The following is a 115,467-nucleotide window of genomic DNA, read 5'->3' as shown; positions in this document are numbered from 1 at the left end:
TCTAATAAAGCATACACTTATTGACAAAATACTCTAATTGAGCAGTCAATTTGTTGCTAGGATAATCGAGTAAATTGCGAAATACTAAAGAGCAGAGCAAGGAATGGAAGCATAATGAACATTGTGGAATGTACATAGAATAAATGCATGCACAGGTGAGTAAATAACTTAGGAAGGTTGTACTACATTCAGTAAAATAATATGGTTCACATGGACAATGATGTCAATGATCATGCACTTTCCGACATGCACAAAAAAGCAACTATGGTGGGGCTGCACTTTGTATTATAACAACAGGAAATAACACCAAATATTAAGAAGGGGAATCAAAGATGTTTTGTTGTCTGTTCACATAAACACACTTATATCTACTCAGGTTTTGAGTGTTCACATGAAAAATCAGTGAATATGTTTCATTAATAAAAATCTTATAGTGGCATATAGGGCTGGGCGGTTTCTCGGTATTATAGTAATACCGCGGTATTGCAATGAAACGATATCTGTATCGCGTAGATTTCGGTGAAACGATAATATCACGATATCGATATTATTACGATTTTTAGTGTTTGTGACAGCTTATTAAGCCCTTAAGGTTGTTATAATGCACCTCAAATAATCACGTGATACTACTGCAAACAAGGACCTAGTACTAGCTAGTCAATTTTTTTACAAAGATCGAGATACTCAGACCCAGGCGATCCAACCAATTTTCGCCCTATTGCCCTTACCTCTGTAATTGGCAAGGTCTTTCATAAGATCATTAGTTTTCGTCTTGAAGAATACCTTATAGAGAACAACGTAATTGATACAAGTGTCCAAAAAGGTTTCATCACAGGTTTACCTGGCGTTTTTGAACATGTTTACACTTTATCAGCTATTTTGCAGGATGCCACCTCTGCTAAGAAACCCTTGATGGTCACTTTTCTCGATTTGAAGAATGCATTTGGCTCTGTTCCTCATCAGTTGGTATTTGACATGTTACGAGCAGTTAAAGTGCCATCAAGAATTCAGGATTATGTCCAATCATTTTATTCCCAGTTATTTGTTTCCATTGCTAACCAAACCTGGGAGACTCCTCCAATTCCCTTTTGTCGAGGGGTATTTCAAGGGGACACCTTGTCCCCAATTATCTTTCTATTAGCATTTAATCCTTTATTGAAGTTGGCTGCTGACTTGAACCAGGGCCATGGTTACTCCATTGAATTACCTCTACAGGGCTCAGAAGAACTCCCCCCTTTGGATTCGAGTATTTACGTAAAGTGGACGGAGGAGGGTGAGGAGCCCCCAGGATGGTATCGGGCGAGAGTTGATGAGTATTTTGGTGACTGCTCTTGTAGGATTATATATGACGATTCCTTAGAAGTCACTGTTGCAGAAATAGTCGATTTTGTATCTGTTGAATGGTTGCCTTGTTCACAGAGAGCTAAGAAATTTGTTCCTTTGGCCTCCACCCCTTCTACTCTCAAGTCTAAATGGAAGCCTTCTCTGAAGCACTACCGCTCCTTGGAGTACTCAATCAAGGCTTATGCCGATGATGCTACACTTATCTCTGACTGTTTGGAGACTCACACAAGGGTGCTACAAACAATAGATCAGAGAGCCAAGGATTTAGATCTCTCTTTCAAACCAGTCAAGTGTGTGTCACATTTGTTTGATGGCCGTCATCACATGCAACAGGGAATTCAGTTATCTGGGGGCAGTACAAGATTAATAACTGGGGGCGGCACCATGTTTCTGGGGAAGTCCCTTGAAGTGTCCTTAAGTGCCACCAAGAAGGCTGCTAGTAAGAAAATGTGTGATGTGCTATCTCGTCTCTTGTCCACTACCAATTTATTACCTATTCGAGGAGAGTACAAGTTGTGGCTTTATCGTAACTACATTGTCTCCCTGCTACGTTTCCACCTCTCTGTAGACTCTGTCACTACTGGTGCCATTACTAAAATGGAAAACATTGCCACTCGGCACCTCAAGAAATGGCTAAACCTCCCAAGACGTGCCACCCGCGCTGTGTTATATTATCCAGGGGTGTGCTGTCCAAGCATCTCTCAGGTTTCTAAACAGGCAAAATTGAGCCTTTTGTCCTGCATTAGTGCATCTTCTGATGATCAAATTCAGGAATTGGGTCTGCAATTACATTTGGGAGATGAGTATTTGCAGACACAAAGCTCGGACTACTCCATCCTATCTAAGGCCACTCCAAGTCATACCTTAGTTTCTGGTCACTCCCAAGCCTACAAATGGATGCGGGCGGGCGGATGATCAGGACTTCAGGACTATAGACTCTACTGTGACAATATACTGTATGGTATTATTATTTGCTCAATTTAGCAAATTCATGTTGATTTTGTTTTTAGTCAAACTTAACCACAACATAAGTAGTTGTGTTTCGGCAAAACATGCACTAGGAAAGTTGTTGATGGATCATGGCTAGCTATACACTGATGTATAGCATTTAAGTATATTTATTTATTTATTTAGAATATACTATAGGAAATGTTTTGCTCATGTAGCTACTTATGCTTTCCAAGTGAAATGAAAGTATTACTATGACTTATAGCTAAGTTGTTCAAATGATCATGATCCAAAATGAAATTTAACTTCTATTTTCACATCAGAAATTCTTCATTCAAATGTGAAGTCTTAGCCCACTAGCTATGTGTTTCCAGCCTTCTATTCAGTAACCTTGAGAAAAGTAACTGTCAAAGTTTTGAGTCATTGAGTGCTCCAGACTAGTGTTTTTTAGTGATCATCTGGGAATGTTTAAACTATAAGGGTTTCTACTTGCCAATCTAATTTTATAGTTATGGAAAAGTTTAAGTTTAAGCTCACCGAATGTTGCCGGCTTTCCATACCCCTGTAGTGTTCAGTGATAAGGAATTTGAAGTTACTATAGACTAATCATTAGAGGACTACATTTGAATTATAAAGTTAAAGCTATGGCCCATCTGCATGGACTAGTAGTTAATGCTACTGAAATTACTTTGGTTACAGAAGCATTAGTAACAGTTATAATCTGAACAGCTATATAATCAAGGACAAAACTAGCTATAGTTAGAAACATTTTATTAGTGTGGCATATATACCTAATATTAGAGTTAAGAGTAGTGTGACTGCTCTATTGGAATCCCTGACTGCTTTATTAGAGTATCTCGATCTTTTGCAGTAAAAAATAAGTGTCTTGCTGGGTCACATGCACTTAAGCACCTGTAATATTAATAATAGTCCTCATAAACTAGGGTTCCAGGTTTACCATGCGGGCGGGTGACCAGAAACTAAGGTTTGACTTGGTGTGGCCTAAAGCCCGCTCTCAGCTGTCATCCATCCCAATGGCTCGTCACCTTTACTTGCAGTCTAAGAAGCTGGCTGCTGCTGATGAGCGCTCACGCTATGATAAACACCTAGACACACTATCTGTCCAATGTAAGCTGAAGGACTCAGTGTCTCTTGAATCTTGTTGTGGTACCTGGAACAGATTGTTACTGGGATGCAATCCAGGCCAGCTTTCCTTTATTCTTCGGGCTGCCTCCGACACTCTCCCCACACCGGTCAATCTGCAACGATGGAACATCCAATGCAGCGCAAAGTGCATACTGTGCGGCGGTACTCAACCAACCACTGCGCATATTTTGGGCGGCTGCCCCAGTCAGCGTTGAAACCGGGTCACTACTGCTGACCCGGATGACCCACTGACCCGGATAGCAATCCGGGTCAGACCCGGATTTGACCCGGATGTGACCCGGATTGACCCGGATTAAATTAAGCCGAGGCGCGCGATAAGAGCTATGTTTCGGGTACTCTCAAGCAAGCGAGACTACGTTTCGAGCGTTCGATTCGTGTTGAGTAAACGAGTAGTTATGTGATAACTAAGCCGGTAAGTTTATAATTTAAAATCAGTCAGTGGGTTTGTTTCCACGTATATAGCTTCTGTGAGTTTACAGACAGCAATTGGGTGTGGCTTCGTACATACTTAGTATTGCAATTTCCCAATATATTAAAATGGGTGTGGCTCACAAAAGTACTTATCCTGCTGCAAGACTAGACCTAGACTATATACAACTCATACATTAATCGATTAGTGGGCGTGGCTTCACGTAAGCTTGCAGACAGAAACGGACACAGTTTCATGCTACAGACTGCACTTAATAAATGGGCGTGGCTGAGCGTATGTTTGTAACGCGATAAGTGGGCGTGACTCACGAAAGAGCTACGCGACTAGCGTTTATAGGTTCCACGTCGTCAAACGATCAATTTCGTTTCTCACGTGATCCAATCCGGGTCAGACCCGGATAATTTGTAAACCGGGTCAGACCCGGATGACCCGGAGAAAATGTGACCCGGTTGACCCGGATGACCCGACCCGGTTTCAACGCTGGCCCCAGTGCATTGACACAGGGTCGCTATACATATAGGCATAACCAAGTTCTGGACTGTTTGTTCACTGAGCTTTCTAAAGTTTTGACTGATCAGTGCATCGTTTATGCTGACCTACCTGGAAGGCGAACAAGTGATTCCCCTCAGGCAACAATACCTCCCGCTCTTCTCATTACGCCGTATCGCCCTGATATTGTGATTCACAATAAAGAAAGTAATTCAGTAGCCTTATTGGAGCTTACTTGTCCCCTGGACTCTGTCCGTCACCTTGAACTTGCAAGACACCGTAAACTTAAAAAGGAAGAATATCAACTACTTTTGTCTGAGCTAGATCGCCTTGGCATTGTTAACTTTTATGACACAATTGAGATGAGTGTATTGGGTCACTATCTGCCAAGTTCATTATCTTCTTTTCGGAACTGTGTGAACTTCATTCAAAATAATTTCACTATGTTAAAATCTCAATGTAAGAGAATCTTTGATTTAGCAGCGGCAATTTCAATATCCTCTTCTAGGAGAATATTTATGGCGAAGAGCTGCCAAGAATGGTGCGTGGACTTTTGAACATTATGTTGGCAAGACATTTTTCATTATTAATTGTGTGTGTGTTTTGTTTTTTGTTAATTGTACTCCTTGCCATGCCCACCTGTGGGGCTTTTTATGCCCTATTTTTGTGGTAGCATGTGTCCGAGGACATTTGATTGTAATTGTTTGTGTCATCAATAATACTGATGGTTCTTCTCCTAATAGAACAGTCAGCTAGGATCGAGATACCCTAATAAAGCAGTCAGCTACTCTAATATAGCAGTCATCTTTAATAACCGCGATAAATAGTAATATCGTGATATATTTCTGCACGATATATCGTGAAGCGAAACTCCAATACCGCCCAGCCCTAGTGGCATAGCTACCTTGCTCTTTCACAAACAAGTTATACAGGTTGATATTACCAATGCTCCAGAGGGATTTTGTATTTTTAGGCATTATTTCTACAGTTATTATTTTCATTGAAAAATAATAAAAATGTATGTGAAGTTGACAGATATGCCAGAAGATCTATGTATTGCGATGATGTTGATGATAATTAGAGTGTCTACTGTTTCTCTGATAACTACCTGATGATGATGATGCTGCTGCTTGTAGTCTACTGTAGTGTGGACCAGTGTAATGATGTGATGAATAGTTCATTATAGTGGTGACACCTTGGTTGGGTTTGTTATGACTCTTACTAGCACCAACATGTCTACTGGTGTCTTGAACACTTGTAGTCAGTGGGTTACTCTGAGAAACACAACTACCACTAGTAAACTTTGCTATATTGTTCTGTTTTGGTTTACCAACAACTGATTGTTCCGCAGTTTCTCTCCCCTGAAGTTGTTGAGGGAATTTAGTTTGAGGATTTGGTTCCGGATTGACAGTAGCAGATTGTTGTGAAGCATTGTCTGGTAGTAGTTGTGTGTTGTGGAACTCCAGGCCAGATGGAGGAATGTTACAGTCACCATTGCTACACAAATCCAGCCATGAGCTCTTCGAAGATTTCGTACCTTGCATCTCCTACTCAAAGAGAAAAGAAATTTAAAATCTCACTATATTAGAAACTCGCACACATACACACGGTATGAAAATACGCTCACAACTCACATTCAAAACAAGCCAACTTCATGCAGCATGCTCAATGATGCTCTGGTTCTATCAAAGCTTGGTCATTCACCATGTAACTCAACACACACGCACACACACAACTAAATTTCGTACACTCCCATGCACACAAAACAAACCAGATTTTTTTAGTTTTGTATAGAAACTGTTCTCAGTCACAAAATACATCTGTACATAATATACAGTCAATTGCATATAAACATAAAATTCTGTGAGTCAACATTTCAGTTATCTTGTAGCTGTTTGTCTCTTGATGGTACAACTTTCCTTGATGATGGTCTGGTGATACTCAGTAGCATATGATGAAAATAAGTTGAAATCAGTACCTGTGAAATATAGAAATACTATTAGTGCACTTGGTATGACAGTGGCTTATTCTGCCTCCCCAATTAATCACTATAACATAAATAATTTATTAAGCAAACATTCAAATTACTTTTTCAAACACTGATTTAAATATACGTACGATCAAACTGTAGATTTTCACCTCTACACTTGTAGAGTTACAGACAAAAGTATACCAACCCAGACACATACCAAATGAACTGTTATCACTCCACAGGTTGTATTCTCCCTTGTTGTGTTCACCATCAACTTGATGAGTAGCACCAGCAGTAGTTCTACTGGTCACTGGAGCTGTATACCTCATACCAGTGTGATAATCTACAGTACAATTAGGTTAAATAATATACTTGTGACCAGCTCTGTGATAAACAGTCCTATAAGTCTCTTAAAGCTGTCTGTCTGTCTGTCCATTGATGTCACCCACTTTTGCATGCTGAAATGATTCTTACATCAAACAACATTCACGTGGACTTTCAATGCAGCTTATAACAGTAATCAATCATTGTCCACAATGCATTGGATACAAGAGTATAGCACAAAATCTGCTGAAATTCTTTGTGCCCACCGCATGGTGAACCTAAGTAAACAACCTGGCTATTCAAATTATTCATGTCTTCCTTTACAGACAACTTGTTAGAGGTGCTTTCTAATCAATTCCTTTCATCCTTTCTTTTGTTTGGTAACCATTTTGTCATAACTTTTTTACACTTTCAAGCATCGCTCGGTATGGTAAGTCCTGCACCACAGAGCAGGTATCAGTACTAGTGTACCTGTCAATACTTGATATAGATGATAAGATCACGTAACAATCAGGTTGCCTTGAGGGTGACTTCAAGGGTAACTTAATGTAGCAACTGTATCAATTTGTGCTTAAGCTGTACCACATGTGTAGTGAAAACTTTAGTTGTTGTTTGAAACCCACACCTCTTGCTCACATGTCAGACAGACAAACATAATGCTAAAGGAGATCAATATACCCCAGTTTAAATAAGATTTGTAAAAGCTATTACTCAGTGTAAAGGTAACTCCCCACTACTCCAAGTGCAAGCACTGTACCTTATCAAGTTGCACTCAAACAATGTACATCACACAATACATTTACTACAAAAGAGCATACAGTGTGTCCTGTATACACTAGTGTGTATTATAACATACATAGTGTACACATCACAAGCTCACACTATACCTAGAAATGGTTCAGGATTGGATGGGAACACAGTGGGCTGTGGTTGATGATGATGTGAAGCAGTCACTGGTTCCCTTATCATTGCTCTACCACCAACACAACCTACACTACCACTGTTAACAGAACCACCTCTACTGTCACTACTATTGATCAAGTCAGGCCATCCACTCTGTATGGTGGTAGTGACATAGCTGAGAGAGGGAATATCAAACGGAGATGCAATGACATGTCTGGAGCTGGTTACTGCAGGGCGGTGTGTCAGAGGGAGGGTAGGTCATGACTGAGTGTGTGGCATTATCGGCAGTGAAGGTGGAGGTTGAACTTGTTGAGTAGGATATGATGAGGTGTAGTGTGTGTTGTTGTGAAGAAGTGGGTACTGCATGTGCACCAGCTATAGAACAAGTCATTAATAAACCATCATACATGTAGTACATATATCTTACTACTACACAGTATTACTGTACTGTACGATACAGTCTATTATACCATAATTTGCTTTATTTTTTTTGCAAAAAAAATTGTGCAAAAATATTTTACATGAACGACTGCTCTATTAGAGTAATTTGATGTTATGTAAAATTTTTTGCGTAAGGAATTTTTGTACAAGTTGTGCATACAAAAAAAAGTGAAAAAAAAGTAAATTATGGTAATATACAAGTATAAGGGAAATTAGGAATTTTATATCATAGACTGAATTAGGGAATAAATGTTCACTAGTAGATCTGCAGGTGTAGGCGACCTTCCTTGTTTCCCTACATTTTTTTCTATGATCCCTAAATAAACTTAAAATTCCTAATTTTGCCTTATACTTCTTCTTTGTACTGTTTTTGTAACATTATTATGACTGGTGAATCCCCCCCATACCACATCACAAGGAAGGATGGCGCCAGAGATAAAGTTTACATCTGAACACACACCCTAGTTATTAATTACTGACTCGAAATTTAAGTGGCCACTACGCTTTGCTTTCAGCCCATTATACAACACTACAAATGAAGAACAGTAGGGGAAACACCTTGGCAATCAATCCAATCACCACAAAAAATACGGGCAATTCACATGTTCCAACTATCAAGTACTGGCTCAAAAGTGAAGTGGTCGCTTTCACCTATTTTCAGCCCATTACACAGCATTACAAACAAAGAACAGTATTAGAAGCTCCTCTGCAATCAATCCAGTCACCATGGAAAATACGGATGATTCACATTTACAGCATCACACTACTGTGAATCAACACCTAGGGCTGTCAGCAAAAAGAGATGGGTCACAAAGAAGGACAAAGTCCATGTTGTGTGCACTGTATGTACTGCAGTATGCCAAAGGCACATCTCGGGACAGAGCAATGTTGAACAGTGAAAAAATCAAGCCTGTAGCTTTAGTTGTTATCGAGTCACACTTGCCTAAAGGAATCAGGCAGGAAGATAGTTAATCAGTAGAAAATTCAATTGAATAAAAAATTTTAAAATTTTGTAATAATCTATTAGAAGCATTTAGGGTCATCCTGAAGGCACTTCTGGGCTTGGTTATACCTAACAAATACTGCCAAGGTGCCAGGATGATATTATGAAGCTGGTTTTTGGGTGATATTTTTGGCCATAAAAACCCTAACCTCCATGATCCCTAACATTACATAACATGTACTTACAGTCAATACTGATGTTAATCCCAGGTAGGAGAGCACGTAACTGGTTCTCCATTGTGTTATTGTTAGACTGAAATGGAAAATCAAAGAAAACAATGTACATTTAATAAGAATGCAAGCTCCCTGTAGAGCCTATACATACACAAACCTATCCTTATAAAGCAATGTGATGTGTTGTGCAACCCAAAATAGCATGTGGGTATGTAGCTGACAAGTGTAAGATTATGATTTTCATGCTCTTTAAATCTCATTGCAACATCAAGTACCTAGCTTGTAAGCATTTAATAAAAACAAACCAGCCTTAACCCTTGAAGATGTATAAACATTTAGAGGAAAGTGCGTCTATACAAAACAGGTCTTATATGGCCAAGTAGCTTGGCCTGCCTAAAGCAGATATCAAAAGAAACCTTATTCATTGGGATATTAGAAGGATAAATAACCTGGCCACTGTACCAACAGGGGATTACTTGGTTATAAAGCAATGAACAGTGACTGGTTTTATTATAGCAGCGTATTTCATGCTTTGTAATCATAGTCTGGATCACATGAGCTGACCTTACTCGCTACTGAATGTCAAAGCGGCCAATGGTTATTTGTAGTGAATCGGATTAACTGGCAATGAGTTACAAATCATTTTTGAAAAGTTTAAATATAAAAAATTTGTTTGCTGATAAACTGAAATTAATTTCCATGTCCTGTTTTGGTCCTCATACTTTTATTGTAGGGTAATTCCCTAGGTATCATATTAAGGTTTGTTACATCATCAGTAAAACGACATTGATTGTGTAGCCATACATAGGCAAAACTTATAGCACTTTGTTTACAACCATGTGTAGTGGCCGATATGCATTTCAAAGGGTTAATAAAAGGCTTGTGTGAAGAATGTGATATCAAATTCGGTGGTCAAAAAATTACTACATTGATATTGTCACTTTGTCATTGTGACCACCACCTTTGATATCACACTTTGGGTAATCCACCACAATGGCACACACAATAATACACTCCTAGCTAGCCATACAACACTTACAGTTGTTGGAGGATGACTGCGAGGGGAGTGTTGTTGCTGATGGATGGGTATGCCATGATATTGTAACTGATGAAGTTGATCATTGGTGATGGGACCATAGTTGACATATGCTGCAGCCGCTTGTCTCTGTGGATCTACAAATGTGCTGGACAATGGTTGACTGTGTCCTGGAAAACTATACATTTAATGAATGCTGTGTGTTTGCTTATGTACATGTGTGTATATGTGTGTATAGTGAGTAATGCGTGTGCACGTGCGCGCGTGTGTGTATGTGTGTGTGTGTGTGTGTGTGTGTGTGTGTGTGTGTGTGTGTGTGTGTGTGTGTGTGTGCATGTGTGTGTGTCCCAGCTGTTAAATGGGGACGTGGTGACCTGGTGTTAACTAGGGAAGCAGCCCACACAGCTGTAATACCAATGGGTTCCTGGTATAAACTGGGGAAGCAAATGCCAACAGTCCTTGTCCTGCTTAGAGGTTGTTGTGGAGCTTTCAAAGCTCCACAACAAAGCTCCACAACTTCTCTCCATGAGACCTGGATGGATGGTCGTCCTGCAGGTGACTAGTCCTACCCCAGGAGGATTCGCCTGCACTAGACTCAAGTGCCTGAGTGGTACACAGGCATCCCAGCGGTGGTTCACAGAGTAGCAATAGCTGTGTTTTGCAGGGCTACCAGAGGCCTTGCTTTGTACGTGCTGACTCCTATCACACGAGTACCGCACAGGTGTCCTAGTGTTGGTTCACTGGGTAGGCGTGATGGCTGGCTTTTGTGTGTGTGTGTGTGTGTGCGCGCGCGCGTGTGCATGTGTGAGGGAGGAGAGAGTGTAATGTTGTCTTCAGGTCAACTGGGTTTGACCCAAATTGTTATCCATAGCTAAACGTACAAGCACACAAAACATCTTGGAATTTTCAATTAGAGCAGGGACCATAACACATTGATAAAAAGTACTGAAACAAGCTGGAATAGTGCACGATATTAAATCACAGTAAAACAATAAGAAATGTTGTACCCCTACTGTGCTCAAGATACCATAAAGGAAATGCACAGTAGGGATATAACACTTCTTATTGTTTTACTGTGATTTAATATCATGCACTACTCAAGCTTGTTTCAGTACTTTTTATCGAAGTGCTATGGTCCCTGCTCTAGTTGAAAAATCCGATTTTTTGTGTGTACTTGTTTGTTAGCTTTTTTGCAATTAATTATTATGACTAATGAACCCACGCATACCGCATCTGAAATGGCACCGTGTGCCCCAGATATATCAATAATCATCTAAAAAGTGAAGTATCTGTTGTCAACTACGTATGTTCAACCTGTTACACAGCATTTCGAATCAAGAACTGTTCGAAAAGCACCTCTACAATCAAGGGAAGCTCATCACGTTCTACCGCCAAATCGACACTTTTCGCTGTCAGCAAAGATGAATGGGACACAAAGGAGGACTCTGGTAAGTCAATGAAGAATGTATTGTATGTACTGCAGTATGCCAAAAAGGCACCTCTCGGGCTGAAGCGATGTCGAACGGTAAAAAAATCAAGCCCGTAGCCTTAGCCGTTGTTGAGTTACGCTTGTCTGAAGGCATCAGTCAGTTTCTCAGTCAGTCAGTAGAAAATTCCGTTAAATAATTTTTCCTTTCAAAATTCCATAGTAACTTGTTGAAAACATTTCGGGTCAATATGAAGACTTGTTTGGGTTTAGTTTTACCTAACCAATACTGCCTCATTGTTTTCAGGGAAAATCAAGGTTGGTTTTTGGTAGGGCTGAGCGATACTGCCATTTTAGTATCATGATCGATACTAAACCCACTATTCACGATACTGAATAGTTCACGATACTTACAAATAAGTCAATCATAGCTGGTGCTACATAACATATTGCTCAGCATTCCTGCAGGAAGTCCTTATAGGTGATAACAAACTAGCCACTATCATCCTTGTTTACAGTAACAGTTATTGTAATACATGCTTTGAGGTTGTTATGGTGTTCACACCTCTCTGCAGGGGAAACCAGATGGGTGGACTTTATCATTTACAAGGATTCTTAGCCTAGTACTGCATAACAAATGGATTTTTAATGACAGTAATGAACAGGCATGGTATCACGATAGTTAATAACAAAATATCGCGATATCGATACTTTCAAAATATCGCGATATATCGCTAAAACGGTAGTATCGCTCAGCCCTAGTTTTTGGGTGATGTTATTTCGTGGGCCACACCTACTCCTTTGTGGTCCCTACTCTTCCAGCCTTGTATGCCAATAACTTATAGTCCTACAAATAGAAAGATCGATTTGTAAAGCAAATATCGGGAAAATAAATTACAGGCACTTAAGAACACAATGATATACAGAGTTGCAACTTGCATCATGTTCACCATGAATAGGGAAATTCATTGCTGGGTAAGTTTTTCCTTGCATCACCTTTCTTCACTACATACAGGGACGAAATCAATGAAGAAAGATTGATTGTATACAATTGCTTCAATGTGACACAAACAAATGCACATGACTCAGAGATTCGTTTGGCATACTGCATCAAAACAAAGATTTTCGAATGCCTCTTGAGCAGGCGAATAACATGACATCCAACTTTTTACCATTATACCTTTTCTCACAAAGAAAAAGCATTTATAAATTTGTTATACAAGTACCCAAATTGCCACTGTTCTAATAAAACCGTTTCAAATCTAGATTACTAATCGGTTAGTAATGTTGATTTGGTTTTAACCCTAGTGTCAATGTGTGGCTGAGAGTGCATCTCTGTGGATATGCTTTAGTGTGGTCATGTGTGCACAAGTCCATGCAAAAGTAGTACAGACACAGTGTCGTGCACGATAGATAGTGATGCACTCAAATATATTGACATATCTCACAGCCTATTACTCACTTTCAGTCTTCATGGTATCAACCACAGGAGGAGGAGGAGGAGGAGGCTGACTATAAACAGAAGTGACAGGTTGTGATGTTAACATGTCCTCAAATCCTTTTGATGATATACTCCATGGATCAAACCCTATTGTAATTACACTGTGAACTGTGAAATTAATGATACAAATACTGACCTAACTCGATCATCATCATCATTTCGTGTACTGAGGTCAGGCCAGTTCAGTCCATAACTGTGTACATAGAATATAGTAATACAATGTAGATATAATTCAGTGTGTAGTGTACGATAGTGTACAATAATATACAGCAGGGGCGTAGGAAGATATTTAATTTATGGGTGCCCTATACAGTACCACATCTAGTCCAGTGAACAGCCTGTGGGGGTTCATACGTGCATTCATCAAATTGCTGTTTTCAAGTGCATGGCATGGGTAGATACAGTTGCTAACTCTATCTGTATGCATACAGAATATAGCTAGCTTATCAGTCATTTTAGCCTACAATCGCTCCACGCTACTCTTTAGCTACGATGTATGTATTGATTGTGGGACTTCAGCATCACTTGCCATACAACCCTCACATGAGATGAAGAATCTATGCAACACTATAACAAACTGATAGATTTCTTGTACTGACTTGTACTTGTGTTGAAATGTGTCTTGATCACTCTGTGATCACAAAATCATCATGACACAGGTTCAACCACTCAGACTGTGACACAGTAGGGGCACCGTTTCCTGTAACCAGCCACTACGTAGCTCTACCACAACCTGCTGAGTGGTCCTAAAGACTTCTCTTGCATTGTTTACTTGATTCCTTCGTCGTAGTTGTATCCCAATAAATTCAAGCAATGATTATCCGGCATTACCTACTGAAATAAAGTTGCTAAACAGCTAGTCGTCTTCAGTACTGGCCACTTCACGAGGTCTGTATACAGGCCAACTCCAAACTATCATTATTTTGATGTGACAACAAAGTGGCACCATTTGTTTTGGACAGGCACATCTCCGTTTTTCAGATTTAAATATAGTAACTCGTAATCTATGGAGTTATTTTTAGAAGTCAGACTTAATTAAATGGGTAGAACTTATTTTCAGTGTTTATTCTAGGGCTGTTAGGGGGGAACTTCCCCCCCCCTAAAATCTCAGACTCACCCCCTAAAATTGTGAGTAACTATACTACACTAAACTTAGGTTAAGCTGGCTTTTAAATGATACACAAAACTTATCAAAAATGCTCTCAGATTCAATCTCAGCATAGTTAATACGTAAAATTTTTCCAGGTAAAAATTGTGAATGCAACATTGAAGTGCTCTCAGATTCAATTAATTTTTAAAGTCCTCCTAGTATACAGCTAACAAAAATTCATGCATATAGTGATGGCTATTGAATACCTGAGAGAGCTCAAGTTTACCCATACCATCCTTAACTCTCAAAATTATCCTTAAATACAATCTCAGAAAGTGTAATTTGTAAAAAATTCTACTTTCAAAATGGCATGCACAGCCACCACAAATACCCCCAGATTTAATCTTAGAAAACCTGATTTTTAAAAACTTTCTTGTTTTACTGTAACCATGAAAACGTCCTAATATTCAATTTCAAGTTTTGTATTATTTCTTGGAAGGCATCCACACATGCAGATCTTGTAATTTGCTAGTGCTTTGTGGTATCATACATACAATGATAGTCAATATTGACCATGATCTCACACAAATTGTAAAGATTCAACACTTGATATGCAGTGCATTATTAATAATAGAATATGTACAGTGTACATGAGGTGCACATCATTGTCCTAGCATTATGTGATCACTACTACACTCATGCATAAAGCTCTGCCAACCATAGGATCTGGCTTCACCCAATCACAAAAATCAACACTCATGACACAGCCGTGTTTGGAAACTATTTCAACTGTTTTATATAGCTATGTAGTTGTGAACTTGGATAACTATATAACAGACTTTCACCTGGTCACCCCCCAAATTCCTGATTCCCCCCAAAGGAGAAATCCTAGAATAAACACTGCTTATTTTCCATGCAAGAACTCGCTGCAAGCGTTTGCTACAGTCAAGCTGCAGAGCCGTAATGGACAGAATCACGTTTTCAGAAGATGGAATCACTGACAAGTTAGAAAAGGAAGTATCAGTGTGCATGGTTAGAAATATTAAGGGTGCCCAAGTACCCAGCTTCCTACACCACTGTACAGTATACACAAATTGCAATAACAATTTACAATGTGGAGATGCATGGGCGGATCTAGGATTTCAGAAGGGGGGGGGGTGCTAACATCATGGCTGGTTGGCTAAGAAGAGTGACAACTGGCTAGCTATATAATATAGTGTCTAGGGGGGTCTGGGGGCATGCCCCCACAGAAACATTTTGCAAATTTAGCCTATTCAGTATTAAAATTTGGCAATGTTTTTGACTGAGCCACTTTGTTTAAGTGATTCATAATGTTTGGAGAGCATTGTGAGTCACCTAAGTGTAATAATGATGAAATGACACCATTATTCCAGAATAGCTGTCATATAAGGGCACAGCCAGTAACTAAAATATATTCTTTACATAAAGAACAGGAAGGAGATGGATGCAGCTACACATGCATGATCAATACTTGCCATTAATTTTGTGTTTGAAATACCTTAATTTAGTGGTACGTTAAATTTAGCAATTTTAGAGTTTGGTTTTTTGCTAATTAACTGATTACATTAATTCACAAATTAATAAAATTTATATGGTAAATCCATCAATATACAAGATCACTAAATTTAGTGTATTGCTTGGCTTAAGGCATAACTAGTGTGCTTTACAGTCTCATGGCTCAAACTATAGCTATAACATCCAAACAGTAACAATGAAGAGAGGGCTTGAGGGGGCAAGTATACACTCACCATGTAGTGTGTAGAGTACGCATACATACTATTTTCCAGCTAGGGGAGTCTAGGGTGATGCTCCCTCTGGAAATTTTTGGAATATAGTCATCACAAGATTGAATCTGGAAGCTATTTTCAACCAAATACTCTATTGTACTGAAAGATTGTGGGGGTACAAGATGGATGAGTTCAGTTGTAAGCAATGTTAGAAAAACAGAACTCACTATTAAAAACTATTGGATTATAAGGCAATACATAATAGTGGATTGTCAAAAACATACAAAGGATTGGATCTTAAGGTCACTGTATAGAGATTTAAAATGCACACAATAATAACTTCAACTTTGTAGTACATATAATTATATAGTCACAGACTGTTCTGTTACTATTTCAATCCGACTTTTTACAACTATATTGCTCCATCACCATAATAACCAGAGCCCAAAGTCACTTACATATACAACTAGTTTTTGGCCACAACTAACCCCTTATAACGTGACAGCATTTGGTATCATTTGAGCTTATGAAGTTGAGCTTCAAGGGGTTTGGGAGTGCAAACCCTGTATGACATTAAGTTTTATTAGCTTCAATTGATGCTATAGATTCAGATAAATGCATGCAGCATGGAACTTTGGTACTGATAAAGCAAAATCAAACAGTTCTCAGATAGCTACTACAGCCTTGTTAACTGTATACATGTTAAGAAATTAACTGTTTTACTTAAGCATGTCAACCTAAGCATAAATGTAGCAACAACTGAAAATACCCACTATAATATTAAGCTATTTGACAGAAGTTGTTCTCAGAAAATGATTAGTATATGGCAGTAGGCACCAGCCTATTATGCTGGCATAATTTTGTGCATAATAGGTACAGCATAATAGGCAGAATAATTGTCATACTGTAAGCAAATATGCATGCTACAGAAAAAGGTTGACTTACAATAATAGAACAGTCGATGCCACTGATATGGTATTAAGTAGTTATCTGACACCACTGTTATGATAGTTTACAACATAGCCAAATTCTTAATGCTCAACAAGTACTTTATAGGCTACATTTAACCAGTTGTTAATAAGCCAAAGTTTATTATATAGTTATACAACGGCCACGAGTGCTCTGCCTGATATAAACGCATGAGCCTGAGGGCCGTCAGGCCCGAAGGAAAGTGCGTTTATACAGGCAGAGTACGAGTGCACGTTGTATAACTGTTATGTACCACTCACCTAATAGGTGGGGAGAGTCTCACAAGACAGCTGTAACACTTATAAAGGCCAGGTTTCTAACATCGATTGTGGGTAACCAAGCCAGACGTTGCGATGACGTCCCCCCTGTAGTACTGCAGCCACCTGAGATATTGAAAGCTAGTACGCTATGGGTTATATCACTGACCTGCATTCGCTGTTCGACTCTCATCATGTAGTGCTCAGCATACCAGTGTACCATATAGACTAAGCACCAGACTAATCACCATAGTGATTCTCTCGAGCGAAAAAAAGCAGCTAAATAGACGGTTTAAGTAAACTAAACCTAACTACTAAACGATACTAGTCTACGTACGTAATTCTTACTATTTACACTGGCTAAACTCGAATCTGGTGGCATGACAAAACTGGTTCCCACAATCAAACGTAAAGGTTAGTATTATTTAGAATATATTTGTTTAATTGAGTCATTGTCGAAGTGGACTACAGTTTAATCTGGGCTAAGATGGCACCAGACTAGTAAGGTGTATAAGTACGTTTATATATATGTAGACTAGAGTTGTGGCCACCCGCGTTGGCTTTTTCGATCTCCATTGGCTGCTTGTAAACATTATACGTATTGGTGACGTTATGGCCCACAATCGACCTTTACATGTCAGGCTATAAAAGAATTCAAGTGATCTGTGAAGTGTCTTTCCACCTATTAGGTGGGGTGTCGTAGTGGTTTTCGCCACCGGCACTTGTGCTATGCTGCACAAAGCCACAGCCAGTGCAATATCTGTATATTGCACTGCGGTCGGTGCATTATAACTTATAATGCACTCGTTGTGGTCTACAAAACCACAACCAGTGCGTTATAAGTTATAATGCACTCGCTGCAGTCTGCAGCAGTGCAATATACAAATTATGGCACTGGCGGTGCCTTTGAACTGCCCACGCAGAGTGGTACATCATTATCATAGAAAGTAACAAAACATTGGAACTGTGGCAAAAATATTGAGCATAATTATGACCATAATAGGCTAAAATTTTGAGCACTGCAGCATAGCATAATAGGCAAAATTAAAAGCATAATAGGCTGGTGCCTATCAATGGCAGGATGTTTGGAGCAATGGTAAGATAGTGCACAGGTCAAGAAAGTACACTGGCAACTTCTTGAAAAAAAACGCTATGATGAATGTTCTATTAGAGTAGTTCACTGTTCTATTAGAGTATTTCGATTTTTAGCAGCTTTTAGATTAAGTCTCACACCATTTGAACCCCTCTTAGTAATTCTAAGTAAAGATTAGCCATTCTCCCTTCTCTTTCCATCTTTTCATTGCCCATGCATATGTATAAGAGCGATTGCACCTATACTGCAACTTCTAGAAGCTTCCTAGCTTGCACATGGTAAAATTTTGGAGGGGGGTGCTTCAGCACCCAAAGCACCCCCCCTAAATCCACCCTTGAGATGGTGCACAAACACTTACCTAGTATTGTACTGATTTCTGGTTAATTGTGATAGAACTACAATTAAAGACAACAATATGAAATGGAACATACTTGCCTTCAACAATGATTTCTTAAACAAAATTAGCATAAAAATAAGTCACATGCATACAAGGAAGCTATCACATAGTCACATGCAACGCATGCACACTCAGAGTCACACATTCACATACACACACTCGCACACACAAACATACACACAATTGTAACTTACCATTTGCAGCATTAGTGTGTGATGGTTGTTTAGTCAGGTGCCTTCACACCTCCGGTAGGTGGTACCTTATGCTCCACAACATTCTCAGTCTTCACTATAGCAGCTACTTGTCCTTCATGAGGGACCACACTCTCAGTAGGTAAAACAACATTATCTTTCTTCATCTTATGAACATCACCACCAACTGTGCTCACTTTAGCAGTGTTCTCTTTAACTAGCTTAGGAACATTATCATGTTTAATAGGAGATGCTCCACCACTTGCATGTCCACTGCTTTGCTTTGATTTGTCTGCAACATTTGAAGTGTTTTTCTTGTCTTTGGACTTTTTAGTTGCCTTATTACTACCAGACTTTCAATTGGCTGCTGTCCCTTGTTGGTACACTCTCCTTACCCAAACTTTGAGATTGCTGGTGATTTCTGCTGCTATTAGAGTCACCACTACCTTGCCGTTCTAACATACCATCACCAGTACTAGCAATAATAACGTTACTATTAATAGATGATGGTTCTTCATTCACAATTTGGTACATAGCAGAGTAATTGTGTTGGCCAGTGTTAGTGAGGTCATAGCCTCCACTGTTAGTCAAAGAAGCAACAATACTATTGTCGTGTATACTCAGTGATGACATGTCTTCTATACTCCTTATTTCACTACTGTTCTTCACTGTCATGTTACTATCATTGGTATTAACATCAGTTGTATGTGGTGCTTGAGTGATGATGGGTTTTGGGTAAGGCTGAAATGAATAGTACGAATATTTGTTATTCGTTTGTTAAGAAATATTCGTATTCGTTAAGAAATATTTGGTATTCGTTAAATATTTGTTAATCGGATAATGTACACATTTAACCTTGAAAACATTTTGACAACTGAAAACTGTCATTTTAAAATATAATTTTTCATCTTAATAATACATGTAAAGGACTTTTCTTTTTTAACATTTGAAGTTTTAGTAGTAATCAAAGTGATTTTGTCCCTTTCAAGCACCTAATTATACAGATAATTCTTAAAGAATAATTCGTTAATTCGTTCGTTAATTTGAAGAATATTCGAATACCTAAAATTTAATATTCGTTTCACCCCTAGTTTTGGGACATCTGGTAACTTGCTACTTTGTGAGGCCCTGATAGGTTGTGTACACGTACATAAACAAGCAATATAATTAGGTATATATAGCATATAATAGACTTAATAGTATAGTATCCTCTACATGCTGTAGATAAAAATGGAGAGACTCTTTATGAAACAAAATATTTTCGCAGAAGAGTACTAATCCTGACCCTCAAACGGTTAAAATTCTACATTGTGCTACCTCCATTTCATGTTACCAGAACATCTGAACTTGGGGTGAACGTAGTGTACAGTCTCTGAGCAAAAAAAGCTGTTTTCATGGCAACTTTTGTACTAAAATCTAGTTGTTATTTTTAAAACTTATTACACTATGTGTAAAATTGAATATAGGAAGATGATTCGAAAGATACAGTGCCTTGCTTACAGTTAGATGTCAAAGCCTAGATATGTTTTTAAGGCTAAACCTTAAAATAATGAAGCAAACATTCACACCTGAAACAATAGCCATTATGATGCAACACAGTAATTACCAGGATTAACGGAATGATAGTGCAGGTAGTATAATTTCTACAACAAAAGCACACCACAAGCATTTTTGTTTCATTTTCAGCTTTGATCTGCCTGTCATACAATTTTACACATGGGAAGCAGCTATAGTTCACAAAGTATATATCCACCCATAACTTAGTAATGGATACACGTACACCAACATACCGACAAACATTACCAGTGGGCTGTAGCAGGTAAGGCTGATTCTGACTGGAAGTGAACTAGTTCAGGAATACTATCATACTAAACAATGACCAATCATTAATGTACACATCTGACCATATAAAACACGTCACATACACTAACTTCTTTAGACTTTCGAGTAACCAGAGGCCTACAAAACACACATGTGAATTAAAGAAAGTGCGTACAGTACATTACATAGACACTACAATATTTTACAACTACACTGTAACTAATGCAGTGATACACATCACTACAAGCTGACCTTTTAACGCACTGTGGCTGTTTATCCTGCTCTTTACTGAGTGCTGTAGCAATAGCAGCTTGAGCCAGTGTGGCAGACTCACGTACAGGTGTGGTGCTTCCTGTACACATGAGGGGATAAGTAAAGGTAATATATTATAGTATGTAGACCAGCAATAGCAGTCAAGTTGGCATCATTTTAGCAGTCAAACTACCAACCCTGTTTACTGTCAGACAAATTTACTGCAATTATCAACCAATTGTTTATGTTTAACATAACAGACAATACAAAGTATTTACAGTGGCAGTCATGTGGCTGTCAGGTGGTCACTCCTTATTGTAACAAAGTCCTTTGAAACGCTGTACCTTTATCTCTATACAGATCAAGTTCATGGACCTACTGTATGTTCCCACTGTGTAAAGATGACTATTACATCTTCAGCATTATGCTATACTGTTTCAGCAGTGTTGGGAGTAATGCATTACTTATGTAACGCGTTACGTAATATTATTACTTTTGTGGTAACAAAGTAATATAACGAAATACGCTATAAAAACAGGTAATATAATGCAAGTTACTTTAGTTACAAATGGAACATGTTACCTAAGTAATATAGTTACTGTAACGAGTCTAATATTACGTAATATTATTACTACAAGTAACGAAGTTACTAATCTCATTAGTCATCCTCTGAGTAACGCCTAGCCACAACGAAGTAACGAAGCCTACTGAATGAAGCTTATTCACCAGCTTCTTACTTATAAACAAGATTTACATACTGTCCAACAACGCAATCATGTCACGTGGTAAGGTGGTAGTTTCACATGTGACAGCTTAAGGCTGTGGACACAAAGTAATATAATATGTAATATTATTACAGTTACTCTATTTTATGGGTAATATGTAACTGTAACTAAATAGTTCAGTTGCAAGTAATATGTAATATGTAACTAGTTACTTTTACAAAGTAACTTGCCCAACACTATGCTATACTGTTTCAGAATATTACATTAAGTAAGTTTATAAACAAACACGAAGCAATAATCATCCTTTCTGGTAACCTGTGATTCTTATCACTGATGTTCTTATATAATATAATCAATACTGGACACACAAAACTCACACTAAGCTTGAAAAAGCAGCTCTACTGCTATAAACCTAACCACAACATGATGGTTATACAAGGGAACATTCCTTAACCTGTTCACGATTATCTTTCAAAAATTGGTCCTGTTACAATGAACCATTGTAGAAAAAACCTGCTCAACAGGAATATGCACAAGTTACATAATCAATGTGGATTTCACAATGGCATGTTCATAGTATTATGTAAGAGCTTCTGTTGTCAAGTGCTTGTACTGAGGGGTTGTTATAATGTATTCTCTGCATATGAAGTATCTCAACAAGGATTGACAGCACCATTGCAACTTGCCTGTACAAGGCACACCCACATAGCTAATCTAATCATGCACATTCGCGGGTTACAGGTAAGTTATAAGGTGACTGCCACCTTAACTGAAGCATATTTCAGGTCAGAAATGCAAGTCTACAAGACATTACTTTCTCCCAAACTAGTACATGTGACTGAATGTTATACAGATACCTATCCAAGTTGCATGTCCTCTTTAGTAAAGCTAGCTTCCTCTTCTCCTAGCTCATGAAGGAATAAACAATCCTGTAAGAACATCATGTACATACAGGGTTAGAATGATAATGGGAGAATGGTACGTACAGTAATATATTGGAGAGGACTTGCTTCTGACATGTCAAATACAAAAGGATACATATTTACCAAGTCTGTCATTGACACACACTATACAGTACTCACCGACTTGGGACATGTCAAACCAGCCAAGAAGTGTGAACAATACTTTGTTGTTCCAAATGATGCCCTACACAGGAGGAATAATAATATAACTAATTGTAGTTACAAAACTTAAACTGAACAGAACAATTATGAACATCACAAAATATCAGTTACACCATTTACCAGAACAAAGCCAATAAAATAACCTCTTCATTTTTAAAGTTTAGTACAGTGTCATTGTGGTGACAAACACATCTACCATGACTCCAAAAACTTCAAGGTGGCACTAGCTATTTCCTATCATACAAAAGAAAATTTTCCTTCAATCACTATATATACCATACATAGCTTGCAGACAGTGAGTCCTTTGAACATATAGTATCACTGCTTATGCTCAATACAACACATTACAACACTTTGGATGAGACCACAATGATAATCAAAAGTGAGGATTAACTTAACAACATTCACTCACTTAAGACATCTCCCATCAATGTAAGCATCATTGACAGCTTGTATTGCTTTACTGGCATCTTCACTGCGGTAGAATGGTATGTATGCCCCCAGGCTGTTTCCCTACACAAAACAACAACATTCTATAGGGACTGTCAAACACAATCACACACACACACACACTATCTATACATACACACCTATAACATCTTTACCACATACATGTATGTACATAGCCTACCTGAGAACAGGTATATATATACAGTACTGTTATTAATCACCACCCTGTAGATCCTGCCAAACTTGCCAAACTATTCTGGTTTCTTCAGTACCTGTAGAGGAGTACAATCAACAACATTAACCTTGCTCCATATACAACCATCAGTTAGTGGATATTTTAATTTAACTATTTACTACATGCACTGTAGCTATTTCACAATAATTTTTCATGGATAATTCTACATTTCTGTCATTGCACTTGCATTATAACACAAACTTCACCCTGACACTTTGCACATTACAAAATTTACTCCCACAAAATGAGTACATTGAAATTTTCCACTTGTATTAATTAACACTAACTCACACAATGATACACTAATATACCAGGTTTCAAATATACATGTAGGTCATCATGACCTCACCCCATAAACTCTGTTGAGACCACATTGAGGTCACCTAACCACAGGATACACAGATAGATTATATACTTGATAAAGTCTACACCCCTAAAAAACAGGTCTGGGAAACTGTATACAGAGTACATATTATATAAGTGCTACATAATTATGTGTGTATATCATATAACACTTTCACACCTCAGATCAAAGGAGCTGCCCGGGCTACATATAAAATGTAGACTCGGCTACATCTGGGCAGTGATTATATAGACATTAAGGTCAAAATTGATAGTGAGGATCAATTAATACGTGATTAGTATACATGACTTGGATTTCACCAGGAAAAACACCCAGACAGATAATGTTTCTATCCTACAGGTTGACAAAACATTGCCCTAAGGTGAGAACTAGTGCTATAGCTTACTCACCAATCATTTTTGAATACGGACCATGCCTCCATCACAAAGGTACCACTCTGCATGAAGTAACTACTCTACAAGCAAGCTTACGACCTATCTAGGCCTTTAGTAAACTCCGTAATTATTCTATGAATGATTCAATAGCATTGATTTAAACATCAAACTTGTGTAACCAAAATTCTCCATGATATCTCTAAGATTTTTCCGTCCATCATAATTGAACGTAACCAGAACACACTAGCTATTGTCCCATAATCACAATTTTTATACTTGCATATATAATATATCCAGTGGCTGCGCTTGTATTGGCTTGGGTGTTTGATTGTCCTGTGTAACCTATCAGCCTGATACAATGGGAAGTGTCACATAATTATTAGCTGTAACATGAAGCATTTGGGCTTTGCCTAATGTATGCCCTCTGTCCTTAGGCCTGGGCAGTTCAGATTATATTTCAGACACAGCCCTCATGCCCGTGTTACAACTATTACTTAAGCTGATCCGCTTATAGCAGCAACTTGATGGCACTACTAAGGATGAACCCAAAAGAAATGACAGGTTTTGTATACCAGGTTTTGTCATCACAATAAGTAACAATTAAACCCTTAGATATAATACTTTGAAATATACACAACTTGAAATGCAGCAATCTGATTGGAACTGCCAACATTAAAGGATCACTAAACCTTTTGTACAATGTTTCAGCATACTAACAAATTGCCTACATGATACTGCACACACTCAGGTGAGCAAACAAACACATTGTCTTACTTGTTAACACATTCAGTATAAACCACAAACTTTCCAAGTTCATGAATAATTGAATTGTGGGGGATTAGTGTGGTATACCAAATGTAAACAAGACACTATGCACAACTAACTGTAATAAGCAATGTATCTGTATTTCCATAATTGACAACATGTGCATGACCAAAAATATGTGATGGATACAATAGAAACAGTGGTTGTGTTAAGCAGTTCTGTTTTGTGTACGTGGCTTTCAACATAAGTGAGAGGAAACATGTGAATAATGTCTAAATGTATAGTGGCTTACCCAAAGAACAGCCTTGAAATAAGATTTGCTTCTCTCCTGGGATCTTTAGCTGGTGTTTCATACTCGCAATGATCAATTATATCATTCAAGTATTCCTCACGTCAACCGACTCAACGTTTCCAAACTCCGTCCACCGAGTCGACGTGATCATCCCGAATCATCTTACTATATTAAAAGGAATCAAGCTCGAAATCAAGACAGGAGCATGTTCACAGCACAGCCACATGTCCATAGTGGGATAATTTGAATATTTGAATTTGGTTTTCAATTCTGCATAGTCTAACCGTTCTTCCACATAGGAGGAAACTATATAACACTTACAGATAGATGATGCCCGGTCATCTCGCCAGTGATTGTTTCTTCGAAGGGAGTGCCATTAGGGCCGGAGGGTAAAAAATGTTTCTTATTCGATCGCACACGGCTGCAGAGAGAATGGGTCCCAACCAAGGTTCCAAGCCCAAGCACGAGCCCAAGCATGTACTCAGTTTTAAGCATAGTATCTATGGTTTTACGCACAGGCGCAAAATATGCCTTGTCGCTAAGCAACATGCCCGAACGTTTCGCGCGCGAAACATGGCGACGAACTGGGAAAAGGTTAAAGAAGAGCTGACTTGTGCAATTTGTCAAGATCTCCTGAATGACCCCAAGATACTCCCTTGTCTTCATTCGTTTTGTACTGGCTGCCTTAAAGAATGGTTGGGACGATTGCCCCACTTGGAGGCTTCAAAACGTGAGCTCGAGTGTCCACTGTGTAGAGGAAAGGTTGCGCTATCCACTCCACTTGCTGTAGAAGAGTTACCATCGCATTTTACAGCCGTTCGTCTGGTGGAGATCGTGCGTCTACAAGAACAAGCAAGCAGTAAGAAGGTCACGCCCATCTGCCAGAGTTGTGAAGATGGAGAAGTGGCAACGTCGTCGTGCAGCGAGTGTGCTATATTCTTGTGTGATTTTTGTGAAAAAGCACATCGAAAAATGAAAACCTTTAGCGGGCACAAAATCCGCTCACTGGATGAGCTGAGGAAAGGCAGTGCTACTGATATTCCATCCATCTTACCAGAAAAGGTTGAGATATGTCCCGTCCACCCTACCAAACCACTAGAGTTGTACTGCAGGTGCGAAGAAGTGTTGATCTGTCGAGACTGCATCATCAAGAAACACAAGGACCATGACTATGATGTGATCTCTGATGTTTTTGATGGTGAGAAGATGATACTAAAGGAAGCTCTTCCTGGTATCCAGCAACTAATAGATGAAGTAGAAGGAGCCATCAATGGAGTAAAAAGCAAAAGACAAGATGTGAAGAACAGGAAAGAAGAAAACTTTCACAGGTTGGATGATGCCTTTTGTACCCTTCATGCTGCCGTAGATGAACGAAAGAGACAGTTACAACAACAGATCATACAGGATACAAAGGGAAAGGATAAAAGCTTAGCAGTACAGGAAGATGAACTGTGTTTCTTATTAAGCCAGTTGAAGAGTTGCTGGAGTTTCATCGATGACAAACTACAACGAGGTATTAGCAAAGACGTGTTGGCTATGAAGAAGTCGATGTTGGAGCGAAGAAATAAACTGAAAGAAATGAAGAGCAACACAAATCTAAATCCAACAGTTTGTGAGCAAGAGAAGATACAATTTTATGGCAGTCATCAAGTGAAGAAATGGTTATCTTGTTTAGGAATGTTTACACCTATTGATATACAAAAGTGCACCGTAAGTGACATGAAATGCACGTTTCCTTTTAAGAAGAATTGTATAACCACCTTTTCTGCTAAAGCTATTGACTCACATGGTCAACGGGTACCAAATGTTACAGATTGCATGAAGGTTGAAGTTCACTACAGTGGTAAATCTCACCTTACTGAACTAGCTACAATCAAAGATACTGGACGTGGTCACTATGAAGTCTCATATACTCCCAGGGTTTGTGGAATCCACACCTTGTCTGTATTAGTGGCAGGAGAACCAATCCCAGGAAGTCCATTTAAGTAAGTTTGTGTACAAATCTGTGACCTCACGTATTGGCACATTTTAAAACTTTTAACCAGGTGCTTGCCTACAGCCAGTCGCAGGCAAGCTATGAGTGTTCCTGCTTTCCTAATAAAGTGTGTGTGTGTGTGTGTGTGTGTACTTATCTGTGTATGTACCTGTGTTTGTCCGTATACACAGGCTTTAGCAAACCATTACGTGGTGAAAGGCTAAATGAAGCCTGCTTTAGCCTCCACATAGGTATAGTGTGCTTTGCTCTGAGGTGGTTTCTTTCTGCTGGTGTGAAATTGGGATACAGCAACTCTACACAGTCTTTGTCAATAACCTTCTTATTGTGCTTGATAAGTGTTTACTTGCCTCTTAGGGCATCAGAAATAGTGTAGATATCTATTTTTGATACTATCTCCATAGGTGTAGCAACCCAGGGGGGTAAGGGGAGCTGGAGCCCCCCTTATGATTATAAATTCAAAAAAGATGGAGGTACTCTAATAAAGCAGTCACAATATTCAGAAAAACAATGTAGCAAACTGTGAAGTTATGATTCACTTGTGAATAAGGATTTGTGTGCTTTATCAGTGATACAATTGATATTATTTAGTGGAGGGCAGCCATTCTTAGCAGGTGTCTAAAAATATCTTGTTATGCCTATGATCTTAACCCTTGCAAAAATAGACTTTATATGTGTCACGAAACTGTTGAATTCATCTTTACACTTCTGGAATAATAATCAACTATTAGATAGGTAAATTCCTAAGTTCAAAGAGTTTTACAACAATATTTTCCCAAGGATGACTGGGAAAAGATGCATGAATCAGATGCTCTCTGTTTTAGTTGTTGTCTTCTAACAGACAAGACATGATTGCACAAATTCTCAATTTCCCTAAGAAGGTGATACATGCATCCTAGAGTGTTGGATACTCTGGTGACCATGATGGTTTTCTTTGGGTCAGGTGAAATTCCATGCTTGTCTATCACATTATCTAAAAAGGTTATGTAAGAATGGTAAAAGCAGTATTTGTTTAAAGTACTAGACTGATAAGTTGTGAGATATCACATGTGGTTTCACTTAAGCCAAATTTTGCATTTAAAATTGTGTAATGGATTTGTGGTTAATGTAAATAACAACTATATAATTGAATTCCTAATTGTACTATGTATAGCAAGTAATTTAATATATAGTTCTATGGGCTTATATTGTATGGTTTATAAGTTAGAGCAGTCGGTTAGAGCTTCTACAAATTAGCTAGTGAGTGAGTTACACTGTTAATGATTTTCTGTTTTTCACTATACATACCACATGTATTTTTACTACCACACCTATTTCCCATTACTAAAACATTATTAATGAAATACTGAGCATGTACACTTCACTTTTTCAAGATAGCCATACAGTAGCTACTGTACCTTGTGCATTGTAGCCAAGAAAATTGTGTAGTAAACTCTATGAAAATTAGCATTTGCAAATTTTTAACCTCAAGTGGGACTAGACTCAAGGATGACTAGTATATATGTAGCCACATCTAAAGTGGACCAGAATCTTGTGGTTGCAAGTGTGGTTGTTACTTGAGAAGAATACCAAGTTATATAATAGTTAGACACCAAGACCAATTAGGGAACAAGTGATTTAGTAACCTTGATGATCCAAGCTGTAGCATCCCGAGCGCAGCAAGGGCACTACTAAGGGTTACTAAATTGCTTAGTTCCCGTGGTGTACACTATGGTTTTAAAGTACGTACCTTTATAGCCAGAGCATGAGTGTGGTGTGAAAGAGCAATGCAGAACAGTGGAATGGTTATTCCTTAAGTCCTTACAGTGCCCACAAAAATAATTATTTGACCGGTAACCAAAGTAACGGCTAGAGCTACAGTACATATGCCATTTAGTCTACTATTTGTCCAGAATTATTTGCGGAACACGGAGAAGAGTAATACAGTATTATCAAGTACTGCAGTGTGCCTTTGATGTTATAATTATTTATCATGTGCAAAATTGCTTGAGAGCGGGTTACTAAGTGAACATGTGTAGGTGACTAAGTGAACATGTCAGGTAACTAAGTGATTTGGTAAACCTGTAAATGAGCCATACCATAGTCTAAACGTATGTAGAGTCATCCCTTAGGTAACTTCCAGTTGTGCAGAGAATAGAAGCATGAAAATAAGCCTACCAGCTCATTATATTGTGCCAGCACTATTATATGGATAATGGTAATGACCCACCCTCCCACACTTTACATTCGGAAGTTTACAGAAATCACCAAATAGTGGCCTAAACTAGTGCATTTAAAAAGTTTTTAAAATTGTAGCTGGTGCTCCCTATTGATTTTCTGATTTTAAGATTGAAATACTCTAATAGAACAGTCACTGCACAATAAAATATTCTTTATAGAGTAGTCACACATAGCTGACTTGAGAGTAGGGCTGCACCGATTCTAGTATCGGTATCGGGCCGATATTGCTGTTTTCATGAAGTATCGGAATCGGCCATTATATTGTTGCAGATACCAATTCCTATCACGTGCGAGAATAAAATAACGTTCGTTTGTACTTGCTTATTTTACTAGCACAGTGGACGCCTAAAAGCATTAAGTCTAACACTAATATCTACCAGTAAGACTACTGATCTATGCTGAAACCTACGTGTGAAAGCGCTTTACTGAGAAAAAGATCAATATACTCTAATAAAACAGTCAATAACTCTAATAGAGCAATCAGGTAGAAGTGACTGTTTCAGTATTAGAATATTCTGTGTTTTTGTAAGCACCATTATGATATTATCTACACTTCTCCAGAAGAATACTGAAATATCCACTGGTATGCATTTCAGTGACTTCCTTCTTTGTAAATCTTGATTGGCTACTTCATTATAAACATGAACCATACTGAAAACGTGTACAAGAATACCATGAAATGCACTATATAATAAATGTGTGCACTATGAAGTAGCTACTTTAAGGTACTTGGTATTGGTACTTGTACTTGCAGATACTTCCCAGCTGAGTACTTGGTATTTGAAGTATCGGTAAAAAGTGGAATCGGTGCAGCCCTACCTGAGAGGTGTGTAAATTGTATGGCAATTATCGGTATCTCTGTTGGTGAAAATTTACTGCTAGGTATCAGTATCAGCAAGGGTGTACAATAGAAACCAAGAGTGTCAAATGGTATATTAGCCCGTGATTTATGATTGCGTAAAGTAACATGGATACTTCAGTAATTGTTTGTTTACATGAAATAGTAATTTGAAATGTGTACATGACAACAGGTGTTTCCTTGCCAGTTTTCCATGTTATTCAACCGAGTATTCAACAGTTATTGTACAAGGAAAGTGTAGTAAGGACCCAAGATAATTAAAACAATGGATACACAAACAAGCGTGTTGTCATGCCTTCAGGGATCCACTTGGCAGTGCCAGAACTTAACCAATTCCCTGTAATGCTATCATGTTTTTGCTTTGTTTAGTGGCCAAATACAGCAACCCTTCAAGGCAAATTGGCAATATAACGAACAATTACTGAAATATCCATGTTACTTTATGCAATCATTAATCACGGGGTAATACACTCATTCGATACTCTTGGTTACTATTATATACTCTTAATATCAGGCAGGTAGGTATACCAAGTTGTACATATATAGAGCCATCCAAGTTAGCTAACTGCCAGTTATGCAGAGAATAGGAGTATGTATGAAAATGAGCTTACTAGCTAGCTATATTGTGCCAGCACTAAGGTTAATGGGTAATGGTAATGACACACCTGTCCACACTCTACATTTGGAATTTTCTGATGAAAAACAGAAAATCACTGTATGGTGACCTAAACTAGTGTAATTAAACAGTTGCTTAAATTGAAGTAGCTGGAGCTCCCTCTAGTCCTTTTCATTTAACTAACCAAAATATGTCATTAGTAGTAATTACTTCCTTCACTTTTCTGGAGTGCGATATTGTTAACCACAACTCGTGGTTCCCATTGACCCCTGTACAAAATACATTTTTTAAAAGGCTGAAACTTTCTCATACTACCATATATACATCAAAGCTGCTTTAGATGTTAGATGTGGTCTTCCTCTCTCAGGAAAACTTTGTCTCGTTGCATTACAACAACCTGTCTGGAGTTACAGAACTGAGTTGTATAAATAGCTGTTCATGTACTTAAGGCCACTCCAAATAAATTCTCTGTTTCCCATCCACTGCCTGCATCTATAACCTACTGTCAGTTCTAAATATTCCATTATTCCATATTCTTCCATTATTTTCCAGTTATTCTTCCATACTAACAGGCTCAGTAAAAGCCATCTTGAAACAGTGTCAGCTCACATGTCAGCAGTGTTATCAACTTAGCACAAACTTCATGTTTGTGTTATTTTTGCAACTTAAAAAGGAAGGAACAAGCTTATTATTCATACTGCATGCTTTTATGCAGCTTTTTATGGTTGTGCCAGGCAAATAATGGCTTGAAGAACTGCCAATCTTATAATGAAATAATGGAAATGGACCGCCTGCCCGCATGCAAATGTGCTTGAGTCCAGGATGAGAAACAGAATTTATTTGGAGTGGCCTAATTGCTTCATTTAGCACTCTACTTAACAAAACCACTGGTAATAATTCTAGTGCTAATGATAGTTCACCACCATTCTTACCACTAGCAGTAATTCAAGCCAAGCTAAGGATAGGGACAACAGAAAATAGTGGTCTTATAGTGATGACCTACCTGGAACAATGGCGGTTGATCGGTGTACTGTTCCCAAACTTTGATGGTAGTTTTAGTATAGAGAAACCAGCGTACTAGAGAGGCTAAAGAAAGTAAAAATAGCTGGCAGTGACACTAGGAATCTATGCACTGCTGAGAATTTATCTGATGCTATTGTAGCTCTTGGAAAGCTTGTGAGTGCCATGCTGCTGATCTAGGCTGCATCACTGGGCTACCTGTATACAGTACTCTCCTTTCATGCTGTTTCAGTGAACGATACAGGACTAGCATTCACGTAACATGGCATGGCAACAAAGCCAAGACAGCTTTAACTTGATAATCCTACTAATTACTCACAAATTAGAACAAAAAGTAATAATCCACGACTTGCCAACGCTTACCCATTAATACGAAATGGACCTTATCCGCAATGACATCATAATTGACAAAATGACCGTGTTTGGTGTGGGCACTTTGTATGTAATCACTAAAATGAGCTTTGTTTGCAGATTTCATGACATGGAACTACTGAATAATAAGGTAAGAAGCTATATAGTTAGCATGATGTGGCAATGCAAAATAGTCCCACCAGACGAAACCAGACTTAAGTTTTGGTATTGACACAAAACCATGCGCATTTGTCTTGTGAGTATGTATGCCTCACCTTGCCCCTTGCTGCAGTATGTAAATATTAACAGCAAACTGTCATCTCTCCCAATACCCTCTGTACAAAAGTGTCCACACTATCGGTCGCCATTTTGTGCTTTGACGTCATTGTGAAAAGGTCCATTATTAGCGATATATACAGCAGCTACACTGCTACAACATCAATAATAGTCATTGAAGGCAACATCACATTCTGAAAGCCACGTAATAAACCAATTATGTAGACCTATTTTTTTAAGATTGAAATACTCTAATAGAACAGTCAGCCATTCTACTACAGCAGTCAGTGAAAATAATTTCCCTCAGAATTAACTTTGGAAGGATAAAATTCCTATGGAGCATGCCACCAGTCCACCAGAGGGATTGTGCTCCTTGTGTCTTGAATTCTACTGTACTTAGCTTGGAGCAGAGCCTCACTGTCTAAAAGTGTCTTGCTATGCGTATGGCCACTTCATAGCTATGTTGTAATCATTCTTATATATTTATAATTTTTAATTGCACTAGTTGTGGAGTATCACAATCACAAACAACAGTTATAAATTAAGGTCACTAGGAGACTGGTTGTCTATGTCTACAGTATGAGATAATTCTCACACTCAATAATGACTGCTCATGTTAAACACAAACAAGAAAAAGCTATCCCTATAAACTGGTTGTGCATGGGGAATTCTTATTGTGAACAGTGTTACAGCAGTGGTGGAGGAAGTATTTGATGTGAGGGGGTTGACCAGAGTATGCAGTGGGGGTCTGGAGTGCAAAGCCATAGCCATTTTAGCTTTCACAATGTATCAAAAATTCACCAGAATTAATTTATAGGCACAATTTGAAGCGTTTCAACTAAACAAGTTTTTGTAGTCAATTTGCAGTTAATAAAAAATCTCTTTTGACAGATTTTAGCTGTCGGCTACAGAGTTGATGAACATACAGTACCTGTATGTAGTGTAATAGGCAGTAAAAATAGCCTGGAAACACTTAGCACAGTGGTAAGATGCCAAAGTAAGAGATCAATGGTTTGAGTCCCACTATAGGCATCTTTTAGGAACACATTTTTATGAAGCGCCTGCTCTATTAGAATATTTGAGCATTTTATTAGAGTATAATGATCTTTAACATGGTTTCAGTCCCACTCCAAGAAGGATCATTTCAGCGAGATATCATTCTGAGGAGGGTTAAACCCCCTCAGCAGACTGGGGGAGGCTTCAACCCCCTAACCTCCCTTTTCCACTGCCCATATGTTACAGTATAGTCCACTTACAATCTCATACACACACATGGCAGTTTATGTGCCACCACACAATTTTTCTGTATGGATAAAGTGATGAACATGTGTAGGTACTCATAAGGCTGTGTGTGAGTACACAAAATGCCATGTTCCAGAGAATTCCATGGCCACACGTGGGCTATTCCTCCATGAATGTGTCTTATGATTATGATTAGATACTGGAAAGACAGCACTCAGTGCTGGTTACATCCAGGAGGGGGGGGGGGACCCTCAAAACAAAAAGGGGGTTAATTACAACAAATCTAGTCCAAAAATACAATTATTAAACTGTTCTAGTGACTCTGTATCGATGATGTGATTAGGGAGGTTATTCCATTGCTTGATAGTTCTTGGAAAGTAACTCTGTTGGTAAGCAAGTGTTCTAGTTGGAGGAATTATATATCTGTATTGGTGATGCAATCTAGTTGGATATGAAGTAGGCTTGAAATACTCAGGGAGCTGGATAGATGGCAAAGCGTGATGTAATACTCTATATAGTAAGTTCAAACGATCAATACATCTTCTGCTCTGTAGGCTCTTCCAATGCAGTTGATCCAACAGGTAAGTGACACTACTCATTGGATTGTAATCCGATGCTACCCATCTTGCAGCACGACATTGTACCTTCTCTAAAGTATTGATTAAGTATAGCTGGTGAGGGTCCCAGACACAACTAGCATATTCCAGCAGAGGACGTATTGATGTTAAATAGGCTGTTATCTTAACTTCTTTGGAGCATTTACTTATATTACGTTTAAGAAAGTTGAGACTTTTAGTTGCTTTGCCGCAAAGATGATCGATGTGGTGGGACCAAGACATTGATTGGTGGAATATGACCCCTAGATATGGATGCTGACTCTTCAGTTCCAGAGCTTTATTGTCAATGCTGTAGGTGGTGAGCATGGGAGTTTTGCTTCTTGAACAACGTAGAAAAACACACTTTTCAACATTTAGTTTCATTTGCCAAGTTTTAGCCCAGTGGAAGACTTTATTTAGATCTTGTTGTAGGATGCTATTGTCTTCTTCTGAATCAATAATTCTGTAAATAATACAGTCATCGGCAAAGAGACGAATCGAGGAGTTGATATTTGTAGATATGTCATTGATGTAAAGTAGGAACATTAATGGCCCAAGTACAGTGCCTTGTGGGACACCTGACTTTACTGGAACAAACCTGGAAGTTACATTGGTATGAATGTTAAGCTTGTGATACATTACTCTAGTAAAGAACTATGTTAGTTACTCATGCACAGTTAAGTTATTATTGCTAAATTTTTTTCAGTGTGGGATATACAACAGGACAGGAAGCAGCTGATGCAATGTCTTGGCCAATGTAGCTCTCAATTGTTTATAATATTGTACTACATTAGTACTGTATCCTACCACTTAGCTACTGAGGTTGAGGTTTGCTCATGTTAAAGGTCATAGTTCACATACAATGGATAACTACTGTAGCTATGTACAGTAACTATTCAGGGGTGGATCCAGGGGGGAGGGGGGCGCTTTGGGGGCTGAAGCCTCCCCCCTTCATATTTAGGCTTTACTTGATCAATATGCTGAGTATTATAATGAAATTTTGTCTTAGCATAATTGTGACTGGATTTTGGAAAAACGATCCAAATCGCACATTAGAAGTTTCGAGATAAACGGTTTTAAAGAATTAAAGCCAGCATAACTCTCCAAGGATAGCAAGCACGCGTATGAAATTTAAACAAAAGATGCATCAATCTGTTACCTTTCAAGCCACTTCCAGTACTTGTAGCTGCTTGTACAGTTTCCCGCCAAATAAGATAGAAAATCTGAGCAGTTAGACGAGCGAAGTAGTATCACGAGTGCTCACAAAGGGGTGGAGGCTGGGGGGTGGAGGCTGGGGGGTGGAGGCTGGGGGGTGGAGGCTGGGGGGTGGAGGCTGGGGGGTGGCGGGGAGGGCAAAAGATAGGCCTCAAAATGGAGGCAGACCACGATTGGAGTCCAGACTCGAGATTACAGGGCTGTGCTGGCTCCTTAGTGGCTGATATGTAGCAAAATCTACAGAGAACACGTCTGACCAACATTATAAGGTTGTCCACCAGTAAACCACTGATTCTTGCCAAGCCAGCTCCTTCACAAGGCCTGAAACCGCCATTTGGGCACTCTACACCACCCAGAAAAGACGTCTATTAAAAGCAGCCTCGTGTAGTTTGAGTAGTGCTGAGGGTCAAAACTTGTAGTACGATAGTGTAGCTATCCACTGGTGGTGTTAGTTTGATTTTGCCTGATGTGCGATTTGGTTCGGTTCTGTAAAATCTGGTCACAATTATAGATCACTAATAATACAAATACTCATAAAACCACCTTATAAACATCTTTCCAAGGTATTATCAGTGGATTTATGCTAAAGTTTATGCGACAAGGACCCGGATCAACATTGGAGGTGTACGAGATCGAGATACTCTAATAGAGCAGTCAGCTAACTACTCTAATAGAACATTCACAGGAAACATGTAGTTGCATGGTTCTGTTATGGAATTTTTCCTAATCTGCCTGCACCTATACATACAATGAAGTGCATTGGTCTGTTTAAAGGGCTTCATTCACCTACTTGTGTAGTTAGTATGTATGGCAATACTTAATTCAGGTACACAGTTTCCATTGAAAATGCTCTCAGATTCAATCTTGTATTGTTCAAATTTCAAAATTTTCCACTTTCAACATTATTATTCTAATTCAGTGTTGTGCAATTGTGAGAGGGGTGCATCATGTACTTGGCTGTCTGCACCTACCCAAACTTTTCCATTAACAAAATGCTTCAGAGAGCCATACCTATAACCTAAAGGTAGTATATAAAATATCTACAGGCAGAAAATAATTATTATGAATTTTATGTGGAAATGTCTCCAAATTGCAGTATTTTAGCATCTATTTTTCAAAACTTTCCTGGGAGGGGGGTGCCCCCAGACCCCCCTAGTTCCAGCATGCTGGGAAGTGTGCTTTGCACACCTCTACCCAAGAGATTAGTACCTTGAGTTAGCCCCCCCCCCCCCTTTTATAAATCCTAGATCCGCCCCTGCTATTAGGCCATACCAACAACTGACTAGATACTTACCAACAACCTGCAGCTACGTCAATGCCTCAACATTACAACTGCATGCCCTACAGTGCTGCAAATGTATACAAAATTGCCATGTTGCAAGCACAGCATGGTTGTGTGGCACTTGCTGCGTACATGTTTGCATGTCACATGCACGGAAAATGTGAAGTTGTAGTGGACTGTACTGTAGATATAAAAAGTGTTAAAACAACACCTGTGAGATACTGTAATAATGCTAAGGAGAGAGACATCATTTATTATGCTACTTTGTAATACAATTGTGGGCTATCACTAAATATTTACAGACTGTAGGTTCCCAAGGTACTATAGTTTGTTCACACCAAATAGTTTCTGTGGCAGATAGTTTCAAAAGGAATATTGATTTGTAATTTCTAATTATATTTGCAAGACCTGCTATTCATCAAGATTAAATGATACATTTTTGGCATGTTCAAGAGTTTAGTGGTGATAGCCACTGTGAAGTTACTAACAATAGTGTCAGAATTTCAGTGAACAGCAAACACTATAGTCCAATGATAAATGTATTGTTAGAATTTTGTTTCTTGTGTAGTAAGTATGAACTGCTGACAAGAGAGCTCACAAAAATTTATGCTTTTGTGAACTATGAAATAGAATTTTTTAAATCTTTCAGTTGTAAAATAGCATTGAGGTAGCCTTAATGTTGACTAAATTATTGTGTATTGTTTTAGAGTGACAACAACATTGAGAGACTACACTAAAATTAAAGTTCAAAATTGTCAACTGATCACACAATATGGAAGGAAGAAGTTTCAGTGTCCTTGGGATATTACCACCACCACTAATGATGATGCTGTTGTGGTAGACTATGACAATAAAGATGTAGTGATACTAAATAAAGATATGAAGTTGATCAGATCATTTGGTCAAGGAAGTGAAGATAGTAAACTGAACAATCCTCTAGGTGTAGCTGTAGGTCACAATGTAATAGCAGTTAGTGAGTATGATGATCATGTGGTGAAGAAGTTTACTCTACAAGGAGACTACCTATCAAAGTTTGGCTCCCGTGGCAGTGGAGATGGCCAATTCAATAGTCCTCAAGGACTAACATTTAATAGTAAAGGTTTACTATATGTGGTGGACTGTAATAACGAAAGAATTCAGGTATTTGATAACAATAATAGATATTTATTCAAATTTGGCTCCAAAGGATCTAATCCAGGACAGTTTCAGTATCCATGTTATATTGCCCTGGACAGCAGTGACCAAGCGTATGTGACTGACTGGAGTAGTAGTGGGGGAATAATTGTGTTTAGTGAAGATGGTCACTTTATTAAGAAGATCAATTGTAACAATCCATTAGCCATTTGTCTTACTCCTGATGATTATATAATAACTAATGATGATGACACCCTCACAGTGTTCAGCCCCACCCACCAGTTGATTACTAAGTTTGGAACATATGGAAGTCAAAGAGGACAATTCAATAACATCCTTGGTATAGCAGTCAACAGTGTTGGTACTATCTTTGTTACAGAGGAGGACAATCATCGTCTTCAAGTTATTACCACTTGACATTATTATCAGTTGTGACCCAATTGTAAGTATTGTTTTGTATATGTACAACTTCTACACACAAACCTGTAATAGTATTACCATGTAATGTAGTCTAATTTTCTGTAGTTTTGTATTTTGCTTTAATATCAAATGAGGATTAAAGGTAGGGTCCGCAATGAAAAAATCTATGATCACAAAATTGTCCCCCCTACTATTTCAACCTGTAGGGCATATCAAAGTATTTTTCTACGTACCAATAATAAAGCCCAATACTAACCCGAACCATTGATGTATCACTGCTCTTATCTAAAGCTAAGTCACTTTCTAAAGATATCAGAATCAAACCAGACATGTCACAACAAGAAAGACTAATTGAGTCACTTCTTCTAAAAGAGAGGTGGTCTCTAATACAAAATGGTATTGAGCTTAAAATCATTAGAATTCGTTATAATAAGATCTTTGTCCAGAACAAACTACACGGCCAAATCATTAACTCCTCATTCATCCTTTCCCAATCTCCACAAACTGAAACTGCATTGGAGTCCTCCAACGATTGACTAGTTCCTGGTACACCCTACAACACTTCTCTTAACTTAATAAATGATTCAAATGCTTTTACCAATGATAATTCTGACATAATTTCTCATGACGTCAATACTGGAAACAGCATCAATAACTTACATGATTTCAATCAACATTCTATCCCACATGACACTCAACCAAATGATCTGCACATTTGCTTAATGAATACCAGAAGTCTTGTCAACAAACTATCCATTTTCCAATCTTTTATTTGTTCATCTGATTTTAGCATTTTGTGTATCACCAAGACTTGGTTATCTAAAGATATATTTGACAATGAAATAATACCCAGTGGCTATACCATTTATCGTAAAGATAGAGATTCTAGAGGTGGGGGTGTTTTACTTGCTGTAAAGGATAACATCACTAGTAGTCAATTGTCATCCCCACCTCATGTTGAAATCCTAACTGTTCTCATCTCTACATCAAATTCATTTATAATCAGTGTTGTTTACATTCCTCCAAACTCTTCTGATACTTACCATGAATTGCTGCATAGTTACCTTACCAACCTAGTCAACGAATCAAGTCCAATTATTCTCTTGGGAGACTTCAATCTCCCTGATGTCAACTGGGCCACTTATAGTGGTTCCTCACCAAAATCTAACAAATTTTGTGACTTACTGTTTCAGCTAAACCTCTTTCAACTGGTTGATGAGCCAACCCACAATCAAGGAAATACTCTGGACTTAATAATCACTAACAATGAAGACATTGTGTACAACATATCTATTCATCCCCATTACCAACCGATATCATCTGATCACTTTATTGTCACCTTAAGTGTTAAGTCACATGCAGACCATATACCCTCACACACTCCACTAGCTATCTTTGATTACTCTAAAGCCAATTATCTTGGCCTTATCAATTATCTACCTCATATTGACTTTACTACCTCTGAACAGTTATCTGACATAGACTCTATCTGGCTCTTTATCAAGAACAATATCACTAGGGGAATGGACCTGTTTATTCCTAAAATTAGAACCAGCTCTTCTCAGTTTCCTAAATGGTATACTTCAAATATACGCCATCAGATTAAGTGTCTTCGGACTCTACAAAAGAAATACAAATCTCATCCTACTGATCACAATTTGAATCGTATAAAAACAGCAGAAGATAACCTCCAAAACAGCATCCAACAAGCCAAGGCCATAATGCTAATGTGCCTGTTGACACAATTCAGGTGGTACCACGATTCACATGTTCCACAGCCAATCTATGTATATATTCAGCTGATAGTCAATGAAACAAAGAGCAAACAACACTTACCCAATCCTGTGCTTTAGTAGCAGTGAATGAGCAGGTCCTGCAATGCTCTTCTATGGGTTCTGCAAACAAATAGATTGCTAACAACACTCATAAGTACCTTACAACTGCTTGTTTACCTGAATTGTTAAGTATTTTCTTTTGCCATCTCTATTCTTAAATCGTGAACTGTTCCAGCATGGATGTTCATTGGTAAATGTCTTAAATATTGTTCAGCAAACTATTTTAGAAATTCTTTATGTTGTGTTGCAGAATATACTTAAGGCCATACCTTCATAACATAAACTCCACAAGACGAATTGTCTTCCTGTATACTGTGTGGAGGCGTAACGACTTCCCATACATACTTCTTTGGCCAATATCCACCACAATATTGATAGGTGCTGTAAGCGCTGCAAGAGAATTATATGCAAATAGCCAGGGATTATATGCAAATAGCCAGGGAGTTCAAAGAATGTGTTCCTGTTGATATGCAAATTAATGTGTATACATACTTAACTAACTATGTGTGCAAAATATTAACTGTACTAACTTCCAGTTTTTTCTTACCCTTTGTATTAGTCTATGATCTCTTTCTTCATACTTCTTTGGGTCAATGTAGAGAACCTTTCCATTCTTTGGTTCGACGATCTAAAGAAATAGTAGCTATAAAGATATAAATGTACAAATATGTCTGACCACCAATATCCAGTGCATCTTCTGGTAGCAGTAAGGTCCAATGAGGGCATTGTAATGAGACAAATCAACCTGCAGAAATATATGTATACAGGTGTCTGTAAGTCCTCGTAAAGTACCAACTCATACATTGTTTAAAACTTTCTTCTTAAGGATATACGTCCCATTACAAATGTCATTCACTGCAGACACGTCCATGATAAATATTTCTTCTTCCTGTGTTTGGAAGTGAGCATGCACATAATGCATACATTCATATGCACTAGACTTTTCTATGTATTATCTCTAACCTTTTTGTTGGCACGGATCATGTATAGTAGATAAGATGCTATCACCTATATACAACATATATACATATATGCTTGCTTGCATAAAGTTTACAAGCACATACTTCATCAGTAACCCATCCATTGGTGTCGATCAGTGACAGAATTCCCTCGTCGTAAACTTTGTAACTACCAAACTTCGCTTCAAAAAGCATCTGGGTTTTGTTTCTGATTCTCATTAATCGGCCTGCATGATAGCAATATTATGCAGACAGATGATATACCGGGCACAAAACCTTCGGTTTGATAATCATTTTCATCAACTTCTTCATCTGATGAATTAGGACAATACTGATGAACTACCCCTCCTGCAAAATAAAGATGAAAATGAATGAATGAAAAGTGTAGATAGAGAAAAGTAGTTACAGCCTACAAAATATCCTTACGGGATTTGTGCAAGTGGAAATAGTCAATAAGTACATTAGCCATTGTAGGCTCTTTTTGATTCAATAAGTCGGCTGTTTGTTTGTTTGTCTCTACATCATCCTTCAATTCATACATTTTGTTGGTAAACTTTTGCACAATTGTGATTGGAACTGGTTCCTTGTGAGCATAGCAAAGATCCTTCAAACATTTCTGGTCTTCATAGTTATCCACAACATAGCTGTGCAGAAATGCAGCTGGTAAGTTGGTTTTGAGACTGTTAGATATGTATTCATGGGCAGGCCCACATGGCTTAAACAAAACGATGGATGGTTCTGTATAATAGTTTTCATCTTCTTGCTAAGTTTCACGATTTTGTCAAACTGAAAGCTGTTCCCTGGTGGAATATCTTCATTGCTGAAAATTTCATGACCCCCTAAAATGTATAATCCATGCAGATTAACACACACCTACATGATTGAATTTATTTCTTACCTTCAAGCTTAGGGCTGGTTTCTTCTATTGACATACTACTGGCTTCTTCTTCTTCTACTCCCTGGACCCCAGAACTACCTGTTGTACCAATTCATCTTATACCGATGATCTACCCGTGCGTGTACATTTACTTAGACATATCCATGACAAATATGCTATGTATGGGGAGCATTAAAGATATTTTGTGTGCATGTCCATGCAGATGTTTCAATGCATCTCACTTCAACATAGTACATGCAGTGTACCCTCTACCATTTGGAACCAAGAGTTTGACCAATATGTGACCTGGGCTGACAAAATCAGTCTCTTATAGCCTGTCAAAATTTGACCTACTTTTAAATGCTTGAAGCTACATTACTTTGTCCATGATTATAGCTAGCATCCACATAAACGTTTAACCACTTATGTAAAAATTGCTTACAATTTTAATGAAGTTTACAGAATTATTCTAGGTCAAATACAGTGATGGAGATAGACAAGATTCAGTAAACATGTGTATTTTCGGGATATACACTGATTTTGTCAGACTGGGTCACATATTAATTTTTATGTGGACCAGAACTCATGGGGCTAATATTTTTTGTCCTTATTACAAAGTTATTTTTAGAGATAGGTTCTATTGTAACTATATGTAGCCGTAATATCATGTCTGGCATGATAGTTATTGTATGCGTATGTGCTCACATCCATCCCGAGCATTGCTGTATGATGGCTCTAGGTCAACCTGTTCCCTCTTCACTGGAAAGCTATCACTGCCAATTTGTTTTGTCTTCACTGAGGTGCTTCCTGTACGATTCTCATTAGCTTGTTCACCGGTCTCAGTGTTCAATGGGCAACTATCATCAATGCTAGAATCATCTGCTGTCAAAGTGGAATATAATTATATTATACTACACAAAAATAACTACTATTCATACCGATGACTGAATTCTTGCATCTTGTCCCTTTGTGGCAATATGTTGTGCATTTTACTTTGCTTTTGAAACATACACATTTGCCATTTACACAACCAGATTTGCAATTGCAGTGTGAAACATCAGTTTTCCTTCGATTGAATTTTTTTGCAGCCGATCGCAGTGCTATTGTGGGATCATCTTCCCACCCAGTGGTTTGTACTGTTGCATGAAAGCACTTCTGAAGCTGGTCAGTTCGACATCTTCCTTTCAAAAGTCCATACTCGGTTCTTATTTTGTAAGACCCCATGTTGTTTTGCAACCACAACTCCTGGTATTCTTCTCAAATCACCTACACCTCTGTCATGTCGTGGAATCCTTACAGTCACACCATCCCCAATTTTAAATTTTACAGCCTGGATTCTTTTGCTGTTATCATAAAGTTTCTTCATTTTAGCAGCTGAATTTGCAATGTTTTTCTTTGCAAACTGTCTAACTTCATGGTGCCTGTCTTCATTTTCTGCATTAATAACAAACAAAGCAGCTGCAATGGCAATTTTAAATCATTCCCCTTATACCTGCTGGAATGATAGGTGTCTGCTGTCTGAACTCTGTGTCACCAACACAGGTTCTGGCCTTGGCCACTTCAGGTTGCGTAGCCTTGGTCACCGGATCAGAGTAAGAATCTGTGTTACCTAGCTCTGTCAAATCATCAGTTTCTGTGGGAGGATCCATAATAATGGTCTCTTCTTCTGCCAAACACATTCCTTTCACGGGTTCAGAAGATGGATCTAGACCAAACACCACTTGGTATGGTGATGTTTTAATGGTCGCATGTGGTTGCTTATTGATTGTAACTGGAAAAACAAAATTATATACAATAATTGGCATCAATAGCACCTGTTTTAAATAAAACTTACATTGAACTCTGGGAAGAAACTGAACCCATTCTGTTGTCTTCATGTCAGCCATGAGTGAAGTGAGCATGTGTTTCACCACTCCGTTAGCTTTTTCAACACACTCATTTGATTGGGGGTGCCTTGGTCTACCTCGAATTAAAATTGTCTCTTGACTCCACTCATGAACAATCGTCTCAAAAAGCTATAAAGGACTGCATAAAATACAGCATGCACCTAGACAGTTGTCTTTCCAACCTCATTGTTGAATTCTCGACCATGATCAGATTGGAGTATCTTAGGTACCCCAAGGTATGCGAAAACATATCGTTGCAAGCACAAAACAGTTTCTGCAGCACACTTCCTAGATTGTGCCCATAGAATGGAAAACTTGCTAAAGTGATCTTTGTAATGACCAATCCATCTGTTGTTGCTGTCTGGAATGCTTGACATGTCAATCAAATCAATCTACAATATGAAGTATATATATATAATACACTTATTATGTTATTCCTGCATAAATGGAATATAAAAGCAATATTATTTACCTGTCCACGAACATGGAATCTCTTTGAAATGATGGGTTTCAAAGGAGCTTTTGTTAATTGAGGCTTCTTACAAGAGCAAGTGAGGCACAGTCTGCAATATTCCTCTACACAAGTTCGTGTTATCCCTTCGTAGTTTGACGAAATATTCAGGCGAAAGAATGAAAATTATTGTGTGGCAGTGCTTATACCGCTTACACATACAGTGAAAATGTGCATTTTTAATAATGCAATAATGACAATAGCAGCTAGGGAGTGTACATAGTTAATGCATTAATGCTAGCAGATTTATTAATAACACTCATATAATTATATTATACTATTATGCATACCACTGAATAAGTCTTCCTAACACCCGAGTGTGCCGCGCCTTTCTCATGAACAGACTGGATGATATCAAATATATCATCTGTTGTTACGACTCTTCTATAGCCTTCAAACAGAGAATTGGCCGGAACCTATATATATTAATGAGACATGCATACATGTGAAAATAGCTATAGCTATATATCTCCAAATTTTATAGGCAGCTACATAATATATATTAAAAAGATTTAGCCACTCACACATTGAAAGGGTCTGATATATTTTGCGTTAAAAACTTATTTCTCCAATTGCAACAGGGTATAATATTGAGACAGACTGTCAAGTACCCATGCATATACTCCATAGTTAATGCCACCGACATGCGCGGTGTTGAAGGAGCGCGCGGCCGCGTTAAACTCACCATGCTCTTGCTCTTTGTAGGAACGATCACAGCATTATTTAATCCAATCTGCGGAAAATCTTTCAGTTCAAACTGCTTCTCCTTGACGTACTGCCTAAATCTTGGTTTAATTTCGTAATCGTCCTTGGAATCACCACCATTTTCCGAGCCATCTTCAGCTCCGTGACCAGAGTGGTCTAATGTACGAACGAAAGAGGAACATTGAACTACAGCCTATACTACACAGCCGCTTAGCTACCTTCAAGCAAGGTGGCCTTGATTAAATCGAATTTCTCACGGTTAAACAAAGAATTAGAACGTTTCGCGGCCTGGCTAGCTAGGAACTCGTTAAATTCTCTCCGAACCCTTTCCACGGAAATTTTATCATCCATCACGGCATTCAAGCGGGACTCGATACTCTCAGGTGATACTCTCAGGTCATAAACTATACTGCTAGCAAACACTATAGGATTGCATGCATCAGCACTTGTGGCGGCAAATAAGCTCAGTAAAGCGAGCAGCAAAGAGATCAAAAGAGAGGTGTTAAAATTATAGAGAGAGCATGTATCAGGCACTGATACAGAAATATATATTATCAAGAGTTCATAATATTATGAAGGGAGGTGGCTGGTCCAAGTTCAAGCTGAGAGAATAGAAGTGTAGAATCTACATAAAATATATAATCAACCCAGACTGCTTTTAATTCTGTATATAATATAACCTGTAACTTTAGTTTTGTAATTTAATTTTTTTCCTTGCCATGCCCACTGCTGTCCACTGTTGGTCAGACATGTGGTCGCATGTTGTCCGAGGACACATTCTCTTGTACACAATATAATATAATTTGTTTGTAATCAGTCATTCGTGTTTTCTCAACAATTATTAATGATGGTTTCTTCTTCTAAACATAATATATACATGGACAAAATGAAAGTGAGTTTTAGTAGGACTCGAGCATGATCAATGTATCAGATAATGAGGGTGGTGATAGCTACTGACCATATCCATGGCTGGTGTACGACTTACAGTCTAGATAAACACATGATGAGTCACAGTGTACTCTTAGTACACTGTAGGCTAGCATACTGCACAGCATGCCCTGCTAGGAATAAAAGGGCATTCTTCCCAATTTTTGAATATCTACCTTCCTGAGATTAAAACTATAGAAGAAAATCTTTTAAGTCTAGGATTTGTTTAACTATTCTTACTACCAACTGCCTATGCTATATAGACTCACTTCTCCTCTACATGCTGTCAATGGTATGAAACTAGTATGTAAATGCATAGCCACAGTATTTTATTATTTTTTGGCAGGAAGTAAAGGCATGCCTATGCAATTCACAGGCCAAGCAAGGTGGGTGCCTAGCCACCCCATCCACTCCCTGGATCAGCCCCGGCCCTATGCATGTGTGGCAAAGGCCACATGGGTGAGTGGTTGCTAGGAGCATGTTCGATTGTTGACTGGATAGCCACTTCACTTCCTGCTTGGATGGCTCCTTGAGGTATTGTTGCTCAGCAGTTGCTATCGGTGATGCTACATATTACTTAATTGCCCCATGCAATGAAGTAATTTTCTCTAGTTATAATGTTGTTTATGACCCACACTGTTAAAAAGGATGTTCCCAGTACACCTTTCGGGGTGTCCCCCACATGTTCCAGAATAGCTAGCTATATACATTAGCTATACACTCCTGCATTTGTTGCACCTTTGCAATTTTAACTCTTCTAAGTGCTGATACAATAACTGTAGTTCAAATCAGGTTTCAGGATACCAGCTGCTTTATCTATAAGTTAGTTTTGCATTAAGAATAAATATTATATTAAACTTGATATCATGCTATAGCTAGCTTTACTGTTTTATTCACATACAATAGACTGTGTACTACACCTTCATGCAAGTTCCAGTAAAACTATAAAAGTCATTTTTCTCTCCACGCCATGTCAACCCATTGAAGCTGTCTATAGCGAATTAAGCGCCTCTAAAATCATTTATCGTCTAGCTAATTCATTCAGTTACAGCTATAGATAACAGTGATTTTGTAGTGCAACAAAGCTATTTGGACAAGATCTAGGCGTGCATAGTAAGATGGAACCTATTTCAAAACATCGTCCCATACGCTTACAGGCACCCCGTACGAGTATACGCGTATGGGATATCCCATACGCGTATGGGCAAAATACGCATGAGGGACACAACAACAAATCGATCTTGTTTTACGCGAATAATCGGTCATAACTCCTGAACCATTCATCGGATTTGTACCAAATTTGATGCTAGGATTCGCCATTGGACTCCCTTTCTGTATGCCAAATTTCAGGGCGATCGAAGTACGCGTTTGCTTGTTATAGCAATTTTTGCAAGTGTGCGAAAAGACGAAGAAGAAAAAAAAAACAAAGAAAGAAAAAAAAACGAAACTTTGGCAGCTCGTATCTCGGAAATGGCTGGAGCGATTTCCTTCAAATTTGGAATGTAGACTCCCTTGGCTGGCGGGCAACTGTGTAGCAAATTTGGTTCCAATCAGATAAGTGATCACCGAGATACAAAGGTGTGAAAATGACGTTTTCGTTCTTCCTGTCAATATACTCACGGTGTGGCGCGCCGGCTTCTTGGGCCGCACGACACACTACCGTGTGTCTTGATAATACTATTTATGCCAAGTATGCATATCAAAACTTGTGTAAGATATTCCGGATTTCCGAATGGGTTACGCCCCTTTCGTATAAAATAACACCGTCTTCTAAACAAGGCGCCATAACTTCCGCGTACTTTGGTTGACAGACACGAAGTTTGGTTTATCAGATTCCTTGTTGAAAGGCGATTCGATTCATGTGTAAGTTCTTTGTGTAGTAACGAAGGGGAAGCTAAAAAGGAGCCTTGTACCGCGAAATCTACGTGTTCAGAATGCCCGTAAAAGCACGTGTTTTTAAACATATTTCTTTAAACTAACCTGTTTAACAATTTGTACGGTCGGAGTCTTATTAAACATCCTTCGCTGCGTAGAATGATACCAAATTTAGCGAATTTGGTTGAAGATAACAACTTGTAAATTGGGATTTTCCCGCCGAGATAATTAAATTTTCCAATAGGTTAATGTATGGAGCGCGTATTATGTCATCATCAGCAGTAAATAACTATCGCTATGGCAACATTTTCCCATTTGTACGGTCGGAATTGGATAGAGAAATTCAAAGGCTTTCTTTTATTGTATGGTGTACTGTAGAACTTTTGTGAGTTAAAGGTTGTAAATTAGCGTTTTTGTTTGTAGTGTAAAATACATGTATTTTGTATTGGACAACAAATGACAAGGAATGATGAGATTTATGATCAGCCTGTTTTACCAAGTTGAGGTTTCAAAAAAGATATTAAACAGATATTAGATTTATTTAATGCATAATTCTTAATTTTCAAAGGTTTAACACAGTGTTTTGAAAACTTTTAATGTTGACCACCTGAAAATGCTTGATTTGACAAATCCCATAGCTACATATGTTTTGATATGGGGAAGGAACCCATGCTTCATCCGGAGAGCTCGCAATTTTTCACGATGTCTAGCATAAAACAATCGCTATTCCCGTCATATGGAGAAAGATAAATAAGTTTTATTGGTACGTAGAAAAATACTTTGATATACCCTACAGGCTGAAATAGTAGGGGGACAATTTCGTGATTATCGATTTTTTTCATTGCGGACCCTATTAAAGGGTTTTAATGTGGAGCATGATAACATGTACACTATCTATAATCTCTGGCTATATATGTACACAGGATGTATGTATTAGGCTTACGTCAATTATCACTGCTGGCATAATTTTTGGCACATTAGGGGATGAAAAGCACAATGGGCAAATTTCTGCCACCATAAGTCTATGACAGTCACAAATAGGGACCCGCCGATTATGATGGCATAATTATGAGCATAATAGGCGTCTGAAAGTATTGAGCATAATGCTAGCATAATAGGAAGAACATTTCAGCCATACTACAAATCCTTGATGGTCAAACTACATATCACAGAAAAAGATCGATATACTCTAATAGAACAGTCAATAACTCTAATAGAACAATCAGGCAGCTGACTGTTCTATTAGAGTATATCGATCTTTTCTGTCACATGCAGTTTTGAATAGCAAAGATGTGCTTCAGCCACTTATTATGTACCCATAACTGCAAATTTAGTAGCACAACATGGGATATGAGGCATAAAGCTTGAGCATAATTTGAGCATAATAGGTAAAAATTTTGAGCAGTGCAGCATAGCATAATAGGTAGAATTTTGAGCATAATAGGTGGGTCCCTAGTCACAAAGTAAAGGGCTAACCCGTTATGGATGGTGAAATGATTTCTGACAACAACTAGAAAAATGCACTACAGTCTTATATGTGACCGGATCTTAGAAAACCTACCTTTTGGGCACAAGTAAACTTTTTGGGAAAATTCAATTGAAACTTTCAACAATTTTTTCATTATTAATTTCTTTTGCACATTTGGATAAAGCAACTATTAAACTTTCTTGCTGTGAAGTTTCACACACATAGCTTCTTTTTCTTAGAAGATATGGATGATTATATCAGACCATGTAGTAATTTCACATGCATGGGACAACAATTAACTTACAAAATGGGTGATTTGTTCAGGTGCTGGAATGGCTAAAAGTTAGTCTTAGACAATGATACATGGGATTTAATTGCAGAAATGTACCAAGAGTACTTCATTAAACTATCAAAAATGTCTTTTAAAGTATTCTAGATGGTAAAAACGGAATTATTGGTAAACAAAGTGATTTGTCACCATTTTTTGTCACCCTTAATCACTCACAGAACTCAATACATTACCATAAAAGTTAGTTTGTAATGTACAGGAGAGTAAATTGGCCATATCTCAGGAATGCTTAAAGATATTAGGCTGAAATTTTGACAAAAGGTAGATGAATACCCAGCAATGGCGGATCCAGGATGGGGCATTTGGGGAAAATACTCCCCCCCCCCACCTTCAAGAAATTGCATACAAGATCGAGATACTCTAATAGAGCAGTCAATTACTCTAATAAAGCAGTCACAATGTTCATGAGGCAGTGCAACTTACTTATGAAGCTATAAATAGGATTTTATTTAAATAACATACATGATATAATATATTTGGTAAAGGATAACTAGCTATTATTGTTGACTTTTTTTTTTGCTCTTCAACTTTTTCAGCAAGGTGCCTCCCCTCTTTCCAAACTCTGGATCCACCCATGCCCAGTACCGTATTTAAGCTATAAAACAGAAAATTGACCAATGTGCCAAAAAGGTAGGTTTTCCAAGATCAGGTCACTTATACAAGTTTACACTCAACAGAATGAGTGCTTTTCATTGTGGGTTTGAGTTTTATAGGACAATCATGTGTGTCAACTAGTACCAAGGCATGGCAAAGTAGTTTACAGTAACTGAGCTTCATGATCAGCCATTATATTTGGTATAACGTTAACGTAAGTCATTGTCTGATTTTGAATACAATGTGATCTGATGATTATGATTATTGGAAGCTCGATTAGAAGACAACATAATAGAAGTTCTGATGATAATTTAGTGTTGAGTCAGCATAGCTAGTGAATGTCTGGACATTGAAAATAGTGAAGTCTGCAGTGAGACTAATAAGGTTAAAACTTTGTTAGGTGGAATCGAAGTTTTCGTTTTACAGCATTGTGAACTCAGATCATGGATTTTGTTATAGTGTGCTTTGAGACACTGCAAACATGTATGTAGCTATGACCACAATGTGGAACCTCAATTATCCCAACTAATTGGGGAAAAGGGTGTACACATAATAGAACAGTACATAAAATCGAAGAGCTTTGCTCAACTACTCTAATAAAGCATACACTTATTGACAAAATACTCTAATTGAGCAGTCAATTTGTTGTTATAATCGAGTAAATTGTGAAATACTAATGAGCAGAGCAAGGCATGGAAGCATAATAATGAACATTGTGGAATGTACATAGAATAAATGCATGCACAGGTGAGTAAATAACTTTGGAAGTTTACGCCTGGTTGTACTACATTCAGTAAATATCAAGACACACGGTAGTGTGTCGTGCGGCCCAAGAAGCCGGCGCGTAACACCCGTGAGTATATTGACAGGAAGAAAGAAAACGCAATTTTCGCACCTCCGTAGCTCTGTATTGCCTTGATGAAACAAGACGATTTTTGCTGTGGACACTCCCTCCACCTTCAGCACTCCACATTCCAAATTTGAGCGAAATCGCTTCAAGCGTTCCCGAGATATGCGACTTCAAAAATTGGCTTAGTTTCTTCGTTGTTTTTTTTTCTTCCTCTTTTCGCACACTTACAAAAACTGCTATAAAACGCGAACGCTATATCCGATTACCTTGAAATTTGGCACACAGAAGGGGGGTATAAAGCCGCATCTCTGTACCAACTTTGGCTAGGATACGATAAACAGGAAAAGAGTTATGATCGATTATTCACGAAAAATAACACCAATATGTTGTCACGCCTACAGGGTAAACCGCGTATGGGAAGAAGCTGAAAATCGGTGGGTGAATAGGTTAACTATTGAACCTCAAACCTTTTGTGTTTTGAAAGAAATCGAGCTAAAAACCAGGAAGATACAACGAAAAAACCAACAGTGTGTAACAATTACGCAATCGAGATTAGCTAATAAAAAACGACTACTTGCCACGCCTACCAGATAAACCGCTAGGGGGAATGCTTTGAAAATCGCTGTATAGAAGGAGTAATCATCTTAGAAAGGCTCTTCAATGGTGTAGAAGAATCAGACTTAAAGCCACGGAGTTATACTGTAACACGAAATCCAACTTGGTGCAGCAAGTGCGAGATCGAGATACTCTAATAGAGCAGTCACCCTGAAGAGAATTCAAGAGATCAGCTAGAAACAAGTAACCTGTATAGAGATCAGCTAGAAACAAGTCACCCTGTAGAGAGATCAGCTACAAATAATTCACCCTGTAGAGAGATCAGCCAGAAGAAGTTTCCTTGTAGAGAGTTCAGCTACAAACAAATCACCCTGTAGAGAGATCAGCCAGAAGAAGTTTCCTTGTAGAGAGTTCAGCTACAAACAAATCACCCTGTAGAGAGATCAGCTAGAAGAAGTCACCTTGTAGAGAGTTCAGTTACAAAGAAACCATCATGTAGAAAGTTCAGCTACAAACTAGTGACCTTGTAGAGACATCAGCTAAAAGAAGTTACCTTATAGAGAGTTCAGCTACAGAGAAACTATCATGTAGAGAGTTCAGCTGCAAACAAATCACATGTAGAGAGTTCAGCTACAAGCAAATCTCCCTGTAGAGAGATCAGCTAGAAGAAGTTTCCTTGTAGAGAGTTCAGCTACAAACAAATCACCCTGTAGAAAGATCAGCTAGAAGAAATTACCTTGTAGAGAGTTCAGCTACAAAGAAACCATCATGTAGAGAGTTCAGCTGCAAACAAAACACCTGTAGAGAGTTCAGCTACAAACAAATCTCTCTGTAGAGAGATCAACTAGAAGAAGTTTCCTTGTAGAGAGTTCAGCTACAAAGAAACCATCATGTAGAGAGTTCAGCTGCAAACAAAACACCTGTAGAGAGTTCAGCTACAAACAAATCACCCTCTAGAAAGATCAGCTAGAAGAAGTCACCTTGTAGAGAGTTCAGTAACAAAGAAACCACCATATAGAGAGTTCAGCTACAAACTAGTGACCTTGTAGAGACATCAGTTACCTTGTAGAGAGTTCAGTTACAAAGAAACCATCATGTAGAGAGTTCAGCTGCAATCAAATCACCTGTAGAGAGTTCAGCTACAAACAAGTCTCCCTGTAGAGAGATCAGCTAGAAGAAGTTGCCTTGTAGAGAGTTCAGCTACAAACAAATCACCCTGTAGAAAGATCAGCTAGAAGAAGTTACCTTGTGGAGAGTTCAGTTACAAAGAAACCATCATGTAGAGAGTTCAGCTGCAAACAAATCACCTGTAGAGAGTTCAGCTACAAACAAATCTCCCTGTAGAGAGATCAGCTAGAAGAAGTTACCTTGTAGAGAGTTCAGCTACAAAGAAACCATCATGTATATAGAGAGTTCAGCTGCAAACAAATCACCTGTAGAGAGTTCAGCTACAAACAAATCTCCCTGTAGAGAGATCAGCTAGAAGAAGTATCCTTGTAGAGGGTTCAGCTACAAACAAATCACCCTGTAGAAAGATCAGCTAGAAGGAGTCACCTTGTAGAGAGTTCAGTTACAAAGAAATCATCATGTAGAGAGTTCAGCTACAAACTAGTGACCTTGTAGAGACATCAGCTAAAAGAAATTACCTTGTACAGAGTTCAGTTACAAAGAAACCACCATGTAGAGAGTTCAGCTTCAAAGAAATCACCCTGTAGAAAATTCAGCCACAAACAAATTGCCCTGTAGAAAGATCAGTTAGAAGAAGTTACCTTGTAGAGAGTTCAGCTACTAAGAAACCATTCTGTAAAGAGCTCAGCTGCAAACAAATCACCTTTACAGAATTCAGCTACAAACAAATCACCCTGTGGAGAGATCAGCTATAAGAAGTTACCTTGTAGATAGTTCAGCTACAAACAAATCACCCTGTAGAGAGATCAGCTAGAAGAAGTTACCTTGTAGATTGTTCAACTACTAACAATTCACCCTTTAGAGAGGGCAGCAAGAAAAAGTCACCTTGTAGAGTGTTCAGTTACAAAGAAACCACCATGGAGAGTTCTGTAATAAATATATGTATTATATATATAATTTGTACATTTACTGATAAAATCAGATATTTAAAGTACATCTGCTTCATCTTTTCTTCTTCCTGTGGTAAAGAAAAAAAAAGACAGGTTAAAAAAGTCCCAAAGCCGGCCTATGGTATACAAATACAAAAAGAAATGAAATCTAATCCAAAACAGCCAAGCTGTAAAAAAACAGTGCGGCCCTCAAAAAGGCTATGGTGAAAAAAGATGTGAAATCCAAGGTGGCGGCCAAGAAATGGCTGTGATGGTAGGTTAATGGTAAAAATTTTAATAACGGCAATTTAGGTGATTTTTTTTGCCAAGACCAAGCAGCACAAAAATTCACCTGAATTGTCGTTATTAAAATTTTTACCATTAACCTACCATCACAGCCATTTCTTGGCCGCCACCTTGGATTTCACATCTTTTTTCACCATAGCCTTTTTGAGGGCCGCACTGTTTTTTTTACAGCTTGGCTGTTTTGGATTAGATATGGTTTACATGGACAATGATGTCAATGATCATGCACTTTCCGACATGCACAAAAAAGCAACTATGGTGGGGCTGCACTTTGTATTATAACAACAGGAAATAACACCAAATATTACTATGTAAAGAAGGGAAATCAATGAAATTTTGTTGTCTGTTCACATAAACACACTTATATCTACTCAGGTTTTGAGTGTTCACATGAAAAATCAGTGAATATGTTTCAGTAACAAAAATCTTATAGTGGCATTGCTACTTTACTCTTTCACAAACAGGTTTTACGGGCTGATATTACCAATGCTCCCAGAGGGATTTTGTATTTGTAGGCATTATTTCTACAGTTTTTATTTTCATTGAAAAATAATAAAAATGCATGTGAAGTTGACAGATATGCCAGAAGATCTATGTATTGTGATGATGTTGATGATAATTAGAGTGTCTACTGTTTCTCTGATAACTACCAGATGATGATGGTGCTGCTTGTAGTCTACTGTAGTGTGGACCAGTGTAATGATGTGATGAATAGTTCATTATAGTGGTGACACTTTGGTTGGGCTTGTTACGACTCTTACTAGCACCAACATGTCTACTGGTGTCTTGAACACTTGTTGTAGTCAGTGGGTTACTCTGAGAAACACAACTACCACTAGTAAACTTTGCTGTATTGTTCTGTTTTGGTTTACCAACAGCTGATTGTTCCACAGTTTCTCTCCCCTGAAGTTGTTGAGGGAATTTAGCTTGAGGATTTGGTGCCGGGTTGACAGTAGCAGATTGTTGTGAATCATTGTCTGGTAGTAGTTGTGTGTTGTGGAACTCCAGACCAGATGGAGGAATGTTACTGTCACCATTGCTACACAAATCTAGCCATGAACTCTTCGAAGATTTCATACCTTGCATCTCCTACACAAAGAGAAAAGAGATTAAAAAATCTCACTATATTAGAAACTTGCACACATATACACGTTACAGAAATACACTCACAACTCACATTCAAAACAAGCCAACTTCATGCAGCATGCTCAACGATGCTCTGGCTCTCTCAAAGCTTGGTCATTCACCATGTAACTCAACACACACGCACGCAGACATGCACACACAGAGTTAAATTTCGTACACTCCCGTGCACACAAAACAAACCAGATTTTTTTAGTTTTGTATAAAAACTGTTCTCAGTCACAAAATACATCTGTACATAATATACAGTCATTTGCATATAAACATAAAATTCTCTGAGTAAACATTTCTGTTATCTTGTAGCTGTTTGTCTCTTGATGGTACAACTTGCCTTGATGATGGTCTGGTGGTACTCAGTAGCATATGATGAAAATAAGTTGAAATCAGTACCTGTGAAATATAGAAATACTATAAGTGCACTTGGCTCCCCAATTAATTGGTATAACTTCCAAAACATAAATAATTTTTTTAAGCAGACATTCAAATTATTGTTTCAAACACTGATTTATATATACATACAATCATTTAAACCTCTACACTTGTAGAGCTACAGGAAAAAGTACACTAACCTAGACACATACCAAATGAACTGTTATCACTCCACAGCTTGTATTCTCTCTTGTTGCATTCACCATCAACTTGATGAGTAGTACCAGCAGTAGTTCTACTGGTCACTGGGGCTGTATACCTCATACAGTGTGATAATCTACGGTACAATTAGGTTAAATAATATACTTGTGAGCTGTGTGATAAACAGTCCTATAGGTCTCTTAAAGCTGTCTGTCTGTACATTGCTGTCACCCACTTTTGTGTGCTAAAATGATTCTTGCATCAAACAACATTCACGTGGACTTTCAATGCAGCTTATAACAATAATCAATCATTGTCCACAATGCAATGGATGCAAGAGTATAGCACAAAACATGCTGAAATTCTTTGTGCCAACCGCATGGTGAACCATAAGTAAACAACCTAGCTATTCAAAGAAGTACACAAAATTTTTTTGGAATTTTCAACTAGAATAGGGACCATAGCATATCAATAAAAAGTACTGAAACAAACTGGAGTAGTGCATGATATTAAATCATAGTAAAACAATAAGAAGGGTTATATACCTACTGTGCTCAAAATACCATAATGGAAATGTACAGTAGGGATATAACACCTCTTATTATTTTATTATGATTTAATATCGTGCACTACTCCAGCTTGTTTCAAGTACTTTTTATTGATGTGCTATGGTGTTGAGCTAGAGGAGGTTGGTCACGCGTCATAGCCTTGATGTGTGTTATGCGTGCACAACTAAAAATGGCATTTGAAATAGGTGTTGGCATTTTCTTCCCTCTACATCACATCCATGTGAAGCATTCATGATGTATCCTTTGTTTCTTGGCTAAGAAAGCCACACAGCATGCTACGTGGCTGAACGAAGGGCGCTGGGAGCCATAATTTATTGATACTAATTTGTGTATTAGAATACTTTATATCGACACTGAGGTGTTGGGGTTGAATGGGTTGAACTTTTCTTTGAGATCACGAGATGTTTGATGACACATGACCAACCTCCTCTGGTGTTGAGTGGTATGCCAAAGATACAGTAAATCGTGGTATTTTCATCATACCATTTGAAAGGTATTGACTTTCAAATATACTGGTAATATTGTATTGTGCTATGAGGGAAGCCAGACATCAGGCCTTGGCATTTAATTAAGTAATGTGTTAATGGCTTGGATGTGACCACAAGGCCAGCCTAACAGTAAACTGTGAGGTTTCAGGTTACAACTGTATAGATGCTAGTAATAAGTATTTATAACCTGTTAGGCATGAGTAACTTTTACTTGTGGCATACATCCAACTTTGGATAGTAACTACAGATTAACACTTGACTGTTTTTATCACAAATAGAGCAACACCATGTAGATTGAAAGTGTGTTATTAGTTGACTGCCAGGATACCGTGAAATACAGGATACCGGAGTATTTTCTCAATACCAAATACCAGGATCAAAAATGCTATACCTCCCAACACTAATGTGCTATGGTCCCTGCTATAGTTGAAAATTTCAAAAAAAAATTTTGTGTACTTGTTTGTTAACTTTTTTGCAAATAATTATTATGACTGTTGAACCCACGCATACCACAAAAGAAACGGTTCCGCGCACCCCAGCTATATCAATTATCGTCTGAAAAGTGAAGTATCCATTATGCTTCATTGTCAGCTATGTTCAACCTGTTACACAGCATTTTGAATTAAGAACTGTTCAAAAAGTATCACTGCAATCAAAATAGCCACTATGAAAAATACGGACTGTTTCCATTATGAAGGGAAGCCATAATGTGCCACCACAAAATCAACATTTTTCGCTGTCAGCAAAGATGAATGGGACACAAAGGAGGACACTGGTAAGTCCATGAAGAACGCATTGTACGTACTGCTGTATGCCAAAAGGCACTTCTCAAGTCAAAGTGACGTCGAACAGTGAAAATATCAAGCCCATAACCTTAGCCGTTATCAAGTTATGCTTGTCTGAAGACATCAGTCAGTCAGTCAATGGAAAATTCCATTTAAAAAAATTTTTTTTTTAAAATTCCGTAGCAACTTGTTGAAAGTGATTCGAGTCAATCTGAAAGCTTGTTTGGGCTTAGTTTTACCTAACCAATACTGCCTCATCATCATCAGGGGAATTTGAGGCTGGTTTTTGGGTGATGTTATTTTGTGGGCCACACCTACTTCTTTGTGGTCCCCAGTACTGTATGATTATTCATGTCTTCTTTTACAGACCACTTGTTAGGGGTGCTTTCTAGTCGAGAGGTAGTCAGTTCAACCCTTTTGGTCACAACTTTTATACTCTTACAAGCATTGCTCAGTAGGGTAAGTCCTGCACCATAGAGCAGGTATCAGTACTAGTGTACCTGTCAATACTTGATATAGTTGATAAGATCATGTAACAATCAGATTGCTTTGAGGGTGACTTCTTAATGCAGCCACTGTATCAATTTGTGCTTAAGCAGTACCATATGTGCAGTGAAAACTTTAGTGGTTGTTTGAAACCCACACCTCTTGCTCACATGTCAGACAAACAAACATAATACTAAAGGAGATCGATACAGCCAAGTTTTTATAAGATTTACAAAAGCTATTACTCAGTCAAAAGGTAACCCCCACCCCTCCAAGTGCTAGGACTGTACCTTTGTGCCTGCATCAAGTTGCACTCAAAAAATGTACATCATACAATTCATTTACTTCAAGAGCATTATACAGTGTGTCCTGTGTACACTTGTGTGTATTATAACGTACACAGTGTACACATTACAAGCTCACACTATACCTAGAAATGGTTCAGGATTGGATGGGAACACAGTGGGCTGTGGTTGATGATGATGTGAAGCAGTCACTGGTTCCCTCATCATTGCTCTACCACCAACACAACCTACACTACTACTGCTAACAGAACCACCTCTACTGTCACTACTATTGATCAAATCTGGCCATCCACTCTGTATGGTGGTAGTGACATAGCTGAGGGAGGGAATATCAAACGGAGATGCAATGACATGTCTGGAGCTGGTTACTGCAGGGCGGTGTGTCAGTGGGAGGGTAGATCGTGACTGGGCATGTGGCATAATCGGCTGTGAAGGTGGAGGTTGAACTTGTTGAGTAGGATATGATGAGGTGTAGTGTGTGTTGTTGTGAGGAAGTGGGTGCTGTGCACCAGCTATGGAACAGACAAGTCATTAATAAACCATCATACATATAGTACATATATATTACTACTACACAGTATTACTGTACTGTACGATACAGTCTATTATACCATAATTTGCTTTATTTTCGTTCAAAAAAAAAGTTTATGTCATATGATTTACATGAATGACTGCTCTATTAGAGTAATTTGATCTTATATAAAATTTTTCATGTAAGAAATTTTTGTACAAGTTTTGCATACAAAAATAGCAGGGGAAAAGCAAATTACAGTAATACACAAGTATAAGGAAAAATTACAAATTTTATTCCATAGACTGAATTAGGGAATAAATGTTCACTAGTATATCTGCAGGTGTAGGTGACCTCCCTTGTTTCCCTACTTTTTTTTTCTATGATCCCTAATCGAACATAAAATTCCTAATACTTGTTCGTTTACTTTTTTTGTAACATTATTATGACTGGTGAATCCCCCATTATGACATCACAAGGAAGGATGGCGCCAGAGATAAAGTTTACATCTGAACACACACCCCAGGTTTCATTTACTGACTCGAAATTGAAGTGGCCACTACGCTTTGCTTTCAGCCCATTATACAGTGCTACAAATGAAGAACAGTAGGAGAAACACCTTAGTAATCAATCCAATCACCACAAAAAATACAGACAATTCGCGTGCACCAACTATCAATTACTGACTCAAAAGTGAAGTGGTCATTACGTTACGATTTCACCTATTTTCAGCCCATTACACAGCATTACAAACAAAGAACAGTATTAGAAGCTCCTCTGTAATCAATCCAGTCACCATGATAGATACAGACGATTCCCATTTACACCATCACGCTATTGCGAATCAACACCTTGGGCTGTCAGCAAAAAGAAATGGGTCACAAAGAAGGACAAAGTCCACAATGCATGCAATGTATGTACTGCAGTATTCCAAAGGCACATCTTGGGACAAAGTAATGTTGAACAATGAAAAAAATAAAGCCCATAGCTTTAGCGGTTATTGAGTTACACTTGCCTGAAGGCATCAGGCAGGTAGACAGGCAGTTAATCAGCAGAAAATTCCATTGAATAAAAATCTTAAAATTTTGTAACAATCTATTGGAAGCATTTAGGGTCATCCTGAATGCACTTTTGGGCTTGGTTATACCTAACCGATACTGCCAAGGTGCCAGGATGATATTATGAAGCTGGTTTTTGGGTGATATTTTCGGCCATAAAAACCCAAACCTCCACGATCCCTAACATTACATCACATGTACTTACAGTCAATACTGATGTTAATCCCAGGTAGGAGAGCACGTAACTGGTTCTCCATTGTGTTATTATTAGACTGAAATGGAAAATCAAAGAAAACAATGTACATTTAATAAGAATGCAAGCTCCCTGTAGAGCCTATACATACACAAACCTATCGTTATAAAGCAATGTGATGTGTTGTGCAACCAAAAATAGCATGCGGGTATGTAACTGACAAGTGTAAAATTATGATTTTCATGCTCTTTAAATTTCATTGCAACATCAAGTACCTTGTAGAAACAAACCAGCCTTAACCCTTGAAGCTGTATAAACGTTTTGAGGAAAGTGCATCTATACAAAACAGGTCTTATATGGCCAAGTAGCTTGGCCTGCCTAAAGCAGATATCAAAAGAAACCTTATTCATTGGGATATTAGAAGGATAAATAACCTGGCCACTGTAACAACAGGGGATTACGTGGTTATAAAACAATGAACAGCGACTGGTTTTATTATAGCAGCGTATTTCATGCTTTGTAATCATAGTCTGGATCACACGAGCTGACCTTACTCGCTACTGAATATCAAAGCGGCTAATGGTTATTTGTAGTGAATCGTATCAACTGGCAATGAGTTACAAATCATTTTTGAAAAGTTTAAATATAAAAGATTTGTCTGATGATAAACTGAAATTAATTTTCATGCCCTGTTTTGGTCCTCATACTTTTATTGTAGGGTAATTCCCTAGGTATCATTTTAAGGCTTATTACATCATGAGTAAAACGACGTTGATTGTGTAGCCATACATAGGCAAAACTTACAGCACTTTGTTTACAACAATGTGTAGTGGCCGATATGCATTTCAAAGGGTTAATAAGAGGCTTGTGTGAAGAATGTGATATCAAATTTGGTAGTCAAAAAAATTACTACATTGATATTGTTACTTTAACATCATGACCACCACCTTTGATATCACACTTTGGGTAATCCAACACAATGGCACACACAATTATACACTCCTAGCTAACCACACAATACTTACAGCTGTCGGAGGATGACTGCGAGGGGAGTGTTGTTGCTGATGGATGGGTATGCCATGATATTGTAACTGATGAAGCTGATCATTGGTGATGGGACCATAGTTGACATATGCTGCAGCCGCTTGTCTCTGTAGATCTACAAATGTGCTGGACAATGGTTGAATGTGTCCTGGAACATTATACATTTAATGAATGCTGTGTGCTTGCTTATGTACATGTGTGTATACGTGTGTATAGTGAGTAATGTGTGCACACGTGCGTGTGTGTGTGTGCGTGCGTGTGTGTGTGTGTGTGTGTGTGTGTGTGTGTGTGTGTGTGTGTGTGTGTGTGTGTGTGTGTGTGTGTGTGTGTGTGTGTGTGTGTGTGTCCCAGCTGTTAAATGGGGACGTGGTGACCTGGTGTTAATTAGGGAAGCAGCCCACGCAGCTGTAATACCAATGGGTGCCTGGTATAAACTGGGGAAGCAAATGCCAACAGTCCTTGTCTTGCTTAGAGGTTGTTGTGGAGCTTCCAAAGTTCCACGACTTCTCTCCATGAGACCTGGATGGATGGTCGTCCTACAGGTGACTAGTCCTGCCCCAGGAGGATTTGCCTGCACTAGACTCAAGTGCCTGAGTGGTACACAGGCATTCCAGTGGTGGTTCACTGAGCAGCAATAGCTGTGTTTAGCAGGGCTGCCAGAGGCCTTGCTTTGTGCGTGCTGACTCCTAGCACACGAGTACCGCACAGGTGTCCTAGTGTTGGTCCACTGGGTAGGCGTGATGGTTAGCTTTTGTGTGTGTGTGTGTGTGTGTGTGTGTGTGTGTGTGTGTGTGTGTGTGTGTGTGTGTGTGTGTGTGTGTGTGTTGTGTGTGTGCGTGCGCGAATGTGCATGTGTGAGGGAGGAGAGAGTGTAATGTTGTCTTCAGGTCAACTGGGTTTGACCCAAATTGTTATCCATAGCTAAACGTACAAGCACACAAACAAATTTGGAATTTTCAACTAGAGTAGGGACCATAGCACATTGACAAAAAGTACTGAAACAAGCTGGAATACTGCATGATATTAAATCACAGTAAAACAATAAGAAATGTTGTATCCCTACTGTGCTCAAGATACCATAAAGGAAATGCACAGTAGGGATATAACACTTCTTATTGTTTTACTGTGATTTAATATGTACAGTAGGGATATAACACTTCTTATTGTTTTACTGTGATTTAATATCATGCACTACTCCAGCTTGTTTCAGTACTTTTTATCGAAGTGCTATGGTCCCTGCTCTAGTTGAATAATCCGATTTTTTTGTGTACTTGTTTGTTAGCTTTTTTTGCAATTAATTATTATGACTAGTGAACCCACGCATACCGCATCTGAAATGGCACCGCGTGCCCCAGATATATCAATTATCATCTAAAAAGTGAAGTATCTGTTGTCAGCTACATATGTTCAACCTGTTACACAGCGTTTCGAATCAAGAACTGTTCGAAAAGCACCTCTACAATCAAGGGAAGCCCATCACGTGCTACCGCCAAATCAACACTTTTGCTGTAGCAAAGATGAATGGGACACAAAGGAGGACTCTGGTAAGTCCATGAAGAATGCATTGTATGTACTGCAGTATGCCAAAAGGCACTTCTCGGGCTGAAGCGATGTCGAACGATAAAAAAATTAAGCCTGTAGTCTTAGCCGTTGTCGAGTTATGCTTGTCTGAAGGCATCAGTCAGTTTCTCAGTCAGTCAGTAGAAAATTCCGTTAAATAATTTTTCTTTTAAAATTCCATAGTAACTTGTTGAAAGCATTTCGGGTCGATATGAAGACTTGTTTGGTTTAGTTTTACCTAACCAATACTGCCTCATCGTTGTCAGGGAAAATCGAGGTTGATTTTTGGGTGATGTTATTTCGTGGGCCACACCTACTCCTTTGTGGTCCCTACTCTTCCAGCCTTGTATGCCAATAACCTATAGTCCTACAAATAGAAAGATTGGTTTGTAAAGCAAATATCGGGAAAATAAATTACAGGCACTTAAGAACACAATGATATACAGAGTTGCAACTTGCATCATGTTCACCACGAAAAGGGAAATCCATTGCTGGGTAAGCTTTTCCTTGCATCACCTTTCTTCACTACATACAGGGACGAAATCAATGAAGAAAGATTGATTGTATACAATCCCTTCAATGTGACACAAACAAATGCACATGACTCAGGGATCCGTTTGGTCTACTGCAACAAAACAAAGATTTTCGAATGCCTCTTGAGAAGGCGAATAACATGACATCCAACTTTTTACCATTAAACCTTTTCTCACAAAGAAAAAGCATTTATAAATTTGTTATACAAGTACCCAAATTGCCACTGTTCTAATAAAACTGTTTCAAATCTAGATTACTAACCAGGTTGGTGAAGTCAATTTGGTTTTAAGTGTGTGGCTGAGAGTGCATCTGTGTGGGTATGCTTTAGTGTGGTCATGCGTGCACAAGTGTGTGCAAAAGTAGTACAGACACAGTGTCATGTTCCTAAACTACTCTAGTAGCTAGGCGGCATGATAGACTAGTATGCTTACTGTGTAGCAGGCAATGGCCTATAAATGCAGTCAGCTTCAGTCACTTTTTAGATGTACTTATAATTTCTAATTGGTGTAAACATCGTGCGAGATGCCGGAAGGGGAGAAAAAGTGGATTGGCCATGCAAGACTACTTGCAAAAGTACCTAGTAAAAGTATAGAATACTGTGAGGTGTATAAAATTCCAAGTAGAGTTGGATTTCCGTGGGTCCCCGGGTCCACTGTTTTTACCTACTGAGTAAAACCTTACAACAAAATAAACATAAAACACACATTTATAGTGGCACGTGCATGCACACACACACACACACACACACACACACACACACACACACACACATACACACACACACACACACTAGGGTGGGAATGAACATACAAATATGTCGGTCCTCCAAAGCTTCTTTTGGAAGTGTTACTGAAGCTTTGAAGCTCTATTACCAATAACTAATTTTGAAGTACTATCCACAGCTTTACAACCATGAATACTGGCATGTCCACTCAATCAAAAAGCCAAGTGTTTCCTAAAAGCAAGCAACTATTATTGTAGTCTAAGCAGTTGTACCAGAGCATGTACTACACTTGAAACGATGTGTAAGACCATATTATGGCTTCACACCCATCAACTATGATCATACATGAGTAACATGACATAATCAGCAAAACCTCAAAGCTTTGGTAGCTTGTAAGAAACTTTAGAGATTAAAATTAGACCTCTGTTCCAGCCCTAAAACACCCACCCAAAAAGAAGAGGAAATTTTGAAATACATACGAGTCATATTTAATACGTCAGAAATAAAGTTGAATGTATCAGAGATGATCAATACAGAAGGTTCTGTATCCTTTACTAGCCAGTTGTTGAACATATTTAGCTGAGCATATATTCTAGGGAAAAATGCTAGACAGTTAAAGCAAGACTTAATAATAATATGTATCTCATTATTAACTCTTGGTTCAAGTCAATAGAAAAACCATGATTGCTTACGATAAAGTGCTTAGTTTTATAATCACTACTCTTGCTTGAACAATATCTCCACTGTAGTTCACTCAAGCTCAAAGGAACAGTATTATTGATAAGGGTCTACTAGTACTAGTATACTGTAGATATTCTGTAACTCATCACAACACTATCAGTTGCTTTGTAGACTTATTAACTGGAACGTTAATAAATTAACAGCTATTTTAGTCTGCCAGGATATTTCCTTTCATCAAAGATGAATGTAGAAAGTAGCAGAGCATTTGCAAATGATTTTCACAAATTATATTGTTACGTGCATAAAAACTAACATACGTACTGCACACACACAACACAAATCACTTACTGTTAGATAAGGGTATATATTCTGCTGGGTTTTCTGAGTACGGCTATATAAAATCAGACCAAAACAATAGTAAAGAAATGTTTTCCCCTGAACAGGTCCCCATTTAAATATACACACATCACACATCCTCACCTTTCTTCTACATTGTGGACTTAATCCATTCTCATCAGTTCTGATCCTGTGCCAGCAAAACCTACACACCTACGCACAAACACGTTCAGTCCCACTAACCATCATACACACAACAGTAATCTCCCCCATAACCACATAATGTACATGCAATCAAACTTGTCTTTACAAAGGCAGGGTCAATACACAAAGAAATTCATACAACATGATCAAACATTCACCAGGAATTCCAGCATGGCTACATCACAACAACACTTGCTGATCTCAGCAACACCATGTGACAATGATGCTTAACCCTTTGGCCCCTAAAGCCAATATTTTGGCTTTGGTTCTTAAAAACGAAAGTTATTTTACGAAAAAATATGTGTTTTGACATATAAATTTGGGCTCCTGTTACTCCATGTAGGAATAACCTATTCCTTCGTGATTTGTGTTAAACTACTCATGAAGGATAGATCTACAACATCATATAACTTTTACAAACCTTCTTTATTCCGTCTCTCCTTTATGACAGGTAGTATCGTAGCAATTATTGTCTTAAAAACAGTCGAAAATTCTTTCAAACACATATTGGCCTTACTTCACATTCGATCGTGCTACAATATTCGGATAAAGCTTAGGGTATTACCCATTAACCACAGAGTAGCATGGTACAAACCGTATATTCATAGGATATTTTGTTTACGAGATATGTGCGTTCGAACGCATGCGTGTAACAAAAGCCAATATATTGGCTTTCGCATTTAATGGAGCACTTTTCTTTATTAACATAGGGGCCAAAGGGATAATTATTAACCAATTATTGGCAAGAGATTAATATTATAAAAGCAAAGAAGTTACAAGTACAACTGTAAATTAACCTATTCAGAAACTTTGAGATCAGCATTAAGTGTAACCCTTCTACTTATGATATCTTGGGGCCAAGTTGTTGCGAGACATCAAGTTATTATCTGTTGATTCTGTTGCTTCAAGCAAAAAAAAAGGCTTTACTTTACCCAAAAGGGGTGTGGCAGCTTGCAAACAAGGTGAGTGTAAAATTCTTTCACACTTATTAGCACAATTCTGATTTCATAATGATTCCAAGCATAGTTTCATCCTGGTAAAGTATCATTAGTGACAGAGCCTGTGGTAGCTGTTATTACCAACCGAGTAGATACCTTGCAGAAAAAGGGTATTATTGCTCCAGTGCTGCGGGCAGTAAAAATCAACAAACTACTATCGTGATTTTCTTGAATCCCTAAACGAGCCTGTTATGGCATTTTGCACACCTAAATACCTATTTGGTACACCAAGTACTGCAGGTTGATGAAGCACACAAAATCTTTGATCGGATGCCATCATACTGCCAAGCTGAGCTTTTGATGAAATGAAGCAGTTGCAGAAGTTGTGCTCTATTATTGCTATGTCTGCAACTTTGACAACTGAGCAAATAGTACTGCTGCAGCAAGACTACACTCATGGTGAGAATATAGTGATTTTGACAAAGGTGTCCATTCAGAAAACCTGAATTTGCAGGTACAGCAATACAAAAGATGCATAACACATATGAGGCTATTGATAGTGAAGATGATGAACCTGTCAACTTGGGGGAAGCTGCCATACCATGCATACACTCAAAACCAATGATGGAAAGCCAATCAACTGTAGTGTACCTTGATTTTGTAAAAGATGTTGAAGAAGAGACAAAAATACCACACCAGCAGGGGCGGATCCAGAAGGGGGTCTCTGAGCTGGGTGGAGGGTAACCCCCTTAAAGTTCACATATACAACTCAGCACATCCGGCCTACAGCTTAAAAAAATGTGCCCTTATGCAAACTTTATAAGAAGCACAATGTGTGTATCTAGCTGGAAACCTACACTGCTGTTTGTACAGTTTGTTGCTATACTATACTATTGTAGACTTACAGCTTACTACCTACACAACTTTCTGGCATACAGTAGCTAGTTATGATGAATGATGGAGCACTTGTTCATCACACTTCTTCCTGACCAAGTTGAAGGACTACTGAAGTAGCTAACTCCTGTGTCACTTTGTAATTCATACTGTCAAGTGTGAGGACTGGCATTCTGTGTAAGGTCTCAAGAACAGCCAAGTGATATCACTCACCCATACTGACCAAAGGCGGAGTCAGGTGCATTACCACAAAGGAAAAGTACCAGCAGTAAAACACTACTTTATATAAAAGATTATACAAATCAGATGTACCTTTTACAACAATATCAGTGACTACAAATGCCATTACTCCCTTGCAGCTGCCAGCTCTTCCATGCACAGTAAACACGTGTCTTCTGCCATTTGCTGAACTTTAAACTAGCCATATCACATGATTTATCATCACATGATGCTATACAGTGTTACCCTTACAGGGCTTTGCTAATTACTAATAATATATCATAGAATATAGTTAGTACGCGTTCACCTGAGCCCCCACCAAATATAGTAATATCAAAGAGGTGAACATGTGTTCACTGCCAATGCTTTTGTACAGGAAAAAGTATGTTTTCATGTTGTTAACTGTTTGCGTGCCTGAATCGTCCATACTAAATGTATGGGATATTTTTAAAACCTCATAACTCACTTGTTTTTCCAGCATCAAAGCACTTTATTGATTAACAGTTCTGGTGTTTGAAGGTCTTCATAGCACTACTAAATGTTTGAGCAGCTGGCCCTTATAACAAGAGTTATTAACAATAAATGAGGGCTCAGGTGAACGCAAACAGACTATAGTTTGGGACTGCTCTATTAGAGTATATCGATCTTTCATGATCTGTTGCTTTCCTCTGTGCACTTTCTGTCTTAGATTTCCTGTTCGAGGTTCAACCTGAGGGGGATCTCGAGACCCCAAAGAACCCCCCCCCCCCCCCTCCCCCCCTCTTGCACCCATTCCTGACCAGGGCAACTTTAAAGTTGGAAATTATACTGGTCAGATTACTGTAGAGGACAGGAAGCAAACTGATCGTAAATTTTTACAGGGTGAGCTGGCTATATTAGAGCTCTATCAAAAAGGCTAGAAAAGAAATAGAGAAAGTGGACAATGAAAGAATCAACCCATTTAAGATTAGTGTTTTTTAAATTGTTAATTTAAAAATGAAGTAGGGTTCTATGTAACAAAAAGTATGATGGTGTTACAGCACAGCTCAATGGGAAGTCCCTATTTTGGCATTGAACAATTGTTAATTTAAAAATGAAGTAGGGATCTATGCAATAAAAAGTAGTGAAACAAGAGATGAATGATGGTGTTACAGCATAGCTCAGTGTGAAGTCCCTACTTGGCATTGATAGCTAATCTGCCAAAGTAGGGACTTTCCCACTGAGCTATGCTGTAACACCATCATTCATCTCGTTTTACTACTTTTTGTTGCATAGATCCCTACTTCATTTTTAAATTAACAATTTTTAAAGATACTACTTTGTTTAGTTTTTTTTTGTTGTGGCACAGCTAGCTACAATGTAACTTGTATCAGTCCACTTGTATTTTCCACATCTGTAGGTATGGGGAAGGCAGACACCATCACTTCTTGTACCTCCAGCTATCAACCTTGCTGTTGCTGAGGGGCATCTGTCTCCTTTAGAGCAATAATGTTTTTGTATTGTGCTTGCTTCTTTTTCTTACATAAATATGTCTACCATAACAATGTAACTTGTAACTGTTCTATCATATATGACTGTTGTATTAGAGTGACTGTTGTATTAGAGTATATCTCGAGTCAGTCAAGGGGTGAGCAGCTAGCTAGACCAATAAGGAGTGAGGTGATCTTGTTTACTGTTAAAAAAATAGCTAGATTGTTAAGAGGCACGGTCTCCACACTCTCTCACTATTTTGATCGGCGTGGTTGCAAACCTATCATGAACGGAATCCCAATCCTGAACTTGCAGATATCTAGCTAGTATATATCCATATTGTTTCGTTGGATGAAGAAGAAGACAAGCAGCCTGATTGAAGATAAAAGAAAAGGCAAGGCGCACAGGGCCTCCACTCGTCGGAACCCCAAAGGCACATCCCATTGGTGAGTTTGTTGTTGTGGCGTAAAATGGTGGCTGCACGTTGCTTCGTTTAGTCTCTAGCCTTGTGACTGTGGTCAGTGAGGCAGTGAGACTAAAATTCAAGTTTTGGTGATTTTTTTTAAAATTCTATATCTGGCCACCCGTAAGTGTTTATATTTAATGCTGTTTTATATATAGTACTATTCCATAAAGGTGATTTTCGTCGCGTAAAATGTCTCTAGGATGATTTTTAAAAGAAGAATTTTGGGCGGCACACAAATATTTCACCAGGATCCACTTAAACGGTACAACCGTACTGTTTGATTATTGCATCCTTTCCTTTGATTAAGGAGTGCATAGAACCTAACTCATCTGGTCAGACACATTCTGATGCAATTGACAAATTAGTGAGTTTAGATGCCTATATAGTTTTGGCTGTGACAGGCAGTATGTTATTATTTCAGTCACCCTTTCAAGAATTGCAGTGGTTTGAGGCTGATGTCTTATTGGAGGTTGTCACTACTTTCCATACGCAAATGTTGCATGCCTTGATAATATTACCAGATAGTACATGGCATGTGGTAGGACTAGGGCACTGCTCAGCCATCAAAATGAACACTTGATAGGTAAGGCTTTGTTGATACTCACTCAAAATGTTTAAAAAGCTGAAACCAGATTATGACATCAACATTGCTAATAAGGAAATCCTTTTGGATTTTGATGATGCAGAAGATAACGCTTTCCAAGATAGTTTTGGTATTTTAAAACACTATACGTGACTGCTCTGTACACTTTACTGCAATGCGGGTAGGTACACTACAGCAAGTTAACAGTTTCTGTAGTTAGTTAGTACCCCCCCTGCCCAGTCTAAATGTATAGTGGCTTACCCAAAGAACAGCCTTGAAATAAGATTTGCTTCTCTCCTGGGATCTTTAGCTGGTGCTTCATACTCGTAATGATCAGTTATCATTCAAGTATTCCTCATGTCAACCGACTCAATGCTTCCAAACTCCGTCCACCGAGTCGACGTGATCATCCCGAATCACCTTACTATATTAAAAGGAATCAAGCTCGGAATCAAGACAGGAGTATGTTCACAACACAGCCACATGTCCATAGTGGGATAATTTGAATATTTGAATTTGGTTTTAAACTCTTATATTTGGCATAATGCGCCTATCAATTGTAACCGCCAGTACCCCCAGTACGGGATCCATAGGGGGATTAAACGGGGGTTCACCTACAAAGCTACCCCCAGTAGTGGGGCTTTTGACATAAGCATTTTTTATAACAATCGAATTGTGTAGCTATATTTAGTTAAATCACGTGACGTTGCTCCTTAGCCAGCGAAGCGAGGTTGATCATGGAGTGGGGGAATACCTCGGGGAATAAAGGGGGTAGCTACGTAGGGGATTAGACCATAGATATTATATACTACGGTACGTAGTATATACTATCTATGATTAGACAAACACTTAGGCCCCAGTAGTGGGGTTATTGCTCTTGCAGGGTGCCAAATCCCCACATGGCCCGTACTGGGGGGTAGGGGCCTAAAATTGATAGGTGCATAACCGTTCTTCCATATAGGAGGAAACTATCTCTTGGAAACTATATAACACTTACAGATAGATGATTCCCGGTGATCTCGCCAGTGATTGTTCCTTCTTCGATTGCATACGGCTGCAGAGGGAATGGGTCCCAACCAAGGTTCCAAGCACGAGCCCAAGCATGAACTCAGTTTTACGCACAGGCGCAATATATGCTTATACTAGCGCTTGTAGCTAAGCAACATGCCCGAACATTTCTATATTTAGTTACAGTTATTGCTGCAGCTGCATGCAAGCAACTTAACAATAGAAACATGGCGACTAACTGGGAAAAGGTTAAAGAAGAGCTGACTTGTGCAATTTGTCAAGATCTCCTGAATGACCCCAAGATACTCCCTTGTCTTCATTCGTTTTGCACTGGCTGCCTTAAAGAATGGTTGGGACGATTGCCCTACTTGGAGGCTTCGAAACGTGAGCTTGAGTGTCCACTATGCAGAGGAAAGGTTCCGCTATCTACTCCACGTGCTGTAGAAGAGTTACCATCGCATTTTTCAGTTGTTCGTCTGGTGGAGATCGTGCGTCTACAAGAACAAGCAAAGAGTAAGAAGGTCACGCCCATCTGTCAGAGTTGTGAAGATGGAGAAGTGGCAACGTCGTCGTGCAGCGAGTGTGCTATATTCTTGTGTGATTTTTGTGAAAAGGCACATCGAAAAATGAAAACCTTTAGCGGACACAAAATCCGCTCACTGGATGAGCTGAAAAAAGGCAGTGCTACTGATATTCCATCCATCTTACCAGAGAAGGTTGAGATGTGTCCCATCCACCCTACCAAACCACTAGAGTTGTACTGCAGGTGTGAAGATGTGTTGATCTGTCGAGACTGCATCATAAAGAAACACAAGGACCATGACTATGATGTGATCTCTGATGTTGTTGATGGTGAGAAGAAGATACTAAAGGAAGCTCTTCCTGGTATCCAGCAACTAATAGATGAAGTAGAAGGAGCCATCAATGGAGTAAAGAGTAAAAGACAAGATGTGAAGAACAGGAAAGAAGAAAATTTTCACAGGTTGGATGATACCTTTCATACCCTGCATGCTGTCCTAGATGAACGAAAGAGACAGTTACAACAACAGATCACACAGGATACAGAGGGAAAGGATAAAAGCTTAGCAGTACAGGAAGATGAACTGTGTTTCTTGTTAAGCCAGTTGAAGAGCTGTTGGAGTTTCATTGATGACAAACTACAACGAGGTATTAGCAAAGATGTGTTGGCCATGAAGAAATCAATGTTGGAGCGAAGAGATAAACTGAAAGAAATGAAGAGCAACACAAATCTAAATCCAACAGTTTGTGAGCAAGAGAAGATACAATTTTATGGCAGTCATCAAGTGAAGAAAAGGTTATCTTGTTTAGGAATGTTTACACCTATTGATATACAAAAGTGCACCGTAAGTGACATGAAATGCTTGTTTCCTTTTAAGAATTGTACGACCACCTTTTCTGCTAAAGCTAATGACTCACATGGTCAAGGGGTACCAAATGTTGCAAATTGTATGGAGGTTGAAGTTCACTACCGTGGTAAACCTCACCTTACTGAACTAGCTACAATCAAAGATACTGGACGTGGTCACTATGAAGTCTCGTATACCCCCAGGGTTGGTGGTGTCCACACCTTGTCTGTACTAGTGGCAGGAAAACCAATCCCAGGAAGTCCATTTAAGTAAGTTAATGTACAAATCTGTGACCTCACGTATTGGCACATTTTTAATACTTTTAACCAGGTGCTTGCCTACAGCCAGTCGCAGGCAAGCTATGAGTGTTCCTACTTTCCTAATAATGTGTGTGTGTGTGTGTGTGTGTGTACTTATCTATGCATATCTGTGCATGTACCCATGTTTGTCCGTATACACAGACTTGAGCAAACCATTACGTGGTGATAGGCTAATGAAGCCTGCTTTAGCCTCCACATAGGTACAGTATGCTTTGCTCTGAGGTGGTTTCTTTCTGCTGGTGTGAAATTTGGGTACAGCAACTCTACACAGTCTTTGTCAATAACCTTCTTATTGTGCTTGACAAGTGCTTAATTGCCTCTTAGGGCTTCAGAAATAGTGTAGATATCCATTTTTGATACCATCTCCATAGGTGTAGCAACCCAGAGGGGTAGGGGGGCTGGAGCCCCCTTACGATTTGTTGATTGTAAATTCAAAAAAGATCGAGGTACTCTAATAGAGCAGTCAGTTACTCTAATAAAGCAGTCACAATGTTCAGAAAAACAATGTAGCAAACTGTGAAGTTACAATTCACTTGTGAATAAGGATTTTATGTGCTTTATCAGTGATACAATTGATATTATTTAGTGGAGGGCAGCCATTCTTAGCAGGTGTCAACCTTTTTTTTTTTTCTCTTCAACACCAAACTAGAGCCCCCCCTATCTAAAAAATATCTTGCTATGCCTATGATCTCAACCCTTGCAAAAATAGACTTTAAATGTATCACGAAACTGTTGAATTCATCTTTATACTTCTGGAGTGATAATCAACTGTTATTAGATAGGTAGAATTCCTAAGCTCAAAGAGTTTTACAACAATATTTTCCCAAGGATGACTGGGCAATGATACATAAATCAGAGGCTTTCTGTTTTAGTTGTTGTTTTCTAACAGACAAGACATGATTGCACAAATTCTCAATTTCCCTAATAAGGTGAGACATGCATCCTAGAGTGTTGGATACTCTGGTGACCATGGTGGTTTTCTTTGAGTCAGGTGAAATTCCATGTTTATCTATCTCATTACCTAAAAAGGTTATGTAAGAATGGTAAAAGCAGGGTAGTATGGAAAACCCAGAACGCCGGAACAACCCGGATCAGCCGGAACAGTGTTATTTTTGCGATTGGAATCACGTGCAAGCACTAGCATGCCAGATTATAAAGACTCCACAGTGGAATGAACGAAATTTGTTTGCTAATATGTTCTACAACATTGCTATTATTCTTACTTGTAACAAATCTGTAGGGTACAACATGAATTAACATGAGAGTGATCGTTAATTGGAATACGCATTAAATCTTTTATCTGAAAACCATCCTTCTCAGCCAAAATTTCATCTAAGCATTCCTAACTACACAATCGCTACAATCCCAAGAAATAATTTGCTACACTTAACACAAGCCAGCTAGCCTACTGGTGGTCAGTGACCTAATTTATTAGAGGCATTCTTCAGTACAAAAATGGATTGTAGCGACTTAGCACAGTACTAGCTAGAAGTTGCATTATCTTTGAAATCATTTGGTTATTAGTTAAGAGTATGGAGTGTAGTTGAGATAGCTGGATTGGTTTAGGATGCACGGTTACGTGCACTGATCCTAATTAACGCTCGCTTTTCTGTTGATTTATCTTAGATCCTGCAGATTTGTTTCAAGTAAGGATTATATAAATGCTATAGAACATATTAACAGACAAATTCTTCTTTTAATATTAATAATCTTGCATGTGCTAGTGCTTGCACGTGACTCCAATCGCAAAAATAATGCTGATCCGGGTTCCGGCGTTCCGAGTTTTCCATACTCCCGTAAAAGCAGTATTTGTTTAAAGTACTAGACTGATAAGTTGTGAGATATCACGTGTGGTTACACTTAAGCCAAATTTTGCATTTTAAAATGTGTAATGGCTTTGTGGTTAATGTAAATAACAACTATATAGTTGAATTCCTAATTGTTCTATGTATAGCAAGTAATTTAATATATAGTTTTATGGGCTTATATTGTATGGTTTATAAGTTAGAGCAGTCGGTTAGAGCTTCTAAAAATTTGCTAGTGAGTGGGTTACACTATTTAATGATTTTCTGTTTTTCACTATACATATCACATGTATTTTTACTACCACACGTATTTCCCATTACTAAAGATTTAACCATTATTAATGAAATACTGAGCATGTACATTTCAGTTTTTCAAGATTGCCATACAATAGCTACTGTGCATTGTGCATTGTAGCCAAGAGAATTGTGCAGTAAACTCTATGAAAATTAGCATTTGCAAAAGTTTAAAGAAGTTGAACCTCATGTGGGACTAGACTCAAGGATGACTAGTATATGTAGCCACATCTGAAGTGGACCAGAATCTTGTGGTTGCAAGTGTGGTTGTTACTTTAGAAGAATACCAAGTTATATAATAGTTAGACACCAAGTCCAAGGGAACAAGCAATTTAGTAACCCTGATGGCTCAAAGTTGTAGCATCCCGAGCGCAGCAAGAGCGCTACTAAGGGGTTACTAAATTGCTTAGTTCCAGTTGGTCGCGGTGTCTAACTTATTTAGACTATGGTTTTAAAGTACGCCTTTATAGCCAGAGCATGAGTGTGGGATGAAAGAGCAATGCAGAACAGTGGAACAGTTCTTCCTGTATTCCATACAGCGCCCACAAAAATAATTATTTGATCGGTAACCACAGTAACAGCTAGAGCTACAGTAGATACGCCGCTTAGTCTACTATATATTTGGCCAGAATTATTTGCAGGACACGGAGAAGAAGAGTATTACAGTATTATCAAGTACTGCAGTATGCCTTTCGTGTTATAATTCTTTATCATGTACAAAATTGCTTGAGGGCGGGTTTCTAAGTGAACATGTATAGGTGGCTAAGTGAGCATGTCAGGTGACTAAGTGATTTAGTAAACCTGTATATGAGCCATACCATAGTCTAAACGTATGTAGAGTCATCCCTTAGCTAACTTCCAGTTGTGCGAGAATATGAGTATGAAAATAAGCCTACCAGCTCACTATATTGTGCCAGTACTATATATGGATAAAGGTTAAGACCCACCCTCCCACACTTTACATTTAGAATTTTACAGAAAATCACCAAATAGTGGCCTAAACTAGTGCATTTTAAAAGTTTTTTAAATTGAAGTAGCTGGAGCTCCCTATTGATTTTCTGATTTTAAGATTGAAATGCTCTAATAGGACAGTCACTGCACAATTGTGCATTGGGAGTTTTTATTGTGAACAGTGTTACAGCAGTGGTGGAGGAAATAGTTGATGTGAGGAGTGGCTGAGCAGAGTAAGCAGCGGGGGTCTGGGGGGCATAGCCCTCCAGAAGCTGTAGCCATTTAATTTTCACAATGTCTCAAAAGTTCACCAGAATTAATTTATAGGTGCAATTTGTGCATTTCAACTAAACTAGAAGTTTTTGTAGTCAATGCAAGCTATTTGCAGTTAATAAAAATTGTTGTATGACAAACACAACATGGCTGTGTGTCACTTGCTACATATGTGGTTGCATGTCAGATGCACAGAAAATGTGAAGTTGTAAGTGGACTGTACTGTAGATACAGAAAGTGTTTAAAACAACACCTGTGAGATACTGTATACTGTAATAATGCTAAGGAGAGAGACACACTGGTTGGTTGTTGTATTAGAATTTCGTTTCAATATGACTGCTTTATTAGAGTAAATAATATTCAGTGACTGTTCTATTAGAGTTTCTGACTGCTCTATTAGAGTATCTCGATTTTTTTAACGGAATTGTGCAATCTGCAGATTTTCCTACTGTTAAAGCTTTTATAATCACCTCAAAATGCTAGCATAATTCCTGATTCCTACACATACCTTTAATATATTATGCCCGAAATTATGCTGGCATAATCGTATCTGTCAACCAGAGTACACGGAAGTTATAGCGCCTTGTTTAAAAGACGGTGTTATTCTATACGAAACGGGCGTAACCTATTCGGAAAACTGGAATATCTTATACAAGTTTTGATATGCTAACAACAGTACCACAATTTCAGTGAACAGCAAACACCAGTTAAATGATTAATGTATTGTTAGAATTTTGTTGCTTGTGTAGAAAGTATGAACTGCTGATAAGAGTTTATCCCTCACAAAGTGATTTGTATTTTGGTGAACTATGAAATAGAATTTGATTATCTTTCAATTGTAAAATAACATTGAGGTAGCCTTAACATTCACTAAATTATTGTGTATTGTCTTAGAGTGACAACAACATTGAGAGACTACACTAAACTTGAAGTACAAAATTGTCAACTGATCACACAATATGGAGGGAAAAAGTTTCAGTGGCCTCTTGGTGTTACAACCACCACTAATGATGATGTTGTTGTGGTAGACAATGACAATAAAGATGTAGTGATACTAAATAAAGATATGAAGTTGATCGGATCATTTGGCCAAGGAAGTGGAGATAGTAAACTGAACCATCCTCTAGGTGTAGCTGTAGGTCACAATGTAATAGCAGTTAGTGAGTATAGTGATCATGTGGTGAAGAAGTTTACTCTACAAGGAGACTACCTATCAAAGTTTGGCTCCTGTGGCAGTGGAGATGGCCAATTCACTAATCCTCAAGGACTAACATTTAATAGTAAAGGTTTACTATATGTGGTGGACCGTAGTAACTATAGAATTCAGCTTTTTGATAACAATAATAAATTTTTATTCAAATTTGGCTCCGAAGGATTTAATCCAGGACAGTTTCAGGATCCATGTTATATTGCCCTGGACAGCAGTGACCAAGTGTATGTGACTGACTATGATAGTAGTGGAGGAATAATTGTGTTTAGTGAAGATGGTCACTTTATTAAGAAGATCAATTGTAACGAACCTCATTCCATTTGTCTTACTCCTGATGATTATATAATAACTAATGATGATGACACCCTCACAGTGTTCAGCCCCACCCACCAGTTGATTACTAAGTTTGGAACATATGGAAGTCAAAGAGGACAATTCAATAACATCCTTGGTATAGCAGTCAACAGTGTTGGTACTATCTTTGTTACAGAGGAGGACAATCATCGTCTTCAAGTTATTACCACTTGACATTATTATCAGTTATGACCCAATTGTAAGTATTGTTTTGTATATGTACAACTTCTACACACAAACCTGTAATAGTATTACTGTGTGATGTACTTTTCTATAGTTTTGTATTTTGCTTTAATATCAAATGAGGATTAAAGGGTTTTAATGTGGAGCATGATAACATGTATGGTATCTATAATCTCTGGCTATCTGTACACAGGGTGTATATGTAGTATAGTCAGTTAGTGGTCACACTGTAGTTGTTTCATCCCCACAACCAACTTTAAAACACTTTACATGCATCAGAAATGTTTGCTAAAAGTACAACTTTCTCTTGAGCAGTACAAATAATTTGGTGATAGGAGAGCGGCACAGTGTGAAAGTTGTGTCATTTGTGATGAAACTTTCCATAATATAGTAATTGTATTCCTAATGACATCCATTTTTTGATAGTGCCATCTCTGACTTGACCTTTGGTCACCTTTACAGCCATCTTTGTACTGAAGATTTTCTTTTCATAAGGTGGGGTAGGACAAGACTATGTCAAGGGCATAGCAGAGGGGTTTGGATGTTCAGACGAACCCCTCTCAGAGGCAGAATTTTTTTTTAAATCACACCAATTCTTACAGTTCTGGAGCTCTCTGTGGTACTGCAAAATCAACACCTTTCGTGATAGTAGCAAAGATAATTGGGACACAAAGGAGGACACTGGTATATATAAGTCCATGAAGAATGCATTGTACGTACTACGGTATGCCAAAAGGCACATGTCCGGCTGAAGCAACATCAAACAGTAAAAAATCAAGTCCGTAACCTTAGCCATTATTGAGTTACGCTTGACATTAGTCAGCAGAAAATTCCATTTAATATATATAATATATATTTAAAATTCCACATATAGCAACTTGTTGAAAGCATTTCAGGTAGATCTGAAGGACCCAGCTCAACTTGTACATACTATATTTGGACACGTGTTACCATGGCAACCACACAAAAATTATGTATATTTATGGCTTTCAGTTTCATTAGCAATGATTTTGTAACTGATGAAAGCTCTCACTAGGCTTGACATTTAATAGGACCAGATTTTAAAAAAAAATGTTTTTAAAAAGTTACACTGTGGTTTCCATAGGTTTTCGAAAATATATAGCTTTTCACATATTGTAATTTGCTTTTTTTTGTTGTAAAATATTTTTGAACTTGTACGAAAATTTCTTACACAAAATTTTTTTTACGCAAGATCAAACTACTCTAATAGAGCAGTCATTCAAGTAAATCATGTGAAAATATTTTTACACAAAAAATTTTTTTTGCACGAAAATAAAACGAATTATGGTACTTAAAAAAAATCTTTTACTAATTTTCTGAAAGATCAGGCCTGTCTAATTCAATAAGTGGGGCTTTATGAAATTTTTGTTTTACGACAGTGAACTCAGATTACAGATTTTTGTTACTATTTATAAGTGTGCTTTGAGACACTGCAAACATTTATAACCACAATAAAGTATAAATCTGACCGAATTTTGGAAAATCAACCACATGGATGCATTTGACACTTAGGACCAAATAACAAGCTTTATAGTGCAAACCTACTTGTTATTGATTGTAAGCCATTCTCAATACCTTAAATTACTAGAAAATTCTAGAAATATTTTTATAACTCTGCTCCAAATAGTAACCCACTAAACATGAATATTCTCACTTGCACCCATTTCCAAAATTTGGTTGCAAATAATACTAATGAGCAGATCAAGGCATGAAAACATAATCAACAATGTAGAATATATTTAATGGGATATAGAATAAATGTGTGGGTGGGTGAGTAAATAACTTGTAAGTTTATGCCTGATATTCTACATGGACAATGATGTCAATGATCATGCACTTTCCGACGTGCACAAAGAAATAACTATATGGTGGGATTGTACTTTGTGTTTATTATAGCAACAGGAAACAACACCATAATACTAGGGAATGTTTTGTTGTCTGTCACATAAAATGCACTTATCTCTACTGGCTTTCCTTGTTAACATGAAAATATTAATGACAATTCATTAGTATAGTTCTTGTTGCATACCTACTTTGCTCTTACACAAACAGGTTTTACGGGTTGATATTACCGATGCTCCCAGAGGGATTTTGTATTTGTAGGCATTATTCCTACAGTTTTTATTTTCATTGAAAACTAATAAAAATGTATGTGAAGTTGACAGATATGCCAGAAGATCTATGTATTGTGATGATGTTGATGATAATTAGAGTGTCTACTGTTTCTCTGATAACTACCTGATGATGATGCTGCTGCTTGTAGTCTACTGTAGTGTGGACCAGTGTAATGATGTGATGAATAGTTCATTATAGTGGTGACACTTTGGTTGGGCTTGTTATGACTCTTACTAGCACCAACATGTCTACTGGTGTCTTGAACACTTGTTGTAGTCAGTGGGTTACTCTGAGAAACACAACTACCACTAGTAAACTTTGCTGTATTGTTCTGTTTTGGTTTACCAACAGCTGACTGTTCCACAGTTTCTCTCCCCTGAAGTTGTTGAGGGAATTTAGCTTGAGGATTTGGTGCCGGATTGACAGTAGCAGATTGTTGTGAAGCATTGTCTGGTAGTAGTCGTGTGTTGTGGAACTCCAGACCAGATGGAGGAATGCTACAGTCACCATTGCTACACAAATCCAGCCATGAGCTCTTCAAAGACTTCGTACCTTGCATCTCCTACACAAAGAGAAAAGAGATTAAAAAATCTCACTATATTAGAAACTTGCACACATACACACGTTACAGAAATACGCTCACAACTCACATTCAAAACAAGCCAACTTCATGCAGCATGCTCAACGATGCTCTGGCTCTATCAAAGCTTGGTCATTCACCATGTAACTCAACACACATGTACGCAGACAGACAGACACACAAACTAAATTTAGTACACTCCCATATGCATGCACACAAAACAAACCAGATTTTTTTAGTTTTGTATAAAACTGTTCTCAGTCACAAAGTACATCTGTACATAATATACAGTCATTTGCATGTAAACATAAAATTCTCTGAGTAAACATTTCAGTTATCTTGTAGCTGTTTGTCTCTTGATGGTACAACTTGCCTTGATGATGGTCTGGTGGTACTCAGTAGCATATGATGAAAATAAGTTGAAATCAGTACCTGTGAAATATAGAAATACTATAAGTGTACTTGGTATGACAGTGGCTTATTCAGCCTCTCCAATTAATCACTATAACATAAATAATTTATTAAGCAAACATTCAAATTACTTTTTCAAACACTGATTTAAATATATGTACAATCAAACTGTAGATTTACAGCTCTACACTTGTAGAGTTACAGACAGAAGTACACCAACTCAGACACATACCAAATGAACTGTTATCACTCCACAGATTGTATTCTCCCTTGTTGCGTTCACCATCAATTGGATGAGTAGCACCAGCAGTATTTCTACTGGTCACTGGGGCTGAATACCTCATACCAGTACAATAATCTACAGTACAATTAGGTTAAATAATACACGTGTGACCTGCTCTGTGATAAACAGTCCTATAGGTCTCTTAAAGCTGTCTGTCTGTCTGTCCATTGATGTCACCCACTTTTGCATGCTGAAATGATTCTGTCAACATTCACGTGGACTTTCAATGCAGCTTATAACAGTAATCAATCAATCATTGTCCACAACACATTGGATGCAAGGGTGTAGTGAAAAACACATTGAAATTCTTAGTGCCAACCGCATGGAGAACCGTAAGCAAACAACCTAGCTATTCAAATTATTCATGTCTTCTTTTACAGACAACTTGTTAGAGGTGCTTTCTAATCAATTCCTTTCATCCTTTCTTTTGTTTGGTAACCCTTTTGTCATAACTTTTTTACACTTTCAAGCATTGTTCGGTATGGTAAGTCCTGCACCATAGAGCAGATATCAGTACTAGTGTACCTGTCAATACTTGATATAGTTGATAAGATCATGTAACAATCAGGTTGCCTTGAGGGCGACTTCAAGGGTAACTTAATGTAGCAACTGTATCAATTTGTGCTTAAGCTGTACCACATGTGTAGTGAAACAGTTGTTGTTTGAAACCCACACCTCTTGCTCACATGTCAGACAGACAAACATAATGCTAAAGGAGATTGATATACCCTTTTAATAAGATTTATAAAAGCTATTACTCAGTCAAAAGGTAACTCCCCACCCCTCCAAGTGCTAGCACTGTACCTTTGTGCCTGCATCAAGTTGCACTCAAAAACTGTACATCATACAATACATTTACTACAAAAGAGCATTATACAGTGTGTCCTGTGTACACTTGTGTGTATTATAATGTACATAGTGTACACATCACAAGCTCACACTATACCTAGAAATGGTTCAGGATTGGATGGGAACACAGTGGGCTGTGGTTGATGATGATGTGAAGCAGTCACTGGTTCCCTCATCATTGCTCTACCACCAACACAACCTACACTACTACTGTTAACAGAACCACCTCTACTGTCACTACTATTGATCAAATCAGGCCATCCACTCTGCATGGTGGTAGTGACATAGCTGAGGGAGGGAATATCAAATGGAGATGCAATGACATGTCTGGAGCTGGTTACTGCAGGGCGGTGTGTCAGTGGGAGGGTAGGTCGTGACTGGGCATGTGGCATCATCGGCAGTGAAGGTGGAGGTTGAACTTGTTGAGTAGGATATGATGAGGTGTAGTGTGTGTTGTTGTGAGGAAGTGGGTACTGTGCACCAGCTATAGAACAGACAAGTCATTAATAAACCATCATACATGTAGTACATATATCTTACTACTATTACACAGTACTATATGATACAGTCTATTACAGCATAATTTTTATTTTCGTGCAAAAAATTTTCGTGTAACAATATATTTATATGATTTACATAAATGACTGCTCTATTAGAGTAATTCGATCTTGTGTAAAAAATTTGGTGTGAGAAATCTATGTACAAGATTTGCATATGAAAATAACAGGGGAAAAAGTAAATTACAGTAGTATACAAGCATAAGGAAAACTTGGTAATTTTATACCATAGGGAATAAATGTTCACTAGTATATCTGCAGGTGTAGGCGACCTCCTCCCTTGTTTCCCTACTTTTTTCTATGATCCCTAATCGAACTGAAAATTTGTTTGTTAACTTTTTTGCAACATCACTATGACTAGTGAATCCCCCATACCACATCACAAGGAAGGATGGTGCCAGAGATAAAGTTTACATCTGAACACACACCCCAGTTATCAATTACTGTCTCGAAATTGAAGCGGCCACTACACTTTGCTTTCAGCCCATTATACAGCTCTACTAATGAAGAACAGTAGGAGAAACACATTGGCAATCAATCCAATCACCACAAAAAATATGGACGATTTGCATGCCCCAACCATCAATTACTGACTCAAAAGTGAAATGGTCATTATGTTTCGCTTTCACCAGGAGCTTATGAGCCGCCGAAGGCAGCGAAGGAGCTTGAAACTTACGCTGCCTGCTGGGTGCTATCGAAATCCAAATTCATTAGCAATTAGTTTCCATATAAGGAAAGCAAAATCTCATTAGTAGACACCGTGTGCTAATAGTGAACGACACTTGTAGCAATTTATTCAAAAAACGTGACGTATTTGGATTGTGCTGGAACCGAGTTTCATGCTCCTTCGCCAGCTCATAAGCTCCTGCCTTCACCGATTTTCAGTCCATTACACATTACAAACAAAGAATAGTATTAGAAGCTTCTCTGCAATCAATCCAGTCAGCATGGAAAACACGGACGATTCCCATTTACAGCATCACACTACTGCAAATCGACACCTTGGGCTGTCAGTAAAAAGAGATGGGTCACAAAGAAGGACAAAGGTCAGTCCACGATGTGTGCACTGTATGTACTGCGGTACGCAAGGCACATCTTGGGACTTGGAACAGTGAAAAGTCAAGCATATAGCTTTAGCTGTTATCGAGTTACACTTGCCTGAAGGCATCAGGCAGGCAGTTAATCAGTAGAAAATTCCATTAAATAAAAAATCTCAAAATTTTGTAACAATCTAATTTGGGGTCATCCTGAAGGCACTTTTGGGCTTGGTTATACCTAACCAATACTGCCAAGATGATATTGTTTAGCTGGTTTTTGGGTGATATTTTCGGCCATAAAACCCAAACCTCCATGATCCCTAACATTACATAACATGTACTTACAGTCAATACTGATGTTAATCCCAGGTAGGAGAGCACGTAACTGGTTCTCCATTGTGTTATTATTAGACTGAAATGGAAAATCAAAGAAAACAATGTACATTTAATAAGAATGCAAGCTCCCTGTAGAGCCTATACATACACAAACCTATCCTTATAAAGCAATGTGATGTGTTGTGCAACCAAAAATAGCATGCGGGTATGTAACTGACAAGTGTACACACAGGAACCAAAAAATTAAGATTTTCATGCTCTTTAAATCTCATTGCAACATCAAGTACCTTGCAAGCATTTAGAAACAAACCAGCATTGACCCTTGAAGCTGTATAAAAAGTTTGAAGAATGTGCGTCTACACAAAACATGTCTTATATGGCCAAGCAGATATCAAAAGAAACCTTATTCATTGAGATATTAGAAGAAAGCCAATAACCTGGCCACTGTAACAACTGGGGATTACTTGGTTATAAAGCAATGAACAGCAACTGGTTTTATTACAACAGCATATTTCATGCTTTGTAATCGTAGCCCGGATCACATGAGCTGTATGTATGACCTTACTCACTACTGAATGTCAAAGCGGCTAATAGTTATTTGAAGTGAATCGGATCAACTGGCAATGAGTTACTAATCATATATAAAAGATTTGTGTGCTTATAAACTTCCATTCCCTGTTTTGGTCCTCATACTTTTGGTGTAGGGTAAGTCCCTAGGTATCATTTTAAGGCTTATTACATCATGAGTAAAATACTTACAGCACTTTGTAGTGGCCGATATGCAATTCAAAGGGTTAATAAGAGATGTGATATCAAATGTGGTGGTCAAGAAATTACTACATTGATATTGTCACTTTAACATCATGACCACCACCTTTGATATCACACTTTGAGTAATCCAACACAATGGCACACACAATAATACACTCCTAGCTAGCCACACAATACTTACAGCTGTCGGAGGATGACTGCGAGGGGAGTGTTGTTGCTGATGGATGGGTATGCCATGATATTGTAACTGATGAAGTTGATCATTGGTGATGGGACCATAGTTGACATATGCTGCAGCCGCTTGTCTCTGTGGATCTACAAATGTGCTGGACAATGGTTGACTGTGTCCTGGAACATTAAACATTTCATGAATGCTGTGTGCTTATTTATGTACATGTGTGTATATGTGTGTATAGTGAGTAATGTTTGTGCGTTTGTGTGTGCCAGGTGTTAACTAGGGAAGCAGCCCACCCAGATGTAATGCCAATGGGTACCTGGTGTAAACTGGGGAAGCAAATGCTAACTGTCCTTGTCTTGCTTAGAGGTTGTTGTGGAACTTCCAAAGTTCCGCGACTTCTCTCCATGACACCTGGATGGATGGCCCTCCTGCAGGTGATTAGTTCTGCCCCAGGAGAATTCGCCTGCAATAGACTCAAGTGTCTGAGTGGTGCACAGGAATCCCAGTGGTGGTTCACTGGGTGACAATAGCTGTGTTTTGCAGGGCTGCCGGAGGCTTTGCTTTGTGCGTGCTGACTCCAAGCACACGAGTACAGCACAGGTGTCTCAGTGTTGGTTCACTGGGTGACAATAGCTGTGTTTTGCAGGGCTGCCGGAGGCTTTGCTTTGTGCGTGCTGACTCCAAGAACACGAGTACAGCACAGGTGTCTCAGTGTTGGTTCACTGGGTGACAATAGCTGTGTTTTGCAGGGCTGCCGGAGGCTTTGCTTTGTACGTGCTGACTCCAAGCACATGAGTACAGCACAGGTGTCTCAGTGTTGGTTCACTGGGTAGGCGTGCCAGTTAGCTTTTGTGTGTGTGCACACGCGTGCATGTGTGTGCGTGAGGGAGGAGAGAGCGCAATGTTGTCTTCAGGTCAACTGGGTCTGACCCAAATTGTGCATTGGATAAACATGTGTTGAATATTTATATACATAGCCAAATATACAAATACACAAAAATCAATAAATAGAATTTTCAACTAGAGTAGGGACCATAGCACATCAATAAAAAGTACTGAAAAAAGCTGGAGTAGTGCACGATATTAATCACAGTTAAACAATAAGAAGTGTTATATCCCTACTGTGCTCCAAGGTACTCGGAAATGCACAGTAGGGGTATAACACTTCTTATTGTTTTACTGTGATTTAACTACTCCAGCTTGTTTCAGTACTTTTAATCAATGTGCTATGGTCCCTACTCCAGTTGAAAATTCCAATTTATTTTATGTACTTGTTTGTTAGCTATAATTATTATGACTAGTGAACCCACACATACCGCATCTGAAATGGTGCTATGCGCCCTACCCCAGCTATATCAATTATCGTCTGAAAAGTGAAGTATCTGTTGTCAGCTATGTTCAACCCATTGTTACACAGCATTTCAAATCAAGAACTGTTCAAAAAGCCCCTCTGCAATTCATGCATACCAAAAGACAGAAATGGTGCAGCGTACCCCAGTTATATCAATTATCGTCTGAAAAGTGAAGTATCCATTATACGCTTCATTGTTGGTTATGTTCAACCCGTTATACAGCAGTACGAATCAAGAACTGTTTGAAAAACACCTCTGCAATTAAAATAGCCACTATGAAAAATACGGACGGTTTCCGTTACGAAGGGAAGCCAACACATGGTACCACCAAATCAACACTTTTCACTGTCAGCAAAGATGAATGGGACACAAAGCAGGACACTGGTAAGTCCATGAAGAATGCATTGTACATACTGCGGTATGCCAAAAGGCACCTCTCAGGCCAAAGCGATGCCGAACAATAAAAATAATAAAAAATCAAGCCCGTATCCTTAGACATTGTCGAGTTACGCTTGTCTGAAGGCATCAGTCAGTTACTCAGTCAGTAGAAAATTCCGTTAAATAATTTTCTTTTCAAATTCCATAGCAACTTGTTGAAAAAGCATTTTGGGAATTAGCTTTGCCTAACCAATACTGCCTCATCGTCGTCAGGGAAAATTGAGGCTGGTTTTCGGTAGGGCTGAGCGATTGTGAAATTTTGCTACCTTCACGATTGTAAAATGCAACTTATCACGATTACGATAACAATCACGATGTCATATCTCTAATCTTTACATGCATCAAACTATTGTATATGCACAACTTCATATAAATTACAAAACAAGGTGAAATTGTGTACAACTGATCAGACCAGCTATAGTTCAATACAAACAGTATTCTGAATAATAGTGTCCTTAGAAATTCAATGGTTTGTAACAGGTAAGCTTTTCAGTAGTAAGATTTATTCACATAATGAACAGTCTCAGAAGTGTAGGCTTGTTTTCCAGATCAAGCGCTTCCACAATAGTATGTGTCACCATTTGAATTTGTTTACTTGTGATGTCACAACATCACGATGTTCATACAACACATATCAACATCACAATGTTCAGAAACAATCACGATTAATCCCATAATCAATATAATCTCCCAGCCCTAGTTTTCGGGTGATGTCATTTTGTGGGCCACGTCTACTCCTTTGTGGTCCCTACTATACAGTACTACCGTATTGTATGGTACTCTTCCAGCCTTGTATGCCAATAACTTGTAGCCCTACAAACAGAAAGATCGATTTGTAAAGCAAATATTGGGAAATAAATTACAGGTACTTAAGAACGCAATGATATTTGCATCATGTTCGCCATGAATAGGGAAATTCATTGCTGGGTAAGTTTATCCTTGCATCACCTTTCTTCACTACATGTACCGGGTTGAAATCAATGAAAAAAGATTATACAAGTACCTGAAATGCTACTGTTCTAATGAAACTGTTTCAAATCTAGATTACTAACCGGGTTGGTGATGTCGATTTGGTTTTAACCCTGGTGTCAGTGTGGCTGAGAGTGCATCTGTCTGGGTATGCTTTAGTGTGGTCATGTGTGCACACATGTGTGCAAAAGTAGTACAGACACAGTGTCATCCAGTGATGTACTCAAACATATCAACATATCTCACAGCCTATTACTCACTTTTTTCAGTCTTCATGGTATCAACCACAGGAGGAGGAGGAGGCTGACTATAAACAGAAGTGACTGGTTGTGATGTTAACATGTCCTCAAATCCTTTTGATGATATACTCCATGGATCAAACCCTATTGTAATTACACTGTGAACAGTGAAATTAATGATACAAATACTGACCTAACTCATCATCATCATTTCGTGTACTGAAGTCAGGCCAGTTCAGTTCATAACTGTGTACATAGAATATAGTAGATATATAATTCAGTGTGTAGTGTACGATAGTGTACAATAATATACAGCAGGGACGTAGGAAAATATTTAATTTATGGGTGCCCTATGCAGTACCACACCTAATCCAGTGAGCAGCTTGTGGGGGTTCATACGTGCGTTCATCAAATTGCTGTTTTCAAGTGCATGGCATGGGTAGATACAGTTGCTACCTCTACCTGTATGTATACAGAATAGCTAGCTTATCAGTCATTTTAGCCTACAATCGCTCCATGCTACTCTTTAGCTACGATGCATGTATTGATTGTGGGACTTCAGTATCACTTGCCATACAACCCTCACATAAGGATGCTTCAACCATAGATTCTTCATCTCATAATTAGCAACACTACAATAAACTGAGAGATTTCTTGTACTGAATTGTACTTGTGTTGAAACGTGTCTTGATCACTCTGTGATCACAAAATCATCATGACACAGGTTCGACCACTCAGACTGTGACACAGTAGGGGCACCGTTTCTTGTAACCAGCCTCTACGTAGCTCTACCACAACCTGCTGAGTGGTCCTAAAGACTTCTCTCGTGTTGTTTACTTGATTCCTTCGTTGTAGTTGTATCCCAATAAATTCGAGCACTGATTATTCAGCATTACCTACTAAAATAAAGTTGCTAAACAGCTAGTCGTCTTCAGTACTGGCCATTTCATGAGGTCTGTATACAGGCCAACTCCAAACTATCATTACTTTGATGTGACAACAAAGTGGCACCATTCGTTTTGGGCGGGCACATCTCTGTTTTTCAGATTTAAATATAGTAACTTGTACTCTATGGAGTTATTTTTAGAAGTCAGACTTAATTAAATGGGTAGCACTTATTTTCCATGCAAGAACTTGCTGCAAGCGTTTGCTACAGTCAAGCTGTGGAGCCGTAGTGGATAGAATCAAAATATTTTCAGCAGATGGAATCACTGACAAGTTAGAAAAGGAAGTATCAGTGTGCATGGTTAGAAATATTAAGGGTGCCCAAGCACCCAGCTTCCTACGCCCCTGTACAGTATCACACAAATTGCAATAACACTTTACAATGTGGAAATGGTGCACAAACACTTACCTAGTATTGTACTGATTTCTGGTTAATTGTGATACAACTACAAATTAAAGATAACAATATGAAATGGAACATACTTGCCTTCAACGATGATTTCTTAACTTGAGCCAAACAGAATTAGCATAAAAATAAGTCACATGCATACAAGGACGCTATCACATAGTCACATACAACGCACACATGCATGCACACTCAGAGTCACACGTGCACACACGCACACACAAACATACACACAATTGCAACTTACCATTACAGCATTAGTGTGTGATGGTTGTTTAGTCAGTCCGGGTGGGGGTGCCTTCACACCTCCGGTAGGTGGTACCTTACGCTCCACAACATTCTCAGTCTTCACTATAGCAGCTACTTGTCCTTCATGTGGGACCACACTTTCAGTAGGTAAAACAACATTATCTTTCTTCTTCTTATGAACATCACCACCAACTGTGCTCACTTTAGCAGTGTTCTCTTTAACTAGCTTAGGAACATTATCATGTTTAACAGGAGATGCTCCACCACTTGTATGTCCACTACTTTGCTTCGATTTGTCTGCAACATTTGAAGTGTTTTTCTTGTCTTTGGACTTTTTAGTTGCCTTATTACTACCAGACTTTGGCTGCTGTCCCTTGTGGGACTGTGATGGTACACTCTCCTTGCCAAAATTTTGAGATTACTTGTGATTTCTGCTGCTATTAGAGTCACCACTACTTTACCGTTCTAACATAACATCACCAGTACTAGCAATAGCAACGTTACTATTAATAGATGATGGTTCTTCATTCACAATTTGATACATAGCAGAGTAATTGTGTTGGCCAGTGTTAGTGAGGTCATAGCCTCCACTGTTAGTCAAAGAAGCAACAATACTATTGTCGTGTATACTCAGTGATGACATGTCTTCTATACTCCTTATTTCACTACTGTTCTTCACTGTCATGTTACTATCATTGGTATTAACATCAGTTGTATGTGGTGCTTGAGTGATGATGGGTTTTGGGTAAGGCTGAAATGAATAGTACAAATATTTGTTATTCGTTTGTTAAGAAATATTCGTATTCATTAAGAAATATTCGTTATTCGTTAAATATTCGTTAATCGGATAATGTACACATTTAACCTTGAAAACATTTTGACAACTGAAAACTGTCATTTTAAAATATAATTTTTCATCTTAATAATACATGTAAAGGACTTTTCTTTTTTAAAATTTAAAGTTTTAGTAGTAATCAAAGTGATTTTGTCCCTTTCAAGCACCTAATTATACAGAAAATTCTTAAAGAATAATTCGTTAATTCGTTCGTTAATTTGAAGAATATTTGAATACCTAAAATTTAATATTCGTTTCACCCCTAGTTTTGGGACATCTGGTAACTTGCTACTTTGTGAGGCCCTGATAGGTTGTGTACATGTACGTAAATAAGCGATACAATTAGGTATATATAGTAACATTTAATAGACTTAATAGTATAGTATCCTCTACATGCTATAGATAAAAATGGAGAGAGACTCTTTATGAAACAAAATATCTTCGCAGAAGAGTACTAATCCTGACCCTCAAACTGTTAAAATGCTACATTGTGCTACCTCCATTTCATGTTACCAGAACATCTGAACTTGGGGTGAACGTAGTGTACAGTCTCTGAGTAAAAAAAGCTGTTTTCATGGCAAATTTTGTACTAAAATCTAGTTGTTATTTTTAAAACTTATTACATTATGTGTAAAATTGAATATAGGAAGATGATTTGAAAGATACAGTGCCTTGCTTACAGTTAGATGTCAAAGCCTAGATATGTTTTTAAGGCTAAACCTTAAAATAATGAAGCAAGCATTCACACCTGAAACAATAGCCATTATGATGCAACACAGCAATTACCAGGATTAACGGAATGATAGTGCAGGTAGTATAATTTCTACGACAAAAGCACACCACAAGCATTTTTGTTTCATTTTAGCTTTGATCTGCCTGTCATACAATTTTACACATGGGAAACAGCTATAGTTCACAAAGTATATATCCACCCATAACTTAGTAATGGATACACGTACACCAACATACCGACAAACATTACCAGTGGGCTGTAGCAGGTAAGGCTGATTCTGACTGGAAGTGAACTAGTTCAGGAATACTATCATACTAAACAATGACCAATCATTAATGTACACATCTGACCATACAAACACACATACACTAACCTCTTTAGACTTTTGAGCAACCAGAGGCCTACAAAACACAAATGTGAATTAAAGAAAGTGCGTACAGTACATTACATAGACACTACAATATTTTACAACTAACTCATGCAGTGATACACATCAAGTTAAAAGTCGACAAATTGCTAATAGTTGGCAAATAAAACCATTGAGAAATAATATCGCGCTCATAACTACGGACAGTATCTATGGCGACTAACTAGCGCAAGCGAAACATGGATGATTTTTCGAGCTCGTTACGTCACATTGGGAATTTGTACAGAGACGTCACGTGAGTTACTTCCGTTTCCAATCCCGTTGTAAAGTTTAGTATATCTATGATATACCATACATAGCTTGCAGACAGTGAGTCCTTTGAACATATAGTATCACTGCTTATGCTCAATACAACACATTACAACACTTTGGATGAGATCACAATGATAATCAAAAGTGAGGATTAACACAACAACATTCACTCACTTAAGACATCTCCCATCAATGTAAGCATTATTGACAGCTTGTATTGCTTTACTGGAATCTTCACTATGGTAGAATGGTATGTATGCCCCCAGGCTGTTTCCCTACACAAAACAACAACATTCCATAGGGACTGTCAAACACAATCACACACACACTATCTATACATACACACCTATAACATCTTTACCATATACATGTATGTACATAGCCTAACCTGAGAACAGGTATGCCCTCTGTCCTTAGGCCTGGGCAGTTCAGATTATATTTCAGACACAGCCCTCATGCCTGTGTTACAACTATTACTTAAGCTGATCCACTTATAGCAGCAACTTGATGGCACTACTAAGGATGAACCCAAAAGAAATGACAGGTTTTGTATACAAGGTTTTGTCATCACAATAAGTAACAATTAAACCTTTAGATATGAATACTTTGAAATATACACAACTTGAAATGCAGCAATCTGATTGGAACTGCCAACATTAAAGGATCATTAAACCTTTTGTACAATGTTTCAGCATACTAGGGTCAACTAACAAATTGCCTACATGATACTACCATATACTGCACACACTCAGGTGAGCAAACAAACACATTGTGTTACTTGTTAACACATTCAGTATAAACCACAAACTTTCCCAGTTCATGAATAATTGGGATTAGTGTGGTATACCAAATGTAAACAAGACACTATGCACAACTAACTGTAATAAGCAATGTATCTGTATTTCCAAAATTGACAACATGTGCATGACCAAAAATATGTGATGGATACAATAGAAACAGTGGTTGTGTTAAGCAGTCTGTTTTGTGTACGTGGCTTTCAACACAAGTGAAAGGAAACATGTGAATAATGTCTAAATGTATAGTGGCTTACCCAAAGAACAGCCTTGAAATAAGATTTGCTTCTCTCCTGGGATCTTTAGCTGGTGTTTCATACTCGCAATGATCAGTTATCATTGAAGTATTCCTCACGTCAACCGACTCAACGTTTCCAATCTCCGTCCACCGAGTCGACGTGATCATCCCGAATCATCTTACTATATTAAAAGGAATCAAGCTCGGAATCAAGACAGGAGCATGTTCACAGCACAGCCACATGTCCATAGTGGGATAATTTGAATATTTGAATTTGGTTTTCAATTCGGCATAGTCTAACCGTTCTTCCATATAGGAGGAAACTACATAACACTTACAGATAGATGATGCCCGTTGATCTCGCCAGTGATTGTTTCTTCGAAGGGAGTGCCATTAGGGCCGGAGGAAAAAAAATGTTTCTTCTTCGATTGCACACGGCTGCAGAGAGAATGGGTCCCAACCAAGGTTCCAAGCCCAAGCACGAGCCCAAGCATGTACTCAGTTTTAAGCCAGAGGTTTTAAGCATAGTATCTGTGGTTTTACGCACAGGCGCAAAATATGCCTATACTAGCGCTTGTCGCTAAGCAACATGCCCGAACGTTTCGCGCGCGAAACATGGTGAATAACTGGGAAAAGGTTAAAGAAGAGCTGACTTGTGCAATTTGTCAAGATCTCCTGAATGACCCCAAGATACTCCCTTGTCTTCATTCGTTTTGTACTGGCTGCCTTAAAGAATGGTTGGGACGATTGCCCCACTTGGAGGCTTCAAAACGTGAGCTCGAGTGTCCACTGTGTAGAGGAAAGGTTGCGCTATCCACTCCACGTGCTGTAGAAGAGTTACCATCGCATTTTACAGCCGTTCGTCTGGTGGAGATCGTGCGTCTACAAGAACAAGCAAGCAGTAAGAAGGTCACGCCCATCTGCCAGAGTTGTGAAGATGGAGAAGTGGCAACGTCGTCGTGCAGCGAGTGTGCTATATTCTTGTGTGATTTTTGTGAAAAAGCACATCGAAAAATGAAAACCTTTAGCGGGCACAAAATCCGCTCACTGGATGAGCTGAGGAAAGGCAGTGCTACTGATATTCCATCCATCTTACCAGAAAAGGTTGAGATATGTCCCGTCCACCCTACCAAACCACTAGAGTTGTACTGCAGGTGCGAAGAAGTGTTGATCTGTCGAGACTGCATCATCAAGAAACACAAGGACCATGACTATGATGTGATCTCTGATGTTTTTGATGGTGAGAAGAAGATACTAAAGGAAGCTCTTCCTGGTATCCAGCAACTAATAGATGAAGTAGAAGGAGCCATCAATGGAGTAAAAAGCAAAAGACAAGATGTGAAGAACAGGAAAGAAGAAAACTTTCACAGGTTGGATGATGCCTTTTGTACCCTTCATGCTGCCGTAGATGAACGAAAGAGACAGTTACAACAACAGATCACACAGGATACAAAGGGAAAGGATAAAGGCTTAGCAGTACAGGAAGATGAACTGTGTTTCTTATTAAGCCAGTTGAAGAGTTGCTGGAGTTTCATCGATGACAAACTACAACGAGGTATTAGCAAAGATGTGTTGGCTATGAAGAAGTCGATGTTGGAGCGAAGAGATAAACTGAAAGAAATGAAGAGCAACACAAATCTAAATCCAACAGTTTGTGAGCAAGAGAAGATACAATTTTATGGCAGTCATCAAGTGAAGAAATGGTTATCTTGTTTAGGAATGTTTACACCTATTGATATACAAAAGTGCACCGTAAGTGACATGAAATGCTTGTTTCCTTTTAAGAAGAATTGTACGACCACCTTTTCTGCTAAAGCTAATGACTCACATGGTCAAGGGGTACCAAATGTTGCAGATTGTATGAAGGTTGAAGTTCACTACCGTGGTAAACCTCACCTTACTGAACTAGCTACAATCAAAGATACTGGACGTGGTCACTATGAAGTCTCATATACTCCCAGGGTTTGTGGAATCCACACCTTGTCTGTACTAGTAGCAGGAGAACCAATCCCAGGAAGTCCATTTAAGTAAGTTAATGTACAAATCTGTGACCTCACGTATTGGCACATTTTAAAACTTTTAACCAGGTGCTTGCCTACAGCCAGTCGCAGGCAAGCTATGAGTCTTCCTGCTTTCCTAATAAAGTGTGTGTGTGTGTGTGTGTGTGTGTGTGTGTGTGTACTTATCTGTGTATGTACTTATCTGTGTATGTACCTGTGTTTGTCCATATACACAGGCTTTAGCAAACCATTACGTGGTGAAAGGCTAAATGAAGCCTGCTTTAGCCTCCACATAGGTATAGTATGCTTTGCTCTGAGGTGGTTTCTTTCCGCTGGTGTGAAATTGGGATACAGCAACTCTACACAGTCTTTGTCAATAACCATCTTATTGTGCTTGACAAGTGTTTAATTGCCTCATAGGGCATCCGAAATAGTGTAGATATCTATTTTTGATACCATCTCCACAGGTGTAGCAACCCGGGGGCAAGGGGAGCTGGAGCCCCCTTATGATTTGCTGATTATAAATTCAAAAAAGATGGAGGTACTCTAATAAAGCAGTCACAATATTCAGAAAAGCAATGTAGCAAACTATGAAGTTATGATTCACTTGTGAATAAGGATTTATGTGCTTTATCAGTGATACAATTGATATTGTTTAGTGGAGGGCAGCCATTCTTAGCAGGTGTCTAAAAATATCTTGTTATGCCTATGATCTTAACCCTTGCAAAAATAGACTTTATATGTTTCACGAAACTGTTGAATTCATCTTTATACTTCTGGAATAACAATCAACTATTAGATAGGTAAATTCCTAAGTTCAAAGAGTTTTACAACAATATTTTCCCAAGGATGACTGGGCAATGATGCATGAATCAGATGCTCTCTGTTTTAGTTGTTGTTTTCTAACAGACAAGACATGATTGCACAAATTCTCAATTTCCCTAAGAAGGTGAGACATGCATCCTACAGTGTTGGATACTCTGGTGACCATGGTGGTTCTCTTTGGGTCAGGTGAAATTCCATGCTTGTCTATCACATTATCTAAAAAGGTTATGTAACAATGGTAAAAGCAGTATTTGTTTAAAGTACTAGACTGATAAGTTGTGAGATATCACGTGTGGTTTCACTTAAGCCAAATTTTGCATTTAAAATTGTGTAATGGATTTGTGGTTAATGTAAATAACAACTATATAATTGAATTCCTAATTGTACTATGTATAGCAAGTAATTTAATAATATATTTTTATGGGCTTATATTGTATGGTTTATAAGTTAGAGCAGTCGGTTAGAGCTTCTACAAATTAGCTAGTGAGTGAGTTACACTGTTAATGATTTTCTGTTTTTCACTATACATACCACGTGTATTTTTACTACCACACATATTTCCCATTACTAAAACATTATTAATGAAATACTGAGCATGTACACTTCAGTTTTTCAAGATAGCCATACAGTAGCTACTGTACCTTGTGCATTGTAGCCAAGAAAATTGTGTAGTAAACTCTATGAAAATTAACATTTGCAAAATTTTAACCTCAAGTGGGACTAGACTCAAGGATGACTAGTATATATGTAGCCACATCTAAAGTGGACCAGAATCATGTGGTTGCAAGTGTGGTTGTTACTTGAGAAGAATACCAAGTTATATAATAGTTAGACACCAAGACCAATTAGGGAACAAGTGATTTAGTAACCCTGATGACCCAAGCTGTAGCATCCCGAGCGCAGCAAGGGCACTACTAAGAGTTACTAAATTGCTTAGTTCCCGTGGTGTAGACTATGGTTTTAAAGTACGTACCTTTATAACCAGAGCATGAGTGTGGCGTGAAAGAGCAATGAAGAACAGTGGAATGGTTATTCATTAAGTCCTTACAGTACCCACTAAAATAATTATTTGACCGGTAACCAAAGTAACGGCTAGAGCTATAGTACATATGCCATTTAGTCTACTATTTGTCCAGAATTATTTGCGGAACACGGAGAAGAGTATTACAGTATTATCAAGTACTGCAGTGTGCCTTTGATGTTATAATTATTTATCATGTGCAAAATTGCTTGAGAACAGGTTACTAAGTGAACATGTGTAGGTGACTAAGTGAGCATGTCAGATAACTAAGTGATTTGGTAAACCTGTAAATGAGCCATACCATAGTCTAAATGTATGTAGAGTCATCCCTTAGGTAACTTCCAGTTGTGCAGAGAATAGAAGCATGAAAATAAGCCTACCAGCTCATTATATTGTGCCAGCACTATTATATGGATAATGGTAATGACCCACCCTCCCACACTTTACATTTGGAATTTTACAGAAAATCACCAAATAGTGGCCTAAACTAGTGCATTTAAAAAGTTTTTAAAATTGTAGCTGGTGCTCCCTATTGATTTTCTGATTTTAAGATTGAAATACTCTAATAGAACAGTCACTGCACAATAAAATATTCTTTATAGAGTAGTCACACATAGCTGACTTGAGAGTAGGGCTGCACCGATTCTAGTATCGGTATCAGGCCGATACTGCTGTTTTCATGAAGTATCGGAATGGGCCATTATATTGCTGCAGATACCAATTCCTATCACGTGCGAGAATAAAATAACGTTCGTTTGTACTTGCTTATTTTACTAGCACAGTGGACGCCTAAAAGCATTAAGTATAACACTAATATCTACCAGTAAGACTACTGATCTATGCTGAAACCTACGTGTGAAAACGCTTTACTGAGAAAAAGATCAATATACTCTAATAAAACAGTCAATAACTCTAATAGAACAATCAGGTAGAAGTGACTGTTTCAGTATTAGAATAGTCTGTGTTTTTGTAAGCACCATTATGATATTATCTACACTTCTCCAGAAGAATACTGAAATATCCACTGGTATGCATTTCAGTGACTTCCTTCTTTGTAAATCTTGATTGGCTACTTCATTATAAACATGAACCATACTGAAAATGTGTACAAGAATACCATGAAATGCACTATATAATAAATGTGTGCACTATGAAGCAGCTACTTTAAGGTACTTGGTATTGGTACTTGTACTTGCAGATACTTCCCAGCTGAGTACTTGGTATTTGAAGTATCGGTTAAAAGTGGAATCGGTGCAGCCCTACTTGAGAGGTGTGTAGATTGTATGGCAATTATCGGTATCTCTGTCGGTGAAAATTTACTGCTAGGTATCAGTATCAGCAAGGGTATACAATAGAAGCCAAGAGTGTCAAATGGTATATTAGCCCGTGATTAATGATTGCGTAAAGTAACACGGATACTTCAGTAATTGTTTTTTTACATGAAATAGTAATTTGAAATGTGTACATGACAACAGGTGTTTCCTTGCCAGTTTTCCATGTTATTCAACCAAGTATTCAACAGTTATTGTACAAGGAAAGTAGTAAGGACCCAAGATAATTAAAACAATGGATACACAAACAAGCGTGTTGTCATGCCTTCAGGGATCCACTTGGCAGTGCCAGAACTTAACCAATTCCCAGTAATGCTATCATGTTTTTGCTTTGTTTAGTGGCCAAATACAGCAACCCTTCAAGGCAAATTGGCAATATAACGAACAATTACTGAAATATCCATGTTACTTTATGCAATCATTAATCACGGGGTAATACACCCATTCGATACTCTTGGTTACTATTATATACTCTTAATATCAGGCAGGTAGGTATACCAAGTTGTACATATATAGAGCCATCCAAGTTAGCTAACTGCCAGTTATGCAGAGAATAGAAGTAGATACGAAAATGAGCTTACTAGCTAGCTATATTGTACCAGCACTATGGTTAATGGGTAATGGTAATGACACACCTGTCCACACTCTACATTTGGAATTTTCTGATGAAAAACAGAAAATCACTGCATAGTGACCTAAACTAGTGTAATTAAACAGTTGCTTAAATTGAAGTAGCTGGAGCTCCCTCTAGTCCTTTTCATTTAACTAACCAAAATATGTCATTAGTAGTAATTACTTCCTTCACTTTTCCGGAGTGCGATATTGTTAACCACAACTCGTGGTTCCCATTGACTCCTGTACAAAATACATTTTTAAAAGGCTGAAACTTTCTCATACTATCATATATACATCAAAGCTGCTTTAGATGTTAGATGTGGTCTTCCTCTCTCAGGAAAACTTTGTCTCGTTGCATTACAACAACCTGTCTGGAGTTACAGAACTGAGTTGTACAAATAGCTGTTCATGTACTTAAGGCCACTCCAAATAAATTCTCTGTTTCCCATCCACTGCCTGCATCTATAGCCTACTGTCAGCTCTAAATATTCCATTATTCCATAATCTTCCATTATTTTCCAGTTATTCTTCCATACTAACAGGCTCAGTAAAAGCCATCTTGAAACAGTGTCAGCTCACATGTCAGCAGTGTTATCAACTTAGCACAAACTTAATGTTTGTGTTATTTTTGCGACTTAAAAAGGAAGGAACAAGCTTATTATTCATACTGCATGCTTTTATGCAGCTTTTTATGGCTGTGCCAGGCAAATAATGGCTTGAAGAACTGCTAATCTTATAATGAAATAATGGAAATGGACCGCCTGCCCGCATGCAAATGTGCTTGAGTCCAGGATGGGAAACAGAATTTATTTGGAGTGGCCTAATTGCTTCGTTTAGCACTCTACTTAACAAAACCACTGGTGATAATTCTAGTGCTAATGATAGTTCACCACCATTCTCACCACTAGCAGTAATTCAAGCTAAGGATAGGGACAACAGAAAATAGTGGTCTTATAGTGATGACATACCTGGAACAATGGCGGTTGATCGGTGTACTGTTCCCAAACTTTGATGGTAGTTTTAGTATAGAGAAACCAGCGTACTAGAGAGGCTAAAGAAATTTAAAATAGCTGGCAGTGACACTAGGAATCTATGCACTGCTGAGAATTTATCTAATGCTATTGTAGCTCTTGGATAGCTTGCTGTTGATCTAGGCTACATCACTGGGCTACCTGTATACAGTACTCTCCTTTCATGCTGTTTCAGTGAACGATACAGGACTAGCATTCACGTAACATGGCATGGCAACAAAGCCAAGACAGCTTTAACTTGATAATCCCACTAATTACTCACAAATTAGAACAAAAAGTAATAATCCACCACTTGCCAATGCTTACCCATTAATACGAAATGGACCTTATCCGCAATGACATCATAATTGACAAAATGACCGTGTTTGGTGTGGGCACTTTGTATGTAATCACTAAAATGAGCTTTGTTTGCAGATTTCATGACATGGAACTACTGAATAATAAGGTGAGAGGCTATTTAGTTAACATGATTTGGCGATGCAAAATAGTCCCACCAGACGAAACCGTACTTACGTTTTGGTATTGACACAAAACCATGCACATTTGTCTTGTGAGTATGTATGCCTCACCTTGCCCCTTGCTGCAGTATGTAAATATTAACAGCAAACTGCCATCTCTCCCAATACCCTCTGTACAAAAGTGTCCACACTATTGGCCGCCATTTTGTGCTTTGACGTCATTGTGAAAAGGTCCATTATTAGCGATATATACAGCAGCTACACTGCTACAACATCAATAATAGTCATTGAAGGCAACATCACATTCTGAAAGCCACGTCATAAACCAATTATGTAGACCTATTTTTTTAAGATTGAAATACTCTAATAGAACAGTCAGCCATTCTACTACAGCAGTCAGTGAAAACTATTGCCCTCAGAATTAACTTTGGAAGGATAAAATTCCTATGGAGCATGCCACCAGTCCACCAGAGGGATTGTGCTCCTTGTGTCTTGAATACTACTGTACTTAGCTTGGAGCAGAGCCTCACTATCTAAAAGTGTCTTGCTATGCGTATGGCCACTACATAGCTATGTTGTAATCATTCTTATATATTTTATAATTTTTAATTGCACTAGTTGTAGAGTATCACAATCACAAACAACAGCTACAAATTAAGATCACTAGGAGACTGGGTGTCTACGTCTACAGTATGAGATAATTCTCACACTCAATAATGACTGCTCATGTTAAACACAAACAAGAAAAAGTTATCCCTATAAACTGGTTGTGCATGGGGAATTCTTATTGTGAACAGTGTTACAGCAGTGGTGGAGGAAGTATTTAATGTGAGGGGGGTTGACCAGAGTATGCAGTGGGGGTCTGGAGGGCAAAGCCATAGCCATTTTAGCTTTCACAATGTCTCAAAAATTCACCAGAATTAATTTATAGGCACAATTTGAAGCGTTTCAACTAAACAAGTTTTTGTAGTCAATTTGCAGTTAATAAAAAATCTCTTTTGACAGATTTTAGCTGTCGGCTACAGAGTTGATGAACATACATTACCTGTATGTAGTGTAATAGGCAGTAAAAATAGCCTGGAAACACTTAGCACAGTGGTAAAATGCCAAAGTAAGAGATCAATGATTTGAGTCCCACTGTAGGCATCTTTTAGGAACACATTTTTATGAAGTGCCTGCTCTATTAGGATATTTGAGCATTTTATTAGAGTATAATGATCTTTAACATGGTTTCAGTCCCACTCCAAGAAGGATCGTTTCAGCGAGATATCATTCTGAGGAGGGTTAAACCCCCTCAGCAGACTGAGGGAGGCTTCAACCCCCTAACCTCCCTTTTCCACTGCCCATATGTTACAGTACAGTCCACTTACAATCTAATACACACACAAGGCAGTTTATGTGCCACCACACAATTTTTCTGTATGGATAAAGCGATGAACATGTGTAGGTACTCATAAGGCTGTGTGTGAGTACACAAAACTCTGTGTTCCAGAGAATTCCATGGCCACACATGGGCTATTCCTCCATGAATGTGTCTTGGTATGAATGTTAAGCTTGTGATACATTACTCTAGTAAAGAACTATGTTAGTTACTCATGCACAGTTAAGTTATTATTGCTAAATTTTTTTCAGTGTGGGATATACAACAGGATGGGAAGCAGCTGATACAATGTCTTGGCCAATGTAGCTCTCAATTGTTTATAATATTGTACTACATTAGTACTGTATCCTACCACTTAGCTACTGAGGTTGAGGTTTGCTCATGTTAAAGGTCATAGTTCACATACAATGGATAACTACTGTAGTTATGTACAGTAACTATTCAGGGGTGGATCAGGGGGGGGGGGGGGGGGGGGGGGGCTTTGGGGGAGTATTATAATGAAATTTTGTCTTAGCATAATTATAGATCACTAATAATACAAATACTCATAAAACCACCTTATAAACATCTTTCCAAGGTATTATCAGTGGATTTATGCTAAAGTTTATGCAACAAGGACCCGGATCAACGTTGGAGGTGTACAAGATCGAGATACTCTAATAGAGCAGTCAGCTAACTACTCTAATAGAACATTCACAGGAAACATGTAGTTGCATGGTTCTGTTATGGAATTTTTCCTAATCTGCCTGCACCTATACATACAATGAAGTGCATTGGTCTGTTTAAAGGGCTTCATTCACCTACTTGTGTAGTTAATATGTATGGCAATACTTAATTCAGGTACACAATTTCCATTGAAAATGCTCTCAGATTCAATCTTGTATTGTTCAAATTTCAAAATTTTCCACTTTTAACATTATTATTCTAATTCAGTGTTGTGCAATTGTGAGAGGGGTGCATCATGTACTTGGCTGTCTGCACCTACCCAAACTTTTCCATTAACAAAATGCTTCAGAGAGCCATACCTATAACCTAAAGGTAGTATATAAAATATCTACAGGCAGAAAATAATTGTTATGTATTTTGTGTGGAAATGTCTCCAAATTGCAGTATTTTAGCATCTATTTTTCAAAACTTTCCTGGGGGGGGGGGGGGGGGGGGATGCCCCCAGACCCTCCTAGTTCCAGCATGCTGGGAAGTGTGCTTTGTACACCTCTACCCAAGAGATTAGTACCTTGAGTTAGCCCCCCCCCCCCCCCCTTTTATAAATCCTAGATCCGCCCCTGCTATTAGGCCATACCAACAACTGACTAGATACTTACCAGCAACCTGCAGCTACATCAATGCCTCAACATTACAACTGCATGCCATACAGTGCTGCAAATGTATACAAAATTGCCATGTTGCAAGCACAGCATGGTTGTGTGGCACTTGCTGCGTACATGTTTGCATGTCACATGCACGGAAAATGTGAAGTTGTAGTGGACTGTACTGTAGATATAAAAAGTGTTAAAACAACACCTGTGAGATACTGTAATAATGCTAAGGAGAGAGACATATCATTTATTATGCTACTTTGTAATACAATTGTGGGCTATCACTAAATATTTACAGACTGTAGGTTCCCAAGGTACTATAGTTTGTTCACACCAAATAGTTTCTGTGGCAGATAGTTTCAAAAGGAATATTGATTTGTAATTTCTAATTATATTTGCAAGACCTGCTATTCATCAAGATTAAATGATACATTTTTGGCATGTTCAAGAGTTTAGTGGTGATAGCCACTGTGAAGTTACTAACAATAGTGTCAGAATTTCAGTGAACAGCAAACACTATAGTCCAATGATAAATGTATTGTTAGAATTTTGTTTCTTGTGTAGTAAGTATGAACTGCTGACAAGAGAGCTCACAAAAATTTATGCTTTTGTGAACTATGAAATAGAATTTTTTAAATCTTTCAGTTGTAAAATAGCATTGAGGTAGCCTTAATGTTGACTAAATTATTGTGTATTGTTTTAGAGTGACAACAACATTGAGAGACTACACTAAAATTAAAGTTCAAAATTGTCAACTGATCACACAATATGGAAGGAAGAAGTTTCAGTGTCCTTGGGATATTACCACCACCACTAATGATGATGCTGTTGTGGTAGACTATGACAATAAAGATGTAGTGATACTAAATAAAGATATGAAGTTGATCAGATCATTTGGTCAAGGAAGTGAAGATAGTAAACTGAACAATCCTCTAGGTATAGCTGTAGGTCACAATGTAATAGCAGTTAGTGAGTATGATGATCATGTGGTGAAGAAGTTTACTCTACAAGGAGACTACCTATCAAAGTTTGGCTCCCGTGGCAGTGGAGATGGCCAATTCAATAGTCCTCAAGGACTAACATTTAATAGTAAAGGTTTACTATATGTGGTGGACTGTAATAACGAAAGAATTCAGGTATTTGATAACAATAATAGATATTTATTCAAATTTGGCTCCAAAGGATCTAATCCAGGACAGTTTCAGTATCCATGTTATATTGCCCTGGACAGCAGTGACCAAGTGTATGTGACTGACTGGAGTAGTAGTGGGGGAATAATTGTGTTTAGTGAAGATGGTCACTTTATTAAGAAGATCAATTGTAACAATCCATTAGCCATTTGTCTTACTCCTGATGATTATATAATAACTAATGATGATGACACCCTCACAGTGTTCAGCCCCACCCACCAGTTGATTACTAAGTTTGGAACATATGGAAGTCAAAGAGGACAATTCAATAACATCCTTGGTATAGCAGTCAACAGTGTTGGTACTATCTTTGTTACAGAGGAGGACAATCATCGTCTTCAAGTTATTACCACTTGACATTATTATCAGTTGTGACCCAATTGTAAGTATTGTTTTGTATATGTACAACTTCTACACACAAACCTGTAATAGTATTACCGTGTAATGTAGTCTAATTTTCTGTAGTTTTGTATTTTGCTTTAATATCAAATGAGGATTAAAGGTAGGGTCCGCAATGAAAAAATCTATGATCACAAAATTGTCCCCCCTACTATTTCAACCTGTAGGGCATATCAAAGTATTTTTCTACTTACCAATAATAAAGCCCAATACTAACCCGAACCATTGATGTATCACTGCTCTTATCTAAAGCTAAGTCACTTTCTAAAGATATCAGAATCAAACCAGACATGTCACAACAAGAAAGACTAATTGAGTCACTTCTTCTAAAAGAGAGGTGGTCTCTAATACAAAATGGTATTGAGCTTAAAATCATTAGAATTCGTTATAATAAGATCTTTGTCCAGAACAAACTACACGGCCAAATCATTAACTCCTCATTCATCCTTTCCCAATCTCCACAAACTGAAACTGCAATGGAGTCCTCCAACGATTGACTAGTTCCTGGTACACCCTACAACACTTCTCTTAACTTAATAAATGATTCAAATGCTTTTACCAATGATAATTCTGACATAATTTCTCATGACGTCAATACTGGAAACAGCATCAATAACTTACATGATTTCAATCAACATTCTATCCCACATGACACTCAACCAAATGATCTGCACATTTGCTTAATGAATACCAGAAGTCTTGTCAACAAACTATCCATTTTCCAATCTTTTATTTGTTCATCTGATTTTAGCATTTTGTGTATCACCAAGACTTGGTTATCTAAAGATATATTTGACAATGAAATAATACCCAGTGGCTATACCATTTATCGTAAAGATAGAGATTCTAGAGGTGGGGGTGTTTTACTTGCTGTAAAGGATAACATCACTAGTAGTCAATTGTCATCCCCACGTCATGTTGAAATCCTAACTGTTCTCATCTCTACATCAAATTCATTTATAATCAGTGTTGTTTACATTCCTCCAAACTCTTCTGATACTTACCATGAATTGCTGCATAGTTACCTTACCAACCTAGTCAACGAATCAAGTCCAATTATTCTCTTGGGAGACTTCAATCTCCCTGATGTCAACTGGGCCACTTATAGTGGTTCCTCACCAAAATCTAACAAATTTTGTGACTTACTGTTTCAGCTAAACCTCTTTCAACTGGTTGATGAGCCAACCCACAATCAAGGAAATACTCTGGACTTAATAATCACTAACAATGAAGACATTGTGTACAACATATCTATTCATCCCCATTACCAACCGATATCATCTGATCACTTTATTGTCACCTTAAGTGTTAAGTCACATGCAGACCATATACCCTCACACACTCCACTAGCTATCTTTGATTACTCTAAAGCCAATTATCTTGGCCTTATCAATTATCTACCTCATATTGACTTTACTACCTCCGAACAGTTATCTGACATAGACTCTATCTGGCTCTTTATCAAGAACAATATCACTAGGGGAATGGACCTGTTTATTCCTAAAATTAGAACCAGCTCTTCTCAGTTTCCTAAATGGTATACTTCAAATATACGCCATCAGATTAAGTGTCTTCAGACTCTACAAAAGAAATACAAATCTCATCCTACCGATCACAATTTGAATCGTATAAAAACAGCAGAAGATAACCTCCAAAATAGCATCCAACAAGCCAAGGCCATAATGCTAATGTGCCTGTTGACACAATTCAGGTGGTACCACGATTCACATGTTCCACAGCCAATCTACGTATATATTCAGCTGATAGTCAATGAAACAAAGAGCAAACAACACTTACCCAATCCTGTGCTTTAGTAGCAGTGAATGAGCAGGTCCTGCAATGCTCTTCTATGGGTTCTGCAAACAAATAGATTGCTAACAACACTCATAAGTACCTTACAACTGCTTGTTTACCTGAATTGTTAAGTATTTCTTTTGCCATCTCTATTCTTAAATCGTGAACTGTTCCAGCATGGATGTTCATTGGTAAATGTCTTAAATATTGTTCAGCAAACTATTTTAGAAATTCTTTATGTTGTGTTGCAGAATATACTTAAGGCCATACCTTCATAACATAAACTCCACAAGACGAATTGTCTTCCTGTATACTGTGTGGAGGCGTAACAACTTCCCATACATACTTCTTTGGCCAATATCCACCACAATATTGATAGGTGCTGTAAGCGCTGCAAGAGAATTATATGCAAATAGCCAGGGATTATATGCAAATAGCCAGGGAGTTCAAAGAATGTGTTCCTGTTGATATGCAAATTAATGTGTATACATACTTAACTAACTATGTGTGCAAAATATTAACTGTACTAACTTCCAGTTTTTTCTTATCCTTTGTATTAGTCTATGATCTCTTTCTTCATACTTCTTTGGGTCAATGTAGAGAACCTTTCCATTCTTTGGTTCGACGATCTAAAGAAATAGTAGCTATAAAGATATAAATGTACAAATATGTCTGACCACCAATATCCAGTGCATCTTCTGGTAGCAGTAAGGTCCAATGAGGGCATTGTAATGAGACAAATCAACCTGCAGAAATATATGTATACAGGTGTCTGTAAGTCCTCGTAAAGTACCAACTCATACATTGCTTAAAACTTTCTTCTTAAGGATATACGTCCCATTACAAATGTCATTCACTGCAGACACGTCCATGATAAATATTTCTTCTTCCTGTGTTTGGAAGTGAGCATGCACATAATGCATACATTCATATGCACTAGACTTTTCTATGTATTATCTCTAACCTTTTTGTTGGCACGGATCATGTATAGTAGATAAGATGCTATCACCTATATACAACATATATACATATATGCTTGCTTGCATAAAGTTTACAAGCACGTACTTCATCAGTAACCCATCCATTGGTGTCGATCAGTGACAGAATTCCCTCGTCGTAAACTTTGTAACTACCAAACTTTGCTTCAAAAAGCATCTGGGTTTTGTTTCTGATTCTCATTAATCGGCCTGCATGATAGCAATATTATGCAGACAGATGATATACCGGGCACAAAACCTTCGGTTTGATAATCATTTTCATCAACTTCTTCATCTGATGAATTAGGACAATACTGATGAACTACCCCTCCTGCAAAATAAAGATGAAAATGAATGAATGAAAAGTGTAGATAGAGAAAAGTAGTTACAGCCTACAAAATATCCTTACGGGATTTGTGCAAGTGGAAATAGTCAATAAGTACATTAGCCATTGTAGGCTCTTTTTGATTCAATAAGTCGGCTGTTTGTTTGTTTGTCTCTACATCATCCTTCAAATCATACATTTTGTTGGTAAACTTTTGCACAATTGTGATTGGAACTGGTTCCTTATGAGCATAGCAAAGATCCTTCAAACATTTCTGGTCTTCATAGTTATCCACAACATAGCTGTGCAGAAATGCAGCTGGTAAGTTGGTTTTGAGACTGTTAGATATGTATTCATGGGCAGGCCCACATGGCTTAAACAAAAACGATGGATGGTTCTGTATAATAGTTTTCATCTTCTTGCTAAGTTTCACGATTTTGTCAAACTGAAAGCTGTTCCCTGGTGGAATATCTTCATTGCTGAAAATTTCATGACCCCCTAAAATGTATAATCCATGCAGATTAACACACACCTACATGATTGAATTTATTTCTTACCTTCAAGCTTAGGGCTGGTTTCTTCTATTGACATACTACTGGCTTCTTCTTCTTCTACTCCCTGGACCCCAGAACTACCTGTTGTACCAATTCATCTTATACCGATGATCTACCCGTGCATGTACATTTACTTAGACATATCCATGACAAATATGCTATGTATGGGGAGCATTAAAGATATTTTGTGTGCATGTCCATGCAGATGTTTCAATGCATCTCACTTCAACATAGTACATGCAGTGTACCCTCTACCATTTGGAACCAAGAGTTTGACCTATATGTGACCTGGGCTGACAAAATCAGTCTCTTATAGCCTGTCAAAATTTGACCTACTTTTAAATGCTTGAAGCTACATTACTTTGTCCATGATTATAGCTAGCATCCACATAAACGTTTAACCACTTATGTAAAAATTGCTTACAATTTTAATGAAGTTTACAGAATTATTCTAGGTCAAATACAGTGATGGAGATAGACAAGATTCAGTAAACATGTGTATTTTCGGGATATACACTGATTTTGTCAGACTGGGTCACATATTAATTTTTATGTGGACCAGAACTCATGGGGCTAATATTTTTTGTCCTTATTACAAAGTTATTTTTAGAGACAGGTTCTATTGTAACTATATGTAGCTGTAATATCATGTCTGGCATGATAGTTATTGTATGCATATGTGCTCACATCCATCCCGAGCATTGCTGTATGATGGCTCTAGGTCAACCTGTTCCCTCTTCACTGGAAAGCTATCACTGCCAATTTGTTTTGTCTTCACTGAGGTGCTTCCTGTACGATTCTCATTAGCTTGTTCACCGGTCTCAGTGTTCAATGGGCAACTATCATCAATGCTAGAATCATCTGGTGTCAAAGTGGAATATAATTATATTATACTACACAAAAATAACTACTATTCATACCGATGACTGAATTCTTGCATCTTGTCCCTTTGTGGCAATATGTTGAGCATTTTACTTTGCTTTTGAAACATACACATTTGCCATTTACACAACCAGATTTGCAATTGCAGTGTGAAACATCAGTTTTCCTTCGATTGAATTTTTTTGCAGCCGATCGCAGTGCTATTGTGGGATCGTCTTCCCACCCAGTGGTTTGTACTGTTGCATGAAAGCACTTCTGAAGCTGGTCAGTTCGACATCTTCCTTTCAAAAGTCCATACTCGGTTCTTATTTTGTAAGACCCATGTTGTTTTGCAACCACAACTCCTGGTATTCTTCTCAAATCACCTACACCTCTGTCATGTCGTGGAATCCTTACAGTCACACCATCCCCAATTTTAAATTTTACAGCCTTGATTCTTTTGCTGTTATCATAAAGTTTCTTCATTTTAGCAGCTGAATTTGCAATGTTTTTCTTTGCAAACTGTCTAACTTCATGGTGCCTGTCTTCATTTTCTGCATTAATAACAAACAAAGCAGCTGCAATGGCAATTTTAAATCATTCCCCTTATACCTGCTGGAATGGTAGGTGTCTGCTGTCTGAACTCTGTGTCACCAACACAGGTTCTGGCCTTGGCCACTTCAGGTTGCGTAGCCTTGGTCACCGGATCAGAGTAAGAATCTGTGTTACCTAGCTCTGTCAAATCATCAGTTTCTGTGGGAGGATCCATAATAATGGTCTCTTCTTCTACCAAACACATTCCTTTCACGGGTTCAGAAGATGGATCTAGACCAAACACCACTTGGTATGGTGATGTTTTAATGGTCGCATGTGGTTGCTTATTGATTGTAACTGGAAAAACAAAATTATATACAATAATTGGCATCAATAGCACCTGTTTTAAATAAAACTTACATTGGACTCTGGGAAGAAACTGAACCCATTCTGTTGTCTTCATGTCAGCCATGAGTGAAGTGAGCATGTGTTTCACCACTCCGTTAGCTTTTTCAACACACCCATTTGATTGGGGGTGCCTTGGTCTACCTCGAATTAAAATTGTCTCTTGACTCCACTCATGAACAATCATCTCAAAAAGCTATAAAGGAATGCATAAAATACAGTATGCACCTAGACAGTTGTCTTTCCAACCTCATTGTTGAATTCTCGACCATGATCAGATTGGAGTATCTTAGGTACCCCAAGGTATGCGAAAACATATCATTGCAAGCACAAAACAGTTTCTGCAGCACACTTCCTAGATTGTGCCCATAGAATGGAAAACTTGCTAAAGTGATCTTTGTAATGACCAATCCATCTGTTGTTGCTGTCTGGAATGCTTGACATGTCAATCAAATCAATCTACAATATGAAGTATATTATATAATACACTTATTATGTTATTCCTGCATAAATGGAATATAAAAGCAATATTATTTACCTGTCCACGAACATGGAATCTCTTTGAAATGATGGGTTTCAAAGGAGCTTTTGTTAATTGAGGCTTCTTACAAGAGCAAATGAGGCACAGTCTGCAATATTCCTCTACACAAGTTCGTGTTATCCCTTCGTAGTTTGACGAAATCTTCAGGCGAAAGAATGAAAATTATTGTGTGGCAGTGCATGCTTATACCGCTTACACATACAGTGAAAATGTGCATTTTTAATAATGCAATAATGACAATAGCAGCTAGGGAGTGTACATAGTTAATGCATTAATGCTAGCTGATTTATTAATAACACTCATATAATTATATTATACTATTATGCATACCACTGAATAAGTCTTCCTAACACCCGAGTGTGCCGCGCCTTTCTCATGAACAGACTGGATGATATCAAATATATCATCTGTTGTTACGACTCTTCTATAGCCTTCAAACAGAGAATTGGCCGGAACCTATATATATTAATGAGACATGCATACATGTGAAAATAGCTATAGCTATATATCTCCAAATTTTATAGGCAGCTACATAATATATATTAAAAAGATTTAGCCACTCACACATTGAAAGGGTCTGATATATTTTGCGTTAAAAACTTATTTCTCCAATTGCAACAGGGTATAATATTGAGACAGACTGTCAAGTACCCATGCATATACTCCATAGTTAATGCCACCGACATGCGCGGTGTTGAAGGAGCGCGCGGCCGCGTTAAACTCACCATGCTCTTGCTCTTTGTAGGAACGATCATAGCATTATTTAATCCAATCTGCGGAAAATCTTTCAGTTCAAACTGCTTCTCCTTGACGTACTGCCTAAATCTTGGTTTAATTTCGTAATCGTCCTTGGAATCACCACCATCTTCCGAGCCGGCCATCTTCAGCTCCGTGACCAGAGTGGTCTAATGTACGAACGAAAGAGGAACATTGAACTACAGCCTATACTACACAGCCGCTTAGCAACCTTCAAGCAAGGTGGCCTTGATTAAATCGAATTTCTCACGGTTAAACAAAGAATTAGAACGTTTCGCGGCCTGGCTAGCTAGGAACTCGTTAAATTCTCTCCGAACCCTTTCCACGGAAATTTTATCATCCATCACGGCATTCAAGCGGGACTCGATACTCTCAGGTGATACTCTCAGGTCATAAACTATACTGCTAGCAAACACTATAGGATTGCATGCATCAGCACTTGTGGCGGCAAATAAGCTCAGTAAAGCGAGCAGCAAAGAGATCAAAAGAGAAGTGTTAAAATTATAGAGAGAGCATGTATCAGGCACTGATACAGAAATATATATTATCAAGAGTTCATAATATTATGAAGGGAGGTGGCTGGTCCAAGTTCAAGCTGAGAGAATAGAAGTGTAGAATCTACATAAAATATATAATCAACCCAGACTGCTTTTAATTCTGTATATAATATAACCTGTAACTTTAGTTTTGTAATTTAATTTTTTTCCTTGCCATGCCCACTGCTGTCCACTGTTGGTCAGACATGTGGTCGTATGTTGTCCGAGGACACATTCTCTTGTACACAATATAATATAATTTGTTTGTAATCAGTCATTCGTGTTTTCTCAACAATTATTAATGATGGTTTCTTCTTCTATACATAATATATACATGGACAAATGAAAGTGAGTTTTAGTAGGACTCGAGCATGATCAATGTATCAGATAATGAGGGTGGTGATAGCTACTGACCATATCCATGGCTGGTGTACGACTTACAGTCTAGATAAACACATGATGAGTCACAGTGTACTCTTAGTACACTGTAGGCTAGCATACTGCACAGCATGCCCTGCTAGGAATAAAAGAGCATTCTTCCCAATTTTTGAATATCTACCTTCCTGAGATTAAAACTATAGAAGAAAATCTTTTAAGTCTAGGATTTGTTTAACTATTCTTACTACCAACTGCCTATGCTATATAGACTCACTTCTCCTCTACATGCTGTCAATGGTATGAAACTAGTATGTAAATGCATAGCCACAGTATTTTATTATTTTTTGGCAGGAAGTAAAGGCATGCCTATGCAATTCACAGGCCAAGCAAGGTGGGTGCCTAGCCACCCCATCCACTCCCTGGATCAGCCCCGGCCCTATGCATGTGTGGCAAAGGCCACATGGGTGAGTGGTTGCTAGGAGCATGTTCGATTGTTGACTGGATAGCCACTTCACTTCCTGCTTGGATGGCTCCTTGAGGTATTGTTGCTCAGCAGTTGCTATCGGTGATGCTACATATTACTTAATTGCCCCATGCAATGAAGTAATTTTCTCTAGTTATAATGTTGTTTATGACCCACACTGTTAAAAAGGATGTTCCCAGTACACCTTTCGGGGTGTCCCCCACATGTTCCAGAATAGCTAGCTATATACATTAGCTATACACTCCTGCATTTGTTGCACCTTTGCAATTTTAACTCTTCTAAGTGCTGATACAATAACTGTAGTTCAAATCAGGTTTCAGGATACCAGCTGCTTTATCTATAAGTTAGTTTTGCATTAAGAATAAATATTATATTAAACTTGATATCATGCTATAGCTAGCTTTACTGTTTTATTCACATACAATAGACTGTGTACTACACCTTCATGCAAGTTCCAGTAAAACTATAAAAGTCATTTTTCTCTCCACGCCATGTCAACCCATTGAAGCTGTCGATAGCGAATTAAGCGCCTCTAAAATCATTTATCGTCTAGCCAATTCATTCAGTTACAGCTAGATAACAGTGATTTTGTAGTGCAACAAAGCTATTTGGACAAGATCTAGGTGTGCATAGTAAGATGGAACCTATTTCAAAACATCGTCCCATACGCGTATGGGCATCCCATACGCTTACAGGCACCCCGTACGAGTATACGCGTATGGGATATCCCATACGCGTATGGGCAAAATACGCATGAGGGACACAACAACAAATCGATCTTGTTTTACGCGAATAATCGGTCATAACTCCTGAACCATTCATCGGATTTGTACCAAATTTGATGCTAGGATTCGCCATTGGACTCCCTTTCTGTGTGCCAAATTTCAGGGCGATCGAAGTACGCGTTTGCTTGTTATAGCAATTTTTGCAAGTGTGCGAAAAGACGAAGAAGAAGAAAAAAAACGAAGAAAGAAAAAAAACGAAACTTTGGCAGCTCGTATCTCGGAAATGGCTGGAGCGATTTCCTTCAAATTTGGAATGTAGACTCCCTTGGCTGGCGGGCAACTGTGTAGCAAATTTGGTTCCAATCAGATAAGTGATCACCGAGATACAAAGGTGTGAAAATGACGTTTTCGTTCTTCCTGTCAATATACTCACGGTGTGGCGCGCCGGCTTCTTGGGCCGCACGACACACTACCGTGTGTCTTGATAATACTATTTATGCCAAGTATGCATATCAAAACTTGTGTAAGATATTCCGGATTTCCGAATGGGTTACGCCCGTTTCGTATAAAATAACACCGTCTTCTAAACAAGGCGCCATAACTTCCGCGTACTTTGGTTGACAGACACGAAGTTTGGTTTATCAGATTCCTTGTTGAAAGGCGATTCGATTCATGTGTAAGTTCTTTGTGTAGTAACGAAGGGGAAGCTAGAAAGGAGCCTTGTACCGCGAAATCTACGTGTTCAGAATGCCCGTAAAAGCACGTGTTTTTAAACATATTTCTTTAAACTAACTTGTTTAACAATTTGTACGGTCGGAGTCTTATTAAACATCCTTCGCTGCGTAGAATGATACCAAATTTAGCGAATTTGGTTGAGGATAACAACTTGTAAATTGGGATTTTCCCGCCGAGATAATTAAATTTTGCAATAGGTTAATGTATGGAGCGCGTATTATGTCATCATCAGCAGTAAATAACTGTCGCTATGGCAACATTTTCCCATTTGTACGGTCGGAATTGGATAGAGAAATTCAAAGGCTTTCTTTTATTGTATGGTGTGCTGTAGAACTTTTGTGAGTTAAAGGTTGTAAATTAGCGTTTTTGTGTGTAGTGTAAAATACATGTATTTTGTATTGGACAACAAATGACAAGGAATGATGAGATTTATGATCAGCCTGTTTTACCAAGTTGAGGTTTCAAAAAAGATATTAAACAGATATTAGATTTATTTAATGCATAATTCTTAATTTTCAAAGGTTTAACACAGTGTTTTGAAAACTTTTAATGTTGACCACCTGAAAATGCTTGATTTGACAAATCCCATAGCTACATATGTTTTGATATGGGGAAGAAACCCATGCTTCATCCGGAGAGCTCGCAATTTTTCACGATGTCTAGCATAAAACAATCGCTATTCCCGTCATATGGAGAAAGATAAATAAGTTTTATTGGTACGTAGAAAAATACTTTGATATACCCTACAGGTTGAAATAGTAGGGGGACAATTTCGTGATTATCGATTTTTTTCATTGCGGACCCTATTAAAGGGTTTTAATGTGGAGCATGATAACATGTACACTATCTATAATCTCTGGCTATATATGTACACAGGATGTATGTATTAGGCTTACGTCAATTATCACTGCTGGCATAATTTTTGGCACATTAGGGGATGAAAAGCACAATGGGCAAATTTCTGCCACCATAAGTCTATGACAGTCACAAATAGGGACCCGCCGATTATGCTGGCATAATTATGAGCATAAAAGGCGTCTGAAAGTATTGAGCATAATGCTAGCATAATAGGAAGAACATTTCAGCCATACTACAAATCCTTGATGGTCAAACTACATATCACAGAAAAAGATCGATATACTCTAATAGAACAGTCAATAACTCTAATAGAACAATCAGGCAGCTGACTGTTCTATTAGAGTATATCGATCTTTTCTGTCACATGCAGTTTTGAAGAGCAAAGATGTGCTTCAGCCACTTATTATGTACCCATAACTGCAAATTTAGTAGCACAACATGGGATATGAGGCATAAAGCTTGAGCATAATTTGAGCATAATAGGTAAAAATTTTGAGCAGTGCAGCATAGCATAATAGGTAGAATTTTGAGCATAATAGGTGGGTCCCTAGTCACAAAGTAAAGGGCTAACCCGTTATGGATGGTGAAATGATTTCTGACAACAACTAGAAAAGTGCACTACAGTCTTATATGTG

At 38.3% G+C, this 115,467-nt stretch overlaps 12 protein-coding genes and 1 long non-coding RNA gene across 19 annotated transcripts; 5 read left to right on the top strand and 8 right to left on the bottom strand.

Moving 5' to 3' along the window:
- Positions 1-5,362: 5,362 nt before the first annotated feature.
- LOC136254207 (uncharacterized) lies at positions 5,363-7,779 on the bottom strand. Its single transcript, XM_066046877.1, has 4 exons — positions 7,562-7,779; positions 6,568-6,693; positions 6,300-6,356; positions 5,363-5,927 (listed from the first exon to the last, which is right to left on the bottom strand). Exons 1-4 carry the CDS (start codon positions 7,641-7,643, stop codon positions 5,428-5,430), a joined length of 765 nt encoding a protein of 254 aa, XP_065902949.1. The 5' UTR covers positions 7,644-7,779; the 3' UTR covers positions 5,363-5,427.
- On the bottom strand, positions 7,768-19,253 carry LOC136254208 (uncharacterized). 2 transcript variants are annotated; one of them, XM_066046878.1, is made up of 7 exons: positions 18,906-19,253; positions 18,673-18,709; positions 13,294-13,350; positions 13,119-13,244; positions 10,234-10,400; positions 9,207-9,273; positions 7,768-7,952 (listed from the first exon to the last, which is right to left on the bottom strand). In XM_066046878.1, the coding sequence occupies exons 3-7, from the start codon at positions 13,313-13,315 to the stop codon at positions 7,768-7,770; spliced, it is 567 nt and encodes a 188-aa protein (XP_065902950.1). In that variant the 5' UTR covers positions 13,316-13,350; positions 18,673-18,709; positions 18,906-19,253. The 2 variants fall into 2 exon arrangements, with proteins under 2 accessions (XP_065902950.1, XP_065902951.1); XM_066046879.1 differs by lacking the exon at positions 18,673-18,709.
- A 6,624-nt stretch (positions 19,254-25,877) lies between these two features.
- LOC136253636 (E3 ubiquitin-protein ligase TRIM33-like) lies at positions 25,878-27,018 on the top strand. Its single transcript, XM_066046300.1, has 2 exons — positions 25,878-26,965; positions 27,009-27,018. Exons 1-2 carry the CDS (start codon positions 25,878-25,880, stop codon positions 27,016-27,018), a joined length of 1,098 nt encoding a protein of 365 aa, XP_065902372.1.
- Positions 27,019-27,104: 86 nt separating this feature from the next.
- On the top strand, positions 27,105-38,669 carry LOC136252980 (E3 ubiquitin-protein ligase TRIM71-like). 2 transcript variants are annotated; one of them, XM_066045565.1, is made up of 3 exons: positions 27,105-27,289; positions 37,682-38,114; positions 38,161-38,669. In XM_066045565.1, the coding sequence occupies exons 1-3, from the start codon at positions 27,123-27,125 to the stop codon at positions 38,227-38,229; spliced, it is 669 nt and encodes a 222-aa protein (XP_065901637.1). In that variant the 5' UTR covers positions 27,105-27,122; the 3' UTR covers positions 38,230-38,669. The 2 variants fall into 2 exon arrangements, with proteins under 2 accessions (XP_065901637.1, XP_065901636.1); XM_066045564.1 differs by having other exon boundaries at positions 37,682-38,669.
- A 167-nt stretch (positions 38,670-38,836) lies between these two features.
- On the bottom strand, positions 38,837-42,072 carry LOC136254092 (uncharacterized). Its single transcript, XM_066046750.1, has 10 exons — positions 41,749-42,072; positions 41,599-41,670; positions 41,428-41,549; positions 41,327-41,371; positions 41,040-41,252; positions 40,894-40,991; positions 40,633-40,753; positions 40,481-40,581; positions 40,365-40,423; positions 38,837-40,311 (listed from the first exon to the last, which is right to left on the bottom strand). The coding sequence occupies exons 1-5, from the start codon at positions 41,861-41,863 to the stop codon at positions 41,160-41,162; spliced, it is 447 nt and encodes a 148-aa protein (XP_065902822.1). The 5' UTR covers positions 41,864-42,072; the 3' UTR covers positions 38,837-40,311; positions 40,365-40,423; positions 40,481-40,581; positions 40,633-40,753; positions 40,894-40,991; positions 41,040-41,159.
- LOC136254091 (uncharacterized) lies at positions 39,080-40,893 on the top strand. Its single transcript, XM_066046749.1, has one exon. The coding sequence runs from the start codon at positions 39,251-39,253 to the stop codon at positions 40,379-40,381; it is 1,131 nt and encodes a 376-aa protein (XP_065902821.1). The 5' UTR covers positions 39,080-39,250; the 3' UTR covers positions 40,382-40,893.
- A 1,292-nt stretch (positions 42,073-43,364) lies between the features above and the next one.
- Positions 43,365-44,691, bottom strand: LOC136253635 (KRAB-A domain-containing protein 2-like). The gene is made up of 5 exons (XM_066046299.1): positions 44,558-44,691; positions 44,268-44,477; positions 44,034-44,214; positions 43,692-43,970; positions 43,365-43,633 (listed from the first exon to the last, which is right to left on the bottom strand). The coding sequence occupies exons 2-5, from the start codon at positions 44,460-44,462 to the stop codon at positions 43,365-43,367; spliced, it is 924 nt and encodes a 307-aa protein (XP_065902371.1). The 5' UTR covers positions 44,463-44,477; positions 44,558-44,691.
- A 10,095-nt stretch (positions 44,692-54,786) lies between these two features.
- LOC136254026 (uncharacterized) lies at positions 54,787-71,118 on the bottom strand. Of its 3 annotated transcripts, XM_066046668.1 has the most exons (10): positions 71,020-71,118; positions 70,284-70,446; positions 65,414-65,482; positions 65,282-65,324; positions 61,416-61,582; positions 60,403-60,469; positions 58,754-59,140; positions 55,995-56,105; positions 55,757-55,815; positions 54,787-55,371 (listed from the first exon to the last, which is right to left on the bottom strand). In XM_066046668.1, exons 6-10 carry the CDS (start codon positions 60,452-60,454, stop codon positions 54,874-54,876), a joined length of 1,107 nt encoding a protein of 368 aa, XP_065902740.1. In that variant the 5' UTR covers positions 60,455-60,469; positions 61,416-61,582; positions 65,282-65,324; positions 65,414-65,482; positions 70,284-70,446; positions 71,020-71,118; the 3' UTR covers positions 54,787-54,873. The 3 variants fall into 3 exon arrangements, with proteins under 3 accessions (XP_065902740.1, XP_065902738.1, XP_065902739.1); XM_066046666.1 differs by lacking the exons at positions 65,282-65,324; positions 65,414-65,482; positions 70,284-70,446; positions 71,020-71,118 and having other exon boundaries at positions 61,416-62,022; XM_066046667.1 differs by lacking the exons at positions 65,282-65,324; positions 65,414-65,482; positions 70,284-70,446; positions 71,020-71,118 and having other exon boundaries at positions 56,007-56,105; positions 61,416-62,022.
- A 92-nt stretch (positions 71,119-71,210) lies between these two features.
- Positions 71,211-77,932, top strand: LOC136254025 (E3 ubiquitin-protein ligase TRIM71-like). Its single transcript, XM_066046665.1, has 2 exons — positions 71,211-72,666; positions 76,935-77,932. Exons 1-2 carry the CDS (start codon positions 71,258-71,260, stop codon positions 77,776-77,778), a joined length of 2,253 nt encoding a protein of 750 aa, XP_065902737.1. The 5' UTR covers positions 71,211-71,257; the 3' UTR covers positions 77,779-77,932.
- A 1,925-nt stretch (positions 77,933-79,857) lies between these two features.
- LOC136253634 (uncharacterized) lies at positions 79,858-90,208 on the bottom strand. Its single transcript, XM_066046298.1, has 12 exons — positions 89,999-90,208; positions 89,522-89,905; positions 89,420-89,426; positions 89,278-89,314; positions 88,117-88,169; positions 87,945-88,067; positions 84,929-85,095; positions 83,986-84,052; positions 82,144-82,530; positions 81,147-81,272; positions 80,877-80,935; positions 79,858-80,485 (listed from the first exon to the last, which is right to left on the bottom strand). Exons 1-12 carry the CDS (start codon positions 90,206-90,208, stop codon positions 79,988-79,990), a joined length of 2,118 nt encoding a protein of 705 aa, XP_065902370.1. The 3' UTR covers positions 79,858-79,987.
- Positions 90,209-93,399: 3,191 nt separating this feature from the next.
- On the top strand, positions 93,400-104,460 carry LOC136254024 (E3 ubiquitin-protein ligase TRIM71-like). 2 transcript variants are annotated; one of them, XM_066046664.1, is made up of 3 exons: positions 93,400-94,829; positions 103,484-103,916; positions 103,963-104,175. In XM_066046664.1, exons 1-3 carry the CDS (start codon positions 93,418-93,420, stop codon positions 104,029-104,031), a joined length of 1,914 nt encoding a protein of 637 aa, XP_065902736.1. In that variant the 5' UTR covers positions 93,400-93,417; the 3' UTR covers positions 104,032-104,175. The 2 variants fall into 2 exon arrangements, with proteins under 2 accessions (XP_065902736.1, XP_065902735.1); XM_066046663.1 differs by having other exon boundaries at positions 103,484-104,460.
- A 1,506-nt stretch (positions 104,461-105,966) lies between these two features.
- LOC136254029 (uncharacterized) lies at positions 105,967-107,594 on the bottom strand. Of its 2 annotated transcripts, none has more exons than XM_066046679.1 (11): positions 107,550-107,594; positions 107,400-107,471; positions 107,229-107,350; positions 107,128-107,172; positions 106,967-107,053; positions 106,841-106,909; positions 106,695-106,792; positions 106,434-106,554; positions 106,283-106,382; positions 106,167-106,225; positions 105,967-106,113 (listed from the first exon to the last, which is right to left on the bottom strand). In XM_066046679.1, exons 1-11 carry the CDS (start codon positions 107,590-107,592, stop codon positions 105,982-105,984), a joined length of 948 nt encoding a protein of 315 aa, XP_065902751.1. In that variant the 5' UTR covers positions 107,593-107,594; the 3' UTR covers positions 105,967-105,981. The 2 variants fall into 2 exon arrangements, 1 of the variants encoding a protein (XP_065902751.1); XR_010700262.1 differs by having other exon boundaries at positions 106,037-106,113; positions 106,283-106,362.
- Positions 107,595-109,511: 1,917 nt separating this feature from the next.
- Positions 109,512-110,469, bottom strand: LOC136252362 (uncharacterized). Its single transcript, XR_010699483.1, has 4 exons — positions 110,358-110,469; positions 110,069-110,278; positions 109,835-110,015; positions 109,512-109,771 (listed from the first exon to the last, which is right to left on the bottom strand). It is a non-coding gene; the product is annotated as an uncharacterized lncRNA (long non-coding RNA).
- Positions 110,470-115,467: the final 4,998 nt, after the last annotated feature.

This window comes from Dysidea avara, chromosome 4 (genome assembly GCF_963678975.1).
Source record: "Dysidea avara chromosome 4, odDysAvar1.4, whole genome shotgun sequence".
NCBI lineage: Eukaryota > Metazoa > Porifera > Demospongiae > Dictyoceratida > Dysideidae > Dysidea > Dysidea avara.
This window is presented reverse-complemented; position numbering and strand designations above follow the sequence as displayed.

Excerpts from the sequence above, each read along its gene's own strand:
- LOC136254091 (XM_066046749.1), top strand. The coding sequence starts at position 39,251 with ATGAATACCAGAAGTCTTGTCAACAAACTATCCATTTTCCAATCTTTT.
- LOC136254029 (XM_066046679.1), bottom strand. The coding sequence starts at position 107,592 with ATGGCTAATGTACTTATTGACTATTTCCACTTGCACAAATCCC. Across the intron at positions 107,173-107,228 it reads ATGGATGGGTTACTGATGAA|GTGATAGCATCTTATCTACT; the intron begins GTACGTGCTTGT and ends TGTTGTATATAG. Across the intron at positions 106,555-106,694 it reads AGGATAAGAAAAAACTGGAA|CGCTTACAGCACCTATCAAT; the intron begins GTTAGTACAGTT and ends ATTCTCTTGCAG.
- LOC136253634 (XM_066046298.1), bottom strand. The coding sequence starts at position 90,208 with ATGACAGTGAAGAACAGTAGTGAAATAAGGAGTATAGAAGACATGTCA. Across the intron at positions 84,053-84,928 it reads GCAGTCATCCTCCGACAGCT|TCTAATAATAACACAATGGA; the intron begins GTAAGTATTGTG and ends TTTCCATTTCAG. Across the intron at positions 81,273-82,143 it reads CAATCCTGAACCATTTCTAG|ATTATTGTACTGGTATGAGG; the intron begins GTATAGTGTGAG and ends ATTGTACTGTAG.
- LOC136254092 (XM_066046750.1), bottom strand. The coding sequence starts at position 41,863 with ATGTATGAATTGAAGGATGATGTAGAGACAAACAAACAAACAGCCGAC. Across the intron at positions 41,671-41,748 it reads TTTCCACTTGCACAAATCCC|GAGGGGTAGTTCATCAGTAT; the intron begins GTAAGGATATTT and ends TTTATTTTGCAG. Across the intron at positions 41,372-41,427 it reads ATGGATGGGTTACTGATGAA|GTGATAGCATCTTATCTACT; the intron begins GTATGTGCTTGT and ends TGTTGTATATAG.
- LOC136253636 (XM_066046300.1), top strand. The coding sequence starts at position 25,878 with ATGGCGACGAACTGGGAAAAGGTTAAAGAAGAGCTGACTTGTGCAATT.
- LOC136254025 (XM_066046665.1), top strand. The coding sequence starts at position 71,258 with ATGGCGACTAACTGGGAAAAGGTTAAAGAAGAGCTGACTTGTGCAATT. Across the intron at positions 72,667-76,934 it reads ATCCCAGGAAGTCCATTTAA|AGTGACAACAACATTGAGAG; the intron begins GTAAGTTAATGT and ends GTATTGTCTTAG.
- LOC136252980 (XM_066045564.1), top strand. The coding sequence starts at position 27,123 with ATGAAGGTTGAAGTTCACTACAGTGGTAAATCTCACCTTACTGAACTA. Across the intron at positions 27,290-37,681 it reads ATCCCAGGAAGTCCATTTAA|AGTGACAACAACATTGAGAG; the intron begins GTAAGTTTGTGT and ends GTATTGTTTTAG.
- LOC136254207 (XM_066046877.1), bottom strand. The coding sequence starts at position 7,643 with ATGATAAGGGAACCAGTGACTGCTTCACATCATCATCAACCACAGCCC. Across the intron at positions 6,694-7,561 it reads CAATCCTGAACCATTTCTAG|ATTATCACACTGGTATGAGG; the intron begins GTATAGTGTGAG and ends ATTGTACTGTAG. Across the intron at positions 5,928-6,299 it reads GTATCACCAGACCATCATCA|AGGAGATGCAAGGTACGAAA; the intron begins AGGAAAGTTGTA and ends TTCTCTTTGAGT.
- LOC136254026 (XM_066046666.1), bottom strand. The coding sequence starts at position 61,598 with ATGTATAATGTTCCAGGACACATTCAACCATTGTCCAGCACATTTGTA. Across the intron at positions 60,470-61,415 it reads GCAGTCATCCTCCGACAGCT|TCTAATAATAACACAATGGA; the intron begins GTAAGTATTGTG and ends TTTCCATTTCAG. Across the intron at positions 55,816-55,994 it reads TTCATTTGGTATGTGTCTAG|GTACTGATTTCAACTTATTT; the intron begins GTTAGTGTACTT and ends TATATTTCACAG.
- LOC136254024 (XM_066046663.1), top strand. The coding sequence starts at position 93,418 with ATGGTGAATAACTGGGAAAAGGTTAAAGAAGAGCTGACTTGTGCAATT. Across the intron at positions 94,830-103,483 it reads ATCCCAGGAAGTCCATTTAA|AGTGACAACAACATTGAGAG; the intron begins GTAAGTTAATGT and ends GTATTGTTTTAG.
- LOC136253635 (XM_066046299.1), bottom strand. The coding sequence starts at position 44,462 with ATGTCAAGCATTCCAGACAGCAACAACAGATGGATTGGTCATTACAAA. Across the intron at positions 43,971-44,033 it reads GTTTCTTCCCAGAGTTCAAT|TTACAATCAATAAGCAACCA; the intron begins GTAAGTTTTATT and ends TTGTTTTTCCAG. Across the intron at positions 43,634-43,691 it reads GACACCTATCATTCCAGCAG|AAAATGAAGACAGGCACCAT; the intron begins GTATAAGGGGAA and ends TTATTAATGCAG.
- LOC136254208 (XM_066046878.1), bottom strand. The coding sequence starts at position 13,315 with ATGATGATGATGATCGAGTTAG. Across the intron at positions 10,401-13,118 it reads TGATACCATGAAGACTGAAA|GACACAGTCAACCATTGTCC; the intron begins GTGAGTAATAGG and ends ATAGTTTTCCAG. Across the intron at positions 9,274-10,233 it reads GCAGTCATCCTCCAACAACT|TCTAACAATAACACAATGGA; the intron begins GTAAGTGTTGTA and ends TTTCCATTTCAG.